Raw genomic sequence first — 102,681 nt, 5'->3', positions numbered from 1 at the left:
ACAGCACCTTGTGGACTACTAAGTGTGGTTTCAAAAGATGCAAAAAGATCTGTAACATTACATTTGGTTTTTGAGGCCCAACATGACACAAACAATCTGCCTTATAACAAATTAGCATCCAACTCTGGAGTGTTTCTTGCAGCCTTGTGTCTAAATATACTTTTTTGCTCGTCTGCTGTGCATGAAACTGAGAAGAAAAAAAATTGAGCTTTGTTTTATTTTATTTTTTACAGACAGAATTGGATCGGGCAAAGCGTCGACCCAGCGGTTCCGCTCGTCCATTCTCCCCTCCAGTCTGTCCCATTATTGATTATCTGACAAGACGAAAAGCATTCCATCCTCCCTGGTTTCTTCCTCCTTCTAATCTAACAAGCAGCCTCAGCATCTACCGTACATCACTGCCCCTTTTTTTTCAAGTCACATAAGGAAACGTTCTTATGGAATTGCTTTTTACTATGCGACGTTGCCAAGTCTTTCCAGTGCCAAGAAGATCATTTGATGATCACTGTACAGTCCAACAAAAGACAAATTCCTGACGCACTAGTTAGTTTATGTCTCGGTGTTACGGGTGAGAGTGGAAGTGGGGTGCCATCTTGTGGCAAAAAGTGCGCATGACATGCCTAAAATGCAACAATAAATGCAGATTTTAATTTTCTTCAATTAATCTTCTTGAAATTTTATCGTTGATTGCAGGGAATTCGATTGACATTTTCTAGGAAAGTTTCCATTATTGCAACCTTTCCAGTTTATCTCTGATGCGTCCGTCTATTTTAATGCAATGTCACCGAGCGATAAAAGTCTTATAAAAGCTTTTTCTCTTATCAAAGTTATGACCTAACTTCCATTAGGAAGCTCATAAATTGAATGCCTATGCCAACTTGTCTTTTGTTTTGTACGTCTTTATCTGAGTTGCTTCTTTTGCAACAAAAACACTTGATTTACTCCCAGGGGATCAATGAAGTGCTATTTTTAAGCAATGACGGTCCAGCAACTAAGAAAGGTAGCTGACGTCAATGGATGGCTGCAAGATAAAAGATAATGCTGAGGCTGCTTTAATGTCCAAGCTCAAACTTTTTGAATTTGGACAATCTAATTTGAATCTCCAGTGTATGATACTATGAATAAATTTGTGTGGCAATTGTAATTTTAACAATTTTTTGAAGCAATTTAGTTTTAGGTTCATTATGTACTGTAAGATGAATGAAGGATAGGTTAATAGTTCAAGTAAAATATTTCGCTTTTTTTGTTATGTAGCCACTGGATTATAGATTTAAGGTTGCACAAAAGTTACAATCTTCAACAACAAAGGTCACATCAACCATTCAGTGTATCCAGTGCCGTTAAGGTTTACTTCAAAACTTAAAGTCACCTGAACTCACACAAAATTTATAGATACCACTCATCTAATTCTCTTGCACTTCAAAGTCTTAGGAGTGTGCGGACGGACCCATTGGGTGGAAGTCTTGGGGGAGCTCCCATTGTTAATTGATCCTTTTCAGCGAAACACAGAACTGAAGGCACGGAGAAGAAAAAGAAGACCAGTGTAGGACAATGGGGTCCCATTGCTTCACTCACACAAAGCACCGTGCACTGGCTGAAAAGGTACAGACCAGTCGGAGTGCCTATATTGACCTGGTTGGACTCTCCTCACACTTGTCGAAAAGTGACTGAAAGAGATAATCAATCACGCTGTCAGTAGATAAAAGACATAAGTATTGGGACACTTACAGTACTCTCGAATATTTCTTTTACTACGCAACAGCATACGACATCATGAGGTGTGTCCCAAGACTTTTGCAACTCGGCTGTGTGAAATTCAGACAGTCCACTCAAACGCAAGGTGTCCCACACAAAAGCTCTGTCCTCGCTCCTCCACATCAATGAGGGGATGAAGGCCAATTAGCATTTCACAAGTGGGCCTTTCCTCCTCCTCCGTCGCAACCTTCCCCGCAGAGAAGTCCTCCGCTCCTCCTGTCCTGCATGGGCCCTTGTTGTGGCCGTTGGCAGGGTGACAGTGCTCGAGTGTGCAAGCTTGTGCTATTGTCCACCGGCCAGGGGGAGCCATGGAGACCCCCAATAATATGACACAGGAAAATGTTTGCTGATGGCAATTCTATGGGCTTTGTCCCACTCTTTCTCCTTCATGACGACTCGATTTAAGTCTCTAAATGTTTGACTACAAATGCAGGAGTGCTATCCAGGCTCCCTTTGCCTTTGTCCCGCCGGGTTTGAATGAGTAATTCAGCCTTTGTGCCGCTCGATTGAGGGGGCAAACAGAAAGACAAGATTCTTGAGCGCTCAAGCCCCTTTCCATGGTTATGCACTCTTTAGATCGCCCCCTCCTCCTCCACCTCCGCTTCCCGCCGCAATTTGGAAATGCAAACGCAACTTTATTTACGTCTATACATATTAGGCGCAATCAGTGAGGTCAAGTAATGTATTTATTTTGTAATTTAATCGAAAAACAACAAAAAGGTAAACAATGCTGTTGCTAAAGTGTTGAATTTTTTTTTAACCTCAACATCTCCATGACAACAATGTGCGATGGAGAAGAATTGGATAGCAGGGCGCTCGCAGGCTGATTGTGGTCCATTGTGAGGGGCCTGAGGTCGCTGATTGGTTCAAGGGAAGCACCGTAACTACAAGCAGTTTATATTCATTCAGCTTGGTCAAGTACCCCCCAAATACAGGCTGGAGGCTGCAGGACAGAGCCGCATCCACACAGCAGAGGTGAGTATTTATGCTATTATTTCATAATGAAATTAAATTGTGAAGCGGTGGTATTTTTTTTGTGGATGATAGTCAAGCAGCGTATATGAGCATGACTGACAGTTCTGAGGCTCAGGCCTTTGATTGTATTTGTGGGTTTTCTTTATGTTCTATGCCTCACATTCTAAAATAATACATCTTCAGTTCACTGAAGACTAAAATTTAGGGATGTTGACTCGTTTTTGTCACTGATGTTTTTCCCGTTGTATACAAAGAACAAATGGATACTTTTGAAATCAAAAGTGAATGAAATCGTTCGATTGTTTATTTTATTTTATTTTTTAATTGTATTGTTTGTTTAATTGAAAAAAAAAAAAGTTTAGAAACAATGTTCTCAATATATAGTTACAATAATGAGCATTTTTGGTATAGAATTTGGCATGAAACATGAAGTAGATGCACATGAATTGCTTCAGCAGGGCAGGCCACACAAAATGATGTGGCGGGCCACATCTGGCCCGCGGGCCTCGTGTTTGACATTAATACGTGCTCCAAATTGTCCTTAGTTGAGAATGCACCCTTTAATTGTGTTTTCATGTGTCTCTTATCTTCAAGCAGCTTCTTCAAGATGGACTACCATTTTTGACATGGAGTAATTCAACAAGAATTGAAAAATACAAAAGCATTGGATGAAATGGCAAATGCAGACAGCGAGGTGAGAACATTGCTGAATTTTGTCAACCTGGCTTCCAGCGACATCAAGGCGGCCTTGGATAAGTCGGCCCCGTGCAGACGTTCGGTGGACCACAGGAAGTACCTGCAGAAACAGCTCAAACGCTTCTCTCAGAAATACTCTCGAGTGCCAAGATGTCACCCGCTCAGGTCCGCTCAGTGCGCCAAGCCTATTGCGGGTCTGCAGGAGCCAGAAAAGGGCAACGGCGGTGGCTGCGTGCAAACAAGTGCAGACAAAGTGGCGGGATCCGTGGAGCAGGTGCCCATGAGGAAACGTCAGCTTCCGGCCTCTTTCTGGGAGGAACCCAAGCTGAGCAAGAGGGAGCACTCCCACTCAGGACTGAGAAAGAGCCACGCCGCCTTGATGGAGATGCGAGAACACAGGAAGGGAGGTCAAGATGAGGACGCCAAGGTCACGCTCTCCAGAGAGGCGCTGAAATTGGAGCGGAACTCTCAATACGACTTGAACGTGTGCGCCTGCTGCCCTTTCCAGTTCCACCACCAGCAGCAGCAACAGATTCTCCACGGCCACATGGTGGTGCCCCATCCAGCTCTAGGACTGTGGTGCAAGACCGAGCCGGAGCGAGTAGAACAGCCGCGTGGGCAGACGATTCATACTCATGTGGTGGTCAAGCCGATACCCACCAAGCCCACCATTAGATCCCCTATCTTCAGCGTGTTTGGCTTCATTTGAAATGTAAACAAGACTAATTATGTTCATCAATAATGAGACTCTTCCTCAAGCACTTAATGGAATACTTGGGTCTATTTTGGTTTTCTCCTTAGAGGACTAAAATGCACTTCTTCATTCTCTTTTCTCTGATGCCAGACAGTAAGTTGACAGGTTTCTATTCTTAGGATTTTTATAGACCTGGCTTTAAAAAAAATATACTCAAGGTCTCTTTCATCATGAGAATAAATATAAATGTGAGTAGAATTGATTTTCTTAGTCACAGTAATGTTTGATACAGCCGCTTTCATTTCTTAAATAAACGATTCCCACAATAAATCCCGTGGGCTTAAGTGAATTTTTATCCTTCGCTGAGGGTTCCTGTGAAATTTAAATAATAATAAAAAAAAAACATAAAGGAGAGAAAGTCACATCACAGAGTTTATAAATACACATATACAGACGAGATATATTAGGTTTAAAAAAAGACATACAAATCGAAATGTATTTAATGGCTGAGATGCCAGATGTCATCTTAACATCATCAGTCCATCACAGTGAGGTATGTGATCAGTCTTCCTGGTAGAGGTAAACTCGAGAGGGATTGCAGTCTGTGTGGGCCCACTTGGCTTCGAATACTCAGTCTGCAAAGATGACGCAGTAGACGAGGTGACACTATGGAAAGAAAATAATTATTAATATCCATCCACTCTAATTTGATGTGTGTGTGTGCGCCTCACGTGACTTCCTCCTGACGGCGACCCATTCGTGGCGGCTCTCTAAGAGTTGAGTGAGTTTGCTGCACAGCTGAACATGAGCGACGTGCTCCAGCAGCAAGTCTATGATGGGTCCGGCCCATTGGCTCATTGTTGGTGTTGAAATCCATTGACAGAACTAAAAGAGAGGAAAAATAAAAGGAGAAGTTCAATATAGTGGTGGGAAGTAACCAAGTAAACATTAGCTTGCTTTATGACTGTACTTGAGTCGATTTTTTAAAAACCTTTTTTTTGGCAGTTTTTGACACGACATGAAAAATATATAATGTACAGGCAAGTTTTACAATGCTAATTCAGCAGGGGTTTTTTCGGTTGTCAGTTTACATCGAAAGTAAAATGTTTCGGTTAGACTGTCTAACTGAAAAAAAATAGCATCAAAACCTGAGCCAATGCTACCTTGCTTTCGATTTCAATTTTTTTTGTTTTTTCATTGTCCCAATCTCAACACACCCAAAATATCAAAATCAGTGAACCCCTCATATTTGCAGTTTGTTTTGGGCGCAAACCTACTCTTGTCAGGACACAAACAGGGGACAACAGTAGACACCCCCAGGGTAAACACAGGAGCAGGGTTTAAATACACAAGGTAACAAGAGGAAGCAGGTGACAGACATTACGGGAATGAAGGGGTGTGTCTGAGGGAAGTTGCCGGCCGAGCGTGCTCTGGCATGGCACGTGACAACTCTCCAGCGTTGGCTGAAAGACTCACCAATTAGGCCAAAGGGAGAAAAAAGTGCTTTGCTGCCACCTTGCAGCATCCATAGGCAATCACAAATATTTTTAGGTGGAGTATCAATTGTTCATTGGGTGGGTGGGGTTCATTGAACTTCTACTCATTATATTACAGAGTGTGAGAACCTTTGTCACCTTTGACCTAAGATGTCTCACAAATATTGTTCTTCATTGTGGTACCTGTGTTGCTTCATGTGCTGGTCCATTGCAGTTGAAGGGAAATACAGTGCCAAGACTTCTCATGTGGGCTTGTTCTGGATGAGGACCTCTGCCGTATGAGCAGGAGAAGCAGGAAAGGGCATCACAGCCATTGTCCAGAAGACACTTGAGTAGAGGCAGATTGTCCATACAGAGCGCAACAACCGCAGGGAACGTCGTAGCCCAAGACGGGATTTTGGCGTTGATGTCAGCTCCTTTCTGCAGGAGCAGGGACACGGTCCTCATGCTGCCTCTCTGCACGGCCAACAGCAGAGGACTAACCGGGTCCAGGCCAGTGGCAGCGCCGGCGTTAAGGAGGACCTCGGTTGTCTCGACGCTGCCGTTGGCGACGGCGAAGCAGAGGGCCGTCGCCCGTCCGTCGACGTAGCGGGCCGAGCGAGCGGGGGCTAGCGTGGCGTTTACGTCCACGCCTGCTTTAAGGAGCACAGCTGCCACTTGCGGCCTGTTGTGCTCGGCTGCCAGGTGCAGAGGGCCGATGGCGCTGTGCCGAAGCCGAGTGCGACTAGTCACAGGGACAAGCAGGGACACCACCCTAAATACAAAGGCACCATAGACAAGGTCATATGAGTCATAGTTTTTTTTCCACATGCAATCGATAAATAAACTCACTCTCGGTGTCCATGTTGAACTGCAACATGTAGAGGGAGTAATCCTGAGTTAGCCATCTTATTTGCATCTGCATTTTTGGACAACAACACCGCCACTATTTCTTTGTGGCCATTTTTACTTGCTTCGTGCAACGCTGTGACACCATCACAAGTCTGCATGTTTACATCAGCGCCTAACATGGAAAAAAGTTAACATTTTGTAATATCAATTCATAATCATTAATACGTACACATATGTGATTACCTTTTCCGATGAGGTAATTCAGTGCTTCTAAACGTCCCGTTTGAGCTGCTACAATGAGTGGCGTGATGCTGTACGTGTTGGAGGGGTTAGCAGTGGCTCCAGCTCCAATGAGAATGTCACATGTTGCTATGTTGTTCCTTGATACGGCCTCGTGGAGGGCTGTCCATCCCTGAGCGCACCGCTGATTCACGGAGGCCCCAAAGGAGAGGATGAGCCTCACCATGTCCACATTGTCCAACCTGCAGGCTGCACAATATTTGGCAAGTGAGTATATAATTGTCATTGCTTGTTTGGTAAATAATGGAGCTACTCTACCTGTGTACAAAGGGGTTTCTTTGTTCTTGTTGCTGATGTCAGGATCAGCTCCAGCCTCCAGCAGACACGTCACACACGACAAATGTTCACCAGAGACGGCAAGCAGCAACCCTGTCTGTTCCTGCAGGGTGCGTTTGTCTGCAGAACTTGGATGTGCTGGAGCAGGAAGCAGCACATAAACCAGTTGACGGACTCATTTGTGAATATTTGAATATATTTGCACAAGGTGATACCTTTCAGTAAGGTCTTCAAGCATTCAAGCTGTCCATTGAAGGCTGCATGATGCAAAGGGATCCAGCCTTCTTTGTTCTCCCTTATCAGACTGTGAGGAGAAGATGCTGCCTCTTTCTTAACAGCCTCTACATCCCCCACTTGGATTGCCAGGACCACTGGGTTAACATCCCTTGAACGTAAATGAATATATATTTATATATATATATATTTTACATGACTTTCACTTTGTTTTTTATTTATTTATTGATGTATTGTTTACATGTTTGAGACAAATAAAATTCATGCATTCATTCATTTATTCATATATACAAGGCGACTTAGAATTTTGAAACTTGAAAGATCAACCTGGATGTAGATAGAAATAATATAAGTAGTTAAATGTCATCATGAATACTGAAATGGCACTTTTGATCTTTATTTCTACAGATTACTTTCACTTTTTTAGCTTTTTATATACTCATATTAAAAAGAATAACAATAATATGGCGGAGCAGAGGTAATAACTATAATCAGTGATTATTTAGGTTAAGCTACACACGCGACTTTTAATTTGGAGTACTGTATATTTGGAGTACTGTATACAGTATATATATATATATTATATATATCAAAACGGTCCGTCATCATATCTTATCCGCACAATGGAAGCCATGCATAGATACGCACACGCGTTGAATAAGAGACTCACTCCGCGTGTGACGTCACGTTCATTCCCCTGCTGTCTCCTTGCAGTCTCGACGTTACCTCATAATCATCATCAGGATTATTACCGATAGATGATTTAGTTCGGCTGTGACGAAACTGCGCTAGATATTGGTAATAGCTGAATTTGGTCATCATGGCTTGACGCTGGGTGGTGACAGCTGAGTTGTCACACACGCAGCCGGACGGACGAGCGAGCTCCGCGGTGGGCAGGCAGAAAGGCGCGGAGGCAGGCGTGGTTGTGGTGGTGGGGGATCAGCTGTGGTCGCTCAGATTATTTTAGGCTCTTATTGTGAGGCAGGCTTCATCCTTATATGTCAGGACACTCACGCGTCCTCTGATAACATGAAGCCTGAACACAACACAGGCTTGTTTGCCTCGCCAGTCATTTGCCTTCATTATTTGCATGCTTCCTTTGCTATTTAAACACCCTGATTAAAAAGATAAGACATTCATAACCATACATTCAATACATCACTGATGCGTTTTTCAAGAAAATACATTATCTCAATATTTAACTTATTATTATTATTGTTAATGCAGTGGTATTTGTATGTACCCATACTTGTAATCTACAGTGATCCCTCGCTACTTCGCGTTTCGTTTATCGCGGCTTCACTACATCGCGGATTTTTTTTCCAAATTAAAAAAACATTTAAAAGTCAAAATAAGACTTCTAAATTGAGGAAACGTGTCTAACCTTTAGGACGATGTAGTATTGCTCCAAATGTTCGTTTACATTCCTTTAGAAGTCCGTTTTTGCGTGTTGGCACAACCGTGAATTTGCATCTTTCCGCTAACTCGTTAACCTGCCCAGTACTTCTTGTTGGTGACCGTACTTCGCGGATTTCACTTATCGCGGGTGATTTTTGGAACCAATTATCCGCGATAAACGAGGGATTACTGTACTACACTTTTTCAAGTAAACCACAACTGAAGTCTTAACTTAATTTGTGTTGGTTCCCGCACAGAAACAAATATCAGCCTGGCCAGGGCTATAGAAAGCATGCTTGCTCCTTGAATGACCTTTTTATTCACCTGTTATCTTGTGTTTGCATTTTTACAGCTATCCCATGTGACCCTGCATAGCTTCTAGGTGGCAAAAGTGCAAAATGTACATGGTGCAAGTGTTTACTTTATGGTTGTACAAGAATACAAAGACGTTTAATCCTACAGGCATTTAGTATTTGCACAAACTGTGGCCATCTTGGGGCAACACACGACAACTAGTATGCAGTTGTACTCAAAATCGCACACAAAACGAAATCCCAATGGGTTGATGAGTGTGTTGGTCTCTCATGCATTGCTCACCTGTGTACAGTGTTTCCTGATGTAGGGAAAAGGTCAACAGCCAGCCCGTTTTTGCCTTCCAGGTCCAGTCTCTGATATAGAGACCCACATCTGTTGACTGCAATCATCCCAGAGGTCCAGTCCCACATCCAATGTGTCCTGACGGTTTGCCTACAAACTGGTGATGCAAGATGAGAAGAGCAAAAAAAAAGTGTGAAGCGTTTAATAAAACAACAGGCCCATTTATGGAGGTTGTGCACACTCTCTTAAAATCAGACTACATTTTTATGAAAGCTCTGCAATGTGCCGTGGTTGACATCAGAGAGCAGCTCGGGCGAAGAGGACAGATACCTTTTAAGGACATGTTGAACTGAGTTTGCTCACATTTGCTGCTCCACAGGGAAAGCTGATGTGAGGTTATGTCCTGGTCAAATTAATTGCAACACTAAATGTTGTAGCAGGAGGTTGACATTTGATATTAAACCACATTTACTAAACATGTTTGTATCTCTAAAAAATGCATGTATGACCAAATTTATTACACACATAATTTCAGCTTACCTCAGTGCCAGCGATCACTCAGAGTAGCTTCTACTTGCACGAGCAGGAGACAATATTAAAAAGTTCCTGTGATGAATCAGCGCCCGTCATGCACATTTGAGTTTCACAATTATGTCTGCAAAAGCATTTGTGAAATACGCTTCCTGCGACAAAACTGGAAGTGACATAAACAAGAACTTCAAGCGTGTCTATTTGCAGCTAGAGGAACTTGACCAGACTCACCACATTAATTGCTCAACCAGGATGAACTTTACTTGTTGACATGGTTGTGTCACTTCTTTTGACCACGAATATATTTGTGTTTTCAAAAGCACAATTATCTTCAGTATGTGACTAATGCAGAATTGATAAATAATGGCAAACATAAAACACATAAACAATATTTCTATCAATAATGGTATAGTATATCAAAGATTTGCCGAAAGGAAATTATTTTTTTTAAATTTCTTTCATGCAAGCTTGCAAGAATATTAAAATCATCATTAATATGATAATAGGTCAGCAAATTGGTGCGATCACGTTTTTCTTTGAGCCCATCTTCTCCGTTGAGGTCTTTCTTCTTGGGAGGCAAGATTTAAAACAGAGTGTGAGCTCGTCTTGGTCTCCTTCCATCTTACGGAAGTCATTTGCATCCCCAGTGCAAACATCTCCGCCTCTTGAGGACGTTGCCATGACAACTGAGAACCGACCCGAGTACATTCCCTTCAGTCTGGCGTGGTCTCCGGGCAACCGAGCGTCGTCCAGAAAAAAAACATCCGGAACGTTCAGCGTTCGTTCGAATGTGGTCAACACTTTTTTACTTGCCATTAACATGATGACCAACACGTTTCCTTTCTTGGCGGACTACGAGCGGCTGAAGCTTAGAGTGGAGAAGAAGACGAGGAACATTTTTATTACTCAGCCCGATGACTGCAGGTAGGCCTGCTCCCATTTTTGATTCCAATCCCACTCAACTCACCCTCAATTATGCACAATGTTCATTTTCTCAGGAAAAGAGAGGAGAATGTGAATTACATACCTGTTGTCACTGAGGTGAGACGAACTTTTGTACTGCACGTGACCAATATGAATTGCAAGAAAATAGAAGGTAAACATGCAATACCAATTTTTTAAAATGAAAAATAACACTCTAAACGTGATATTTAATCAAAGCTTGAATGACAAATAAAATTTTTAGTTGCTCTTTTAATCCATATTGTTCTGCTGATTCTGGTGAGCGCACTTTGGCCACCAGAGGGCAGTATAAAAGAGACATCTGCTAAGACTCAGATGCTCAGCCCTTCACAAAAAATAAATATATACCTCTGAGTATTTTCATCTACTTATTAGCTCATGTGCATGAATATTAAAAAGCTTCCAAAGATGTATGTTTCCGACCACCATTACACAGCAAATAAATTTAATTGTTATTGGGTTGCCATTTAGCCTCCAATCAGAATCCTCAAGATTGGCGTGAACACCCTACAAAAGACCTTGGTTCTGAAGAAACAAGTCGAACTGGATGAGGTGAACAACCTTCTTGCACTCAAAAGAGAAGAGTTTAAGCAAAATGTGGAGAAGCTGGCTCAAAGAAAGTCTGAGCTGCAGATAAAATATCAAGAGGTGTGTTTACGGATATGCTACACATGTATTTACATCTTTAAATATGATTTTATTACCGTATGTTGTGACATGCATCTTCGCACAGACAAAAGAGAAAATACAGAAGTTTGAAAAGTTTCTGAGTGACAATGAAGTGAAGCGCAATCAAGCTGTGCAGCAGAATAAAGAAGTGCAGGAGCACAATTTAATGAAGCAGCACGAGTTGGAGGAGCTAACTAAACAAATGCAGCAACTTCGAGCTAAGTGAGAGCTTTCACCTTTTCGTGATGCTCAATATCAACTCCAGTGACATATTTATTTATTTCAATCGACAGGAGGCTCGTTTTGAAGGAGAGACTATCCAAATACAAAATCTACGAGGACTTTTTGATGAAAACATTGGATTATCTTCCAAATGGTATGTGGACATTTGATAATATGTTTGGGTTGAACAGACTCGATGTGTTTTGCCATTAAAAACAGGGACACAATTTCTTTTGGGGAAAAAATTCAAGAAAAAAGAAAAGAAATTCCACCTCCGACTGCTATTAAGCACACTGCATTAACTGTGCTGCCTTTTTTAAGGTCACCGTGAGACCGACTCGGAATATGCAGTCATGCCCATCATCCGGCGCCATGAGACGTTGCGCTTTACCCACCAGCAGCTGCTGCGCCGTTTGGGCCGTGTGGAGGAGGAGGTGGAGCGGGGCAGGCAACAGCTGCATGCCATCGAGCGAGGACACAACTTGCTCAAATTGGTTCGGCTTGACCAGTAACGTTCCCCATACGTGGGAGCTTGACCTGACCTGACTTGTTACCTTTTGCTTAGATGGCTAGTAAAGAACTTTATGAACTTCAGAGGGAGTTGGAGAGCTTGAAAGAGAAAAACAAGCAGGAAGAGGACAAACTGCTGAAGGAGCAAGGACAGTCCAGAAAGAAGGTCACACACAAGGAAACTCTTTGCAAACATTCAAGCTGCACTTTTAGAACACTAAAATAAAATCCTACTACATTTGAAAGAGATTTTTTTTTTTTTGCAGGATATGTATATACTTGTATCGTTAGACAAATAAGGTTGGAATTTAAAAGCATTATGCATATCATCCTCTCTCAGGCTGAGGAAGTAGGAAGCCTAATTTTGGCCATCAGCAACCTCGCAGAGCAGTGTTACCTGCCAGCGTATGGAAATCTGGAAAACATGAGCACATCCGTAATGATGGACATGGTGAAGGTAAGAAATTAGTTTGGTAGCTTTAATTTGAGTCCAACTAAAGGATAACTGGTTTCAGGAGTACCTCGTGGACAAGGCGGACACAGAGAAGAGAGCGAGGAGACTCATGGAGTGTGGTTCCCTAGCAACGAGTAAAACAGCTTTGACCGACATGAAAGCAAAGGCCTCCATGAGCAGCTTTGGCAGTAAAACGCAACTTAAAAGTCAGAGTAAAGTCAGTAGGACAAGCGATCAATCTAGTTGAGGTGGAGATTTAGAAAAAAAACAACTGATGAAGCTGTGAGGATTGAAAATCTAAAATATTAACTACTGTGAAAATGTTAAGCAATGGTATATTTAACTATTGTATTTTAACAATAAAGTTAAACTGAGTCATAAAAACTGAAATGTTTTGAAGAAAATATTTTTGTATGTGAAATGATTCTTTCAGTGTTTTGCTTGTGAACTACCACACTATTTCCATTCCATGACAATTGTCTCCTTTTATTTACATGTACTTCTATTTGTAACTCAAAAGTGGTCATATTTGTATACAAACAAGATCAATTGCACATTTGCAACATTGGGCTTCTTGAAAGGCCCTTTATATAATGATGTAAAACAAAGCTGTTGTAAATACAGTCAATCCAACCTCATTTATTATTATTATCATTATTATTATTATTATATTGTTGTTGTTGTGGTAGTAGGTTTTTGACAGATGAGAATGAGCTATAATAATAATGATATATGTATATAATAATATGTAAATATAATAATAATAATAATAATAATAAATTTTATTTATAAGGCGCCTTTCAAGGCTCTCAAGGTCGAAATAATAATAATATAATAATATTGACTGGGCGGCCGTTCTGACGTGTCACAGTAGTGGGCGGACACGTAGAGGCACCGCGGCATCTTCTCGACTACTATCAGTTAGTCCATTTACTCCTGCTTTCATCCTGACCAAGGTATTGTTAAAAGCTTCTTTTTGAAGCCTTAAATATTAATGTAAAAATGATTGATGGGAAGTCATTTAGTCGTCTGTTTATTTTCAAAGCAAATGGTGTGATTGTAGGCACGCACCACACAAACACTTTTGGGGGCATCTAGGTTCTCAAATATACGCACCAAATATAATTCATAGGATTAGGAAAGAAGAACCCAGCAGGATATATTCAATTGTGACGATAAGAACTAACAGTAAATTTGGTAATTGAATAAAAGTATGAATAACAAAAAACAATAACGAATTATAAAACCATTGTAACATAAAAGATAACCATTATCAATAATTATTATTATCAAAAAAAGAAATAAAACATCTAATACGTACTTTATACGACTACGTATTTAGAAATTAAGTGTGGGGGGGGGGAGACCTTTCAAGTGCCTGTATAGTGGTGCCATCTCATGGACGATTTTATTTACTTCACTCTGGAAGAACAGGATCGTCTTAAAAAAAAAAAAAAAACTTTCTATTTCCAACACTATATTGTGGGAACTAAATGTTTCCACGTCAAAATAACAAGATTTTAAAATGAAATAAAACCAAAATTTAGACTTACAAAAATTGTTGTGCTTTAAGCCTGGATGCTCTTTGTGCTTTCATTAAAAGGTAAAAGACTTTAAGTATGAGATGTGCTTTGATTAAAAGTTTGACTTTGATCAAAGAGTGAGAAATAAGGGCCGATTTAATTGAATTGTATAATAATTGTATTTTGAAGCACATTCTGTGAGTCTGTTGTCCTCCTGCCCTTTAACCTTTTTTGTTTCCTCACCCTGCAGGAATAAACCCGAGCCACCTTTTTTACTGGGCATCAGATCACGACTGAGTCATTGTCTTTGCAGGAGCCATGGCCTCAAAAATTGTAGATGAACTCCGCTGCCCAATGTGTCTGAACATCTATAAAGATCCTGTCATGCTGAAGTGTACCCACAGCATCTGTCGTCTATGTTTGAGGATGTGGTGGGAACAAAAACAAAATAATACGTGTCCTGTCTGCAGGAACAAGTGCCATGCAAAAGATGTGTCTTTAAACTTGATCCTGAGGAATGTGTGTGACATCTACACAAAACACTTGCCAAAGCCCGAGACTATCTGCAGTCTACACGAAGAGGAATTGAAACTATTCTGTCTGGACCACCAGGAGTGTATATGCCTCCTCTGCAAAGAGGCACAAGTCCACGTTGGCCACAAGTTCTGCCCCACCAATGACGTTGCGCAAGATCACAAAAAGAAACTCAAAAAATTCCTGGAAACCGTCAAGGAAAAACAGCAAGATTTAATCAAAGCCAAAAACAACTGCAGTGAACAAGCAGCGTACATCAAGGTCCAGACTAAGCAGGTTGAGAAGAAAATTAAAATGACCTTCAAGGAGCTTCGCGAATTCCTCCACTTGGAGGAGGGAACCAAATTGGTTGATCTAATGGAGGAAGAACGAAGAAAGAGTCAGATGATGAAAGAGAAGATTGAAACCCTCAGGAAAGACATAGATGCTCTCTCAGGCATAATCCGAGCCACAGAACAGCAGCTGACCTTGGACCACATTCTCTTCATGAACAACTACAAGACTGCAATGAGCAACATCCAACAACTGCCTGACCGACCCAAACCATCTCCAGGAGCTCTGCTGGATGAAGCCAAACATCTGGGTAACCTCAAGTTCACCGTGTGGGAAGAAATGAAGAAGATAGTATCCTATAGTCCCGTTATCCTGGATCCAAACACGGCCGCCTCACATTTAAGTCTGTCTGAAGATTTGACCATTGTGAGTTGTAATGGCTGCCAGCAGCGTCCAGTGAATCCAGAGCGTTGTAAATACTGGAGCCGGGTCCTCGGTTGTGCTTTGAATTCGGGAACACACGTTTGGGATGTTGAGGTGGGAGACTGCACAGATTGGGTAGTAGGTGTGGTAGGGGGGGACTCCTGTTTACCACATAGCAACTTTTTATGGGGCATTATATTTTGTGACAACAAATATCGAATCTTGTCACTACCATCAAGAAAGAAGGATCTGTCGGTCAAAGTGAAAGTGCAGAAGATCCGAGTTCATGTCGATACCAACGCAAGATCAATTTCATTCTTGGATTCTCTTACAAAAGCTGAATTATACACTTGCAAGAACATTCCTAATTGGCCAAACTTGTATGGGAAGTGGATGATCTATCCTTACATTAACACAAATGACAAAGTTCCCCTGAAAATAATACCACTTACCGTTTGTGTTACGACTCAAATTCAATCATTTTCAAAATGAAACTGTCACCGAATTTCATTTAGTCATCCTGAGGCTTTGAACCATAAAAAAAAATATTGAAGCCAAAGGCTCGCCACTAGGTGTCAGAAAATATCCACATTGTTTTTGCTCTTACTGTATTTCGTTTTTGAAAGTGTCATCAAATTCGGACTATATGTGAAAAATATTGAAGAAAAATACAGTGTTAATTAAGAAATACAATGTCAGTAATTAAATGTTTATTTAAAAATGGAACAAATAAATAAATACGCCATTGAATAAATGTCTCATTTATTGTTTTACTTATTAAAATACGGAATGAAATATTTACAAGTTATCTCCATATCTATTGTGTGGTGTAGGACAGGAAATTATCCACCTCAAACTGGATTCATTGTAGTCGAACTGTAATGGCTTCCAAGCTATTTGTGATGTCATTTGTGATAATTTAACAACATTGTCTTTCCCTGCAGCTGTACAATTTCTTTGGCTACTTGATGGAACGCTTCACCAATGTGGGCTTATCTCCCGCAAATGCAACTTTCTCGCAGAACACATACGCTTCCTTTGATTCAGGAAGTCTTAATATTGCACAGCTTTCACAAAAACATAAGGCGCGATACGGAAACGGAGCGGTATTATTGCTACAAAAGTGTTGAGGTGCCCGACAGCTCCACAAGCCTTTCCCATGACCTTCTGTGGCGTGTCCAAGCTGGTGGAGGCCTTCAAGCACAGATGGTCACATGAAGCAACGACAACACAGTAGTCAAAAAACACATTTGGCTCTCAGACAAAAAAAATGTGATTTTGTTTCTACGAGTAGCATGGTAATTTTGAGATTGGCCCTCAGATGACCCATGAATCAAGGTTTCTCTTTTTTTATCCATGGTATGCTTGAGTGAAGTGGGGAAAATTCCAGAGAGCAGGGAGGTACTAACATGTTCACCATGTTCTGCAGTTTCTTGGAGAGACTTGAAGGCTACTGTGAGAATTCCGTCTACCATATGACCATACACGGGAATTAGCTCCGAGCTTCACCTTGACAATGTGACCTCCTCAAAGGCTGAACAAAAGTGAAAGGTTCATGGAGTTACGCGGCTCAGTGCCTTAAAAGCAGCTCTAATTCAACAAATATCCATTTTATTTTGTGTATTATGATTCACTTGTGTAGTTGTACCTAATGAAGTGTCCACTAGGTCAGTGAGATCACAGCCAGCCAATCAGAAGCATTCTTCTATCTTGAAAACAAACCTCAACTTGTCACTTCTTTCCCAGATATGCGCTTTCCGCTCATGTTGAATGAATGAATGAATGAATCTTTTCAAACATGATTTAAAGAATAAAAACAATAAAAAACAAACAACAAACAATATATATCACTGTTGAAAAAGGAGTTGGAAGAAGGGCTAATCATGTCCTACCCCTATCCATCACTTAGTTCCAAGTGAGAACATTAAAACTACAAAAGAACATAAGAAAAACAACAAAAACAATTTATAATCCAAAAGTTTAACAGTAGTCACCTTCATTTTCCTCTTTTTGGTAATTTGCAAATATCATTCCTTTATACGTTGTTTTAAATGTTCATAACTTTCACAGGAATACTCCTGCATTTTTGCGGTGACTCCCCTTTTTTTGCATGTGTTGTAAAATACGCTTTATTGTCAAGTGTTGAAATATTTGAACTTTGGTTACATTGTCCACATTTGTTTTTATTACTTGAGAAGCATGACAAGGAAGTAATATGTAATATTTCTTCTTTGAGGATTTGACTGTTGATAAATTGTCTCGTGTCATCTCAAGTGTGTGGATCTCTTCTTATATTCATGCTCCTCTTTAATACACAAATTTGACCTTTGGGTTTGTTTATGGCGCACACTGGACCAGCTGAGAGTTATACTATTGTAGAAGAAAAAACTACAAAATACTGTTGCAAACTAATCTCTTTGTCAATCATCATGGTGACTCAGTTGTGAAACTCACAACAATTATTTTTATTCAAACTTCACTTTCATCTGACCTCAACTGTAATATGTTACTAACATTGATTAATGATTGAGGCCTTCCTCCAGTGTGGGCACCACACTTGTCCAACCATTATTTAATTTCAATTGTTTATTTCGACAATGTTGAACTTCCCACACTGGTTGATACATAGTGCAGGTGTGTTTCCCTTGCTTGGACAGCTTGAGCGGAAATATCAGATCGTCTGTGGCTCTGTATTTGACCTCCTTATCTGCACCACCGTGAAACCACCGATGTATTTTTGGCTCTAGCCACTACATTCTTTTTTTTTTTTTTTATCTCCATCATTTATTTGTGTTGGCTCCCCTCACTGTCAGATTTTAGCGTGGTATACAAACGGCACCCCTTGTTGCCAGGTGTCTTATTTCTTCCATCGACATTCTGTCCTTGAGTGTCACCTGCAGAGGGGGATAATATTGTTCGAGTATTTATCAGTGTAGATTTCTACATTTCATGTTTTCCCTGGTCATCCTTGTCTAAATATGGGAAATTTAGGCATTTAGTTTAATTTACCATAGTTGTCTAAATGCATCCAAAACACATGCAATTTTGTTCTTTTCAAAAAAGATTGAAAAAAAGATTGAATGACGTCTCGTACCATATTTAGCGTAGCGAGTCGTCAATCGATGCTATCATTTTGAGTGTCTCTCAATTTTCATCCACTGGTGTGAAACTTGGTGTGAAGACTCACTCTTGACAAAAATAAAAAGACTGAAGAAAAGGCCATATTTAGGAAACACGGAATTTAGTAACTATATCCGACTATCATAAATGGACCCAAAAAATGTTTCAAAAAGCCACGGCAAAAAAAAATCACTGCAAATCTGCCATTTTGGTTTGAAGCGGCCATGTTAAGCGAGGTAATTTATTTGCTTTAGTTGGCCGCATGTCTGGCCTTGAGTTTGACGCTCATGGTGGAATTTTCTTTTTTGATGTTTTATTGCAGCCTCCACGTGCACTGCAGAGTTTGTGGGTGGTTTTGCACCTTCCACTGTTAATTATCACTTCCTCTCTTTCAGTGTGTTGGCTCATCCTTCATGTTCTCTTTCACACAGACCTGGAGACAGGACAACAATGTTAAACATCTCAAGGCCAAGCAACGCTTCAGGAAGATAAAAAGGCAGTTTTCCCAGGAACTGACAAGCACTACCTTGTGCAGCATCCTCACGTCTGGTCACTCCGAGTGCCACCGCAAGAAGCCAGCAGCCGCCGCCACTGTCATCCTGTTCGCCCGTCGTAGTCCATCCAGCCAGACACCTGAGATGGCCTTCACCTCCGTCGCTGTGATAGCACTGCTGTGCTCCTCCGTGATGATGGCAATTGTCTCGCGGCCCAAGCAAGAAGATGCGCTGCCGCAAGACTTCACCAGGTGAGGCTCAATGAAAAAGCATGTAGTTAGACATTTTAACTTTGTTGGATCTAATGTAACATCTGACCACCATGACAGAATAATCTTAATTCTACTTATAAGGCAAAATATTAACAAACAAAACAATAAATCAAATTAATGTATAATATTGTATTTTTCGTTAAAATATTTTGAACATTTTTGTGAAAACATTTATGACCTGATGTATTGATGAAATATTGAGTATTTGTACTGTAGTTTCTAAAATGCATTTTAGTTTTTGTTTTACAAACATTTGAAACATATTCTTGCATTATTTCGTTATGGTTATTTTAGTTTCAATGATTTTTTGTTGTATTCGTAGTTGATTATATACTTTACTTTTTATGTGGTCATTTGTGGACATCTCATTTCAAACACATGCACAATATTTTAATTCATATTTTCTATTATAATTGTCATTTTTATGAATTTAACAAATTTTATTTTATATAAATATTTATAATTTTAGACTTAAATCATTTTGAAGTTACTTTTACTGTTTGCATGCAGGTGCCGTGGTGAGACCCTGCAGTCCATCCGAAAGGAGCTCTTGACTGCCCTCAACCTGGAGACCGAACCACTGTTGCCCATGGGCAGAAGGAAGCAGTGGAACGCAACTGCTGAGCGACTCATGAGGGTTGTGGCAGCAATGGCAGGTAGAACTGGAGTGCAATGTACACAACCTGAATACCAGAAACTTTAACGCCCATTTTCTTCCATAGTCTCTCCCGGCTCCTTTCCTGATGATGGCCACGACGCCTCAGCATGCTGTGGCGAGACCTTAGAGGTTTCCATGACAGGTACACACACACATGAAAAAAAAAACAACATACAAATATTGATGACAATGATAAATGGAATATGTTCTTCATGTGTGTCTTGGCCCCAGGTGGCCAAGACAGGGACACCAGAAGGAGCAGCACATTGATTTTTTAAGTAAAGCAAAAAATATGTGCAAAATATATATATTTTTTCTTGATTTGTGTCATTACTTTGTATTATTGAGTGCAATATAAATGGGTGCTATTGTTCTTCTGAGTAGGAATTAAATGATTTGGGATTTTAGCTAAACAAAGATGTTCACTGTGCTAATTCCTTGCATGTTTTTTGTCCAGATCTCGGCTGGGACAATTGGATGATCTATCCTGAGCAGGTCACCTGGATGCACTGCGCCCCCTGCGGCCACAGCGCGTCGTGCAGGCCCCAGCCCCAACGTGATGACTTGCAGGTCTGTTTGCTACAGATGAATTTTATTTGCTGCCTGTTGTCTTAAAAAAAAAAAAAAAAAGTCATTTTAACAGGGGTGTATAGGCTATTTAGATCCACTGTATAGCAATAAATAACAGCCTTCATGCATAATTGTTGCATCTCAGTATTGTAATTCGAGATATTGTTTAATACCACTCTTGTGTGTTCCTCTTTCTGCAGGTCCAGGCGCCATGTTGCCAGCCCACCGCCCAGAAAAACGTGCCTGTCGTGTACATGGATGAGTGGAACACCATTGTCATCACCTCCATGCCCCTGACCAGCCGCTGCGGCTGCTTGGGCACCATTCAGCCTCCCCAGGAGTAACAATGGTCACCATTGTGCAGCACACTTCCTACACTCAAAATGCTCAAATAACTTCAGTATATTGCCATAAATTTGCATTGTAAAAAAAAAAAAAAGTCATTTGCCAAGAAATTGATAAGCAATAAAATAGATTACAACATCCATCCATCCATTCTCAATAGCGCTTATGCTGTTCAGGGTCGCATGGTGTTCGTAACCTTCCTTCAATTTTCTGCATTTCAGTTGAAAGAAAAACACAAAGCTAACAAACAGTGACCATATAACTGATTGGTTGGTTTGATTCCTTTATACACTATACTGAGTGCTGAACTAAGTAAATTGTTTTTGTGACTGGTTCTAAGTTCTCACTTTTTTAACATGGTTACAAATATCACTATTTGTAATTTTTTTAATATATGTATGCATGTTTATATATTCATAGCACCTCAATCTTCATATATGCTGATGACACATCTCACTTTGTTCATAATTTGTGCTGCCATTTCTTGTTTAATAAAGGCATAAAGCCTCTCAAAAATGACCTGTTTTGTTTGTGCAGTCTTTGTAGATTATTTATACAATTTTTTTGTAGTTATGCCCCTCCAGCATTTTATTATCTAACGTTCATAAATAATTTTCTCCTGTTAAGCACCCTTTTAGCCCAGGAGAGAGAGAAAAATCCCTGGTAGCTTTAATTGCTGTTTTGTTTTGCCACAGTAACTTTGGACTTGCTTGAAACGTATGACTTGCATATTTATGACGTAATATCACCTCAACTTTAATGTATCCTTGAAAAAAAATACAACATGGGGCAGGACATGACGATGTCGTTACCGTCCTAGTGTTATAATAAAGATGCACTTTACCTTTAAGACACAAACACGTGGTACTCTCATACAGTACTTACTTCCGTCAAAACTAAAAACAAACCTAGGGAAGCGGTCGTTGAACGCTATACCCGTGATGTACTTTATCAGCAAAACGTAAAATAATGTCACGTTGCGAAGGGGCATAACGAGCTCGCCGTTCCAAGCTGCAGCTTTTGCGATCGCGTTATCTTCCTCCGAAAAATGGAGGCTGGCACCCTGGTGTCTGACAGAGAAGATGTCTCTGTGCTCTTCGAACAACAAAAACATTCCAGAAAATGTCAAGTAGGTTACGTCGCAGCCGGTAACGCAACTATCAAAGCCATTTTTTTTGTGTTTGTTATATCACTGCTGTGCTTCTTCAGGAATTGAGCGGCTTGTTCTCCTCCGTGAGGAGAGTGCGAGGCGATGGAAATTGTTTTTACAGAGCCTTTTGTTTCGCCTATCTGGAGTCACTTCTGCACGATGTTAAGGCTTTGCAAAGGTCTCTATTATTATTATCATCGTCAAAGAATACCTTTCTTCTTCAACGAAATCTTCTGATATGATCTCAGATTCAAGGAGAAAATCATCACGACCAGCGAACACCTCTCCTCTGCAGGATTTGACCAGAGTTCCTTCCAGCTCCACTTGAACACAGTAAGTCGTCTTTTTAACTTATATATTGAACCCATAGTGATATTGAATTTTCTCCTCTTAAACAGGTCCTCAACGTCATCGAGCACTGCGAGGGAAGCGAACAGGATGAAATGCTGTTCAGGTTCTTCAACGACCGCATGACCTCGGACAGTGTGGTGCAGTACCTGCGCCTGCTCACCTCCGCACACCTGCAGAACCACGCAGATGACTTCTGTAACTTTGTAGAAGCACCCAGTCTGCAGGTCTACTGTCATCAAGTCAGTTGCTGGCCCATAATGCGCAAAGGCATCAAACTCGGCAACAGGAGTGAGCAAACGTTTGTGCTCGGAGGCCACATTTGATTTTTTAAAATGGACAGTTTTTACTTTAAAGTAATAACACGACTCATTAAACTCAACTGTGGTTATGTGGCCCCCGTGCCATAGTTTGTTCACCCCTGCTCGATGGTGTATCTCCTTAAATTAAACCTCTTTTGTCTTTGTTCAGGAAGTAGAAGCCATGGGGATGGAATGTGACCATGTGGACATCCTGGCTCTGACTCAGGCGCTGGATATCTGCATCCATATTGTCTCAATGGACGGCGAAGATGGGCAGTTGGTGCACCACGTTATCCCTGATGGGGCCGAGCCCTCCATGCACCTCCTCCACCACGTATCCCACTTTAGCATTCTGGGCCCACGACCGCCACCCTGACTGCTCCACACCCAATCGCAGACATGTGGACTGTGATTCAGTTTAATTCTGAAAAGAGCATTTTAGGATGTGACTTCTCTTCATACAACCGCAAATATTTTTAAAAAATTATTTAATGACAACAACGATGTACTGTCCTAGCCAAAACTATCATGTAGCGCTAACAAATTGTCCAATCAAATTTTAGAGATTACTACTTCTCATACCAGCTTTTATGTCTATTATATACCCTCAGTTTTATTAATGTGAGTCAATTTATTTCTTTTGCATTCCAAGTTGTGTGTAATTAGTGAAATAATTATAATTTGCCATTAAAATAATTGTTTTTAATGAGGCAAAACTGCAATGTATGTGATTGCTGTCCAATTCCAATATGTAGAAATTGCATTCAATGCTGGCGTTTTTTCTCCTTTCTTTTTTGGTGCTGCGGCGGACCAGTTTTTTCATTCTTCTGTGCCAACACACTCATGAGGGCACTTTGCTCCCCTCTGACGGGCAGATTAGCCAGGGACAGGCGTCCCATCTGAGTGGGGTACTTGGTCTTTGTCAAATTCTTGAACACAGGCTGAGAGAGAAGCTGCTTCAAGTGTTTCTTCATCCCTTTCACCATCTTCTGTTGCCCCCGATCATCCTCATCCCTCCCGTTGCCTGCAGAAGTCGCAGAATCGTCGGTACTCTGCATTTGATTGGTTCTGAACGTGGACTCACCTAGCAAGAGATCTTCGTCAAGATCGATCTCCATAGCTTCTGCTGCTTGCTTGAACCAGGAGTTGTGATGTTTTTGCCTGCTGTTGTGGAACTCAACCTTTTCGATCTTTCTGGCCAGGTTGACACGTTCCTGTATTGACATTCACAATTTGAAACAAATGACATACAAACCTAAAGCTCCATTTCAAAAGAGGGCTTTGAAGCGACTTGCTCTTACCTTGATTGCCTCCATAAAGTGGAGCTCTACAGGAAACCTGGGCAGCTCCTCATCCTTTTCAAGGTTCTTGTAAATCTTTTTGAAGTTCATCACGTCGTCAGGGCCGATGAGAAGCAAACTTAGACCCTCGTTTGTAGCTCTGGCTGTCCGGCCACTGCGATGGACGTATGTTTCAGATGTGCGAGGAACCTAAAGGTTGGATGAGATGGTGGTAAAAATAATTGAGTCATACAAAAATTACATCAAAAATAAATCACTGAGCATATTTCAAATAAATGCCGTCGCGCCTAAAAGGAGACTGTCAAGTACGAATTGTTACCTGGTAGTGAATGACATGCTGCACATTGGGGATATCCAGTCCTCTTGCTGCTACGTCAGTCGTCAGCAACACACAACTGAGGGAAAACATCGGCAAAAGTCAAGCTCACAATTGCACAAGTCCAGACTTTGCCGATGGAGGTGGGGGGGTGGGGGGATCAGCCTCACCTCTCCTTCTCAGCAAACCTCTCCAGGTTTTTCAGCCGCTGCTTCTGATGCATGTTGGCGTGCATCGGCAGTGGCGTGCAGTCCAGAATATTCAGCAGCGAGTTGAGTCGCTTGATACATTCGATGCTGTTGGCAAACACCATGGTGCGTCCGGGATACTGCAGCAGGAAATAGTAGAGGAAAAAGTCCTTGTCCTCTTTCTGGCAGTGAATCTGCGTCTCGGTCAAGGTCTCCGCAGTGGCCTGCTTCCTGGTCAGGTCGACGACTTTGGGCTTGGAATTGATCCCTACTTTGGCCATGAGGAGCGCCACCTTGTCGGTCAGCTGCTCCTTCTTCTTCTTCTGCAGCACACGCATTGGTAGGTTGTGGATCATGGTCAGCGTGGCGGAAAACACAAAGTTTTGCCTCTTAGGATTGAGTTGAGTGGTGTTCAGCATCTCCAGGAGAGAATCCAGCTCGGCGAAGTGGCCTCGTTCTACCATGCGGTCGGCTTCGTCGATCACTAAGCTCCTGGAGACCGCACCGGCGTGGCCAACAATTATTACCACGGTAAATTACTTTCCATGAGTGCCAAGTAGTGGCGTAACCTACTTGAGCTGTTTGAGGTTGAGAAGGTGTGGATGCCTCTCTTTGATCAAGTCCCACAGACGTCCAGGAGTGGCGATGATAATTTCTGGCCTGTGATTCAACAGCCTCCTCTGCTTCTGTTGCGCCATCCCACCCACTATGATGGCTGTCTTGATGCCTGTGCAAAAGCAACCAAAGTAGCAATGGATGAAAATGCACAATTCTGCGGTTATCACCATAAAATGTGTTTGACGAAGTAATGAAGAAAAAGAGGAAATTAAATTTTGTCTCCTGCAAAGCATGCGAACGCACACACACTCACCAGTAAACTTGGCCACAGCGTCTATGTGGTGTTTGACTTGGACTGCCAACTCCCTGGTGGGGGTGAGGACCAATCCCAGCAGAGGTCGAGCCTGGTTCTTCTTCCCCGCATTGGTGTCGGCGTCAAACTCAACATCGTCGATGACCTTCGCGCAACCAAGCTTTCCATCCTGACCTTGATCGCCATCGTCAGAATCACGGTTGTCCTCATTGTCATCTTCCGCAGATTCTCCTTTGTCACCCTGCCCGCTGATACTTCCTTCTTCCTCGTCAGCCTTCCCGCTGATACTTCCTTCTTCCTCGCCCCGCTCCTCAGGATCAGCTTCAGGGCACTCTGTCAAACTCCCATGTGCCTTGTCTGGATCCACGCCATCGTCCTTGTCATTTTCAACATGTTCCTTCCACTTCAGGATGTTATGGATCATGGGAATGCCAAATGCTAATGTTTTACCACTTCCTGAAATGACCAAATATTTGTCTCAGTCTATTACAGGGATGAGCATTTACCAAAAAAACATGTTTAAATGATTTACAAAATTGTGCCTCCTATAATGTGAGGTGTATAATGGTTTGAAGAGACTCTTACCCGTCTCGGCCGCTCCTAAAATATCCAAACGATCTCGGATGGCTGGAGGGAGCACCAGGGCTTGAATTGGGGTCGGTGATGCGAAACCAAGGCTGCTGAGGGCCTTCAGTACAAGAGGTGGTACGAACAGGTCTTTCCATAGACTCATATTAACGTTTTTCCCTTCAGAACCAGAAAGGGCAGCTTTGCTCCAGTTATTCTGTTGTTTTTTGGGCTTTTGCTCTTTATTCTGAGTGGTGTTGGGACGTTGTTGTCTTTGCTGCTTCTTTTTCTTTTTTAATTTAGTCTTTACCTTATGTTTTGGTTGATCTAAGTTAGTAGTGGCTGGTGCAGCTTCGGATGGATCCTCTTGATCGGTTTTCAGTTCCTCTTCCTCACCTGCATCCTCTTGCATTGTCTCATTTTGAGTGGATTCGTTTTTTAAAAAGTTCTTTTTTTTCTTTTTCTTGGCAGGTGCAACAGACTTTTCTGATTCTTTGCTGTCTACGGCTCCTTTTTCGATCACCTCTTCAACTTCCCTTGACTTTCTTTTCTTTCCTTTTTTCTTTCCATCTTCGGGTTCATTCTCTGTCGCAGCTGAAAGCTTCTTGATATCCACCACGCGGTAATTTGTCAGTTCTTCAAAACAAACCAGACCGTCCAGCATGCCCTCTTCGGAACAAAGTTCGGGATCTAAATCCACCGCCTTCCATTTGCCCGTCATTTGAATGCTCCGTTTTTTCGGCTTGGGTCGCGCGAAGATCTTTCGCTTCTTTTTTGTCTTATTTGTGCTCATTTTCTGGAAATGTTAACAGAAAAAAGTCAGAGGATCTAAATCAAGCGACGCATGTACTGTTTAGCAATCAGCAAAGCAAGTACTCACTCAAACGGTTTAGAAAATCCTCCTTTGAAAAATCGCAAAAGATCACGCCGCTACGATTCGCAGCGTAGCTGTGTCGCCTCTTGATCGTGTTTAACAAGTTTTTTTTTTTTATCGAGTTCCAAGACAACCGCACATGTCATGCGAGAGCAGCCATTCCTTCTTCTGACGTAATACGTTTCTTTTGTTCTGCAGATGTTTAACGTAACGTTTAGATACATTACCGCCCTCTGCTGGTTTGGCTCAAATATGCTTTGTAAATCCCTTCATTCAATAATAATAATAATAATAATAATAATAATAATAATAATAATAATAATAATAATAATACTGCTATTACTACTACTACTACTACTAATAATAATAATAATAATAATAAATAAAATAAAATAAAATAAAATAAAATAAAATAAAATAAAATAAAATAAAATAAAATAAAAATAATAATGTTGCGGCGACCTGGGAGGTGCGCGCCTGTCTGCGCAAATACAACAGCACATTCTGTAGCATTTTATTACATATCAGGGGTCTTTTACAATATCTACCATCAGAAGAATCTCAAAGTAAATCTGAGGTTTGGTTTAAAAACCTACGGCTGAGTAAACATGTGGCAATGCATTTCTAAAGTCAAAGTACAGCAAGTCACGGCTGCTAGTTTTTGGTGGGGTCAATCACCCTGCCCATGAACAACAGGGATTTTGTGTCTTCATGGTATATGAAGAAGAAAAACGGACGGTCGACAATGAAGGTCCGGGGTAACGAGTAGGGAATAATGCCAGTTGTTGTGGCAGCCGCCGCGGTGGTCCCCACCTCATCCACATCAATAACTGCTTTATGTAGCACCTGCAATTCAAAGTCAGTTGAAGACATTTAAAAGAGGCAAGTCGAAGGCTGCAAAATATGCATGTGTGAAAACTGACCTCTGAAACCTTAAGGCCTTTGTCATTGCTCAGCTTTGTCAAATTGGCAGAACCACTGAAGAGATTGGTGAAACCCATCTCCGGGAGGATGTCCTGCAAAGCGTACGATTCCTCCATCTTAAATTTGGGGATGTTGATCTCCAATTTACTGTGAACATAATGATGCGTTAGACAGCTTGACCCATCCGTCACATTAATTTAAAAAAAAAAAATACAGCTCACATCTTCTGCAGTTTTTTGATCCAACCAAGCATTCTCTTTGCAGTGATCTCATCGTCGATAGTATTGTAATCCACTCCTTTGTTAGGCAGCAGGATGAGCATGGCCACGCCTTCCAGGTAGGGCAGTTTCAATACACGCGCACCAAGATGCGTATCTACCATTGTTTCGAACTTGTCCTCATTGAACATCATCGGCACTTGTAGAATATTGTAGTTGTCAACGTAAAAGGGTGCATCGCGCGTGTAGTTGGGGTTGAATGGAATCTTCCACCCACCTGTAGAGGTCAAACGTACATGGCAGTGTAGAACATGTAAGAAAATGGCAGTCCTAAATTTAAACTTACCTTGGAAGTAAAACGTGTTGATCATCATAAGCTCCGTCATCGGATCGATTCCGGAGAGCATTTCTGTCACTTTGCCCCTTGTCTTGTCTTTTATATGGTCGTTAATGAGACTGACGCTTGTATTTGTTTCTTCAAAGTCGACATTCTTGATGTCTGCGTAAAAATAGGACTTCATCTGTTCCTCAAAGGTCTTCTCGATGATGAAGTTCTGGCGGACAAAAAGGGACGTGCTTTGGTCCAGTTTGGTGGTTCCATTGTGCGAGATGTTCCCGTGGAGCATCTGGAACAATTTTGGAATAAGATCTGGCTGATTATCTTGCTCCAGATTCTTCAGTTTGAGTCCTTTTAGTATCTCCTCATACGTATCGCCATTAGCGGCCATGGAGAGGGCAGCAAAACTGGTGGAAATACTCAGAGGGGAGAAGATGATGTTCTTGTCGTGGTAAGTGGATATCTTGCGGTAAAGGTCCATCGCAAACTCGCCATTTTTGAAGGAGAGATTCAAAATGCTGGAGTAGGGAACCGGTGCTTGTTGCGCCGGAGCGAAGAGACACATTAGGATGAAAACAAAACCCATCTTCACCTTGAATGGAAACATTATTTGTGTCTGGGAATGTTGCAGAACTTTACCTGAATCATGAAGACAAATTCAAATAATTGTAATTACACATCTGACATGACCAAATTCACAGAAACATCATTTCCAGAGCACTCTCATACTTACCATCCATCCTTGAGTAACGTTTAGTCCAAAACGTATTATTTGGGGAAACAAAGTGCAAGTATGCTTTGAGTGTTACACATTAACGAAGGCACGTATTTGTTGTTCCCTGCCCCCTCCCTCTGAATATATTGATGCATTTAGTGTGTGTGGGTGTGTGTGTGTGTGTGTGCGTTTGTGTACGTGCGAGGGAAAAAAATAAATAAATATATATTATACATATATATATATATATTATATATATTATATTATAATATTATTATACCATTTATTTATTTATTATTTATTCATCACTCTTATTTATTCATTGTTTGTGCCTTCTTGTTTTTATTTTTTGTGTTGTTTACTTGTTGTATATTGTGTACTATGTCTTGTCACCGTGGGATAGTGGGAACGTAATTTCGATCTCTTTGTGTGTCTTGGCATGTGAAGAAGTTGACAATAAAACAGACTTTGACTTTTGACTTTGATACCAGTGTGGGTTTTAAATTAGCATCACGGGAGAGTTGTTCAAACTTTTACAAAGACAATAATGCCCAGTTTATTAGCAAAGTTGGAGACATATTGATTTGACAATATCAATGGCCTGCTAGCATAATTGTTTTGCCACATTGTATCGTGAGAGCGAATCGGGTGTCCATCCGTCCATCCATGGTGGTGTGCTACGAATAAAAGTTTAATAAAACAACCGAAGCCTGGTAAATTTTTCTTTAATCCTGAAACAACACCAGAAAGTGAGCATTATGGAATAAAAACATGACAAAATGATGAGTTAGTGCTAGCAAGTCAAACTCGTGCTTAATCCAGCATTTGCATGCTTACCTGTACATTTTAAATCAAGCAAAAAAGGGGGCAAAAATGACAGCAGAGATGGAATCTCCCCTGAGGTCACACTGCACATTATTTCAAATTCCACATGAAAAAACACTTAATTAAGCATTGCTGGAAATGTGAACAACAAACCATAATACAATGATGGTTAATGCTATAATGTGTTCTTTGGATTCATTTTACAAAACTTGGCTATTAAATTTGGAAGGCCATTAATCGAACACTGGCAGAAACACATTTTTAAAAGCAGTGCAAATAAACAGCAAACCGTTTTAAAGGGGACGTGTCAAAATAGAAATCATCCGTTCATCACCACAGATACTGAGAATGTTACGAGTCCTGATGGAATAATGACTTGATTCATTTATCACATGCAGATTACAAATCCTGTTCCCTTTTTAAGTACTGTATGTACATATGTTGTCGTTGACTAACGGGAAAATATTCTGCATCATTTCAAAAGTGACTCCACAGTTAATGTTTTCTCGATCCAAAATAGATTGACTCTAAATTGTACAATGATATGAGTTACTGATTCCTAATCAACAGTAAGCAAGGCACAGCAACAAAAAAGTGTTGCTCATTTACCTTATCAACTCAAAAGTACAATGATGCATCATGTTATGCAAGAAAAAAAAAAGTTTTTGTTGTTTCCTGGTACTCACAATAAATGAGTTAAACAATAGACTGGCGTGGTCCGACACAAAACGCAGGAGCACTTGTACAACTTGACAGTGGACAAGCGCTATGAATTCACCTTCCACCATAAACAACCTTTTGAATACAACAATTCCTATATCTATCTCTTGCAGAGAAAACATTAGGAAATAACATACAGTAGAAATAGAAGGCGCCATGGTTTAAAAAAAAAAAAAAAAAAAAAAAAAGGCAAAATCGTTTCACTGCATCATCAGTTCAGCTTCTTTGTAGTCTTAGTGGAAGCAACACCAGATCGCCAGCGGCCTTTTTCCTCTTGCTTCCTCATGCCCGCCAACAAAACGACAGGCGAACACGGATCCGTCTCCTCAATGTTCACACGTTCGCAAAAGGCGTTAAAAGGTAGACCAGCGGAAGGAGCAAAGCGACCCCTGAATTGGGAGGGGTTACAGGCCCAGGCAGCTTTTCAACAAAAGCAGATGTTGTTATCCACTGTCACAGACTAGGCTTTTGTTGTTGGTCCGCTTCCGTGCAGCTGTTCTCTGGAGAAAGGCAAGCGAAGAACAGGAATGAATCTTCAGCTATTGCTCAAGTATGTGACGATCTGCATCGTGCTTACGTTACCTATTGATGTTGTGCTAGCTTGTTGAGGAATGTTCGACTGGCGAGTGGGCTGTTGCCTAAAGAATCAAGTGTGTGATTAAGAATCATTCATATTTGAGACCTTTTTTTTTTATTTATAAGTGTTATTAATATTGTATCTTCAATGATTCACATGAATTGTATCAGTGCTGTACCCACTGGTCAAAGTAGGCCTGCCGCCTCATCCTCAGCTCATCAGCTGTGAGTGTCTCATTGTGGACTCGTAGTTCTTCTGCAGGCCTGCTGTCCACTCTCACATGTCCACCACCAGAATCTGAAGTAGCCCCTATAATTTTCATAGAGAAACAACACATATTAAAACATACCTGCAAACTCTTGGCTGGGCGATATTGCCTTGGAAAATACAGTATCAGATTTTGACCTTGCATGCTGAGCTGAATGGCTCTACGGAGATCCGCTTCCTCATCTTCTACGTCAATGTTTTGTCTGCTGAGTGCGAGAGCTGTCCTTAACTCCTCATCGTCATCCACAACTTCACTCTCCACACCAAAGTTCATGTCCGTCTGGCCCAGTGTTGCCGACCCGCTGCAAATACAACAAAAATTTTAAAAAATTGTTACTTTCAACTGTTATTTTTTCCAAGCAAAAATATGCTAAATTCTCCATCCTGTATGTACCGTGCGCTCATCTGAGCTTGGGCCTCGCCAATAAGTTTTGGCCGTTGCTGTTGTTGCACTCTCATGATCCCAAGAATCTGCTCTGCCTCACATTCTGGGAGATTCCCTCGGACCACAAATATGGAATAACCTGCACATGGTCATGTTTATTATTGCCTCACACAGTCTTTAATTTGATAAATCTATTCGGCTATTACATTACCTTCTTGCTGCAGCTGTGCAAGAAAAAGGGCTAAATATGTGTCCGAGATCAACTCTGGTCCAGTCAAAAGTGAATTCAAGTTAAACCACTGAAACGATAAACCAAATATTAGTTTCATATATTACTATGTGACATTTATATGTATGTACCTGTTGTCCAAGCTTTCGAATGGTAAACCAGTGCTCCTTGTAATTGCATATAAAGGCTTTTTCATTTCTGAAACAAACAGAGAGAAGACTTAATGCGGTCATACATTTAGCAGTCTGGATTATGATCCCAAACAAGCTTGAGCGAGAAAACATACATGGGATTTATCATCAGGCTCTGGTATTCCCGGCTGTTGAAGAGGATAAGGTCCAGTCCCAAAACTCTAAGAGCATTGCTAATAACCTATGGTGACGTCCCACAAACATGTTAGTAATCACAATGTTTACATAAAAGTCAATCTTTGGAGCTCACTCACTTGTATTGAAAAGAACCCACTGTCATCCATGTTACCAGATGGTTGCTGAAAACAAACACAGCATGTGTTAATATTAGAATGTAAACAAATACATTAACATTCCAACTGCCCCTACCTGTAAAAAGGTCCTGTACTCATCGCTACCCATTCCTCCCTCCGCCATCCTCATCCTCTCCTCTTCGTCCAGCTGATGTGCAATGGAGGAGAGATCCACGGGGGTGAAGTACTCACCCTGCAGCAAGTTGTTGAGGCAGTGCTGAGCACAGAGAGAGCCCTCTTGCTGCACATTAAAGATCAATTATAGCGCAATCATCTACTTTGTTTTTAACATTGGAAAATATTATACATTTATGCGGCTTTCTTTTCAAGTTAAAAATGTGTAAATGTGATGTTTTGGGAATGTTTTTCTGCAAAGGGGACAGAGCATCTTAACTGTATGACGGAATCAATGAACAGAAACAACATTAATGGCTTTCTGTTCCAAGTGCTAAGAGATGTTTTGTTTGCGGATAAAATACATAGCTTTATCTTCTGTACGCATTTTTACCGATATCCTGCATCTCACCTCAATGACTGAGCAAATATATTTAAAAAAAATCAGGGTTAATTCTTTGTAAGGGAACACATTTACAAATTCTCCAGGAGATCAGAAAATTATTGACCCCCATTGTTGCTTTTAGCGTTCCAGGTTTGTCATTCCAGGTAGCTACACTGGGTCATTTGTTTATCAAGTAAAACACTTAAAGAAACCACGCCGTTTAGCGATTTTAGCTCCTTGACTACCCTTCCTGGGTTCTTACTGTAAATAAAGTTTTCACGATTACTCGTAGCAACTTTAGCAACATAGCTAATAAGGAAACAATACTGCCAAGCAGTAACCGCTTAAACGCTTGACTAAACAGCTCAGATCACTGCAACAAGGCTCGAGCTTTAATGGACACATGAGGTACTTAAGTGGCGTTCAGAGTCGTAATTTGCGCGTTTAACTTACTTTCTCGTGAAATATGGCATCCATGGCTCTCCCTGTCAAACATTCAACTCTAACCCCGCTCGTCACAACAGACAAAACGAGCAGCGCCAACTAGCGGATTCGTTCAGACACGCGTATGTCCACGACGGAATTTGTTATTTTTTGACAGCGTTCAAAAACAGTGACGTTGATTTAAACGTACACTGACGTATAACACTCAACTACACGTAATCACCCACTTGACCCCCACATACACATTTTCAAGTTTACATGTACCTACAAACATATCACGTGCATTATTCTTGCACAATTCTTGCAATACTGTTTACAATAAACACTAAAGTATGTTTTTCCAACTTCAACCTATCCTTGTTTCTAAAACACATTCAAACGTTTAGAAAAAAAGACAGGAACAATTCAAAAAATGAAAATGGCTCTTTATAACAAATCTGCATTGGATACAAATAAAAATAAATACAGAATGTGCAACTAGTGGTTGTGGTATTATTTATGGTGCGCAACAACGTTAGGAGTCCGGTTGGTTTGTGCACAATCTTGGAATGGAATGCCCTCACCTCTGAATGCTTGCACTACGTAGTTGGGTAGTTTTTCTGACAGTATTTTGTATTTATTGCAGGCATTATCAAACTGTACATTGTAAACAAAAGACCCGTGCCGTTCACAATGGCGAATACACCGACGATGACGCAACGATGACGTACAATACACGAGCTCCACTACTACTGTAATGTAAAAAACCCAAAAAGATTATTATAAACATGTATTATATTTATGTATATTACTTTCATATTCGTTTCTGTATTTATGATTACAGTTTGGTGATTTATTTATTCGACATAACCTCACCTCACACAACATAATTTGTATTGACTGCGTGAGGATATGGCGCGTTCTCCCTGCATGAAGTTATTCAGTGAAATGTTTGAGGTGAATATTAATTTATATAATAAAATCAAATTATGAAGGCGGGTTTGCTTGAGGTCAAAATTTAGGAGCAAAACAAAAGACAACTAACGCGATCCGCCATCTTTGTTGTTTACATCCGCCTCGAACGATTTTGAGTAGGCAACCATAGGGCGCGTTCGGAAATTCACTCCCGTGCAGTTGTGTGTGTTCGGGGAGGCAGCACTTCACTCCCATTAATTTCCGAAAGCATAAATGCAAGTAAATTGAAGAGTCTGGGACTCCCGGATAAAGATGGCGGCGTGATCTCCACGTTCTGAACTGCCGAAAGACTATTCTAGTGGTTGTGCATTTCTATGGGTGCCATTGCTGACCAATCCGAATTCCCACATTTCTGGAATGCAACATTAACGACACCTTCTCCGTCTACTTTACGGCAAATGGAATATGGCGGAGCCTGAAAAACCCTTTGACGAGCCGGAGCTCATAAAGGTATGGGATTCAGCAAGCTTTCACAACTGACACCGTGCCACCGTGCACGGCTATTTGACGGGAAAGTGACTGGCTTAAATGTGTTTGTTACCTCGCTCAGTGTGCACGTATAACGCGATGAAATCACGTTCTACCCATACGTGTGGCGAGCAGCGGTATTTAGCTTGTGCATTCACGCTTAAAAACATCTCTGCAGTGCCTTACATTTTGCTCAAGAGTTGATGAATGTTGAGTTGTCACTATAAATACTTAGTGCCGTTTAATTTTGCTGCAGGGTGCTGTCTTGATTAACTTAGTCAGTTTGATGAAATAAAACCCCGCGACTTGGTCCGAAAGTAAAATCTATGCAGTTTCACAGCACTTGTGAACAATTGCTAAATTGACTCACTCCGAAAGTGAAATCTATGCAGTTTCGTCCCTTCGAAACAATTGCCAAATTGACTCACTAGACAAGTGTTTCCTAACCTTTATTGAGCCGAGATACATATTTTTCATATATAAAATCTCAAAAGTTTACACACTTTGCTTTAATCTCTGTGAAAAGCTCCATAAATAAAATTTTCCATTAACTACAACACAGGATTAAGATTTGTGTAAGGAAGCAACATTCACATTTATTTTCAACTTTTAATTAATTTTCAAATTGTGTTCGCTTCGCAGGAATGGCAGGCGTCCGCCGATCTAAAGCTGTCCCTGTATGGCTACCTGAGGAAATGTGTGCCTCGGATCTTTTGTCACAAGGAGGAATACAAGCCTCAGGAGGAAGAGGAGCAAATACAGAGACTCCTCCTCCATCCACTAGAGTACTTTCTGTTTGGTGAAGATCCCGATGAAGGTGTCAATAAGCTCAAGCAAGGCACTTCGTCTTCCCAGCTCTGCGGACGCGTCTTCAAAGAAGGAGAAACGGTTTACTCTTGCAGGTGCTGAAATGATCCCTCAGTCGGTGTTAGAATGTATTGGGAAGGTTTTCCCAACAACAGATGTAAATAATATTGATCACAGTGGCAATCAGAATATACCATATATCATACCATCAGGCAATATTTGTAACCCACAGGTATGTATTGGATTTGTAGTTGTAGATCAGCCCAATGGTTTTTGGTGAGTGTTGGTCTCAGTTAAAGTATGAGTTTTTCACATTTTGTTAGCATGTTGAGCTTGTGGTTAGCACATCGGTTTCCTAGTTCAGCAGTCTTGGCTCTCCCAGTTTGTATGTTCTTCCCATGCTTGTCAGATTTAATGTGAATTGTGAGTATGAAAGTGTGATATGCACTGATATGTTGTTACTTGAGTACAAACATTTTTAAAAATTAAATAAAATGTTAACTGTACAATCCAAAAAGGCTTGTCAGTGACGAAATGTTTTTCAACACCTTGCAGGGATTGTGCAATAGATCCCACATGTGTGCTGTGCATGGACTGCTTTCAAGAGAGCGTGCACAAAAGTCATCGTTATAAGGTGGGTGCAAATGTTGACTGCAACTTTCTGCACTTTTCTTCCACATTGAGATGATCTATATGATTGTAAACATTTGATAAACACACATTTTTTTTACACACACTGCAAATAATGCAACAAACTATTTTTCGTCAGCTCGGGAGAATTGGTTCGTGTCTCTGTTACACAATAACATGTCAAGTATCTGCTATTTTTCCTCAGATGCATGCTTCATCTGGTGGCGGGTTCTGTGACTGTGGGGATGTGGAAGCCTGGAAGATTGGCCCGTATTGCTCCAAACACGACCCGGAGGCAGCCACTGCCATGGAAACGGTGTGTTACATAACAGAGCGGAAAGAAGCACGTTGGAAGGGACATACTTGGCTTTTTCTATCTTATTTATATTATACTTATACCTGTTATTTTGCTTATGTAAAATTTCAATCATGAAAACTGACTTGTTTGATAAGATGAATGAAATATTGTATCATTGGGGTAAAACAACTCTTAGAATTTCCTAATCTGTGCAGGAATATGTTTGGTAACAATGGCTGTTTTCTTTTCCCCTTCCCTTTTATTTTGCTAAATGGTCCAAGCTGCTGTTTGTCAGGCCTGTGTATCTGATTGCCTTTGTCAAGATCTCGTAACCTTGACTACACTGCGCCTGTTTCCGAAAATAACAGGTGCCTCCATAAGCAGGAGGCATGGCTAGCATCAATTTAGCTCATTGTCTTACATAATGAAACCTTTGCTTTTAAAACCGAAATGCTCGACTGTTTTCCACATGCAGCAGGGGAAACCCACTCATCTTTTCATTGTGTTTACAATATGGTAGATTCCAGTGCTTGTTCTCACACAGTGGCAAGCTGAATGTTTGTTTGACTTGTGTGCTAAATGTTGTATTAGATATTTAGCTTCCCACAGGAATGTTTCCTCTTGTGAGACTTACCAGCAATGTCACAGAGACAAAATATTCAAAGAGTAAACTTGCTGCTAGTCACGCAGGAAATGAATCCAGGCAATGACTCATGTAAAATAGCACAGGGGGTCCTTGGCCTATGACGTACGTTGTTCAGCTCAACTCAAGGTTTTGAATCGTGTCTAGCAAGCTAGTTTGCCTGCAGCGTGAGAGTTTGTCTTCTTACATCGTCGCCATAGGAACGGAGCTCCATCGTAAACTGGTATTTTTAGAGTCGTATCTTGGGGTGCTCACATTTGACTTTAAATTGTGTTTTCCAGGATGAGAGTACATTGGAGCCAGAATTGTGTGAGCGGAGTGAGATGCTCTTCAGGGTGTTGCTGAACTACTTCACAGACTTCCTAGACTGGGCGGAAGACCGTCAGCTTTTAGCCCCACTCAAACCCGAGTACGGCCCACTTTATCCCACACACACAGACTGCATATGTTGTGTATACAAATCAGCAGCTTCAACCGAGCTTGTCGCCATCCTAACAGAGTATGTCATCGTGTGTGCAGGGAAAAAGACAACACATACTTCTGTGTACTGTACAACGACGAGCACCATTCATACGACCATGTGATCTACACCCTGCAGCGGTCTGTCAACTGTGATCAGGCTGAAGCGCAGAATCACACGGCACTTATTGACAAGGAGGTACAGTGGATGTAAAAACCCAAAGAAGTCTACACACCCCTGTTCAAATGCCAGGTTTCCATTATTACCATGACCTCAGTGCTGACTCCCATTTCACATGAGTTTGAACGTGATTGGTTAATCCTCAACACAGCCACATCCCCAGTTATTGTACAACCACTTATATATATATATATATATATATATTTTTTTTTTTTAAATACTGTTCCTTTAAAATGTTATATATCATTATATATCTGCTATTTGAACGAGGTGTGTAGACTTATTCTCTCCACTGTATATGTCTGTTTTATGTCACATTATTTCCAGGCTATGTGACATTTTCATTAACAGCTTTGCAATATCACTGTCTCATTATTCCTTTTAATGCAAGCATGATTTAATTACACTGTACAGGGCCGGCGGACAGTAAAGAGAGGAAGTCTTGCGTCATGTCAGCATGCTAAAGACCTCATCAAGGTAAAAACTTCACATAGACGAATTGTACATATCAATATTTGTACAGGTTTTCAAATATGGTAAAGATTTATTATTTTTATTTTCCCCAATCCATATTTTTACATTTTATGTTTGTTTTGCAGTACAACTCGGAGCACATTTCCCTGCAGCCGCTGCGTGTGGAAGTCCTGCAGTCGACCGTCGTGGCTCACCAAACATTCGCCCTGCGTCTCGGCTCCTGGTTTCAGAAGATCATCAGTCATTCGGGTACTGCCACGCATGCACTTTTACTTCAGTGTCAGACAGCAACAGCGCTTCATTGCACGTCATGTGACTCTTATCTTGTGTGCAGTGGGCTTCAGACAGGCTTTCTGCAGAGTGGCATTGGAGCCCAGTACAGAGCAGACCGGCCTCTGCTGCATCAGTAGGCTCATGTTGCTTGATTCCAAACTGTACAAAGGCAGGTATCGCTGACATTTCACAGTCACGCACCTTCATATTTTGTGATTTCATACACTTATGTGATATTCGTTATTATTTCTTAAAGGAGCACGCAAGATTGTACATGAGCTGATATTCTGTAGCATACTAATGGAGACAGAATCCAAGAGGCTATTTGCAATCGAGTTCACAAAGGTAAAATTGTTTTGAACCAAATGTTGGAATATTTTTAATGTTATAACAAATATGTGGTCTTTTCAGCTGTATAAGGATCTGCAGAATAACTTCATTGAAGATGATCATGAAAGGAGTATTTCTATTACTGCGATGTCTGTTCAGATCTTCACTGTGCCCACACTGGTGAGTGCACTTTGTAACAGTGACATCATGAAGAGGCTAACGAATTATTTTATTTAAAAAAAAAAAAAAAAGAAATCTGTCCTGAAAAAGTGAATCTGCTTTTTGTATTTCTTTTCCTCCAACAGGCAAGGTACCTAATTGAAGAAACAAGCGTCATCACAAGGATAGTTAATACAGTCATGGCGCTGTTGCTGGAGCATTTGGATGTTAACAATCGCTTCTTCTTCCTGGGATACAACTCCGACAAGTTCTCCCGCATCCAGGTCATTTTCCATGACCTCAGGTAGTTTGACCAGGTAGCAGTTTTAGCGACATATTTGTTTCATGTCTGTTCTTACCTGAGTTGTTACCTCTCTCTTAGGTATATTCTGATCAGTAAACCATCCGTATGGAATTCTAAGCTTCGGAAACAGTTCTTAGAGGGCTTCAATGCCTTTCTAGGTCTTCTCAAATGCATGCAGGTAATTTATTATCACATCTGTTGTGGATGTATCAAGACTGAATGTTGATTTTTTTTTTTTTTTTTGTTTGTTTTTAAATGTTGACCCTTGTTCATAGGGTATGGAAGAGGTTGAGCGTCAATTTGGTCAACACATCGCTGTGGAACCCGAGTGGGAAGCCGGCTTTACGCTTCAGATCCAGCTCCGCCACATTCTGGCTATGTTTCAGGACTGGTGCTCCTCAGATGTGAGTTGCTGTCTATTGTGTCCTACCATCTCCTACTATACTCTTAAGCATCTTCTTTTTTTTATTTTTAATCACCACAGGATAAGATTCTGCTGGAAGCCTTTCGAGATTGCCACAAAGTCTTGCTCCAATGCAACAATCAACCCTTCCGCAGGGAAGCAGCTGACCACTACATGTGCAAACAGATCATCCACGTTCGGCCCTATAAAGTGTCTCAGGAGCCTGTCAGCATACATCTACCCCTCTCCAGGCTGCTTGCAGGTGGACGATAACCTTTTGAGTCTGATTCTTTCGGTGTATATTTGACATAAATGTATGCATCTTCTGTGGTCCCTAGGCTTATATGTTCTTAACTGCAAGAACGGGTTATGTGATCAACTCTTTGACAAAGTAAGTTGGAAGGTGCTGATTGATTTTGTTATTATTCATTGATTTTTAAAACACTGTAGGGAAAAAAAAGTAGGTATGAAGTTTTAGATTAAATTGTCCAGCTGTAGTTTCCTCGGAAGCGTCTGTTGTTACAGTTGATGTTTTCTCGCTTTATGGCAGGATAGCTATGACTTTTGCAGCCTGGCTGAGCTTCCTCTGCGTTGTGTAGTGCTGGCTGCACAGGTATCAGCTGAAATGTGGCGCAGGAATGGACTGTCTTTGGTCAGCCAGGTGTGATGCATGCTTTTTTTATTGTTTGTTCCCCCCCCACACACACACAAATTTTTGTAGTTCTTGAAGGTCTAAAATAATTGACACTACTTATTGAGTTGCCTGTTTTTCTCCCATGATTAGGTTTACTATTATCAAGATGTGAAATGCAGAGACGAAATGTATGATAAAGACATCCTTATGCTTCAGGTTGGTTCATTTGTGCTATTTTTTTTTCATGTTTTTTTTTAATACATGTTATATGGTGCGACCATAAGGCGACACTTCAGTCTACAATTGTCATACGGTGTTAAAATTAATTATTTTTTCTGTTGTAATAAAATTATTATTATGAATTTTATTATCTCTCACTTCACACTGCAATGCAATAATGTTAAAATGCGTTTTAACCAATGATCAATTTTACTAGGCCTATAAAAGGTTCTCAAGACTGCACGTTCCCTTCTGCATCTCAGTGATGATTGATTTAAGCCATTTTGAAAATAACTTGCCAAACACTTTGCAGATAGCTGCTTCCAAAATGGACGCCAACCATTTTCTCATGCTGCTCTTACTAAGATTTGAGCTCTTTAATTTCTTCAATGGAAGTTGTTCCAGCAGAGATCATGTAAGTAAGGCTTCAAAGTCAACATCAGGTGCAACTCTTAACTGTCTGTATTAATGTGGCTACATTTGCAGAATGAATTGTTGCAGTGGAATCAACTGACGGAAGAGATGCTGTATCTCATCATCATCATAGTTGGTAATGTAACTTTTTGGCTCATAATAGTTTAGGTGATGCTTAACCATGGGGCTAACCAACATAATTGCAGGTGAGCGATACGTCCCCGGTGTCAGTAACGTGACCAAAGAGGACGTGACAATGAGGGAGGTCATCCACCTGCTGTGCATTGAACCCATGGCACACAGTAGCCTGGTCAAAGGCCTGCCGGAGAATGTAGGCCGCATTATCATACAATAAAGGTAATATGTGACAATTAAACATCACATTCTTTGCAGGAAAGCCACGAAACAGGTCTCGAGTCTGTAATCAACAAAGTTTCCACATTCAAGTACGTAACTAACTTCAAATCAACAAGTGATATTTTTTTTTTTTCTCAGGGTATTTTCAGCATGTTTTCATTTTTTCCCTTTTGAATATAGGAAACCAGGACTTTCAGGACATGGATTGTATGAGGTGAAAAGGGAGTATTTGGTCCAATTCAACCCATTCTTCTACCATTATTCAAGGTCACAGCACAGCAAGGTAACACATCTCATTAATACTTCTTTGAAGAGGACTTTGTTTGATATCATTCTCTCTTCTTCTTTATTCTTCTTTCGTAGGCCGAAGAGTCACAAAAGAAGAGACGTGTTCACGAGGGCGCCGATAAAGGTGACCATGTGTCACCTGCACAAGCTCTCTCGCCAATTATTCGTACTGAAGGTTGCCTTTCTGTCTGTTTGCGCTCAGCTCTGCGTCCTCCAGTTCCGCCCCCCTTCTGTCCGGCCTTCTCCAGCGTCGTACGCCTCCTCTGCTGTGACATTTTCATCCACATCCTCAGACGTGTGCTGCAGAGGGCAGCTGAGGAAAAATCCACTCACTGGACAGAAATCATGATCCAGCGGGTAACAAAACTAAATGCTGAGGAAGCCATTTGCTAGGTTTATGATTTTAATTACGTTTGAAACATTTCCCCTGTATCCCACAGGCCCTGCACCTTATTGGGCAGGCTTTGCTTGAAGAAAAAAGCCAGCTGGAGGACAGCGCTTCAGAGGAAGTGACCTTTGATTTCAGCCTGAAGGCTCGAAGTAAGTCAGCTTCTTCCGTGCAAAATGGAAAGGAGTTTCGTCTTTTCTCTGCAATGTGTGATTTTTGTCTTCCAGGAGTCGGATTGGAACACAGCAAGTCTCTCTTTCTCTTGCTTGCAAAAACTAAGGGTGTTCGCTCGCTTGAAGCCCAAAAAGACATGATCACGTGGTTACTACAGGTTAGTTTACTTCACCAGCTAGTCTGCATTAACAATCATCTTTTAGTTGCCTTCATTATTTTGTGTTGGTGTCCGTTGCTAGATGTTTGAGATTATCAAGTGCCTCAGAGACAAATCCAATCCAACAACTTCCATGAGTGTGGAAACGAGCAAGCCTGAAGAGGTATCTAACTACTGCAACGTCATTTACATATTCCCTCTTATCAGTGTCTCTTATCAAATTTGGTGCTACAGACTGTTCAGGACAAAGAAAAAGCTGAGCGCAAAAGAAAGGCCGAAGCAGCCAAACTTCACCGACAGAAAATTATGGCCCAGATGTCAGCCATGCAGAAAAATTTCATTGAGTCCAACAAGATGCTTTATGACAACATGCCAGAGAGCGGCACACAGGGAGAGCCTTTTACACCGACAGAAAGGTGAGGAGCTCTGCTTCAAAAACATTCTTCAAGTTGCAATTCCATCAATTCAGTTTGTAATATTCATATTTCCGGCAGTCCAATGGAACACAAGGAGCTGTGCGTCGCCGTGGGGCCTCATCGAGGGTCCACCCCCGCAGAGAGGGAGGTGCTGACCTGCATTCTCTGTCAGGAGGAGCAGGAAGTGGCATCCCGGGCTCCGGCCATGGTACTGACTGCGTGTGTGCAGAGATCCACAGTGTTGACGCAGTGTAGAGGAAAGATGCCCACCAACAGTGGCGACGGTCAGCCTCCATTCACTCACAAGACAAAAACGTGTATCCAAGAAGAGGCATGCATCTTAAAGCCCTTTTGTGTGTGCTTTTTTGAAGAAACAGAAACTGTCTACCCATTGTACATGCCTCCTGAACTGGCTGTTGGCACCCACACGGGCAGCTGTGGACACGTCATGCACGCCACATGTTGGCAGAAGTAAGTACGCCATTGATGAGTGTAGAGATGGGCATAATTATTAGTTGTTGATTCTCGTGAGATTTTTTTATTCTATGGCGTTTGACTATGGTAGTTGTTTTTAAAGTGCTTTGTAAATAAAGTTGGGGATTCTCTCATTCACTGTAAATAATACTTACAACATCAGTTAATTGAGCTCTAATTTTTCTCAAATTTTCTAATTGAGGAAATTTGGTCAAATGCCCATCTTTAGTAAAGAGCACACCCTCCTCTGTGGTTTTATTTAACTGTGTTCCAATATTTTTATTTTCTTACTAGATATTTTGAAGCGGTCCAGAACACAACCAGGAACCGCCTCCATGCTGAACTAATCATCGACCTTGAGAATGGGGAGTACTTGTGTCCTCTGTGCAAGTCGCTATGCAACACCGTTATCCCCCTCGTCCCCCTGGAGCCACTCGTATTCAACTAGTGAGTCCGCTCCACATGCTCTGTTAGTACAAGCTTCACATCTGTATTATTTCAATGTTTAAATTTTTTGTCTTTGCAGTGAAAATGCGGAGATAATCGGTCAACATTTGACCCTGACTCGCTGGATCCATATTCTTGAGGCTAGGATTAAAGGACTCAAGTCCATCATGCAGGAAAATGGTGAGAAGACAATTCATATGGACAAAAGTATTGAGACACCAGATTAAAATTCCTCCCGCTTTCCTGCAGATTGCGACATGGAATGCACTAATGACAGCGATGCCGTGTTGTGTGGCGATGGTCAACCGGATTTTAGGGCCATATTGAGTTATGGCGTACAAGAACCGTGAGGAATCCTCTTTTCTGTATCTTTCCTCTTCTTTTAAACTGTGATCCTGAAAGATTTTTTTCTTAACTGTTTGGTTTTAGGAGGAAGTTCTCAGACAGTATAGCCGAGATGCTGGCTGTGTGCGCCACCACGGTCCATAGAGTCGGACTTCAGACGGCACCTAATGAGCTGTGCCCACGTGTGCCCCTTATGGCCTGGAACACCTGTGCCTTCACTATTCAGGCGATTGGTGTGACTTTTTTGTTGAAATGCTTTTTTGATATTAACCATCAATCCTGTTCTCAATGTGAATGTTGTGTCTTCACAGAGAATATATTGCTGGAAGAGGACAAGCCACTCTTTGGATCTTTACAAAATAGACAGGTTGGTGTGCAACACAACTACATTTGTATAATAATATTTCGAGTTTTTTGTTGCATTAAAAGTGAAATGCTTCTCTTTTGTAGCTGGCTGGCTTGAAGGCGATTGTTCAGTTTTCTGCAACACAGAGAATTAAAAGCTCCCAGACTGTCATCCAAAACCATTTTGCTGATATTTTTGCAGGTACATCTTTTTACTATGTTTGCATTTTTCATTCGTTTTATGCATCCTATTTTACATTATGAAATGATCTGAAAATTCCAGTTCTGCATCCGGTCACAAGCAGAAAGAACACACCTTCTATTCTGGAAGTCGACTTCTTCCATCTTCTGGTAAGTGTTCATCTGTGGGAGCAATTTCAGTTGCCATTGTGTCCCGTGCCAGTTGAAAATTAAGAATTTCTGGTGAGGAGAAAAAACAAGCATCACCCCTTTAAATCAAATCAAGAATGTTTTTACTATCTAGTGATTGTCTATTTTATCAATTGCTGAAAGTGTCGTGTTTGAGTATAAACCTAATATGCTTGTGTATAAAGCTACACATGCTAATATTAGCTATTATGATCAGTTTGGAATCATTCCAGCTTACCAATCGCATCTTTTTATTCACATGAAATAAATATTCAAAATATACTAAAAGCCGTTTTTTGTAACTTAGTCCTTGTGTGTGCTTCCAGGTGGGTTTAGTGTTGTCTTTGCCCTCACTGTACCAAGAGGAAGCTGTAGACTTGCAGCCCTCTGCTGTCAGCTCAGCCTACAACCACCTCCACATCCTGCATCTGGTCACAATGGCTCACGTCCTGCAGGTGCTGCTTCTCACAAGAGGTAAACACAATGGAAACATTACCACACAACATGGAATGGTGGGAACATTGTGAAGGTGGCCTTGAACTGAATTCCAAATACTTTTAGCATAGCAACAACACAGCCATCCCTTTCTGCACGCCCATCACAATGAGTTGAATGGTGTTATTTTATAGTATAATTAAGCTTTTTTTTTTTTTTAAATTATTATTTCTTGCACAGACCTCCCTGTAGTGGTTGGTGACGAGGAAACAGAGGAGGCGAAAGCAGCGGCCGAACTACACGCTGTTGTGTCACAACACACCGGAAGGTACATATAAACAATTATTGTTCTTGAGTGTGTTTGAATCTAAAAAGCCAGGGCTGAACTCTGTCATGCATCCATAAATACCTGATAACGTTCAAAATCCAAAATATTATACTTACGTAAGCTCTTAGAATAGTAATTTATTTAATTAGTAATTTTTCAAGTTTTATCATGCTTGGCTCGACACTCAAAGCAGAGGTGGGAGGAGTAAGGTGGCTCAAACTGTTTTTTTAAGCAAGTGGATGGACTACAAATTTCTAGCTTGTTAAAAAGGACACAAAGTTAAAACAAATAATAATAGTTAATAGATCTCGGAATTTTTGGTGCTTCAGCACTCTTAAAAATGACTACAATGAATGATGTGAATACTGTGGCTTTTGTCATGCTGGACTAATTTTTTCTTCTTTCCAGGCTGCTTCCTGATGTGTGCGGCAGCTTTGTGGCCGAAAGAGTGAAGGCGGGAATCAAGTCTTTTCTCCGCTGTACTGCTCTCTTTTTCAGCTGTCTCACTGGGGTTCGTCCTCCGGAGGAGCTTTTTTGTGCTTCTGGTAGGTAGAGACCCAGCAATTCATTTTTGTCCTCTGTAGAGGACTTAAGCTGTGTGTATGATTGAAATCATATGTCTGGATACTTGTAAGAGAAACCCACTTTGTTATAATATAATGAATAATCCATGTTGACATTTTGTGTCTATTGCAGTTTCTTCTCAAAGTCAAATGGAGGCAGTCTGCAGCTACTTGGCACTGCCCTCAAATGTGTTCCAGCTCTTCCAGGAACACAGAGACACGGTGGCGCCACTGCTGCATAGGTGGGTGGTTAATGTTCGCAATAATATTTTGATTTTCAATATAAATGACTCGGCAAACTTGTTTTCGCTTTAAGGTGGTGCACCAGCCCAGCAATAACCAAAAGTCTGAAAGGCAAAACTCAAACAGTCAGGTAGTTGATTTGCTCTTTAAATTAGAGTCACACCACGATCCACCTATTCAGTCAGTAAGTTCTTGCTCTACAGATACCCGAGGAGGAGAAATCAACTGATCGACCTCCCAGACGACTACAGCGCTCTTCTCAATCAAGCCAGCCATTTTCAGTATGCGTAACAGACCGCTTTCATTCCAAGGGAAAGTTTTATCTTTGGCTTCTCATCTCCTGTGCTTGCCCTCAGATGTCCCAAGTCGGCAGATGACGAGAGGAAGCATCCTACTTTGTGCCTATTCTGTGGCGCTATGCTGTGCTCTCAGAGCTCCTGCTGCCTCAGTCAGCTGGATGGAGAAGATGTGGGCGCCTGCACTGCGCATGCGGCCACCTGTGGCGCAGGAGTGGGCATGTTCCTCAGGTCTGTTTCAAGACCCAAATATTTCTTCACCCAGTTTTGTTTCCTAATATCATTTGTACCCGCTGACAGGATAAGAGAGTGTGAAATTGTACTGATGGCCAGTAAAACCAGAGGAAGCACATATCCAGCTCCCTATTTGGATGACTACGGCGAGACTGATCCTCATCTCGGGTACGAATCTCTATTGCAGTTGGGTTGGTCATTTTGTAAATTAGTTTTTGCATAAAAATGGGGCAAACTCACTCAGAAATGGGTCTATCAGAGATTTACTTGAGTGTTAATTTTGGGATTGCTAAGCATATCAGAGATCTTGTCTGAGATATGCTAATTAATGGTTATTTGTGTTTCCAAGGAGGGGCAATCCACTGCACCTTTGTCCGGAGCGTTACAGGAAATTGAAGCAGATGTGGCAGCAGCATTGCATACTGGAGGAGATCGCTCGCAGTCTGGAGCTGGTCAACCAGATGTTCGCTTTTGATTGGCAAATGTTGTGATGTTGGAGCCAGTTGGTCAGAGCAGAGCAAAGCCATCCGAGCTGCCTCCCCAACTCCCACCCCCGATGTGCGTATACGTCTTGCGCACGCGCATTAGACGCTTCCTTGGAAGCCCCGGCCTCCTGCTGGAGCTCAGAGAGGGATTAGAGAGAGAAAGCACCAGACAAAGAAGAAAAGGACAGAAAGAAGAAAAGAATGAAGGGTGTGTGGTCGGAGAACAGAGCGCATTAGCCTTGTTTTAATTTGTCATCGCTGAGAATGCAAATAACCTCCTGTCGGTAGAGACTCTAAGACAGAACATTAGATCCACACACCATCACCATCATGTTGTGATGTCAGTTAAATAATGTTTGGAGTATCTCAATAGCGTAGCATCTGACAAGAAAACTACCTGATTTCCTTATCTATTTTTTTTTTTTTTTTCCTTCCAAATTTTAGCTACGGTTCTCTGGAGATTCACGATTAGAAATCATTTATCAGGTCAAACATACAGTGCATGCGAGAAGTATTGACAGCGCTTCACTTTTCCCACTTTGTATGTTACAACTTAATCCCAAATAGAATTTTTTGTCCTCAAAATTACACACACGACATACCATGACAACGTTTTTTTGCTAATTTATTAAAATTGAAAATTAAAAATATTGATGTACATTTGATTTAGTTTTTAATTTTTTTAAATACATTTGCAAAAAAACATTTTAAAAACTTTTTACATTATGAAGGAGTATTGTCTGTTGAATTTCCATGGGGAAAAAATAAATCGGTTAAATTTTAGAATGAGTCCGTAACACAAGTATAAGTGAAGCACTGTGAATATTTTTTGATGCATTGTTGACACAATAATGTCAGAATGTAATCTTACCCTGATTAACAAAGCCACTTTTTAACACTGCTTCAAGCAAACAAAAATCATTTCAGTTTATTGGAACACCCATTTATTGTATGTTACCCTTTGGAAAAAGGGGGTTTAATGTTTGTGCTGTTTGATAGCACAACATAGTAATAAAATCACAAGTCTATCTAATCAATGTCTACTATTTTAACATATATGTACAGTACATAAGCAAATGTGATTTATTGTAGAGTTACATGGTTGTTGATTAATCAAGTTTGAATTCTGAGTTGGTCGAGGCAAGTTCTTGCACTAGAATGAATTACTTTTGTCCATATTGTGTTTACAGCCATTCTATACCCTAAAAAGTTCAGTTCCGTTTAATCGGACGCTGGGTGGATGTAAACTTGATACCGATACAATGAAATTTAAAAAAGGCATCACAGTTTCTTTAAGCAGTATACATAACCATCCTCCATGGTACAGTAAAAGGTTTTATGACTCAAACATTAGAGCATACCCAGATAAATGTTCCTTTTCATGGCGTGTTTAGTGAATTCTAAGGCAAGGCAAGGCCACAGCATCCACAGCCACAATGAACTGTAACCCCTTAAGTGTCAGAGGCAGAATGTTTTTACCCTGTATTAAAAAGGCTTTTGATTGAGTCAGTGTGTTGGAAAATGGTCGCATAATCTGAATTGTCCAAGTAAAAATGTTGAACGGATGTGATGCTAAATATAAGCATCTCGTCTTTTTTTGCCAACATGGTATCTTCCACAGCTCAGACTATTTAAAACTTGCTGGTCAGCTGGTTACAGGTATTTGCTTTGGAGGCACGCTGTCCGGCCCATAGTGAGCTTTGGAAGTGGAGGGTACGTTGATGTTGGGGTCCCCGTTGTTGGCGGTATCCACGTGGTTATTTTTACTGAGGGTCTTGATGATGTTCAGGTTACTTCGAGCTGTTTCGATGAAGCTGTTTTCCAGCAGCCAGCCGTCCGAATCGCACTCGGGGTCTCCAAGTCTCAACATGTTCTCTAAGGATGTCTGGAGGTAACGCACGCCTGTCAACACTGACAGCTAAAACAACACAAGAGGGTCATTAATTGATTGCAATCCAAGAAGGTTGAGCATGCCCATTTTATTTATAACGTCTTGGGATGATTCAGAAAACTGACTGACCTCAAAGAGCCAAGTGATGAGGACAGTGAGGCCGATGGACTGTACGATGCCGCTGTAGTGGTCCAAGAGAGCCTGGTGACACCCTTTGGTCCACAGGTTGAGCTGCTCTGTTTGGTGGTCATAGTTGAAGTGGGCCGAGTTGTTGCTAACCTGCTGCTGGATGCACGGCCGCGGGTTGTTGATGTTGCAACAGCTGAAGGGGACGCCGTCCATCAGGTACTTGCCTTCCACGTTGCTCCTCAGGCGACTATGTACATGAAACAGGGTGAGATCTGAGGTTCAGTGTCCTGTAGCTGCACTGGGGGGCTTAATGTTTGCTTGGTTACTTACTCAGCCACATCTTTGTGAGACATGTCCAGGTAGCGGTTGCTGATCCACTGGATTCGGAACCAGTCTGTGTAAGCCTTGTTGCCGCAGCACTGGAACTCTATCTGTAGCGTGTCCACGGCACGCTTCAGGAAGCATCGTCCCGGTGTGTCCGTGTCCTTGTAGTACTTCATGGCCTTGCTCAGGCCTTCTCTCAGGGACTCATCCAGCTCCCAGTGCATGGTGTAGCACATGAGAGCCCCCACCAGCACGCAGAAGGTGAAGAAGAAGGTACATACAATGTAGGGCAGCATGATTAGCTTCCAGCGGAGGAACTTGGCCGTGTCGACGCAGTCATAGCAGATCTTCCCGCCCAGGAAGTTAATGGCACAGGCAATGAGGCCGACAGATATGAGCATGTTAGGAACGTACTGAATGTCCGTGTCGGCCATCAGCTCCCACCGCTTGTTGAGCTCCACCTTTAGGAAGAGGCCCAGGCTGAAGAGGATCACGCCTGTCACCACTGAGATCCAATTTAGGATCCAAAGGACCTGAGCTAGTTTGTCCCTCTTGGTCTTGGTAAAGGTCACTTTCAAAACAGCCATTGTTTATAACTATAAATTGTTTTTCCTGTGGATGGATTAAGGTAGTAAGTCAGGAAGAGAAGGTGGGAAGGGTCCCTTCATAAGCAGCTTAGCCTGCTTGTGTTCACGCTATTCATTGTGCATTTTATATATTAGACATATATATTGTACATACATATACATGCTCTGAATACAAACATTACCAAATACTAAAGCACTCTATGCTTTTCGAACGACAAAGCACCTTACTAAATCAGTAGGATGAGTTGTTTTAAAAAAAACATCAAGTGATAAGCTGCCGGTTGTCATGTCCACTTACCGTAACCTTAGCGATTAATGGAGAGGCTCAAGCAATTTTTCCATCATCTTTTTCTTCTTGTCTTCCAGGCTTGCTCAAATGAAGCAAGGAATTGTAATAGTAGTAGTAAACAGACATATTGTATAAAGGCAGCCACAAGGACTAGTAGCCAAGCAATGACCCTCCTCCTAATCCCCTTTAATCATTATTCAGCCCTGCTCTGACAGGGATTTGCACCTACCTTCTGCTACCTGTGCAATTCTGACTGTCCTAGCTCTGGGGAAAGTAATGACTGGGTTGTGTGTAGTGTTTGTGTGCATGCACATTCTATTGTAGTATTTTTTCCCCCTAAATCAGGGGTGTCAAACTAATTCTTTTGGCGGGCCGCATTGTCGCCATAGCTTCTTTCGGAGGGCCATTATGACTGTCAACCCAAATAAATGTATGAGCACCTCATATTATATACAGTAAAAGCTACAAAACAAACTGACAAATAACTCATTTTCAAATCAGACAAGTAAAAACTGGTCAAATATTTAAAAAAAATATATATATTTTTTTAAAAGTGAAGACAATTTGCAATTCTAGTAATGACACACGAATTTGATGCACAATTTGTCTTCGCGGGCCACATAAAATGATGTGGAGGGCCGTATCTGGCCCCCGGGCCTTGAGTTTGATACTTGTGCTGTATAACTTACAAAGTTCTTTTCCCAGATATTGTGGCCTCTAAACTAACAGCTATCATTGTCCCCAAATAACTGTGCCTTCCACTAGAATAAATAAAAACCTCCTTGTAGTGTTTTCTTGTATTTTAATAACAGCACTCAGCCAACCAGATTTGCCTCGTTCTTGCTTTATTTTACACTCATCCAGGTACAAATCGGACTCAACCACATCAGGTAAAACAGCGGATACTCAGGAATTTCACACACTACAGTCCCGTTTAAAATAAAGAAAAATACATGTCATTACTTCATGCGATAGATACTGTGGATAGAAAACCAAAGCCCGAAACGGTGCCACATGGTTGCTGTGGCTAACGAGCTAGATCCGCCATTAAAACAAAAAACCTGTAAACCTAAAAAAATTGTCGAATTTGGCTCGTTTAAAACAAAACACGGTCCTTTTATGTTGTGGAAACTGAGAAATGGAGCGTGTAATTTGAAGCAATGCAGGCAGTGGACGCGCTCGTAGCTACTTCAAGCTAATTGGTGCCAGCGCCGCAAAGGCTTCCGTTGTGAGGTTGTTTTGCGGTTAAAATGTTTGAGTTTAGGCTCCAAAATCGGACCATTAAAAGGTTCGGCGGTGTTGCCCTTGCTCAGATTAATCTGTTCAGTTGCCTTGCCTTGTGGGAAACACCCGGAGATGCAGGGACAAACCCTTCGCGACAGCCAAAGCTGATCACCATGCCGGGTGCTTTCCCACACGGACCTGAACTCGGCGGAGTGCATGCTCGGAACTTTTTTGGAACCATTAAATTTAGGCTGTAAACCGGGGTAACCTCCCTCCCATGCTTGCTGAAAGTCCGAGCAAAAAACAGCAGGCTCGGCGTAAACCGTACGGGAGAGGCGCTAAGTTAGGGTTAGTTAACACTCCGCGATGTGACTGATGCTGGGGTGCCGTATTTATAGACGCAGTATCTCTGACGTCATCCGAGTGCGCCCGAGGTCGTGATCACTAAACTTTATTGACAAAATTGTGTACCATACTACGGCGTAAAATACTTTACATAAATGTCCTGACAATAATTCAAATAACAGTAACAGTCATTCAAGCAAAAACAAAGTTCAACTCGAACAGTTTGTCCTCTTAGGAAGCAAACGATGCGTGTGACACAAATGCAGTTTGATCAGTCACAATGTACAACTAATCTAACATCTAATCCAATATAAATCTAACATAAATCTACAAATGATTAATTGACTGACATGTAGTATATTCTTTTGGTCTTCTTCGTGCTTTGTCAACTGACCTCATCCGAGTTCATGAACTTTCGTTAGTTCAGGTACAACAGATTAATTTCATGACAAATCTGTGCCACTTTAGTCCCATTGCTGCCCTCTAGCGCTCACTTTTCAAAACGGGATATGTTGACGTCAATATCCGCGACGGAACGTGCGACAGACATGCGACAAAACGCAGTTACCGAGGACTCACAAATCTAAGTTCGATATTTCTAGTTTGAGTTAATTTTAAAAAGTGTCAGAAAAAGTGAAAAGATTGACGCTGAGCAAGTAGAGGGGCGGCTAACCTCGGGTGGTTGTTTACTAATGTCTTGTCTTACAATTTCTCGTCTGAGTGTGACAGGACTGAGAAAGGCTGCCATGTAGACGCGGCAGAAGAATGAGTGGTCAATTCTTTCCCACAGAGGGCACAGATGACCACACGGTCCAACAGGAAAATGAATTGGAGGCGCTCGCATCCATTTTCGAGAAAGACTTCCAGGATCTGCGCCAAAACGATCCGTGGAAGGTAACTGTGAGGCACCACCGTTACTATTGGCGAACACGCCCTACAAATCAATATTGTACTGTGTATAATCCTTCGCTTGTCTCCTTCTAGGTGAAAAGACCTCCTGAGGTGCACCTCTGTTTGCGCCCAAAAGGTCTGAACTATGGCCAGGAATGTTACGTAACAGTGGAACTTCAAGTCAAATGCCCATCCAACTACCCAGACGTGTGAGTATTTACATTCCTAGCTGTGAATATTTACATCAAAGTTTGTTACAGTTGTAGTTGCTTCAACAGCCCCTTCATCACTGTGTACTGAGTTTGACAATATCTCAAGCCCATTTCGACTTTGACAATTCCAAACAAGGCACTTTCAAATGGCATAAGCTATTGGCCACTTGTTTTAAACAGTAAAAAAAAAAAAAGGTTGGGAATCACAACTGTAGATCATTGGTGTTAAACTCAAGTAGGGGTGCAGCTATGGATTATTTTTGTATTTGAGTAATCAAGTAACATTGTAAAAGCTCTTTACATGACCATTAAAAGTGCAAACATAAAATACCTGAGTAAATGATTGTACATCAAAGTCAAAAAGTCAAAGTCTGCTTTATTGTCAATCTCTTCACATGCCAAGACACACAAAGAAATCGAAATTACGTTTCCACTTTCCCACGGTGACAAGACATAGTACACGACGTACATACAAGCAAACAACACAAAATAAAAACAAGAAGGCACAAACAATGAATAATAAGAGTGATGAATAAATAATAAATAAACAAATAACACAATAAATAAGAGGAGCATAGTTCCGGGCATACGTTTAGCTTAATTGGAATAAACGAATCACTGAGGCAGAGTAAATGTAATCGATGCATTTTTCTAACCGAATCATTCGAATTACTTGATGAATCGTTTCATCCCTAAACTCAAGTCATCTTTCATGGTCATTCTGCAGGCCTCCAGAGCTGGAGCTGATGAATGCCAAAGGTCTGTCAAATGATAACCTGCAGAACCTTCAGAGCGAGCTCACCAAGCTGGCAGCGGCACGATGCGGAGAAGTGAGAGCGAACACACACACACGTGTGAACGTACACGTCTTGTCTGACACGTGTAGGCCTGCCCCTCAACACCCAGGTGATGATTTACGAGCTTGCAGACCACATCCAGGGTTTCCTGTGCGAGCACAACAAACCTCCCCCACGCTCCTTCCACGAGGAGATGCTGAAGAACCTTCGCAAACAACAGGAGAAACGGGACCTGGAGGAGCAGAAGAGGAGAGACCAGCGACGCAAGCAAGAGGAGGACATGGTTAACAATTTTTTTTTAACCTTTTTTTTTTCTTCTTCTTAATAAATGACAAATGAAATGAAAATCACCATCATTTTTGTTCAGTATTATAATCAAAGTTTTTAATCACAAAACATGAAGAAAAAAAAAAAAAAGTGCATATGTGATGGGATCCAATTGTTTTGTAGCAGTTTTGTTGGAATGGGAATTGACAAATGTTTTCTCTCTTAGGAAAAAGAAATAATGGCTGAAATCCAGAGACGAGAGGAGGAAAAACGAGAGGAAAAAAGAAGAAAGGAGATTGCCAAACAGGTCTCAGAGCTTCAACAGTTAAAATTTGAAGCACAACATTTCGATTTTATGCTGGGCTAATCTTAATAGGAGCGACTTGAGTGTATGGGGCTACCGATCCCTGCTAGCATGCTGGCAAAGAGCCCACCCAGTGAATGTGGAACTCCTCCTGACATCACCGACACCAAGAAATGGATCCCAAACCGCCGACGGAATAACTCAACTACACGTCACAGGTACCTAAACCAGTGTTTCCCAACCACTGTGCCGCGGCACACTGGTGTGCCGTGAGAGATGTTCAGTTGTGCCGTGGGATTGTCCACTATTAATTACGGAGCGCATTGTAAACAGGATCGCCAAACCACTGGTCAGTTCGCGCAAGGCCTGGTCAGCCACTTGCTAATCGTGCATGCATGGAGAATCGGAGAATCTTGAAATGTTATGCTCTGTCGGTCTGATTGTGCTGCATTGGCACATATTCAGTTTATGTGTGTGTTGCTGTGTGATTTTGCTAACAGTGACAGACACTATGACGGTTGTGGTGCGTTTGTGGTCCAATGGAAATCAGAGCATGCAGTTCAACCGGAGAACCTGGATTGGTTATTTTTCACATACATAAAATAAACAGTCAAGTCGAGACACCTCGACTGTGATAGCCACTCAGCTGCTGTCAGAACAGCAGAGCGTCATTAAAAGTGACTTTGTTCTTATTGTTGCAATATTTATAGACCTAGTCTAAAACAGTAAACAAAATCACGTTGATTCTTTTATTTTAATCACAATCACTTTAAATAGTTTATTTCTTACACCGTCTAAAACCTTTTTAAAAAACAGTCACTTTTATTTAAAAAAAAGGAATACAATTTAAAGAATATTTAGTATTTATTTCTATTAAATTATTCGACTCTCCATACATATATATATAGGAATAGGACTTTACGTCTTTCGTTGTAATATAACTGATTTTAATATAGGAGCATAACAGATTTTTGTTGGCGGTGTGCCGCGAGATTTTTTCCAATGAAAAGGTGTGCCGTGAATGAAAAAAGGTTGGGAAACACTGACCTAAACATTCAAATTACAGGGTTATTTTTATCCGAAAATATTGCCATTATGTTCTTTATCCATCTGCCAGACGTGAGACAATCAATGAAGACAGTCCACACACACAGGAACGTCTTCATTTCAACAGCAGCACCTTTGGAGAACTCTATGTCCACAAAGGGAGACATTTAGGTGAGTAGTGGGATTACAACTCCAAATTTGGACTGTTTGTTAATTGTGTGTGTTCATGTTACAGGAGTGAGTGAGAGGCTCGGCCGCAACGTTTATAATGCCTTTGAGGTGAACTCAGGTGACTTTGCAGTCATTTATGAGTGGTCACTATGCTGGAACAAGAAAATGGGCAAGTTCTTCACCAGTCTGGAGAAAGAAAAGATTGAGAACTGCAAAAAGCAGGCGAGTACAGCGAGATATTTTTATGGATGAGGTATCTAGGGTCAAAGTTCATGTAAACAACAAATATTGCAACTCATCAGTTGCAATAAAAAAAAAAAACTCTGACTAGGCTGCTTGATTATGAACAAAATATTAATCAGGATTATTTTGGAAATCACGTTTATTCAAACAATTATTTTTGTTGGGGTACAAAACAGTAACATGTTTAAACATTTTTTAAAAAAACAAATGAGTTTATTTAAAACCCTATAATTATGTAAATTCATTTTGGAGCAAACAAAATGAAAAAAATATTGATTTTTAAAATAAAAAAAAAGATACAAATGTATGAATTCAAATATGGTTTCCCTGTATGAACAAACATTGGATATTAATGCACGATAATCTTTTTTTTTTTATAAAGATGATTACTTAATACCTAACAATTTTGTAATCGTGGAGTGTAATAATCGTGATTGTAATTGAATTCCGATTAATCGCACAGCCCTACTGCTGACTTAATTGTGAAGTTATTTTTGGGATTTATGAATAGCAGCTGAATATTTTACTTGCTAGCTTTTACAAAAGTCAGAGCTGTTGACTAAGTTTGACACTAAACCTCTCTGAAGATCCATGCGGCAGAAAACGAATTCAACTCCCTCCTGCGTCTTGAGCACCCAAACCTGGTGCACTACAGGGCGCTGAACTCCAGCGAGAAGGAAGATTGCCTCTTGGTGGACATTCTGGTTGAGCATGTGGCCGGCAGCAACTTGAACCAAAGCCTCCTCGATCACTCCCCCGTCCCTCTGGACAAACTCTGCCATTATACGGCCCAGCTGCTGGCAGCTCTCGACTACCTACACTCAAACTCGGTGGTCCACAAACAATTGGGGGCCTCCAGTGTGCTGTTGGACTCCGAGGGCAACGTTCGATTGACTGATTACAGCTTATCCAAGAAATTCTCCGATATCTGCAAAGAGGATATTTTTGAGCAGGCGCACGTGCGTTTCTCTGAGGGCACCGTGATGCCCACCAAGACGGGCAAAAAGGGGGACGTGTGGAACTTGGGGCTGATGCTGCTGGCTCTAAGTCAAGGCAAAGAGGTGAAAGAGTATCCTGTAACCGTGCCCTCCACCCTGCCTGCTGACTTCAAGGACTTCCTCCATAAGTACGTATCGATTTATAGCAAGAAATACACATTTATTTTTGTATGTTTGCATTCTAAAAAAATCAAGGTGTTAAAAAAAATCTCTATTTATAAGTGGCAATAATTGAAGAGATTTGTGGTCCATGCCTTTAGAATGTAGATTGTTGCAACTCAATGCCAGTAATCAATGCACAATGTGGCCTCATAGGTGCGTCTGTCCGAATGATTTCGATCGATGGACTACCCAGCAACTCTTGGATCACAACTTCCTTAAGTCTCCATCACCTAAAAACCAGCCTCAGTTCCAGGACAGCAGCCCCGAAGGTGAATGTATGAATGTTATAAGAACAAACGGCGGCCTCATCAGGTACAACTGGACGTTAAAAAATATCACACAGTAATATCAAGCTTTCATATCATTGTCAAAGAGGTATCTGTTTAATATTAGGACTGCAAGCAACATTGTTTTCAATAATTAATCTGACGATTATTTTGTTCATTAATCTTTAAATCGGATCAGAAAATATTTTAATATCCATCCCTTTTTTTTCTTCAAAAATAGGACATTATTTCAAATTGATAGTGCATAAAAACACATAATTATAATTCCGGTTATAATTTGGTCCGTAAAAATCGGTGCACCTCTTTTTAATATTATAGTGGATGTGATGTGACAGGGTTATGATGTTGAGATTGTCATTCTAAAACAAATCTCATCCCTTTTTACCTCAGATCTCGCTGTGGACTTTGCATCATCCGTAATCCTGCGTAGCCACATCCTCAATGCTCCATTCATTCCTGGAATTCAGAGGCAGTTTTCTCGCTACTTTAATGAGTTTAAGGAACTCCAACTTTTGGGCAAAGGGGCCTTTGGTGCCGTGATTAAGGTATTCTCTTTTGATACATAGAAAATGTCATCTCTTGCATGTATTGTATGTGAGTATCATTCACCCCCACCTTCTCATTTAGGTTCAGAACAATCTTGATGGTTGCTACTATGCTGTGAAGCGCATCCAGGTCAACCCTGCCAGCAAGCAATTCCGACGCATTAAAGGCGAAGTGACTTTACTGTCGCGTCTCAACCATGAGAACATTGTGCGTTACTACAACGCGTGGATCGAGAAGAGCGAAATGCCCGTCGGAGGGATGCCGAGCAACACCGATAGCTCGGAGCCTCCGAGCACTCCCGAAAAGCCATCCCCGGTCCGGAAACCTCTGCCCCGGCTCAACGAGCTTGGCCTTGCTGACAACGTGGAGGACATTGCGCCACCTCCAGCCCTGTCTAGCTCGGTGGAATGGTCCACGTCTATTGAAAGGCCCTCCGGTGTTAAATGTGGTCGACACCAGTCAAGCGATGATGATGACGATGATGAGGAGGAAGATGTGTTTGGCGCTTCTTTTTTGTGAGTTCATTTTAAAGTTGACAGCGCAAACTCATAATGCATCACTGAAGTTTTTTCTCCCATTCAGACCATCAGATGACTCAATCAGCGGTGTCATCTTTGACAATGGAGACGATAGCACAGATGAGATGTCACAGGTTTGAATGTTTCTTGTGATGCACTTGTGTTTGTCAGTATAACAGATGCGTGATTGTCTTTGCAGGGTGAGCCAAGCAAAGGCCTGGCAAGAGAAACAACGGAGAGTACGGACTCTGATCGACCTTTTGTCACGGTGCATTACTTGTACATACAAGTAAGCCTTGGCTAGAAGCAACATGATTACCACTATGTGTCAGTCCGAAATTTATGAACCATGTGACCATCTCCGTGCAGATGGAATACTGTGAAAAAAGCACTTTGCGTGACACAATTGACCAAGGTCTTCATCAGGACCAGAACCGGCTCTGGAGGCTCTTCAGGGAAATCCTCGACGGTCTTTCTTACATTCATGAACAGGTTTTACTCACCGATAGACACATTTGAACTATATTTTCTTCCTGCTTGAGTTTCAGATGATCAAATGGTCACATTTATCCATTTTCTAAGGGGATGATTCACAGAGACTTGAAGCCTGTTAACATCTTCCTTGACTTTGAAGATCATGTGAAGATTGGGGATTTTGGCCTGGCTACGGACCATCCAGCCACTGTGGTAATTGTTATTCTGTACATTACGCATCTTGCTTAACTTTTTTTTTTTTTTTTTTTAGCTGAAATGGCTGGCATGTGAATGCATATTTAACAAATGCTTGCTCTCTCCCAGGCTGCAGGTAAATTTGAAGTGGAAGAGAGCGGCTCTGCAGCACTGCAAAAACTGGACCCAACAGGTGCACAAACCCTTAAAAAAAATCTTTACCTCCACTCCCCCTTTTTTTAATTCTTTTTATAAAATACACCCTCTGAATTTTTTCCAACTTTTTTTTATTGACTGTAGGAAACCTGACTGGCATGGTTGGTACAGCTCTCTATGTTAGCCCCGAAGTTCAAGGAAACACCAAAGCCACCTACAATCAAGTAAGGTTTTGTATTTTGCTTGTAATCTTGATCAAATTTTATGGAAATGTAGCTGGCCTTGTGTTTTTTGTTTGTTTGTGACGATGCACTGTAGATATTGTTTTGTCTGCGTTCAGAAAGTTGATTTGTTCAGCCTCGGCATCATACTCTTCGAGATGTCTTACCGACCGATGATCACTGGGGCCGAGCGCATTTCAGTCTTGAGCCAGCTCCGTGTGGTACGTGCACAACTGAGATTCATCTGGAGATATTTGGGCCATGGTACTTCATTGCCTTTCATTCTGCAGGAGGCCATTCATTTCCCTGACGACTACAGTAAATATGAGCAAGGAACGCAGGTGAAGAATATTTTGACATAGCATTCAAACTGTCTTTTCCACGTCAACCCAAATTGATGTGTTGTGATTCTATCTGTCACATCAGAGAAAAGTGATCGAGTGGCTCCTGAAGCATGACCCTGCGCTGCGGCCTACTGCGCAGGAGCTGCTCAAAAGTGAACTTCTGCCTCCGCCCCAGATGGAGGAGTCCGAGCTACATGAAGTCTTACAGCACACTATGGCCAATATCAATTGCAAAGCTTACCGCAGCATGGTGGCCCAGTTGTTTGCTCAGATTAATTCACCAGTCATGGATTTCACCTACGATATAGACCTTCACAAGGTATGATGTTGCTGATGAATTTCTGAATGGGGCTATTTAGCACAAACAATTCCTCTTCTTCGCCTTTAGATGTCGCTGTGGCCTACAGCATGAAACCCAATCGTCATGTGGCCTGAAAAGGGCATGTTCATGCTTCTTGCGTGTCTTCTGATCCTTAACAGAGGCTGTTTGTTTTGTCCCCCCTCCAGGGCAGCTTCAGCTTCAGCAGCGCCAAATTGCAGCAGTATGTGTACGAGACGATCACCAGGATTTTCAAGAAGCACAGTGAGTGTGGAAGGTTTGCGCACGTGGGAAGCTGACATCCATCTGCAAACCTTTGAGACTCAAACATCTGCTCGGTTGAACGTCACATGAACAACAATAAATGCACTGTTACAAAGAACATCAGTTGACACACGGACCCGTGTTTTACTGCATTTGTGCAAACTACTGATTGTCCCCAGCTGTACTCAGTTGTTCATGCTCATTTTGGATCTCCTCACATGCGTCACTTCTTTCAAGGTGAAGGTCATGTTGTCCTTTGCATACGCTTGCAGCGCTGTGTGATGTTTGTCGTCAGGTGCAGTACGCCTGCAGACGCCGCTGCTGCTTCCCAGACACAGGAAGCTCTGTGAAGGCAGCGAGCCGGCCTGCTTCATGGACCACAGTGGTATGCTGGTGACGCTGCCCTACAACCTTCGTGTAAGCCTCGCGCACTTTGCACAGCACAACCGTACTGCGTCACATCTACACAAAAAGGGAACAATTAATTTCCCGTTGTGCTGACTCACACAGTCAACAAGAAACTATGTGGACTAAGTCGTTGATTGATTCCTGCAAGATGTGAACCGTCATTATTAATTATATGAATGCGTCCAACAACTTTTCTTTTTTTCTAGATGGCGTTTGCAAGATATGTTGCCCGAAACAACATAACACATCTAAAAAGGTAAAACTTTAACCTGGGATGAGCAAGGTTTTGTATTAAAAATGATCATCAAAGACAAACATGGCAAGATCATATCAAATCGTTCATTAATTTGGTTTGGTTTCCATTTTTTGTCATTTCGTAATTGCATTAACTCAAAAGAAGCTTGTGTTAATGTGTTTCTCTTTTCTAAGGTACAGCATTGATCGCGTGTTTCGACCCAGGAAGCTGGATCGCGCTCACCCAAGGGAGCTTCTGGAGTGCGCCTTTGACATCATCACACCCGTCACCAACAGCCTGCTCCCAGATGCCGAGACCATTTACACCATCTCCGAAATAGTCCAGGAATTCCCTGCACTTCAGGTTGCTCCCCTTTTACCATATTTGAAATAACTCAAGTGTCAGTATGCGCTGAGCTGCCTCGCCTTGCTTCATTTCTAGACAGTACATTTTGTCGACTGGCTTCGACACGTCCTTGTCCTCTCCAACGGATGCCGTCATCTCAACCTGTGTTGTTTGTTTTCCCTTCTCCCTTAAACGTCCCACTCGCATGCCTAACATACCAAGCTGTTGAGGAAGTCAGACAGATTTACACCATGTTTATTATATACACCCTAAATCAGTTTGGCACAGCTTACTCTACTTCCTCCCCTCCCTCTCTGTAAAATCCATTTCCTGTCCACACTTCCCAATGCTGCCTGTTCTGACCGGCATGTCTCTTGAACTCAATCAACCCAGGTTCAGCCTCTGCAGGGGTCCTCCAAGCCACCCAACTCCGTGTGAAAGATTTTAAATTAAATTTACAAGTAGAGCAGGGTGGTCATAATTCGACATTGGTGTTTGTGCATTTGGCTGTGGTAGTTGGTGAGATTTATTTGGACAGTCTCTCCTGTTATTAAATTGATAATCGTGCTTTCTCTCTGTTAATGAGAAATTATTTTGCGTTGCAGTCTTTGTTGGAAATTTATTTTTACCCCTTCACAATTCCAGGAGAGGAATTACAACATTTATTTGAACCATACAAGTTTGCTGAAGGCCATCCTGCTTCACAGTGGAATCCCTGAGGACAAACTAAACCAGGCCTCCAACATACTATGTGAAGCCATGGTCAGTAACTGTCTCACATGTATCACAGATGTTGTCCATGTGTGTCTTTAGCAGGTTCTTCACCAATATTTGTTGAATCTAATGTCCTGTTCTGGATTTTTACCCCAGAGTGAAAAGCTGACCAAACGTGAGGTAGAGGCAAAGTTCTGCAACTTTTCACTGTCAACAAACAGTGTGAGTGTCCGCCAGGTGTTTTTGTTGTCGGGGAAAAATAATCCCACAGCAGCGTCCCTCGTATCTGCTGAACTTTGCTTTTTTTGTGTAAAGTTGCAGGTGTTGTACAAGTATATTGAACAGAAGGGGACCCTCAAAGAAGTGGCACCATTACTGATTTCACTTACCAAGCAGAAGACGGCTGTCATGCAAATGGCCAAGCAGGGACTCAAAGATCTGGAGGAGGTTACGGTGCTACTTCAAAGACTTGGAGTGAAACTGCCAGTAAGGATGTCAAATGGATCAACTATACACAGTGGCTTTTAAAACCCTTGGTTCTAATGCCAGATTTTTGTGATGAGAAAAAAATTATGTAAAGGAGGAGAAAGTAAAAATAAAGTAAGAAAATGTGTTTGCATAAGTGTGCACACCCTCTCATAACTGCGTATGCAGCTGTTCAGAAATAACCAACCACACTCTAACAGGTTAAAAGGGAGTCAGCCCAAATAAATTATTTAATCTCTTGTAATTGATTTTTTCTGACATTTATATTGCTTACTAGCAGAATCCCGACTTTTTGTTGACTAAGATTTTGAAATGATCATATTTCTGCACATGTTGACTAAGGCTCCAGTTGTAGCTGAAGAAAAACAACCGAAAGCATTATGCTGACCCCAGCATGCTTCACGGTAGGTATGGTGTTCTTTTGGTGATAAGCAATGTTGTTTGTGCCAAGCATACCACTCGGAGCCTGTCATATCCTCAGTTATGAGGGTGTGCCCATCCTGCAACCACATTATCTCAGTCATTAATTTTTACTTCCCCTCTTTAGATGATTTCATTTGCATATGTATCTTGGGTGAAATTTGTATTGGGAAAAAAAGTTTTGAAATGATTTATCTTTATATCACAGAAATCTGGTATTTGAACAGAGATTGTTTTTGACCCTATTTAATGTGTGTGGTCTCTCTACAGGTGGTAGTCAATTTAGGTTTAGTGTACAAGGTGCAGCACCACTCTGGAATCATCTTCCAGTTTGTGGCCTTCATCAGGAAGCGCAAGCGGATAGTGCCAGACATACTGGCTGCTGGAGGACGCTACGACCACCTGGTAGTGTAAATGATAAGGCCATTCATTCATAGTTACTATTAGATATTAAGTTCTGCATGACAAGTTGAAATATTTCAACTTCTTCTGTATTAACATTAGTGATCCAGGGTGTCTTGATAAAGATTGACGTCTCTATTGGTAGATCCTGGAATTTCGTGGGCCTGCCTCCACAGTGCCAGTGCCTTCAGCAGTTGGTGCCAGCGTGGCGTTGGACAAAGTGTGTGCCGTGGTGGCCAGCATGGAGGAGCCAGTGAGACACCTATACACATGCTAACATCTGACATTACAATAGAGCGGCATACAAGGATTCATATTTAATGCCTTCACTTTTTTTTTTTTATAACACTCATATCTTTGCTCTGTTTCCCAGCCATCAGTGAGTTCTTGTGATGTCCTCGTGGTCCCTGTGGGACATTCCTGCATGTCCAGGGCCATCAGTGTTGTCCAGAAGCTGTGGAGCAACGGTGTTTCTGCAGACATTGCCTACGATGTTTCACAGGTTTGTGTCAATTGAATGGCGACATTTACTCCACATTATATAGACTTTGGATATCATAATGGGATGAAAGTACCAGAGCATCTTTTTCACAACACTTACTGGTAAACAATATTTTGTTTTCTCTGTACACCCCAGATAATATCCCCTCCTCCACCCTGATTTTTTATCTTTTTAAAAAAAAAAATTGGTTAGAAATTGTGGTAATTGTAGTATTCAAAATATATTTCTGATAACACATTGTGTAAACTTCCAAATATTTTATCAGTAAATGATGTTGCAGCACATCAATGCATTTCGGCATGTCATCCACTGACATGCAACTTAAGAGGCTGTGATAAGTGTTGAACTGCAGCCAGCGTTTTTTTGTTAGCTTGGCAATTTTGAACCTAATGATAAGGTCTCAGTGCTATTTGGAAGGAATTCTGCCCCTTTTTCTTGCTGATAAGAATGAGAAGTCGTATAACTGTCAGCACTTAATGGAGCCTTATCATTCTAATACAGACGACAATATCAGCAAATATAAATTGCAAGTAGTATGAGCCTATGAGCACTCATAAAAATATATTTTTGACCCATTATGAAGAGTCCAAGTACTAATCCCAATTCTAATTATTATGTCTCTGTTAAACAAAGCAAAGTTTCCTTTTTTTTTATTTTCCTGCTCTCTGACCAGAAAATAAGAAATCTGCACTTCACTGCAGCACCGTAAATTCATATTTGAGTTCAAGCGGTCAGGGAAACTTTTTTTAAAAAGAAAACGAGTTTGTGAATCCCACCCAACAACTTTTCATCCCACAGCGACCTAGCAATAAATACTTTATAGGGCAGAATCATAAACTGTAAATAACAAGCTGATGAGTTGGGCATTGCATTTTAGGGGCTTGCAAGTGGAAACACGCAGTGATTGGACAAAAAAAAAAAAAAAAAAGAGTCCTGATGCCTCTTTCACTTTCCACAAGTATATTTGAGAAGTTCAAGTACATATATGTAAACCCTACCCACATGTTTTTCCCCCCTTTATTTTTGATTTTAATGTTCCACTCCTGACAGTGTTTACATTTCAAGTCCTTTGTAATGACATGGGACATAAATGGCCAGCCTTTCTGCTTCAAAGCCCCCCAGAAACAAATTAGGAAGAGTTTGTTTCTGGCTGGAAATAAGCAACCCTCTCTAATTGTCAAAAGTGTTTGTGTGGGTTTTTAGCTGATTACGTGTGCAGCCCAGTACCCAAATAAGTGGTGAGACTTTGAGAACAGCTTATTCAGATTAAGCTTTTGTTAGCTGCCATCACATGGCAAAGTCTCACAGCACACTTCCAGTTTGCCTAATAATCCAAATAAGGCTTTGATACATTATCTGTAACCTTTGGTTGACATCAGAGGATGTTGTAAGTTTTTAGAAGTACAAGTTTACAGTAATGTGATGCTCACTCTTTGTACTCAGAGGACTGCAGGGTTTGTTCATGAACCACATGATCAGTGTTGTTTTTTCCCTTGTCAAAGCATACAGTGTACACACTGGCGACGCATAATTTGAGATCGCTGATTTCCATGTTTGTCTCATTCCAAGGGAAACTAAAATTGAGCAATTTTTGTATGTGTTAGTCTCAGGAGACCTTGATGGACCATTGCCGGGTGGCTGGGATCACATGCATGGCTATGGTATCTGACAAAGAGGGTAACTACGTGAAGGTAAAAGTGAAGAACTTATTTAAGCATTAAGAAAATGGAGAAAAAAAAGATGTCAATTACACTTTTTTTTGTGCAAAATTTTAGACTGTCAAAATCTCTTTTCTAGTGTAGTTGAATATTACGTGCAGGAATTTACCAATATGCTTTGCGTACAGGAGCAAAGCCAAATAGTTTCTCCAGACTTGTCGTGTCTATAAAGCATCTGTTCTTCAGTTTGTCAACACTTGACTTTCATTCCACCAAAGCACATCTTTAAGTTGTTTAATCAATCCTCAGGTCAAATCCTTAGAGAAGGATAGACAGTCAGAGAAAAGAGTTCCTGAGTTGGACGTGGTGGAGCACATCATTCAGAAATTTCGGACCAAATTCTTAGAGGAAAGATACATCAGGTAAAGTGATTATTTTCTGGCTTCAAATGTTGCTTTCATTTCTGGGAAGCTCGATACAAGTTGTTCCTTGTGCTCTTGCAGGGAAATATCTGAAAGCATAGGCCAAAACGCTAAAGGCTCCCAGATCAACACCACAGGTACGAGGCACACACACACACACACACACACACACACACACACACCCCTTCCTCTGTTTACACTCAATGCTGATGTGAAGCGTTAACACATTTAACAGTTGTACCTTTGTTTCCCTGCAGACTGCTGAGTTACTTTCATGTTAGCAAAGTTGAACGTTATAAAGCAGGGATTAACCCACAGGTGTCAAACTCAAGGCCCGGGGCCAGATACGGCCCGCCACATCATTTTATGTGGCCCGCGAAGACAAATTGTGCATCAAATTCATGTGTCATTACTAGAATTGCAAATTGTCTTCACTTTTAATAATAACTTTTTTCTTAAAATATTCGGCCAGTTTTTACTCGTCTGATTTGAAAACGAGTTATTTGTCAGTTTGTTTTGTAGCTTTTACTGTACATAACATGAGGTGCGCAAAGATTTATTTGGGTTGACAGTCATAATGGCCCTCCGAAAGAAGCTAGGACTACAATGCCCTGAGTGATGAAAGATTAGCTGAGGCATTTAAGTTGTTGCATCACCCACACACAATTGCACAGCCAACATGTGTTATAACGATACTATAGATTGATCGCACAAGTGTGTGTATCTGTTTTTTTACTGCTATCCCATTAGCTCATGTTTTACCTAGAACTTTTCTAAGCCTGTTTTGGAAAATTGAAGAACCTCCTGGTTTTTTTTTTGGCCCACAGGATCTTCTGAGCAGCATGGGAGCAGTTGCAGCATGAACATTAATGTGAATGTCATCAGTTTGGAGAAAGTGTCTGCCAGCGCAAGACGTCGCTTTGAGACTCAGGTAACTGAGGCGATGCATCCGTTGCCACGTTTACATGGAATAGTTCGGTTCAATGTCAAGTGGCACTCTACCATAACCCCGCCTCTTAAAGGCACACGCTGCACAATACGTAGAGTATTTTCAATATATTTTATGCTTGCAATTTGTTTCATGTGTCCAAATACATTTGCAATGTTTTAATGTCTGCTTTTTTTTTTTTTTTTTAAATATTGCAGACTTTCACCTATTGTGGGAAAACTGCGCATTAACAGCATGAAAAAACAACAACATTATTTTTGTTTGTTTATGATTGTGCTTTTTCATTTTGACCATGCAAGGAATTCTTTTCTTCCACCCTTCTCCTTTTCTCCATTATTTTTGACTTTATCTTGCTCTCCCCCTCACTCAGATCCACACCAGATTGCAGACTCTTACAAACAGTTTGCAAAACAAGAGCAGTGACATTGAGGTTCTGGCAGTAAGTCATTTTGTTTGTTTACCCATACATCCACTCCCCCTTTTAGTACAGTCCCTCTTCATCTTTCCAATTCAAGTGTGACATCTCTACGCGATGAAAAGGGTTGTGATAGCCAAAGTATGAAACATCAGGAGGTGGAGTCCTTTTAGAGTTGTTTTACCTCATGCCAAGCTCCCCACTGAATCCAAACATGTCACGATACAATTCTCTCAACACATACTTCAATGTCCTCCTGCCATTTTGAATTTTTTTTGTGGTTGCTTCCTAGATTTAGTGCCAAAATATTCACACCATAAATCATCTTATTTACCTGTCACTGCATGATCCAAAAAAATGTTTGTCGTGCCCGCGGGACTCTGGACGCTATCAAGGTCTCATTCGTAAATATGACTTATTGAAACATCCCACGCCTAATCACCTTCATCCCACTGAACGGTCGCACAGGCTTCCAAGTCTTTGTTGTTGCATGTCAGCGGCCTGTTTGCATATCAGTCCGACTGGAACACAGCAGCACTCATTTTCCAATGATAGGCCCAAGAGGCAATTAGCCCCTTCCTGGGAAAGGGACACGGGCTGTTTTTCAAGCCAGCCAGGGGAAAGTGGACTTTTGAATAATCGAGCTCTGAAAGAATTGCGCAACCCGTTGAGTGAGATTGTACAGAAGGCATTATTGTTCGCTAAATCGTCATGGCATTATTTGGAAACACAATGGCTTCTTAATGTACTTGTTTTTCTTTCCTGCAGGTGGACCTTCAGAAGGAAACTCTGATCAACTTCCTGTCTCTGGAGGTTGGTTCCCTTCGGACTTTGTCCAAAACATTTCAATAAAAGGCTACATCCTGGTGATGGGAGGAATGCAGTGGGTTGGGGCTACCTGGAAAGAGTGGGCATCATAACTCAAGGACCCAGACAGGAAGAGGGGATCCCGTCTCCTTCCTTTAGCGTAGCCTCTGTTTAAGGAGGTGGTGTGAGGGAACACCCCTATTTTTTTTCCACGAACAGTAGAGAGACTTGCTCCAGTCGTTTGAACCTGCACCCCATTTAACAAAGCTGCCAGACAGGCTTGCATGCTTAAGGGGTCTTAATATTCACGTTCCAAACCTCTGGCCACAAGCCTCCTTCCAATAACTGCTGTGCAGAAAGAGTTGAGGCTTGGAAAGACATTTAATTATCATACATTGGAACCACAATCCAGAAGTTGCTGAAGCACCTCGTAAATTAGCAGGCCACCCGCAACAAACTCCACGTAGCAAACAATACCTGTCTCTCTTCCACAGTTTGAGAATGAAGAGCAGTACCACAGCAGCGTGAAGACTCTTCTGTCACGTCTCCCTAAGCAGCGCTACCTGAAGGCCATCTGCGATGAGATTCACACTTTTAAAATGACCAAGAGGTAAGATTTGTCATCAGATGCCATCATTAATTAACCAAAATGTTTCAAATTTTGAGTAAAAGTGAAAGCAAGACTAAATCGGACATCCGTAACTAATCATTTTCATGTTGGTAGCTGCCTAGAGTAAGCTAAATGTTCTTTTCTCCTCTCAATTGAGGCAATTCATTTAGCAAAGGAGAAAGTGGAACGCTTTTCAAAGCCCAGGTCAACGTGCGTAGCGAGGGAGCTCTATGTTGTGCGTTCCCGTTTAATATTCTCAATCCCTCCAGCGATGCAAAATCCCCCGTCTTTGAGCCTCGAGCGTTGACACCCGCGAATGCCCCAAGAAATGATTTTCTCTTTCATGAATGATATTGTTGCAAAAAAAATTAGAAAAAAAAAAAATCTGCCTTGCAAGAGCACTCTGTTTTAATTTCCTGTTTATGTCTTCGATTTACTATTCAAGTGAATCGAAACCGATAAAAGAACTTCACAATAGCAAAAGGGAATTTTGCGGGGGACTGAACATCTGTGTAGTTGTTTTTGTTGAAAGTGAGAACTAAATAAACTAGGCCTAGTGAACAAGTTGGCGTTACCTGGCAGTAGCAGATCATAAAGTTGTTCAGGGCTTTCATAACTGACTTGAACAAAGCATTTGTGCGCCAGGTCAACTCAACATAAATTTTGAAATTCTTTTACGTGATTGAAGCTCCACACGTCTCCTTGCTTCTTAAATTCCATGTCTGACACGTGTTGTCCTTGCTTCAGGGTGGCCGTGGTGGTCTTGTACAGCTTGAAGGATGACTACTACAAGACCCTCCTGTGAAACCCATTGTGTTCCACGACCTGGGCCACTTCCTGCCGCCGGCCCGGGAAATAACACCTTCAGACTTGAATGTGTGCTTGGATATAAGGACAGGCACTGGCCCTCAAAGACATTTTTTTTCTACCTTCATTATACCTCAGCTTTGTTGATGAAACTGTTGTGTCATGGTACGAGCTTTGTGGACTTAAACATTGCCTTAATTGCATTATTGGGCTTTTTATTTTCACCTACAGTATTTTTCTTGTAATAAAGTGCAGGACTGAAAGTAGGAATAAACCCTTTCCGAGCATGCTGTGTGCTTTTGTGTGTTCTTACCATTCTCACTCCAAAAATAAAATCACTTTTCTTTCTAACATGTTTCAACCTAAATGTGGGAAAGTGAGAAATATGTTTACTTTATTGATCCTTCTGAAATGAAGTTTATGAGCAAGCTTTGACTGACAAGCCTGCACGACTTGTGTGCTTTCCTGGCTTTTATAAGGCTATTTGGTCAGATGAGAGACTTCTTGCCCTCTCATCTGAAATAATCTTGAAGAAACAGACTGCTTCTGCTTAACACACAGGTGTCAAACCCAAGGCCCGGGGGCCAGATACGGCCCGCCACATCATTTTATGTGGCCCGCGAAGACAAATTGTGCATCAAATTCGTGTCATTACTCGAATTGCAAATTGTCTTCACTTTTGATATCTTTTTTAAAAATATTTAACCAGTTTTTACTCGTCTGATTTGAAAACGAGTTATTTGTCAGTTTGTGTCAAAAGTTAGGCTCCTAAAGAACGTGAAAATGAACTCGTCTTTTCACTCAGGTGTGTTTAACGAGGGTAAATTGGAAAACATATTGGAACGCGGCCCCGAGGACTAGAGCTTGACACCTGTGACCTTTGACCATGATATTTCCCTAATAAAGTGGCCTGTTATTAGGTACACTTGGAAATGGCGGTGTACCTAATGGAGTGTCCGTGTGATTCCCTCGTTAAGTGCACTTGCATGAAAAGTTTTAGCTCCTGCAGAACGTGAAAATGACCAAAATCTTTTCACGCAGGTGTGTTTAACGAGGTAACTTGGAAAACATATTGGAACGCGGCCCCGAAGACTAGAGCTTGACACCTGTGACCTTTGACCATGATATTTCCCTAATAAAGTGGCCTGTTATTAGGTACACTTGAAAATGGCGGTGTACCTAATGGAGTGTCCGTGTGATTCCCTCGTTAAGTGCACCTGCGTGAAAAGTTTTAGCTCCTACAGAACGTGAAAGGAGCTAAAACTTTTCACGCAGGTGCGCTTAACGAGGGTCACTTGGAAAACATATTGGAACGCGGCCCCGAGGACTAGAGCTTGACACCTGTGACCTTTGACCATGATATTTCCCTAATAAAGTGGCCTGTTATTAGGTACACTTGAAAATGGCGGTGTACCTAATGGAGTGTCCGTGTGATTCCCTCGTTAAGTGCACCTGCGTGAAAAGTTTTAGCTCCTACAGAACGTGAAAGGAGCTAAAACGTTTCACGCAGGTGCGCTTAACGAGGGTCACTTGGAAAACATATTGGAACGCAGCCCAGAGGACTAGAGCTTGACACCTGTGACCTTTGACCATGATATTTCCCTAATAAAGTGGCCTGTTATTAGGTACACTTGAAAATGGCGGTGTACCTAATGGAGTGTCCGTGTGATTCCCTCGTTAAGTGCACCTGCGTGAAAAGTTTTAGCTCCTGCAGAACGTGAACATGACCAAAATCTTTTCACGCAGGTGTGTTTAACGAGGTAACTTGGAAAACATATTGGAACGCGGCCCCGAGGACTAGAGCTTGACACCTGTGACCTTTGACCATGAGATTTCCCTAATAAAGTGGCCTGTTATTAGGTACACTTGAAAATGGCGGTGTACCTAATGGAGTGTCCGTGTGATTCCCTCGTTAAGTGCACCTGCGTGAAAAGTTTTAGCTCCTGCAGAACGTGAAAATGACCAAAATCTTTTCACACAGGTGTGTTTAACGAGGTAACTTGGAAAACATATTGGAACGCGGCCCCCGATCCCTCATTAAGTGCACCTGTGTGAAAAGTTAGGCTTCTGCGGAACGTGAAAATGCCCTCAACTTTTCACTCAGGTGTGTTTAACGAGGGTAACTTGGAAAACATATTGGAACGCGGCCCCCGAGGACTGGAGTTCGACACCCCTGGAAGCTAGGGTTAGGGTTTCAAACAACTCGTCTGATTTGAAAACAAGTTATTTGTCAATTTGTTTTGTAGCTTTTACTGTATATAATATGAGGTGCTCAGATATTTATTTGGGTTGAGCTTCCGTTACCATGCTTTGAATTTCCTATTTGCACAGGTGAATTCCAAAAACAGCAGATCTTGGAAGTCTGAATTGGAAAAGATTCTTGACCACTTTTTTTCACACATTTATTTCTCAAAATGAGTAAATGTTACAGTTTCACTTATTTACAGGGTTTGGAACAAAGAAATAAATAAAGGCAATACTGAATATAGCTGATTGGTGTAAATGCTCTAAAATGTACAGCAGCTTTGGCTACAAAAGGTCATCCAAAAAGAAAAAAAAAACTATAGTATTAATAAATAAAGCTATGTGAAAAAATAAATAGGATACTCTTCTGCTCAACTAATTTCAACTAGCTTTTTACACAAAGTAGAACAAAGAACAGGGCATCTTTCACACTTCATTTTAAAGCACGTTATCATGAGTCCAACAAATCTGAGTCACTAAAACACACCAATCTACCAATTTTGGCATCACAATCATATTTGTTATGGAGAAATAAATTGGCATTGGTCTGAGTGGTGATTGAAAAATGGAATTCTCCTCTGATCCGATTGGTGTAGTACGTTGCCTCCAGCTTGAACAATGTGTGTTTACTGGAGTGCTTTAATGCGCCCATCAAATCCCTGATTAACGTGTTTATCCCTCCAAGAATCCAGCAGTGGCATGGAAAAAAAAAAAAGCCGGAAAGCGCAACTTTTTTTCTTTTTTAAATGCGTGGCACACGCATGTTGCAATCTATTATGCATTATGTACAATCAGATCAGAAGTGATTATTACTTTGTTTTTTTTTAAAGGTCAAGTGAAGCAGTTGTTTAAACTGGCAATCAAACCTTTAAGGCTGGTGCATCAATGCTTCAAAAAGAATCATTGGCAACATTCACACGCAACAATGTGCAGTTCTGAAGTGGTATGAAACATTCCTTAAATGTTTTCTGGGGAAGAAATCATTCTCAAGGCTCCAGAATCATTTTATTACTGGAAGCATTGTGGCCCTTAACTTGAATTTTTTTTTTTTTTGTGGTGCAATTAGAAAATTAAGGGACACACAATAACTCATTTTTATTACATAACTAATAAATTGGATGAAGTGTGGAGAAGAAATTTGCCATCAACAAAAGTAATTATAAAAATGATTAGATCTATTGAGATTAATGAAAAATTGTGTTGCACTCTCTCAAATGTCCGGAGCATTTTGGGGCATTCTGGAGCCCTGCCACTGCACCATTTTTGTCTCATCTTCTGCACCTAACATTCTTCCGAGATGCACATCACTCTGATTCAGCTTCCAGATAGGCTGAAATTTGAAAACCAGGTTTTGCAGGATGGTTCTGTTTAACTTGCGTGGAAAATCCATTAGTTTCTCTTTTCCTCAGAATATTCCAGCAGGAATCCTTGTGGATGATTTTATAAGATTTGTACATGAGGTGGTGGGAATGTTTTGACCAGCATAAATGTTCACCCTAATCAGACATCAACAAAAATAAGAGTCAGCCTAGAACAACATGAATAGGAATACAGTACAGTTTCAATATACACAAACTAAACAGAAAGCACACATTCTAACGCAGGGTGTCTATAAAGCCTGCTGGACTGTTACAATTTGGTGGATCCAAGTGGATTACCAGTTCTTTTGGCCTCCCTGCTAAATGTACTGACGACATCCACGAAGCACTTCTGTAAACCTCGAAGCTTAACCCCTCATCCGGGAACTTTTTTTTCCTCCTCTTCTAGTCCGAAAGGAGTCAAAAAAAAAAAGTGTGTGATAAAGTCTGAGTGAGAACCCTCGGTGATTGTGCAGTAAAGCCAAGTGAATGTGTGTCCTTCCAGAACATTACATCAGTGATGCTGGAGAAGGTCCAAACACACAAGAAAGGTCACATTAAATTGTTGCTTTATCCATCGTGGGGTGTCCTTTTGTTTACCAGTCACATAGAGTGTAGCAGACTGTGTCCACAGTGTGTGTGTGTGTGTGTGTGTGTGTGTGTGTGTGTGCATGCATAAATCTCCATACAGCAGTACGAGAGAGCATAAGGTGGCAAACAGCTCTGATCTGCTGATGTTTGACGTTAGCGCGCCGTCCAGTTGTTTGCCAGCTTGGCTCTGGGGATGGTCATCTTGTCTGTACAGGGAGAACTCATCTCGGGTGAGAAATGGATCCCACAGTCGTTCTTCACGTTCTGAAATTTGTTTTCCTTGGAGGGCTCCATGTACACCACCTGGTTTTTGTTCACATGCTTCAGGATGACGGTCTGAAGGGGAAGAGGGTCAAGTTCAAAATGAGCATTTTGTCAGTGCAGTATAGATTTATAAATAGTCTCACCTTCTTTGGAGCACTGTAGCAGGACATCTGCACCCACTTCTTTTTCTTGTTGATAAGCAAAGCAACAATGAGGAAGATGATGATGGCCAGGAGGAGACCTGCCAGGATCCAAGCGGCTGATTGGTAGATGAGGGCCATCTCTGTTTGGTTGGGGTAATTTTCACCCAAAATTGGCTCATCTGGTAGATGTTGTCCAAAACAAGCACACCAGTGTCAGTGTGCTATTTTTATTTTTTTTTAATTTAACAATGTCCCCTTACCTGTGTCTGCAACAATTGGCGCTTCTGTGACATCAGCGCTCCCATCAGCCCGCCGCACACTCGTGGTGATCCTTGTTTTGGTAGCGACGGTGGACAACAACACTGGCGCAGATGTAGTCATTTCTTCCCAGACAGAGAGATAAAGCTTTTATTTTCAAAACGACTTTTGTAATGCAAAAGCCAGCAGACGTACAACGGTGTTATTGTTTCAACTCCCCTCCCTGTGTTTCCATGAACGTTTCTCACCGTGGCTTCATAAAAGCCCTTATGTGAAAGCCAAATAATAAAAACAAAGGGTGCTCAAACGGCATATCAGGCTGAACAATGGGATCCTATGCCGAGGTTTTCCCCTGTAGGAAAAGCTGACGTGGAGCTTCCTGCGCTGCCACAGAGCGAGCGTTGCGGTCCGATTCATCCGGGGACAGGAAACACGTGTGAATGTGCGGATGCTCGAGGAATGTTTTTGCTCGAGTCGACTGTGTGCGTCGTGTGTGTATCGCCTGGAATGCCGTTGCGAACGATGGTGTTTGCCCGCGCAGCGCCAGAATGGCTGGCCCTAACGAACTAACACATATACACACACACACACGCATTTTCAAACAGGCTTTCCCTCTTTTTGGCAGGTACCGTTATGAATTAGGACCATCAACAAGCTCTGCCTTGTTCTCTATTATGATCTTTATGTGTGGAAGTTTTGTATCGGCTAATTTTAGTGGTGGACCGTAGGCCCAGAATGAATCAAAAATGTTCTTTTTTTGGGTGTAATGCAAAACTCACCGAGACAGTACGGACAGCACTGGCCCTTGCGTAAGACGGGCACCCTGCAGTTGGCAGGTGGACAGCGCTGAGAGAAACACTGAATGGTGCCGTTGTTGCAGATGCAGCTGGTGCAAGCGTTGGTCTTCCAGGAGTCTCCTGCTAGCAGCACGTCTCCTTCGTTGGTGATGCAGTACTCCTGCTGGCTGGTGTTCACCGGCAGCAACGGACTCTGTGTCTCATCTGTGGAGGCGTGGAATCAGTCAAATAAGGTTTCACTTGATCATTTGTCCAGATTGTATTGCTAACATTTACATTAGAGTCACTGATCTAGAGTAGTTGAGGTCTTTGAGTCATATGAGTCTCATCTAAACATGTCTTCTTGGACCATTCTTTGGCTCAGAAAATCTTAATTTTGCGCTACTAAGGCAAACATTGTCCAAAATCTCTCGGTGGAGAATTAAACTTGAACTTGGTGTCAATCAGCAAAAGTCACCAGTTAACCTTAAAAGTTTTTAAACAAAAAATGAAAGACTAATAAAGTAAGGGGGGGGCAACGATTAATTAACCGAGCAAGCATGAAAAGCCAAGACGAGGACAATGTCAATTCAAGATGCTTCCCAAATGTCCAGTCTAAGCAAGGGATTCCAGCAGGCAGATGTTAATTCAGTCTGATATCTCATCCAACTCTCTCAGGGACCAAAATCCTCTCCTGACCCGAAGTCTTGGCTCAAGACTGTCCACCGTACACATCCATCATAAGGCCCTGTCTGCGGGATATGTATTATTCCCGCATTCCTGGTGACCGTTCCCACATTTATATGAAAGGCTAAGCAAGCCTCTTGCAGTCTGCTCTTGTCAAGGTATCACTCAAGTCTTTGAGCAACTTACCTAAGCACACATGACAACAGGTGTCCAGGTTCTTGGTTGGTGTCTGGCACAGAGCCGGGGGACAAACTTCCGTGTCGCACAGCACGCGTCCCTGCCTGCAGGTACAACGTGTGCACTCGTCCAGGTCCCAGGTCTCCCCTTCCACGTAGAACTCCCCCCCAGGAGCTCTGCACACCACCATGTCCATCCCCTCCGGCAGACCACTACCCGACTCATCTAAAGTGTTACAAGAAGGAAAAAATTGTGACATTTGGAAAGTGTTAGCAAGACTTAGTGGCATACCTTCACATGTTGGACAACACTGGTCAGACTTCACGACTGGATGAGAGCAGCTGGGAACGGGACAGGATATGAGCACACACATCTCCCTTCCGGAATGACAGTAGCAGTCGCGGCAGCCGTCGTGCCAGCTTTCGCCTTCTTCGTATCGCTTGCCATTAGAGGTAAGGCAAAAGCTGGGAACTGGGATGGAGGCGGTGGTGCTGGGGGGGTGAGTATTCTCTGGAAAAAAAATACAAATAATTCAAACCGTTAATAGACAAGTGAAATACAAACCAACTAAAAAAATGGTACGGTGTAGACTGTTTATTTACAAATACCATAAAGTTTTGAAAGTATTAAGCATTAGAATTAAAAGTGATGTCGCAATCTAATATTTCTGAAGAACTAAGATCCTGATATGTTTTTGTTGATTGTTGTCAAAACAAACAAATATCCTGTTGCCTTGGAGTCCTGACTTTCCAAAGCCACCAGATGGATTTAACCCAGAGTAGCTTTTAGTTTAGTTGGAATCTTCTTGGATTAGAAAGAGAGCCAAACTGAAGTATAAAAAGCAATTCCCATGTGCCCTCCCTTTCATTTTTAAGGAAGAAAAAAAAAAATCAATACATAATTTACTAACATTGAACATTTTTGACAAACCACGTAAAAACTTTCCCAGCTCTTTAGGTTAGCATCAGTTTGTTCACATTTAAAGTAAAACTCTGAGTCTTTCCTTCGTTTTCTAAAAAGACAGCAGTCATTTGCATGGCATATCTTGAGGTTGAAATATTTATAACACGGCTTAAAAAACCCATCAACGCTTACTGTAAAATGGAGTATAAATCAGTCATCTGAATTTGAACTTAGAGGTTGGAGGAATCTAATTAGACTTGCACCCAGCTACTGGATAAAGCCAAATACCAACCAAAACCCCAAAAAGGCAAACATTTAAGTCCCCGCAGAAGAGCAGCCAGAGGTCAGAGGAAATCAAAAGTGCAGCTTTGTAAAACAAACTCACACATAGATTTTCCTCATGCTTCCACCCATTTAGCTTGAAACTGACTTACACTGGTTGAATTGTGAGCGTGAAGAAAAAGCGCTAACAATTTGACTATATTTATTATCTCTGAGCTTTAATGAGAACCTGTGTTTAGAGTGGCCTGACTATTTGCGTCACGAAAGCTGGGCTGGTTTCCAAACTCATTTTGCTGAATGCAACACTCTTATACCAACCACAGGAATTTACAGTAGTTGCTTTGATTGCACTTGAAGTGCTAATATAAACAAAGACATGACTGAGCATTGGCAGCATGTGAAATTTATACAATTGGGCAGTAAAACGCTTGACTTAATATATGTAATTATCAAAGTCTCCTACAGAGCATTTTGCCATTTTATTGCTTAATAACAGCTATAAAAGGCCACAAAGTTCTGCAATTACTCAAATTAAAAAATAGTTTGTGTGCCTACATAATGACATGTCAACAAATATTATTTTTTTTGCTGATTATAATTTGTGCATGCATTTTATCGGCAAATAATTCTAAATGTATTTACAGTAATCTTGCTGCATGTCTCGGCAAATATTCAATTTTGTATTTTATTCTTAACTTTTAAGTGTGAGGTACCTTTACACATGCAGATGGAGCAGCCCTTCTTGTTCTGCTTGTAGCCGTCGCTGCAGTGTTTGTCGCAGGTAAAGGGGGGACACTTGACGCAGCGACACATCTCACAGCCGTGCTTGTTGCGACTGTGGGTTGACACACAAACACACACAACCATAAAACATCAACACACGAATGTTGTGGCACACAGTGAAATACCAAATGCCGAGGTTTGCTAGAATCGACATCTGGACCTGCTTTTCTTCATCGCCGTATTGGCTGCCTTTGAAGGAGACCAAATAAAAAGACCAACATGAGCGAACTTTGCGGTTTGCACATCATACAAACCCAAGACGCATTCTTAATCCAATTCAGATGCTTCCAATTTAACCTGTTGCATCATTATTGCTCCTTAGGCAGCTGGCACTCTAAGTTGGAAGAACTCTGAGAAGTGACTCAGAAGAAGCGAAGAAGTCAACTCGATCTCACAGCACACAAATTTAGAAACCTGCCGTGACCACCGCAGTCAATACTTTAAATTGTAACTCAAAGCAATGCAGAAATAGACTGCTTCACTGACATTCTTTCCTAAGATAAGAATTCCTCTTTTAACTTCAGCAGTTTACACACAAGCTGTGGTTTGCGGGTGGGTTGGAGGGAGGGGTAGCTAAATATTGATGCACTTGCAAGACCTTAACCCCTTAAAAGACTGCACTAACCTCAAGTTTCCCTGCTTGAATGAAGTTCTTTGTTCACGAAAAAGCGTCGCATTAAAAGGCTATATTTCACCAGAATACAGTCAAAGACTTTTCACTTTCGTCAGTGAAATTTGTAACACAATGCTTTTCACTATATTGTCCAATTTGGTCATGCTTATGACTTTGTCTGATGTCCCAAATCCAAAACCAAATATGACAAATGAGTTGAGCTGGATGTGTGCTTTACCGTGTGTACTCACACAAATCCATAGGGGCAGGTCTTCGTGCAGGTCAAAGGTCGACACCTGGGCACGGGGATGCTGCACTCGCACACTTCACAACCAAAGTCATCCCTCTCGTATCCCGTTGGGCATTGCAGGGAACAATATTTTCCCAGGTCAGGGCAGGAGTCATCTGAAAGAATTGAAAGTGTTTGTGTGAAAACAAACTTTTCACATGTTAACAATTTTCAGCCCCACAATGCCACTTAATCTTCATGTCACTCCCTTAATCTGTTATTACATAAACGTTGGACATATTCCATGATACTTCCACCAATTTCCTCCAACATAAACCATTAAAGTGAACTTACTATTGAGACACTGGCAAAGCAGACATCCATTGATGTCTTGATAGAAGCCATAAGGACAGTCGTCGGTAGAAAGGCTACAGTTTTCCAGAGGAGGGCACAGCATGGGGCTGACCGTTTCATACGAAGGTTCTGGAGAAAGAAAATTGAGATGGATGGGAGTCGACATCAAATACATTTGAAAATTAAACAATTATATTGTCAGACTTCCATTAGTTGTGTTACTGCAGCCTGAAGTGCTTTTGTAGTACCAATTTTAAATGAGTACATATTCAGACAAGTCTTAGTTTCAAGACAAAGAATAATTGCAGATAACTATAGGGCAATTTCACAGAAGAGACAAAAGCACACATCCAGTGTTGTGAAGTCCTGTCAAACATTTCCTGCCTCACTTAAATGGGAGGAACGACGTAATGAGCTGTAACTAATTATGCTCACACACACAGAAAAAAGGGGGCTCCAATTCAATTACGCAGCCCTCCTGTTTTGAAACTATGATGTTCCTCACACACTGGTGGGTCTCATTTTGGCGGGCAAAAGTAATAAAAGGGACACAAAGAACCCCGCAGCTTAAAGAATGCTCTGCGGCCTCCGCTTTAATGATCCCATGCCGACGTTGCCTCCAACACATGCTCACTTTGTAAAACCTTGAATCATTTCTATTTCCATCACGTACTGCTTTGTATACCTTCACAGAAGGGGCAACATTCTCCGGGTATCTTGACGGGATTTTGGCAGCTTTGCTTGCAGGCCATGGCCGTGCAGTGAGGTTCGCCATCCACGCACTGGCAGAAGGTGCAGTCGTCCTCCTTCCACTGCTCCTCGTGGGCTCGCAACTTGTTGTTCACCCAGCAACTGGCTTTTGTGCTGTCCACTGACAGTAACTCCACATCTGGGTAAGAAAGTAAAGCAGGGGGGGGGGCGCGAAAATAAAAAACTCATTCAGATTGATGCGGTCGTTTGCTTTGGCGACCTTGGAGCGAGACTAAAACCAATGCCTGGCTCCAATGTATGTTGTGTGCCCCTACTGTAAGCAGAAGCCGGGAATATGATCCTCCAAGGGGGAGCTAATAAGAAGAGGAAACTGGCCAGACACCAAAAGCTATGAAGAAGACTCTGTTGGATTTGGATGACTTATGGTTCCTGACTTATGAATGGATTTAACTTGAATGAGAGCTTGGAATGTGGCTGTTTCATCATGACATGGTTTCAACTCGGCGGGGGTAGCCGGTCATAAATGCTCGGCGAAGGTCGGTTATAATTTGACTACAAAGAACTTTCGATATATAGTCCAAAAAGGAAGTTGTGTTACAGTTTTAGATATTTCTGCTGTAAACTGGAGAAGATGGATTGTCCTACAGTTTATGCTTGGACCATTTATTTGATTTCATAAATTAAAAGACTTTGATGTTGTTACACAACTTGTTGGCAGGAGGAAAAAGGTAACATTGCATTTCCACGGCCCTCCATTTTTATTTCCACCAAACATTTCTTTAATAGATGAAATGGTGTGAAAGACACTTAATAGTAGAAGTGAGGATGACGTTCAAATTAAATTTGTTAGAGGTGAGGGATGTTAAACTTTGATATCCGCGCTCTCATTTTCCATTTTTACACAGCTCACTGTTTGGAACATAATGAAGAGTAAAAAAGTGACTCTTCAATTCATCAAATATATACATTAAGAAATGCTATGAGAGTATCAATTGCAGTTCCTGCTTGAGATTGTGTCATTTCATTTTATTGCATATGAGCCAGTGGACCATATGCACAGCATTTAGCATTTCCAGTGGAAAGGTCAAGTGATGTAACAGTTTCCACTGTGGATTATTTTCAAGGTAGTAGAACAACATCTGACAGAAAAATCAATACAAAAAAATAAAATAGGTAATTGTAAAGTTAAGTAATTCCCCTACAAGTGAAAGTTGATGAGTTTGACCCTGTCACTATGCTTATCATTTGATTTTTTTGTGTATTTCTTATAAAAAAATAAAACGTACCCATGCAGACAGGGCAACACTCGCCCTCAGGAATGTAAAAGTTCTCACAGTCGAGCTCAGCGCACTCTGCCTTGGAGCAGAAAGAGATTCCTCCCCGGCATTGGCACAGCCAGCAAGGGTCCATGCGGTACACTTCGCCGTTGGAGTACTCCTTTCCATTGTGGACACACTTAGGGGAGACTAAAGAGGGGGCGAAAAAAGAAAAAAAGAAAACACAATTAACCTTAAAAAGCTCTAAGTCGACAATCAGGCAGTGCTGGCGTTTGTCTTGGTGAAAAGCCATTTTCATCACCAGACACAAAAAAATGATTGTCCTCTGTTGGCAGTCATTGAAAACCAACTGAGGTCGATGGCTGAGGTTAACCATAAGGGTTGGTTTGCTGTGTGTTAAACAATGAAGCCAAGGCGATGGGGAGAACTTTCTGTCAGGAGCTTGCTGTACAGCGCAAAAGAAAACAAAAGTGGTTGTGAGGTTTTGGCTAGAAAGTGTGGCAGGAGGAGTCAATCAAACCCTCTATACTAAAAATCTTCTTTGTTACACCACGTTTTGGACAAGTCTCATACCTCAAATAAGTCTGTTAAGAATTCCAAACCAAGTAGGTGGTGATGAAAAGTTGGGTAATTTTTGTATGATCGGAATTGAAAACAGCAACGACCATCAGATACAAATGATGCAAGCGATAAAAGACCATTTAGAGTCCAACGATTTACAGTAATGACATTTTAAAGTTTTGTAAATTTATACCCGAGTCAAGCTGAGCTCCTTGAGAGCAATTACTACGCTGAGCTCACCCTTCTTGCTCAACACCCGACGTCAAGTTTCGGAAAACAAGTGTTGTTCCGAACACCTACACCCAAATTTGAGTACAAAAGACGTGCCAAGCTCATTGTCAATCCAAACAAACAGAACCATTAGTAACTTTTGCAGCCTGCCTGCTTTGCTCTTTTCCATCTAATCAGTCCTTTTCGAGCCAGTAATGGCACAAGTTTGAAAACAGGTGGAACACGTTGTCACTGCAACCCGCAGAGCCGGACAAACCCCAAAGCCAAGTGGGACAAACTCACAGCCAAGTGGGCAATGGAAACATGTGAGTCATTCCAATAGTGGATACAATGTGACAATGAGCGCATGCGGTGTTTAATTCTAGTCTCTGACATAGGCTCGGTCCTCTGAGATTTCTTGTCAGTACTTTTTTTTTGCCATTATTTACAGCAAAGTGTCAAACTCAAGGCCCAGGGGCCAGATACGGCCCGTCACATCGTTGTATGTGGCCCGCGAAGACAAATTGTGCATCAAATTCGTGTCATTACTAGAATTGCAAATTGTCTTCACTTTTAATATCTTTTTTTTAAATATTTGACCAGTTTTTACTCGTCTGATTTGAAAACGAGTTATTTGTCAGTTTGTTTTGTAGCTTTTACTGTATATAATATGAGGTGCTCATACATTTATTTGTGCTGACAGTCATAATGGCCCTCCGAAAGAAGCTCTGACTACAATGTGGCCCGCGAAAAAAAAGTTTGACACCCCTGATTTACAGTAAAACATTTCATTTTGAACAATCTGCAACAAGATTCCCGAAGCTGTAATAAGGCAACAATGGAAGAAAAATTAGGGCTATTATTTAGATAGACCCCGACAGGGATGAGCGGTGACAGCGAGTCTTTGTGCTTGTCCTCGTCAACGTCCCCGTCTATTGAACTTTGCGTCACCAAGCTCAGGCATGCATGGCAAACAGACAGTAAGGGCTACACAAAAGGCATCAAGCCTTACACCCAAAGAGCAACAGACACTTGTTATCAAAACACTGATCCCACGGCCCCCGCGGCTGCCATTCAGCCCCCGCCAGCCTGCCGGACTCGATTACCCTCCCGACTGGCAGAATGAAGCACATAAAAAGCATTCCCATCAATGAACTGTTGAACCTTTTCCCTCTGGACGTGTGACCAGACAGAAACCCTTTGACACTGCACTTCTGTTGAACAAATTCATAGCCTAAGCACTTTTTTTGGTCACTGGGTTTGTTAAGTCCATTAATTCCAGGACATGGCATCCATTTATACATGTAGAAGAGCCAGAATGGGAATTTATTCTGTTGGTAAAACAGTGAATATTTGTTGAGAGTGCAGAGTAAACAGAACACTCGTACAGATCCCCTCCCAGCCTCTCTCGGGGGGCCTGAAACATGAAGCAGGACTTACAATTCTACTTTGCAGCGCTGTTGTGATGCTGGGCCGCTACAAAAAAGCTGCACAAACAGCAGCAAGGTCTCTGAGGAAGTTACTCAAGACACTCATTGTATTTCCTGGATGAGCATTACATGAAAAATGTTAATGGTCTACAGAGGGAATTGCTTGAGTCATTCATCTTTGTCAGATCTGTTTAGGTGGCTAAAAGACTGATTACAGCACTTTCTGTTTAGAGCATGACATCATAAGAGTAATGTTGCATGATGTTTTATTTGTTCTCCACATGTTCCCGGATCATAGTTTTGAATCATTCTAAAAAGATATTGGCTCACTACACCAGCTTCATCTAATAGATTCTTTTTGGGGGTAAATCTCGAGCTACTATAATCTGCAACTTTGTGTGATTTTGGTCTGCAGGAGCATGAGGGAATGATTGCCTCGAAGATAAAGATGAATATCACCTCTCCACAACCCCCCAGTGGGACAGCAGTCAGAACTGTTTGTGTAACGTGCAGTTGGGTGATCTCACCTTTTTGGCACTCAAAGACATCACAGCAGTCTCCAGGCTGACCGCTGGCCTTGCTGAGTGGCACAGCACGTTGTCCACTTGGGCAGTTGGGCTGGCGGCAGACCCCGAAGTCACAGGTGCACTGGGGTGGGATAGAGGGGCAGCAAGCAGCAGGGGGGGTGTAACTCTTGGTTAGGACTGAGCCTTTTGGGCACGACGACACCTGGAGAGCAGGACAGGTAATGCTGGCACACCTTTGCTCCTCTGAAATAGACACATGAAGACATGTAAACATGCGTGAAGCATACCGTATTTTCCGCACTATAAGGCGCACCGAAAAACCTCCAATTTTCTCAAAAGCCGACAGTGCGCCTTATAATCAGGTGCGCCTTATATATGGACCAAGATTGAGCCACTGCAGCAGGCGTGTCCAAAGTCCGGCCCGCGGGCCAAATGTATATATCTTATATATGAACAAAGTTTTAAAATGGGCCATTCATTGAAGGTGCGCCTTATAATCCGGTGCGCCTTATATATGGACAAAGTTTCAAAATGGGCCATTCATTGAAGGTGCGCCTTATAATCCGGTGCGCCTTATAGTGCGGAAAATACGGTACACACACTTGAAATATTTATCACCTGCAAAATAAGTGTGTGATTGGCAACAATTCAAGATCTTGTAATTAGATAGGTGACTTGAGCTAGCATTTAAATAGCGTTGCCATTTGGCCAAGGATACTTGGCCCTTCTAATAAGAAAAAAACAGATTCATCTTTGTACACAGGACATTATAAGCCAAAGAATGAATGCAAGCTTACATGCATCAGTTTAAACGTGTTGGCTATTTAACACCTCAGTCGAGCAACTCTACAAAGACGCTACTCCCATTTTGGCGAAAAACCAACGTTCACCAACACAAACCCACACAGTCATTAGATCCCCACTTGAGTCTGTGACAGCTTTACGGCGTCCTGTCAGGGCGCTACTCTAGACGTGACAAGGCCCTCACATACCTCGCTAAAGGGGTCTGGAATCCCACCCAGCATGGGTAGCTTGGATCAAAATCCAAACAGCTCCCCTTTTCTTCTCCCTACTCAGCTTCACTTGGCATGTGTCCGTCTATACATTCACTAGAGCTACCATAATAGATGCGATACCCTTGTAAAGGGAAAGATGGGTTGCTTCAAATGTGGGTAAAGGGTATATTTTGGAGGCTGTTCAGGAAAAGAAAAGTGGAAGGCCTCTTTGTACCAACATTGTTTGGGAACTGAATCTACTTTACCAAGATTGGATTACCTCAGCTGACGGGACATCTCATCTATTCTGCGTTTCAGTGCTACGGTGATGTATAGAGCACTTGCAGAGCACGGACTTCATATTCTGTCCTCTAATTGTCAATCAATTTATGAAGCAATTTCCTGAACATAGAGTACTTTTGAAAGCAGATACGTCAGATGAGGAAAATCCAGTAAGTGCTCATTTAAATCTTTACTGACTGCAATGTGTCAATAGACAATGTTGTTACAATCTAATTTAAGTTTTGGCTGTTCTTGAAAGTATTTGCTTGCTCATACAATGTGCGGTTTGTAACGGAGGTTAAAACCCAGATGCTGATGTTGTGTGATAGTTTGTGAGGTTTGGGTTGCATGTCCAATCCTTGATGAGTTTCCCAGATTGGAACGTGCTGGCTACATGGTAGAACGTGACTGATTCCATGTGAGGATATGTCTCATCCCTGATATTTGAAGCGCTACCAGAGAGGCCCTTAGAACGTTGCCACTGAAATAGGGAAACCGAATGGGAGAGTGAGAAAACTTCCAATCCAGGACTTTGATAACCTAGAACCATAGTTCAAACAATCTATCCCATGCTTTACATTTAAGGACCTGGAAAGTACTGAAAGATGAAATTGAAGATTGGGAAAACACTTTTTTTTTTTGCCTTTGATAAGTAGAGCAGGACTGTGATGTACGTATATTTACTGTACCATTCATTCAGGCAGCAAGGGAATAAATAGTGAGGACTTCCACAAAGCTCTCATTGAAAGGAGGCAGAAATTCAAGGGAAAGCCCTGTATTCAAGATTTTTGGCCTTATTCCTACAGTGGAGTTAAATAAACATCTTGTGATTGGATTACCTAGAATGAGTTTTAACTCTGTCTTGTTTCAAGACTGGTTTTGCATATGAAAACCTCATGTGGCAAAAAAGTCATAGAAAATGCTTTGGAAAAACACTTTGGATGTCTTCTCGAGAATGGTGATTACTCTTTCACGCTGATAATGGCTGGGGTTAGAGTGCACTGGGGAAAAGCAGCTGTCAGACACACTATTGTTATTCAAATGAACAGAATAAATAGAATCCATTTGCAAAACCATCCGCCCCTTGCACGTCTAATTGATATAATTTTCTGTCCGGCACAATTTCAAATACATTGGAGGATGGGAAAAGTCAACAGCAAATGTGTTGTTTGTGTTCTTTCACGAAGCACGGATGGGTCTAATTAGAAGCAAATTTTCTATTTAATGGCGGCCTTAGTCCAGTTTGCTCAGACACAAAAGGCCTGATTTGGTATGCTTGATTAAGGGTCTCGGGCCGAAATCACATTTTGTGTCTTTGTTCAACACCGTAGGGGCAAAGACGAAGAAGAATAAAACTGTCCCCCCACTCACGGCCATGCACAATGCCATCTGAAATTGGTCTTGGAGGAGTTAGGATAAGAAAATTGCACAGAATGAGCTTCTTTGTCAACAATGCGTATTTCTGGCATCTCATGGAAGAAAGAAAAACATCTCCTTTCTAAATGTTTTTTTCTTCCCTCCAAGCTAGGGCACAAGGCGAGCAGTCTTTCCCCAAACCAGAGCGCTTCAGCCAGGCAGAGGAGACTTGTGTTGACAGCCTCCGTTTACTCATGGAAAAAGCGCACAATGCAAGTTCTGTTCACCAACTGACTTTGGAACCGAGTCAGCAGAGAACAAAGCTGTCTCAGTCCAGCTGCCCTCCGTGGATTTTTGGGCTATCCTAAGGTTGCTTCACAATAGGGACACATCAGGCCGTCTCTAGTGTAAAAACTGTGGGGGCTTGGCTTCATGCCCAACAAGAAGTTCCAGCTGGGAGGGTCGGCATTGTTTTCGGTGTGTACGAGCAAGTGTGAGGCCCGCGGTGCAGGATACTTTGTTGGGAAATTGACACCATGGGCAGAAGCTCGTGGATATGATAGTCTGTGTAGTACCTGCCAACAGGACCGACTGCACATTAATTAGAGATTATAATCTGAAGAGGAATTTGAGAATTTTCTGAAGAAGCACTACTACAACAGTGGGCTGCTCAATTATGAAAAAAATATTAATCATTATTATTTTTGTAATAGTACAATTATTCAAATGATCATTGATTTGGGGGAAAAAACTTTTTTTAAATGTTAAAAAAAACTTTCTTTGAGTCACTAAATATGATTTTTTTTGACCAAACAAAATTGATTGAATTTATTTTGAAATTTAAAAAATATGCAAATAAATAAATTCAAGTATAGTTTTCCTGTATAGTCAGTGCATTGGATATTAATACTAATGGTTTTTTTTTTTAACAATTGTGCCAATCTTGTTATTGTGTAGAGTAACAATCTTAATTGTAATTCAATTTCATTTAATTTCACAGCCCAACTGTACCATGCCAAACCAAGTCGAGTCAAAAGATTCTGAGTTTGAATCTCAGCTCAGGCCTTTGTGATCACCCCTGTACTTGCATGGATTTTCTCCATCTGGCTTCCTCCCACATTCCAAAAACATGTAGGTTAGGTTATTTGAAGACTCCAAATAGGTGTGAACGAGAGTGCGACTGCTTGTCAGTCTGTGCCCTGTGAACATGACGAGGACGAGCTATATTGAACATGGCTGGAGACATGTTTATTGTAGTTACAGTTTCCATGGCGGTACCATATCGAGCTATGGGATAGCGGCAAAATATTAGGGACATCTCTCAGCACGATGTAGTTTATCTAGACGACTTCACCTCCTGCTTGAATCAAAAATATTAAAATCGACTATCTCTAACTATTTTTTCTTTATCATTATTTGATGGTGAAGTCGTATATAGTAATATAAAAAGGGCAAAATATTAAAATAAAATAAACTGGAAAATCCACACGGGATTGTGGTAGTGTATATTTACACATACTGCTATCTGTGAGCGACTGATAAGGCTCGAGTATTATGTGCCGCCAATTGTATGACATTGTTTGTGCTTATTCATATCAGCAAAAAAAAGGGAGGGAAATTCCTTCCGAGTAGCAGTCAGAAATGTTATCGGGAATTACGCATCAACTCTCGGCGAGTGTAAAATGACCCAACACTACCGTTCAAAGCGACAAGCCTGAAAGAAAAACCTCATCAAAATATTTGGCTTCACTTGATTTCCTATCTTCCAAAGTCTGCACCGCGTCCTCTCCTTGCACTTATCACGTCCTTCTCAGTACCGGACATTAGGGAGTGTCTGTTCACCACATTGCCTCGGATCAAATGTTTGCAGCCACATTACATCAGCGACTTGTAAACCGGTGGAAAACAAGATTGTGGTAAAAAAAGTACAAGACGTCACCGAGAGCGGCTAGCAATGTAGTTGCAATATTATGACACAATCTTTGGTAGCGTCCAACTGAATGTCATGTTTCTGAAATCATTAGACTGGAGTTATCTCAAGTAATCAATCAAGGAAATAATTTTGAGAGAAAAAAAAATCTGAATTTAAGCTCAAAAATCAATTATGGATTTATCTATGGGCGCTCACAAGAGGGAGCAAGCAGACTTGCAACATTCTGCTGTAGCTGCAAGAGGAAGTACCTCTTGATGGCAGACAAAGGAAAATGTCTGGCCGGGGCTTCAGTGACAGACTAGATAATTATCACACACAGACATGTGCACAAACACACACAAGTTCAAATGAACACAAAGTGAATACGATATGTAGCTGGAAGGAAGCACATTTGCCTCTTAATGAGAGGCCATAAAAGTGCGCTGAAAAATGCTGTTTACTCTTTTCACTGGTGCGAGTTGAAACTGTCATCAGCTTTGGGATGAAAGTTCTCGCATTGTCACTGAAGGCTTTAATGACGGTGCTTTTGATGAACGCAACTTCCTGGATGAACAAACAACTCCTTTCAACTATGAGTCACAAAATAAAGGTTTGTTTTGTTTCTACTGTTTTACTAAAGGCCATTTCATTGCCATCCGAAAATTAATGCAGAAACTTCTCTTCTCAGCTCAATGAGGTTGGACAAAAACAAATACAGCAACCTCTTCTCTGTTATTAAAATATCATTCTGTTAAAGCAGAATAACAGTACAGGACTACCGGTGGTTGCTCATTGGTAGTTCAAACTGAAAGTTACCTGCGGCTTCCTGGCATTGGCTGCGGTTGACGTAGGCAAAGTGGCGGCTGCAGCTTTGAGACTCGCACACACAGCCACCAGCGGTCAGGTTACATCCAGAGAACACGCAGGCCGGGTTGGACGGTCCCACATACTTCTGCCTGTGTCTGTCCCGGGGCTCTTGGTTCCGACCCTCTGGATAGACCCACGGAGGAGTCATCGATGAGTCACAAAGAAACAGAAGTCTTAACGTGTGTGTCATCACTACGATATCTAGTTAGTCACATCTGAGCGACATCTGTTGAGGATTAGGACCATTACGGATCTGTTGAGAAACCTACTTAGCTGTGAAATGGAAAGAGCTGGCTTACCTGAATGGGCCTTCATGCAGGTCTCCTGGTCTGGGTAGGTGAAAGATACCAGGCAGGTGTGTCTGGCATCACACACACACTGACCTTCTTCTCTGTCACAACCCGTCATCAGCGGGCATCGCTCATCTTCCAGGCCGGCCTCTGGATGGTCTGGAAGCACTGCAGATTTAAGGATACGAAACAAGAGCTTATCACTTGAGCTAATGAGTATTCAGAATTTTTATTCTAAGAGCTCACTAGACACAATTCGGCGAGCCCTCTTTTGTAACAGCTCAACAGTTACTGAAGTGTAATTGGGGGTTGCCCTTCCTCTTCCTTCCCTTGTTGTGCCATGCTACTCCAAGCATTGAACTCATTTCTCATGCTTTTGTTCCACAGCATGGGGCACTCCCAGCCAGTGAATCCTTTCTCCTTCCTAGAAACGCCTCCTCCGTACCAAGGCCACTTGCACTAGAGACATTACAGCAGATATCGTTCTTTTGCCAGTCACGCCTCTTTCACAGAGATGCTCCATTCAAGCCAAACCACACTTGAACCATCCTTGATCGAAGGAATGACGGAGACAAAACTACAGGATTAGAAAGGGCCCTTACATAGACATTAGCCATATTGTTCCTTTCCTGTGAATGCATGACTAAACACTACCGCATACAGCAAATTGTCCTTTTTTCATAGTTGTCAAAGATCAGCAAGAATGGCAGCAGAGTAAACAGGATGAGACAAAGTGTGACACTTTCCCAAGCATGTGGCTCCCATGGCTCATTAAAACCACGATGAAGCTCAATTTGAGCTTATTTGAACTCTCTGGCAATGAAAAGTTGCAATGATGCATACCTTTCTGTATTCCTCAGCTCAAGTACTAAGAATTCTTTTTTTCCTCCTATTGGAGTTATCCCAATGAGACGAAAAGACATCCACTTGGGTTTCTGATAATTAGAATGAAAAATGTCTCAAATGATTCGCTGTGACAATGAAGACAAGCATATTAAATTAGCTCTTTCCCCAAGTTCCGGATGGTTCGGTTGATGATTCCCGAGTGATGACAGATGCTAACGAGCTTTGAACTGCGCACGACTGAACGAGGAAGCGATGTTACCTTTATTTAACTCGAGTTATTCTATGCTGTTAATAGCTCTCGCAGGCAGCCAGAAAAAGAAGTCTTTTCAATAAACCAAAACCCTCTGATTTCCTTTCACCTTGAAATGATCCTCGAAAAAATGTTTCCATCCAAAAGTTTTCTAGTCGCTAGCGAGGTACTTAGAGAAGGGCAAAGGGAGTCCAAAACAGTCAATGAAAGACCGAGCGAACATTGTTTATGCAAAGCCTGCCTGACCACGGTCTAGTCTGACCTGGTTATCTGGGATCTGGCCTGGCATGACTCTGGCCAAAGCCCGTGGCTTCATCCCAGGGGGATCCTTCTCTCAGCCACTCAGTCTGCTTGTCTTGGCATCCACAATCGGGATGAGAAAGCTGACCTCTAGAGGCCCTTTGGCTGATAGGGAGCTAAAAAGGAAGTCTTTGAAACATTAGATAATACCAGAGGAAGAGAGAAGGCATGTAAAGTAGCAATTCTGGTAGAACCTATACAACGTTGAAGGAAGGAAATGAGGCTGGAGGCTCGAGAACTTCCAAACAACTCGTTTATCGGTAGCAATGAAGACTGGATGATTTTCACCTGGCTGTCAGGCAGGTTGCAGATAAGTCAAGAGGTCTTGATGACTCTCCTTTGAAGCATGTCGTTGTATACTCAAGACACGGCATGCAAACGGAAGGGGCTGCATTTTTTTCTGCATATTTTGCATATTTTGTCTGCACTCAATGTAGACAATTTATCCAAAGTGTTATTTTCTTTTACGAGCAACATTTTTCTCAGGCTAATGCAATCATTCTCCTTTAGAAAACATGGAAGTGAACACTTAGCCGCTCATTTTTAACATACTTCAACGGCAGCATCCTTTTTAACAGCAGATCTTGTATTTGAACATGTCATGATGATGTAAACCAGCAGATTAAAAAAGGAATCCTTCTCAAGCAGCACACCTGCACTGGAGCATTCTTGCTATTCCACACGCGCACATTGTGACCACCCAGAACAGCAGAACATTGCCCAGAAAAGCAAAGGGATCAGAAAGTGGAAACATTTACCCCCTACTGCTGATTGCAGGTCTAATCACTTTAAGACCTTTGGAGCTTGAGGAGGGAAATCTAGGATCAGTCTTGAGCAGCCTGCCTACTGTGGCCCCTGAAAACATACCGGGAGGTGTTGATTTACCCCCACCTAGACCCTCTAACTACGAGACTTGAGGGTCAGGAGCATGCTCCAAGAAGCCTGGAGCCACAGGACCAGAGTCACAACTCAATCAGAGGAGCCATTAGGTCTTACCAGAGCTACTCGTTTGAAGACGAGGTGCCCTCCCGCATGAGGCACAATCAAGAGCTGTGTCTCCCGGGATGGCTTGGGGGTTGTGACCCCTGCTAATTCTTCTGGAACCTTGACTTCGACCACCCTTACAGAGGGACGATTGAAGGACTGGGTCAAGGGAGGCAGACATGCACTGAGAGCTGTCAGTCCTCTTCAATCTTCACCCACGGGGCAGGACAGAGTGCAGGTGGAGGGTCTGGTTGCTTGTTCCTCAGTGGAAAGCCACTGCTGTGGATGTGGAACCTGACACCCTCGCACATTGCTTTGAAGTGCGCAAAGTTACACAAATACCACCGGGAATGAGCACATCCTAAAATGCAGCTTGGTCATGGAACAAATGTTCCAACTTTCAAAACGCACAGTCCTTCTAGTGTGAACCCATCTCAAGTGACAACCTTGTGAGTTTTTCAACAGCTAGACTTGCCAGAGCTCAAGTGCGTGTAATTCATTTTGCCAAACATATTGTCATGCTCTCCACCAGAGAGTGCCTGAAGCCTCAAAGAAAAGAGCAGGGAAAACCTGGAAAGTCTGCTGGCAGTGAAGAGCACTTAGTTGTGGAGCTGCTCCAAGCAGACAGCGGGCACACACTCGTAGTCACTACTGCCAGGACTGGACTGGCTGATGTAAATATTGTAGAGCGCATGCTTGTGGCACAACTGTCATAAAATAGAGGTACAGCATAAGTTCATTTTTAACACAGGGAAATTATACCCCACAAGTGATGCACTTTTCTAAGGGATTACACAGAGTCAATTTCTGGGTAAATTAAAGACGACTAATAATTTGAACTTTTGACAAGAGCAAAAATAAAGGCTACAGGTACTGCACCCCACGCTGTCACTCAAATATCAATGTTGCAAAATGTTAAGCGGCTATTCATGGTCATGATTCTACTTCTTTCAGTCATGCGGGCAAATGTATTAAAAAATACTGACAAAAAAAATCCCAAGACAAATAAAAATGATATATGACAACCTGCAGGTTCCACTCACTTTTACACACCCCAATTTCAGGGATGGCAGCAGGTCGAGTAGAGTTGACAGAGGCGCATGTCAGCCCGAGGGAACAGTAGCCGAGACTCCAGTCCGCCCCCCCGCACGGCTCCCACTCCTGGCGGGCGCAGTGATCGCAGCACCCGCAAGGATCCTTGGCCATGGTCCGACCACCATCACAGCCTTGTGTCGCCTTAGCGGGGCATGTCCGGAGATGGCACGGCGTGCACTCGTTTGCATCGAGGACCCGGACTAGATAGAACACGATCAAAAGCAAAGCGGACTTCTTGGGGTACATCTTGGGGTAGTGAACCCAAAATAATCTCGTGTCGAAAAGTTACTGGGAAGTCCGCCGTCTTCCCTAGTGGCACCACGATCCAAATTTAAAAAAAATTCTACTACTGCAATGTAAACTCACGTCCCTGGAGTGATGAAACACGTGCAGCAATCCTAAAACTCGGATCGGACCCGCTACTGCTGCCTGCCTGCCTGCCTGTCTGCTGACAGCCACAACACGCGGACGCAAACTGAGACTCAAATTGACACAGCAGGCATTTGGAAATTAGCGGTGCACCCCTCCCCCTGACTGACACCGGTACCGACCAGTCACATGGAGCCAAAGGGAAGGGAGGACCGTAGCCCATGGACCGCGTGTTTGTTGCGCAATGATGCTACACTGAAGAACTTTCAATGAACTCAGAAGTGAGAAATGAGCAGAAGTGTGGTAAATAGGTTCACTGAGACGTATACTATTTAAGCTCCAAGACAAAACATAAAAAATAATTTTTAGGCCTACTGTCAATAATATACAACACATGTTTTGATAACCTGCCACAAAAACACAAAATATAGTGATCCCTCGCTACTTCGCGTTTCGTTTGTCGCGGCTTCACTACATCGCGGATTTTTTCCCCCCAAATTAAAAAAACAATTTAAAAGTCAAAATAAAACTTCTAAATTGAGGAAACATGTGTCTAACCTTTAGGACAATGTAGTATTGCTCCAAATGTTCGTTTACATTGCTTTAGAAGTCCGTTATCGCGGGTGGTTTTTGGAACCAATTATCCACGATGAACGAGGGATTACTGTAGTGTCCTTCTAATATGAATTTACATTGCATTTATGCTGAGAAGAACAAAAACACAGAATATACCGTAATGAAAATTCTCTTGATAACTTGTGTATATATTCTAAACATAAGCTTTGCAGGTCAGCTAAAGCCATTAAACCCAAGGTACTGTATAAACGCAACTACAGTGACCATATCCTATCCTCCATCTCTTGTGACCAACTGCAAAATTGTTCTTTGTCTGTATCCCACAACATAGCCATCAATCTGTCAAAGCTGTGCAGTCAAACATGGCAGACATTATCGGGACGTTATCATTCCGCAGCGATGCCTTTGTATTTGTTGGTGTCCGATTGTGTATGCAGGTGGCACGGTTAAAGGTCGCCGGGTGTTTGTTGAAGCTCTGTTTGTGTACTTTCATTGGCAGATGGATGGTAGACGTGTGTGGGCACATCTGGAGGTTCGTCGTCACTGTACCACCTACATTGAAGAGAGGAAAAGAGCTTAGATGAAGACAAATGATTTGTATGATTTTCTTCTGAGCTGTTCAAAAAGGGACCTATTTTGGTGACTCAAGGCTTGAACCCCTCAATGTGAGCTTTCATTTCATCCATCCAGTCTATAAATAAATAAATAGATGAATGAATGAATGAATGAATGAATGAATGGAAAAATAATGAAGGGAATTCAACTCAAAAGTTTTCTTTACAATATGTTCTACGCAGGTCCCAGGAGTTGAAACACGGATTTCTGATTAATATTGTGGTTGTGGAATATGAATTACGCAGCATAATCTACCCGTTTAAATTCATTTAAACATAGGGTGGCCATTTTGCCACTTGCTGTCAAATGAAAATTACATCACAGTTGCTCAGCGCTCAGAGAACAGCTAATCGTGGCTGAGCTTGTAATAGTCACATGACCAAACTCCGAAAAGAACAACTACTATTCCTACTTGCATTATAAAACCACATGCATTATAAAACCACACATAGGTTGAAATGTCAAATCAATAATGAAATTGAAATATATTGTGTAATCAAGATCAGCAACAAGTGACTAACAACAAAATGGAAGTAATAAAGATCGATTCATGTATGATTTTTTAATTCAACCGCTAATCTGATATCATTGAGGATAAAAGCGTCGACACACAAGCGCCTGAAGCCATCCTCTCCAACACAAACACAACATGGTCTGCAGCGTGCATAATCAGCTCCTTTGCTACACAACTGCGCTTTTGTCCTCCGCATCTCCCTCCTTCCTCTCTCCTTTGCATCCCTCCTTAAAGCTCTTGTCACATCAGCCGCCTCTCCGACCGGCCTCTGATGCTTGACGACGCATCGCATGTGGAACTTAGAGAGCCTCCGTTTCCTGTGACATGCGGAGATTGCAGCCTGACCACGTTGACCTATTTGCTTGGGTGATACGGCCTGGCTGGCTAATGTAAGAGGCCCTTCATACAGCTATCATGGGCCACGGGTTTATGTTTAGCCAACAGAAAGGTCATGGTACTTTTTTGTCCCCCTTGTCCCTCTCGCAACCAATTTAATGTAAAAATGTTGTTTGTCACAGCAATATGGCAACATGATAGAAACCTGATTAGCGTCTCTTCACAGAGGGGTTTCGGGCCGGAGCGAGGCGCCCGAAGAGGGGAAAGGTGGGGTCGAAAAGGGCGTTAGCATGTTCTGAATAACTGTAGTGTGCATGTGCTAATGATGTTGTGAGTCACACAACTCTGGGAAAACTAAATCAGTGCGAGGGCGCCAGGTTCACTCTCTCCAACGATGAGCTCCCCTGTGTGTTGAATGTGATCCGTACTTGTGAAAACAACTTCAGGTGGTCTGCATTCATGGCTCCATCTGATGGGGATTAGGTAACCCCCCCCCAACTCTCCTTTCCCCTATTTTGTCCTGTCGCATTCGAGTCACATTACACCCCGATGGCGTGGAAGCGTCACAGTGGTGCTGAGGAGATGTTTCAGGGTGTGGATGAAGGGGTGTTGTCGCACTCACTGGCAGCGGCACGGTGACACTTGGCTGAACGTGGCGTCGACTATGACGTGTTGAGGGCATGTTAAGTGGGCAGTATACACCACACCTGATTACATGTCAGGGTTGACTCATCAAGCATCAGCTTATGGTGGTCAGCAGGCGCGTTGGCAGGGATTTGGGGCCCTGTTGGGGGAAGAAAAATCACCCTTCACGCCTTTCCATGTCCAACCACCCTTTTGCTTTTGACGAGTTGTCCTAGTCCTCATTAGTGTCACAAGTGAGTTGGAGCATATGCAGGAAATGTATCTTGAATGCAAAAAGTCTACACACCCCATTTGAAATCCTAGGTTTTGTGATGTGTAAATTATATTAAAAATATTCAAATTATAAACAACATTGGAACACGTCATTAGAGGATTCATAACGTGAGAAAACGTTAGGTCTGAAAATCAAGGGAGATGTAAAGAAACATGTTCCAGAAAGCTAAACTAGAAAGATTGTGAAAGACCAGTTGTGTTACATAAGCAGTAGATCCATAAATTACATTGTTTTTATTTTATGACCACATCAGGTTTCCAGCTGTCTTCTCCCCACTCACACAAACCTCCCATTGCAGACGTTCAACCAGGCCTGAGGCTGCAGGATATAACAGATGATTTGTGACCTGTGAATTGAATTGATTGTTTCTGTCAACAAAGAGACTGTAAAGAGTAAAGATGGTCATCCCTTAAGTCCTGCATCATAAATAACACCATAGCAGAGAATGATCTAAAAAAAAGAAAAAAATGACTGAACCAGTTGCGTGCAAAGCACAATAGATACCCAGGATGAGTATAATGCATGCCCCCTAAAATATTTTTGTGTGGTGGGTGGGTCATAGAATGAGTGTGGATGCAACATTTTTACATTCACCAAATTCTTCCTCAATGGGCGTGAATGGGGCTAAGGGGTGGATGCCCCTCAGGTGAACGCCCCCGCCCCTTTGTATGCCACTGGACTGGACAAATCTCAGTTTATATAAAGAAAAATATCTTGAGCTTATAAACCACTTTTTGGTGCGCTTTTCACATGTAGCCTCAACCAGTGTGGGAAAATGTGTGTAAAAGGCTAACTGAGGCATCAATCACCAGCTGCTGTAATGTGACGTATTTTTAGGAATGACTGGCTCGCTGAGTCATTATGAGTCAGCCCCCAGACCGAAGAAAGTATACAAATGCCCAAACTTGGGCATGAAAAAAAGGTGTGTAAAGACAACCACAAGACCCCATTGTTAACTATAAAACAGGCCAGAATAGTAAAAGGTCATTCAACACAAAACAGCAAACAGCACGTTCCGCATGCAGGAAATAGCGAATAGGAAATAAAGAATACATTCACATGCACGACAAGAAGCACTTTCATTCAATAGTATGACTAGTAATAGTATAAGAACTGCAAGCGATGGAATGATGACATATGCAGCTTGTTTGACATTGAGGTGGCTTACTTGCTCCGCCCATCTTCAAGTGGGCCTCTTGGTAGTTTGAATCTGCTAATCTATGTGATGATAGTGAATTCCTCAGTGGACCGGAATCATAAAGCACTCTTGTGTCCGACTGTCACAGCACCTGCCTGGTGTAATCTCTTCTTCCATGCATGGGATCACTATATATTGAACTAGTGAGCCTCTCTGGGTCTACAGTTACAGTCAATAAGAAGAGACCACGGCTGTAACACATTTTCTAACTGGTCTTTATATAATTTCAGTGCATATGAGTGTGTGTGTGTGAATAGTGTTGATGACTTGTCTTTTGATTTTAATTCTGATTTGATTGAGTTTGACATCTTCAAATAACCCAACATTCATGTGGGAGAAAGCTGCAGAAATCCCAGATTTGAAATCCCAGCCTCAGAACTGTTAGGCAGATGTGCTAGTGTGGTATTCTATGTTGGAAAAAAAGGTCCTGACTTAAAGGTGCGACATTTACAGGTGGACCTCCAGCTGGCAAAGAAATTCCACAACCTGTGTTTCAGCTGTAAATCTGACATAATTACAGTGCCACAAACTCAAGCGCCGAAGTGAAACAACCACCTTGCCAGGGGAAAATAATCAGTGCTTAATGTTATGTCTGGGACGAGGGTTCACCCCTGTCTTTGTGAGCGGCAGGAATGTCAGAAATGTTTGAGCTCGTTCACCTTTACGAAGGCCAATAGGGAGTTGACATCATTAGTCAGTGGCGTGTGGATGCTTGTAGGGGAGCGAAAGGAAAGTAGATCCAGGTCACAACGGGGTTTGGGGTGTGTTTGGAGCTGTCATTGAGCAGGTGACAGGCGCGCTTCTTTTTATTTGCGGATTTGGACACATTTAAGTCAATTGCTCTAAACCAGGGGTGTCAAACTAATTTTTTTCACGGGCCGCATTGTAGTCCTAGCTTCTTTCGGAGGGCCATCATGACTGTCAACCCAAATAAATGTATGAGCACCTCATATTATAAACAGTAAAAGTTACAAAACAAACTGACAAATAACTCCTTTTCAAATCAGACGAGTAAAAACTGGTCAAATATTTAAAAATAAAAACAAAAAGAGATTATTAAAAGTGAAGACAATTTGCAGTTCTAGTAATGACACACAAATTTAATGCACAATTTGTCTTCGCGGGGCACATAGAATGATGTGGCGGGCCGTATCTGGCCCCCGGGCTTTGAGTTTGACACCTGTGCTCTAAACAGTTAATCAATGATCATAATAATTGTCAAAAAATTTGATAATTGATTAGTTATCATTGACTGTTACAATTGTTATTAATTGTTGCACTTGAGGGAGCCGCGCAAACCACTAAACTGGCAACATGCTACCATTGCAACATAATTTACTTTATTTTTATCAATTTTAAAAAGTCACAAACAGGACAAACAGACTGTTAATTAACATATTTTGATCCTGCTATGCATAATTGTACTTTTGTTTGCCTATAGATGGATAATGGATAGAGCATTGGTTTTAATGATGCTCTGCTGCCGTCTTGTGGTTAAATAAAGAAAGTGCAGATAAGTAGAATAAGAGCGCTTCAGTCTCATTTCATCATACAGTTTTTTTTTTTTTTTTTTATATACACTGATGATTGTATGTGCTTGCAACTCATATCACATGACAAGCAACATTTGAAGGAAGGAAGGAAGTCTTCATTCCTAACGGGCCAACGCTTTTTACCGGTTTATAGTCACACACTCTTCCTGTTTTTCTCTCCCCACTAACCAATAACAAACAATACAAGGAAAGGGGGTCTGCTCTTTGTCTAGACGGCGGCCCATCAGCTGCGTCTGATGTGATTAAGAGTGCAGTCCAACAACAACCATAACAAGTGACCTGTCTATCTGAGGTCACCTAGAAGAAAGAAGCTTGGATTCTCCTCCTCTCCCTTTAAAAAAAAAACCAACAAAAAAACATGATCTAATCTGGTGAAGATCACGTTACTCTCCTTTCCATTGACAACAGGAAACCATTCTATTGCTTTCAGCCTGAGGGTAAGTAATAAGCCAAGAGAAGCCACTTAACATGCAACTCTACAAAAAAAATGTTCAAAGATGATAGATTGCACTTAATGAAGATATATGTTTACACTAAGCGAATGCTATTGGCTGCAATGACATGTTTTGTTACATAGAGGGCAGAGTGACACAACGATCACATTTCTTGAGTTTCTCAAGGCCACAAGGCAAAGTTGCACCTAAAGTTGCCACTCAGAGACGATTATAAAAGTACTATATCCAGTTACACAAAAGTGATTTTCTTATGAATAAACTTAAAGCACTTTTTTACTCCAATCTGCATTGATTTATTCAGTGCAGCAATCATACTTAGTCTCTTACAGATTGAAATGACACTGAGAACTCCTTGCCCTGCTCCTCCTTGTTCATGTTAGTACAAAACACAACAAAAACACTAAAAACTGCACGCACAACTGCAAACACCTTGAAGTGTGTCAGGCTTTCAAAACAATAACTGACAACAGCATGACTAATTTGATGCTGTCTGACTGACTGTTTTAGAAACTCAAAGTAGACTAATTTCTAAGTTGACAGTCAACATCACTGTCCCGCCATGCAGGTTGCGTGCATGTGTGAGTACGTGCACGCGTGTGTCTGTGTCAAAGTTGGTATAGGGGCAGACTTTCTGGAGCCGGCTCTCCTGTGCCCTCTGATGACTAGACGCTGGTCAGACCCACCTTGAGCCGACGCCATGATGGGAGGGGCAAAGTAAGTGAGGGTTTGAAACAAGATCAGACAACACGTTGAGAGGTGACACACGCAGGAAGGTGAGGAAAAAAAAAAGTGAGAGTAAGCGGAGGAGAGCAAAAGAAAGCCAAAGGAGCGAGGAAACTGCATAAGGGAGCACGATGGAAGAAAGACACAATAAGAGGGAGAGAACACTAAAAGTCTTGCCCGAGGCATCATTTGTGTGTCAGAGTTGGGTGCACGGAGGCCAAGAACGGTGTCATACGCAGCTGAACACATTCATTGTGAACACATACTGGCAGCCAACACACACATCTGGAGTTCTCATAATGAAATGCAAAGTTTTTCCTGAGCACATATACTCTAGAAACACCAAGACTATGCCTTGTTAAGATCGTTTAATTGTAACGCAATCCGTACCTTGGCACACGTGTAAAGGTTATAACAACAAGCATATAGAATACAGTATATTAGCATCTGCATTCATTGGTGTCAGTCATTTGGCGGGTTTTAGTAATGGGGGGGAAGTAAGAATCCATGTTTATCAAGGGGGATATTTTCCAGACCCACCCACAATATAAACTGCACTATGCAGAGACCGTCTTTAAACATTTAAAATTTGTGTTGTCTCTTTAGACAGCGTCAAACAAATTGAAATATATGAAAACAGATCTTTTTAACTAAAACAAATGCATGCATTATATTAATCGACAATCGAGTATCTCATAGTGACGAGAAAATGAAGCTTCGATTATGCTTCATGAACCAGTTGTTTTTTCGACTCCTCCAGATGGCACTGTTGGTTAAAAAAATTTGTTTAAGAAAGGGTGAGTCAGAGTACTTTCTGCCCTATGTTGAACAGAGTGCCATTTAGAGGGCTCGATAAACACAACTGGTTCATGAACCACTTTTAAAGCCTCATTCTTCCATCACTAGCATGTATACTAAGTAAGCACTAGTAAGGTACGCCCATATTCAACATGCCCATGCCTTGTTATTAGTGGAATTATATAATTATTTGCATTCATCAGTGTCAGTTTTGTCATATTATATGTGACTCCTGAGTATGTGTATAAAATTTTGTCTGCAGTGCAAAAAAAAATGGAAGCAGTCTGCATTCAACAGTGTTGCAATCATCTGTCTTGTCAGTCTTAAAATTTATCGACAGAATTTATAATACTCAAGCTGCAGGAGCCGCTCACACGCGCTGACACGCACGCACGCACGCTCACACGCGCTGACACGCACGCACGCACGCACGCGCTGACACGCACGCACGCACACACGCACACACGCACACACGCACACACGCACGCACGCACGCACGCACGCACGCACGCACGCACGCACGCACGCACGCACACACACACACACACACACACACACACACACACACACACACACACACACACACACACACACACACACACACACACACACACACACACACACACACACACACACACACACACACACGCTGCCAAGTTGCCCGTGTGCAACATATCCTCCACTTTCCCCTCCTCTTTTCAACATCCTTGCACGATACACAAGAGTTGCACTCAGGTTACACGTCCAGGTTGGACCTCTCGATTGCTCCCTGGGGCTGTCGGGAAGAGAAGCGGTTGGAAGGCGGGAGGGGACGAGAGGGATGGGATAGGATGGAGGGGGTTGGGGTGGAGTGGGGTGAAAAAAGAGGAGATGATGGAAGGAAGGTCCACAATAACAGTCTGTTTCCTTGCGTGTTGATGCCTGCAGCCTAACCTTACCGCACCTGTTGTGGAGCCTCACAGTAGCCGGACAGCGATATGGGTTCGCTGGGGGCTGTACGAATTTGGCCAGTGATCTCATGTGGCACCTGCATCATGGTCCAAAGCCAGCTGGGCATAAGCCAAGCCTGGATACAAACTTGATGCACTTTGTCAATATCCTTTCACACTCCCCACGCACTTGACGACCCCTCTTGCCTCCCGATGAACCGGACAGCGTGAGCGTGCATGCTCGAATGTGTGCGAGTGTTCCTTTGCCCTCCGACTTACTACGCTGGGTAATTGGGTAAGTGTATAATAAGGTTGGTCATGGGTATCTGCACCCATGCAGCATGGGTTTCAAATGTGATCCAGGCAGCAATTTGCAAAAGAACTGTGGATTGTGTTTACGATTTGGGC

General features: G+C 41.9%; 12 protein-coding genes and 1 long non-coding RNA gene across 20 annotated transcripts; 7 read left to right on the top strand and 6 right to left on the bottom strand.

The window, feature by feature from the left end:
• Positions 1-2,602: 2,602 nt before the first annotated feature.
• Positions 2,603-4,446, top strand: LOC119116475 (protein FAM181A-like). Of its 2 annotated transcripts, none has more exons than XM_037241854.1 (2): positions 2,603-2,730; positions 3,328-4,446. In XM_037241854.1, the coding sequence occupies exon 2, from the start codon at positions 3,404-3,406 to the stop codon at positions 4,133-4,135; it is 732 nt and encodes a 243-aa protein (XP_037097749.1). In that variant the 5' UTR covers positions 2,603-2,730; positions 3,328-3,403; the 3' UTR covers positions 4,136-4,446. The 2 variants fall into 2 exon arrangements, with proteins under 2 accessions (XP_037097749.1, XP_037097750.1); XM_037241855.1 differs by having other exon boundaries at positions 3,325-4,446.
• Positions 4,447-4,534: 88 nt separating this feature from the next.
• LOC119116473 (ankyrin repeat and SOCS box protein 2-like) lies at positions 4,535-9,992 on the bottom strand. 3 transcript variants are annotated; one of them, XM_037241849.1, is made up of 10 exons: positions 9,793-9,992; positions 9,583-9,655; positions 9,253-9,409; positions 7,239-7,408; positions 7,006-7,161; positions 6,691-6,936; positions 6,448-6,619; positions 5,800-6,370; positions 4,852-5,005; positions 4,535-4,786 (listed from the first exon to the last, which is right to left on the bottom strand). In XM_037241849.1, exons 2-10 carry the CDS (start codon positions 9,593-9,595, stop codon positions 4,656-4,658), a joined length of 1,770 nt encoding a protein of 589 aa, XP_037097744.1. In that variant the 5' UTR covers positions 9,596-9,655; positions 9,793-9,992; the 3' UTR covers positions 4,535-4,655. The 3 variants fall into 3 exon arrangements, with proteins under 3 accessions (XP_037097744.1, XP_037097746.1, XP_037097745.1); XM_037241851.1 differs by lacking the exon at positions 9,583-9,655 and having other exon boundaries at positions 9,793-9,990; XM_037241850.1 differs by lacking the exons at positions 9,253-9,409; positions 9,583-9,655; positions 9,793-9,992 and adding an exon at positions 7,928-8,257.
• Positions 9,993-10,407: 415 nt separating this feature from the next.
• Positions 10,408-13,077, top strand: si:ch1073-416d2.4 (coiled-coil domain-containing protein 42 homolog). The gene is made up of 9 exons (XM_037241852.1): positions 10,408-10,707; positions 10,782-10,824; positions 11,218-11,394; positions 11,480-11,637; positions 11,709-11,791; positions 11,959-12,131; positions 12,203-12,313; positions 12,488-12,604; positions 12,663-13,077. The coding sequence occupies exons 1-9, from the start codon at positions 10,463-10,465 to the stop codon at positions 12,846-12,848; spliced, it is 1,293 nt and encodes a 430-aa protein (XP_037097747.1). The 5' UTR covers positions 10,408-10,462; the 3' UTR covers positions 12,849-13,077.
• A 1,290-nt stretch (positions 13,078-14,367) lies between these two features.
• On the top strand, positions 14,368-15,989 carry LOC119116250 (tripartite motif-containing protein 35-like). Its single transcript, XM_037241490.1, has one exon. It carries the CDS (start codon positions 14,443-14,445, stop codon positions 15,844-15,846), a length of 1,404 nt encoding a protein of 467 aa, XP_037097385.1. The 5' UTR covers positions 14,368-14,442; the 3' UTR covers positions 15,847-15,989.
• A 2,584-nt stretch (positions 15,990-18,573) lies between these two features.
• On the bottom strand, positions 18,574-19,091 carry LOC119116666. Its single transcript, XR_005096312.1, has 2 exons — positions 19,001-19,091; positions 18,574-18,907 (listed from the first exon to the last, which is right to left on the bottom strand). It is a non-coding gene; the product is annotated as an uncharacterized LOC119116666 (long non-coding RNA).
• On the top strand, positions 18,861-21,040 carry LOC119116664 (growth/differentiation factor 6-like). Its single transcript, XM_037242240.1, has 5 exons — positions 18,861-19,219; positions 19,751-19,896; positions 19,963-20,040; positions 20,356-20,468; positions 20,669-21,040. The coding sequence occupies exons 1-5, from the start codon at positions 18,888-18,890 to the stop codon at positions 20,810-20,812; spliced, it is 813 nt and encodes a 270-aa protein (XP_037098135.1). The 5' UTR covers positions 18,861-18,887; the 3' UTR covers positions 20,813-21,040.
• Positions 21,041-21,693: 653 nt separating this feature from the next.
• Positions 21,694-23,329, top strand: LOC119116665 (ubiquitin thioesterase OTUB2-like). 2 transcript variants are annotated; one of them, XM_037242242.1, is made up of 5 exons: positions 21,694-21,942; positions 22,023-22,141; positions 22,212-22,296; positions 22,362-22,538; positions 22,783-23,329. In XM_037242242.1, exons 1-5 carry the CDS (start codon positions 21,862-21,864, stop codon positions 22,987-22,989), a joined length of 669 nt encoding a protein of 222 aa, XP_037098137.1. In that variant the 5' UTR covers positions 21,694-21,861; the 3' UTR covers positions 22,990-23,329. The 2 variants fall into 2 exon arrangements, with proteins under 2 accessions (XP_037098137.1, XP_037098136.1); XM_037242241.1 differs by having other exon boundaries at positions 21,697-21,942; positions 22,362-22,553.
• LOC119116661 (ataxin-3-like) lies at positions 23,186-33,451 on the bottom strand. 3 transcript variants are annotated; one of them, XM_037242237.1, is made up of 17 exons: positions 33,364-33,450; positions 32,488-32,652; positions 32,373-32,417; positions 32,214-32,299; positions 32,059-32,125; positions 31,910-31,997; positions 31,708-31,837; positions 31,452-31,615; positions 31,225-31,355; positions 25,875-26,136; positions 25,290-25,745; positions 24,992-25,145; positions 24,401-24,910; positions 24,234-24,309; positions 23,915-24,103; positions 23,698-23,827; positions 23,186-23,637 (listed from the first exon to the last, which is right to left on the bottom strand). In XM_037242237.1, the coding sequence occupies exons 1-17, from the start codon at positions 33,385-33,387 to the stop codon at positions 23,378-23,380; spliced, it is 2,937 nt and encodes a 978-aa protein (XP_037098132.1). In that variant the 5' UTR covers positions 33,388-33,450; the 3' UTR covers positions 23,186-23,377. The 3 variants fall into 3 exon arrangements, with proteins under 3 accessions (XP_037098132.1, XP_037098130.1, XP_037098131.1); XM_037242236.1 differs by lacking the exons at positions 23,186-23,637; positions 23,698-23,827; positions 23,915-24,103; ... (3 more) ...; positions 25,290-25,745; positions 25,875-26,136 and adding exons at positions 29,633-30,969; positions 31,052-31,107 and having other exon boundaries at positions 31,229-31,355; positions 33,364-33,451; XM_037242235.1 differs by lacking the exons at positions 31,225-31,355; positions 31,452-31,615; positions 31,708-31,837; ... (4 more) ...; positions 32,488-32,652; positions 33,364-33,450 and adding an exon at positions 26,737-26,935 and having other exon boundaries at positions 23,301-23,637; positions 25,875-26,652.
• LOC119116662 (serine protease inhibitor 2.1-like) lies at positions 27,231-29,042 on the bottom strand. The gene is made up of 5 exons (XM_037242238.1): positions 28,943-29,042; positions 28,219-28,848; positions 27,876-28,149; positions 27,654-27,801; positions 27,231-27,576 (listed from the first exon to the last, which is right to left on the bottom strand). Exons 1-5 carry the CDS (start codon positions 28,947-28,949, stop codon positions 27,385-27,387), a joined length of 1,251 nt encoding a protein of 416 aa, XP_037098133.1. The 5' UTR covers positions 28,950-29,042; the 3' UTR covers positions 27,231-27,384.
• A 946-nt stretch (positions 33,452-34,397) lies between the features above and the next one.
• On the top strand, positions 34,398-48,618 carry ubr1 (ubiquitin protein ligase E3 component n-recognin 1). Of its 2 annotated transcripts, none has more exons than XM_037242233.1 (47): positions 34,398-34,758; positions 35,419-35,678; positions 36,139-36,217; positions 36,419-36,529; positions 37,436-37,563; positions 37,674-37,812; positions 38,209-38,271; positions 38,394-38,517; positions 38,603-38,710; positions 38,798-38,886; positions 38,953-39,051; positions 39,177-39,334; positions 39,413-39,512; positions 39,610-39,738; positions 39,819-39,999; positions 40,076-40,128; positions 40,288-40,398; positions 40,522-40,587; positions 40,904-41,005; positions 41,077-41,140; positions 41,211-41,335; positions 41,398-41,450; positions 41,542-41,644; positions 41,725-41,773; positions 41,852-42,006; positions 42,090-42,189; positions 42,265-42,368; positions 42,451-42,531; positions 42,603-42,784; positions 42,863-43,068; positions 43,162-43,255; positions 43,553-43,705; positions 43,785-43,885; positions 43,955-44,051; positions 44,135-44,283; positions 44,362-44,417; positions 44,501-44,597; positions 44,679-44,746; positions 45,091-45,238; positions 45,440-45,527; positions 45,936-46,072; positions 46,224-46,332; positions 46,407-46,463; positions 46,537-46,614; positions 46,690-46,860; positions 46,930-47,031; positions 47,213-48,618. In XM_037242233.1, exons 1-47 carry the CDS (start codon positions 34,714-34,716, stop codon positions 47,352-47,354), a joined length of 5,214 nt encoding a protein of 1,737 aa, XP_037098128.1. In that variant the 5' UTR covers positions 34,398-34,713; the 3' UTR covers positions 47,355-48,618. The 2 variants fall into 2 exon arrangements, with proteins under 2 accessions (XP_037098128.1, XP_037098127.1); XM_037242232.1 differs by having other exon boundaries at positions 43,156-43,255.
• Positions 48,127-50,850, bottom strand: prph2la (peripherin 2-like a). Its single transcript, XM_037242239.1, has 4 exons — positions 50,578-50,850; positions 49,699-50,304; positions 49,369-49,615; positions 48,127-49,266 (listed from the first exon to the last, which is right to left on the bottom strand). Exons 2-4 carry the CDS (start codon positions 50,277-50,279, stop codon positions 48,994-48,996), a joined length of 1,101 nt encoding a protein of 366 aa, XP_037098134.1. The 5' UTR covers positions 50,280-50,304; positions 50,578-50,850; the 3' UTR covers positions 48,127-48,993.
• A 1,799-nt stretch (positions 50,851-52,649) lies between these two features.
• Positions 52,650-70,020, top strand: eif2ak4 (eukaryotic translation initiation factor 2 alpha kinase 4). The gene is made up of 39 exons (XM_037241605.1): positions 52,650-53,031; positions 53,122-53,237; positions 53,968-54,070; positions 54,147-54,320; positions 54,531-54,611; positions 54,681-54,826; positions 55,726-55,826; positions 55,891-56,048; positions 56,657-57,195; positions 57,383-57,498; positions 57,907-58,061; positions 58,144-58,577; positions 58,645-58,714; positions 58,780-58,869; positions 58,950-59,072; positions 59,163-59,267; positions 59,379-59,442; positions 59,550-59,629; positions 59,746-59,847; positions 59,917-59,967; positions 60,053-60,289; positions 60,478-60,553; positions 60,849-60,970; positions 61,168-61,217; positions 61,391-61,559; positions 62,187-62,303; positions 62,412-62,477; positions 62,571-62,741; positions 63,432-63,566; positions 63,709-63,816; positions 63,937-64,065; positions 65,670-65,756; positions 66,033-66,145; positions 66,227-66,282; positions 66,973-67,076; positions 67,465-67,533; positions 68,278-68,322; positions 68,811-68,926; positions 69,674-70,020. Exons 1-39 carry the CDS (start codon positions 52,903-52,905, stop codon positions 69,729-69,731), a joined length of 4,965 nt encoding a protein of 1,654 aa, XP_037097500.1. The 5' UTR covers positions 52,650-52,902; the 3' UTR covers positions 69,732-70,020.
• Positions 70,021-72,121: 2,101 nt separating this feature from the next.
• Positions 72,122-93,786, bottom strand: crim1 (cysteine rich transmembrane BMP regulator 1 (chordin-like)). Its single transcript, XM_037241669.1, has 15 exons — positions 93,237-93,786; positions 89,823-89,981; positions 89,473-89,646; positions 84,112-84,354; positions 81,393-81,572; positions 80,081-80,284; positions 79,396-79,524; positions 79,064-79,217; positions 78,130-78,251; positions 76,523-76,741; positions 76,241-76,456; positions 75,371-75,592; positions 74,594-74,716; positions 74,334-74,512; positions 72,122-74,262 (listed from the first exon to the last, which is right to left on the bottom strand). Exons 1-15 carry the CDS (start codon positions 93,532-93,534, stop codon positions 74,080-74,082), a joined length of 2,805 nt encoding a protein of 934 aa, XP_037097564.1. The 5' UTR covers positions 93,535-93,786; the 3' UTR covers positions 72,122-74,079.
• Between the last annotated feature and the right edge of the window lie 8,895 nt (positions 93,787-102,681).

This window comes from Syngnathus acus, chromosome 22 (assembly GCF_901709675.1).
Source record: "Syngnathus acus chromosome 22, fSynAcu1.2, whole genome shotgun sequence".
NCBI lineage: Eukaryota > Metazoa > Chordata > Actinopteri > Syngnathiformes > Syngnathidae > Syngnathus > Syngnathus acus.
The sequence above is the reverse complement of the archived record's forward strand: the minus strand, read 5'-3'. Positions and strand labels throughout refer to the sequence as shown.

Excerpts from the sequence above, each read along its gene's own strand:
- eif2ak4 (XM_037241605.1), top strand. The coding sequence starts at position 52,903 with ATGAGTGGTCAATTCTTTCCCACAGAGGGCACAGATGACCACACGGTC. Across the intron at positions 53,032-53,121 it reads GCCAAAACGATCCGTGGAAG|GTGAAAAGACCTCCTGAGGT; the intron begins GTAACTGTGAGG and ends GTCTCCTTCTAG. Across the intron at positions 54,321-54,530 it reads GCAAGCAAGAGGAGGACATG|GAAAAAGAAATAATGGCTGA; the intron begins GTTAACAATTTT and ends TTTCTCTCTTAG.
- LOC119116475 (XM_037241854.1), top strand. The coding sequence starts at position 3,404 with ATGGCAAATGCAGACAGCGAGGTGAGAACATTGCTGAATTTTGTCAAC.
- LOC119116473 (XM_037241849.1), bottom strand. Across the intron at positions 7,162-7,238 it reads CTTGAAGACCTTACTGAAAG|CACATCCAAGTTCTGCAGAC; the intron begins GTATCACCTTGT and ends TTCCTGCTCCAG. Across the intron at positions 6,371-6,447 it reads GTTCAACATGGACACCGAGA|GGTGGTGTCCCTGCTTGTCC; the intron begins GTGAGTTTATTT and ends CTTTGTATTTAG.
- LOC119116250 (XM_037241490.1), top strand. The coding sequence starts at position 14,443 with ATGGCCTCAAAAATTGTAGATGAACTCCGCTGCCCAATGTGTCTGAAC.
- LOC119116665 (XM_037242241.1), top strand. The coding sequence starts at position 21,862 with ATGGAGGCTGGCACCCTGGTGTCTGACAGAGAAGATGTCTCTGTGCTC. Across the intron at positions 21,943-22,022 it reads AACATTCCAGAAAATGTCAA|GAATTGAGCGGCTTGTTCTC; the intron begins GTAGGTTACGTC and ends GTGCTTCTTCAG. Across the intron at positions 22,142-22,211 it reads GATGTTAAGGCTTTGCAAAG|ATTCAAGGAGAAAATCATCA; the intron begins GTCTCTATTATT and ends ATATGATCTCAG.
- prph2la (XM_037242239.1), bottom strand. The coding sequence starts at position 50,279 with ATGGCTGTTTTGAAAGTGACCTTTACCAAGACCAAGAGGGACAAACTA. Across the intron at positions 49,616-49,698 it reads TCTCACAAAGATGTGGCTGA|TCGCCTGAGGAGCAACGTGG; the intron begins GTAAGTAACCAA and ends TCATGTACATAG. Across the intron at positions 49,267-49,368 it reads TCATCACTTGGCTCTTTGAG|CTGTCAGTGTTGACAGGCGT; the intron begins GTCAGTCAGTTT and ends GTGTTGTTTTAG.
- LOC119116662 (XM_037242238.1), bottom strand. Across the intron at positions 28,150-28,218 it reads CAACACGTTTTACTTCCAAG|GTGGGTGGAAGATTCCATTC; the intron begins GTAAGTTTAAAT and ends TGACCTCTACAG. Across the intron at positions 27,802-27,875 it reads ATCAAAAAACTGCAGAAGAT|TAAATTGGAGATCAACATCC; the intron begins GTGAGCTGTATT and ends TTATGTTCACAG.
- LOC119116664 (XM_037242240.1), top strand. The coding sequence starts at position 18,888 with ATGTTCTCTTTCACACAGACCTGGAGACAGGACAACAATGTTAAACAT. Across the intron at positions 19,220-19,750 it reads CTGCCGCAAGACTTCACCAG|GTGCCGTGGTGAGACCCTGC; the intron begins GTGAGGCTCAAT and ends GTTTGCATGCAG. Across the intron at positions 19,897-19,962 it reads GGTTGTGGCAGCAATGGCAG|TCTCTCCCGGCTCCTTTCCT; the intron begins GTAGAACTGGAG and ends TTTCTTCCATAG.
- si:ch1073-416d2.4 (XM_037241852.1), top strand. The coding sequence starts at position 10,463 with ATGACAACTGAGAACCGACCCGAGTACATTCCCTTCAGTCTGGCGTGG. Across the intron at positions 10,708-10,781 it reads ACTCAGCCCGATGACTGCAG|GAAAAGAGAGGAGAATGTGA; the intron begins GTAGGCCTGCTC and ends TCATTTTCTCAG. Across the intron at positions 11,395-11,479 it reads TGCAGATAAAATATCAAGAG|ACAAAAGAGAAAATACAGAA; the intron begins GTGTGTTTACGG and ends ATCTTCGCACAG.
- crim1 (XM_037241669.1), bottom strand. The coding sequence starts at position 93,534 with ATGTACCCCAAGAAGTCCGCTTTGCTTTTGATCGTGTTCTATCTAGTC. Across the intron at positions 76,742-78,129 it reads CTCCATCTGCATGTGTAAAG|AGAATACTCACCCCCCCAGC; the intron begins GTACCTCACACT and ends TTTTTTTTCCAG. Across the intron at positions 75,593-76,240 it reads CTGTTGTCATGTGTGCTTAG|ATGAGACACAGAGTCCGTTG; the intron begins GTAAGTTGCTCA and ends ACGCCTCCACAG.
- LOC119116661 (XM_037242237.1), bottom strand. The coding sequence starts at position 33,387 with ATGGATGCCATATTTCACGAGAAA. Across the intron at positions 32,653-33,363 it reads ATGCCATATTTCACGAGAAA|CAAGAGGGCTCTCTCTGTGC; the intron begins GTAAGTTAAACG and ends TTTAATGTGCAG. Across the intron at positions 24,310-24,400 it reads AGGTTTGCTGAGAAGGAGAG|TTGTGTGTTGCTGACGACTG; the intron begins GTGAGGCTGATC and ends GTTTTCCCTCAG.
- ubr1 (XM_037242232.1), top strand. The coding sequence starts at position 34,714 with ATGGCGGAGCCTGAAAAACCCTTTGACGAGCCGGAGCTCATAAAG. Across the intron at positions 39,513-39,609 it reads GTCTTCTCAAATGCATGCAG|GGTATGGAAGAGGTTGAGCG; the intron begins GTAATTTATTAT and ends CCTTGTTCATAG. Across the intron at positions 40,129-40,287 it reads GTGATCAACTCTTTGACAAA|GATAGCTATGACTTTTGCAG; the intron begins GTAAGTTGGAAG and ends GCTTTATGGCAG.